At 42.9% G+C, this 139,508-nt stretch overlaps 1 long non-coding RNA gene across 1 annotated transcript; it reads left to right on the forward strand.

Moving 5' to 3' along the window:
- Positions 1-47,640: 47,640 nt before the first annotated feature.
- On the forward strand, positions 47,641-102,576 carry LOC115100419. Its single transcript, XR_003859054.1, has 3 exons — positions 47,641-47,755; positions 88,004-88,029; positions 102,422-102,576. It is a non-coding gene; the product is annotated as an uncharacterized LOC115100419 (long non-coding RNA).
- Positions 102,577-139,508: the final 36,932 nt, after the last annotated feature.

Consider the following 139,508-nt stretch of genomic DNA (forward strand, 5'->3'; position numbering starts at 1 on the left):
TTTCACTTGGTTAACATTATGCATTTAAGAGTTTTCACTCAGGACATCAAATCTTCACAAGAGTGTACTGTTCTGTTTGTACGTCTCACTCTGCATGTAAAAATGGCCCCTAACCCCTACACTACTACCTAAATCTCATCTCGAGTTACTAGGTGGGCCTCCTATAGTAGCATAAATAGCTCATTACTACAAGCACCTTGTAGATATACTCTCTCTCTCCCTCTCTCCCCCCCTCCCCCCAGTGGAGAAATGAGCACATTATGGTATTAGTGCAAAAATTTAACACAATTTGCAGTATTACCTGTGCTAAGATAACACACATTGCAATAAATAGGCTATTACCATAAACACACCCCTTTTTATATCACATGCAATATTTACTGCTTTTTAATAAATCTAGGCCTAAGTTAGTTTGCCATCAGAATCTTTATATGTGTCATAAACTTTACTGGGCATTTGATATTATAATCTCAATAAAAACTTGGAAGTGAAAACAAATTACTGGCTATACTTTGAAGGCTATTTAGGGCAATGCCTGAGCCACAAAGACACTTTTTTAGTTAAGTAAAATTTCCTTATTATGCAAAATAGATCAATACTATTACTGAATCTACTATAACTGGAAAGGCTATGTGTATGCATCAGAAAATGTCCTCAGTACTAATTTTCTTTTGCAAAATGCTTAAGGATTTATCAGTTTTAGTTTGCATATAGTGGTATATTGCTGACCTGCTCAGAAAAAAAATCTCTTAAGCAATGATAATTACAGGAGACATTTCTCTCCAAACAAATATTGCAATCCAAAGAAATACAATAATTTATAAATAATAAAACACTTCACTATGGCCCCCCCAAAAGATTATGTCCTATAATCTAAAACAGCATCCTTTATAACGAACCAAGTCATAAAAATACTAGAAAAAAAACCCAGGAAAATACAGAATGGATGTACTGAACATTCAGTAGATTAACTTAACTTTGAATATAACTTACAATATTACAAACAAACATTTTGGGTTTGGGTTGCTGACTGACCTAAGAATCATTATATTCAGAAAATGAGGCATATGTAAATAACTTAATTAGTCTGAAATAAATCAATTCTATGTCCTCCAAAGTTTGGGGTGGGTAACATAAAAAATCCATAAAATATATCCATAAAAAAATAGTAAAATCAATAGGTACATTTTTAACAAATAAAGCATAACAGAAATGACAGACATTGAAAAAAGGACATATTATTAACTCATTAACTGCAAGAATCTGTTTATAGAGCTGTGCATTGCCAGAACCTTTTGGTTCGGGCTTCGTTTTCGGCCCATCGCAGGAGATTTTTGTTTTTCCCACGGTTCGGGCTTTTGCTTTTTGTGGGACTCGTTAGTGCACGCTAACATTTTGTGGGACCCATTAGTGCGTGCTAACATTTTAATGTTAGTGCAACCTCCCATTAGTGCGCAGTAACCTGAAAAACAATTTTTTTCCGAAATTTTGGGAAAAATTCCTTCAGTTTTTGGGGTCCCCTAACCAGAACTAATTAGGCAATTTTGTTGAAATTGCCTAATTTATGCAATATGTGCAATCAAATATCTGTTGATATTAGATCTTTGAAGGTTAGATTGAGGAAATGAGTATTTAGAGCTTTCTTGAATTCCTTTGAATTACTAGTATTGTGGAGTTAGAGAGGGAAAGAGTTCCACAATTCTGGATCAGCAATTGAAAAGGCGCTTTCTCTAGTGCAGTCAAAAAGGCCATGATGTGATGAAGGGATATCAAGTAATTATTGTGATGAGTGTACTATTCTGCTAGGAGTATATAACTTTAGTATTGCTTGTGTCCAGGGGGAAGTGGTGTTATATATTAGATTATGGATAATGATAGGTAGTTTATATTGAATTCTCCATGTCACTGTTAGCCATTGGAGAGAGAACAAAACTGGTATATATTGCATATATTGAAATTGGTCAATATTTGTGCTGTTACATTTTGCATAATCTGCAAGGCACAAAGAGTGTTTTGTGGTAGAACAATGAAAAGTGAATTATAGCAATCTATTGATGAAAAATAAAGGACTGGAGAATAGTTCTGAAATCATTTTGATCTAAATATGGTTGAATGTGTTGTAAAACTTATTTCAGAAAAAAGGTTTTTGTAATGTGTGAAATATGTGGTTTTATGGACAGAGATGATTAGAATATGACCCCCTATATTCCGTACCTTCTTAGATATATATGGAACATTTAATAATATTTATTTTAAACTATTTATATACCATCTAACAAAATATTGATCAAAATGGTATACAATGTTCATAAGCAAACAAAACTAAAAAATAGAAAAAATACAATCATGAATTATAATAAAGATTAAAAGTTAAAAACAAAATTTTAAAATAATAAATAACTTTAAATTTTACAAACAAGAGATAGAAAAAGAGGATCAGTTCTGCATGGCTTTGGAGTACAAAATGAAAAATGATGGATGTGTTAAGGTTACAATAGATCTGTATCTGGATGGCAAATGCTTTTGAGAAAAGATAGGTTTTTAAGGAATTCTTGAATGCTTTTGAGTTTGAAATTTGACAAAGCAGTGTAGATAATGAGTTCCATATTTGTGGGCCAGCTACTGAGAATGCTCTGTTTCTTGTAATATTTAAACGTGCTAGGAGTACTGATGGAATATCTAATAGGTTTTGTTTAGAGACCTTAAATGTCTGGTTGGTTTGTAAACTCGAAGAATAGTGCAAAGCCAGATTGAGGACGGATTATATAATAGTGAATGTACAATGGTCTGTATTCAAAATTTAATAGGCAGCCAATGTAAAATGTATAATGTGGGAGAAATGTGGTTTTTGACAGGTGAACCAGTTAGGATACGGGCAGTTGAGTTTTGTATTAGTTGTAACAGCTTGATTGCCGAGTCTGGTAGTCCCAAGTAAAGGCCATTAAGGTAGTCAAGTCCTGAAAAGATTAAAGATTGAAGGACAGAGCGGAAATCCCGATAGAATAAAAGTAGATGTAGGCATTTTAAGAGATGTAATTTGTAAAAAGAATTTCTAACTGTTAAGGAAATGTGGTGAGACAATGACAAGTTGGAGTTTAGTAAAACTCCTAAATTACAGGCTTTTGTAAGGATCGGTATAGAAATACCGTTTAATAGAAGAGATGTGTTTAGTTTTTGCATGTCGGCTCAGGCTTTGGCTCGGGTGACCCGTGGAAAACTTTGTTTTCCAATGGGTCGTTTTTTTTTTTTGTTCGACGATTTTCTTAAAAAATGAAAAACCCAACCCTTACAATTTAGTTTATTACAATCCCCCCACCTTCCGGACCCCCCAAAATTTGCCTAAAATCTGGTGGTCCAGCGGGGGTCCCGGGAGCAATCTCCCGTGCTCGGGCTGTCGGCTGCCAGGAAACAAAATGGCGCCGGTGGCCCTTTGCCCTTACCATGTGACAGGGGCTACCGGTGCCATTGGTCAGCCCCTGTGACATGGAAGGAGAAATGGACAGCCAGCGCCATCTTGTGCTCCTACCATGTGACAGGGGCTGATCAATGGCACCGGTAGCCCCCGTGACATAGTAAGGGAAAAGGCTATCGGCGCCATTTTGAATACTGGCAGCCGACGGCTCAAGTACAGGAGATCACTCCAGGACCCCCGCTGGACCACCAGGGACTTTTGGCAAGTCTGGGGGGGGGGGGGGTCAGGAGTCCCACTGTAGCCTTATATGTAAATATTATAGACAAGTGGCTATCTCACAGCCGCTTAAAATTAAATCCCAAAAAAAATGGAAATTCTATTCCTCAGCTCAATTACTGACCCATCTAACAGTCCCCCCTCACATCTACTATTAAATAGAGATGTGCATTCATTTATCACGAATTAGGCAATTTCGTTGAAATTGCCTAATTTGTCCTGGTTCGGGGGACCTGAACCCCAAAACGGATTTTCCCCCAACTAAGAGGAAAATTCATTGTTCGGGTTAGTGTGAGGGGGAGGGGCACCTTATTTAAAAAAAACAAAAAAAAAAACCCAACCCACCCCAACCCTTACAAAATTATTTTATTATAACCCCTCCTACCCTACGGACCCCCCCAAAAACTTGCCTAAAATCTGTGGTGGTCCGGGAACAATCTTGTACTCCTTCCATGTGACAGGGGCTGACCAATAGCACTGGTAGCCCCTGTCACATGGTAAGGATAAAGGGATACCGGCGCCATTTTGTTTCCTGGCAGCCGACGGCCCGAGCACGGGAGATCACTCCCGGGACCCCCGCTGGACCACCACAGATTTTAGGCAAGTTTTTGGGGGGGTCCGGAGGGTGGGGGGGTTGTATTAAACTAAATTGCAAGGGTTGGAGTGGGTTTGGATTTTTTTTTTTAAAGGTGCCCCTCCCCCTTGCACTAACCCGAACAAATTTTCCTCGTAGTTCATGGAAAATCTGTTTTGGGTCCCCCAAACCAGGACGAATTAGGCAATTTCATTCAAATTGCCTAATTCATGATAAACAAATGCAAATATCTATTTAATAGTAGATGTGAGGGGGGACTGTTAGGTCAGTAATTGAGCTGAGGATAGAATTTCATTTTTTTGGGATTTAATTTTAATCGGCTATGAGATAGCCACTTGTCTATAATATTTACATATAAGGCTACAGTGGGTAGAGTTTCTGACCAAGAGATTTTATAAGGAACAAACATTTGCATATCATCAACATATATTTTGAATTGGACATCCAAAGCTGAAAGAAAGTGACATAATGGAATTAGATAAATGTTAAAGAGAATAGGTGATAGTGAAGATCCTTGGGGGGACACCAAAATGAATTGTGTATGGAGCTGAGGAATGTGAACCAATATTGATCTGATAAGTTTGGTTCGATAGGTAACTTTTAAACCAATTGAGTACTGTTGAGTTTAGTCCTATTGATTGAAGACTGGATATAAATATTTGGTGATCTAAGGTATCAAACGCAGCTGAAATGTCTAGAAATACCAATATGATATCAGTATTTGAATCAAAGCCATGTAGATAGGTATCAAAAGATGATAGGAGTAGAGTCTCAGTAGAATGATCTTTGCAAAAACCATGTTGATAGGGATGTAGGATTTCATGTTCTGAGAGATAATCATTTAGTTGATGTAAAAGAGTAGATTCAATGAGTTTTGATGGTGAAGTAAGGGAGGCTATAGGTTTGGAGGTTGGCAAGATCTGTGAAACCTAGGGCTTTGTTTCTTTGTATAGGGAGAATGGATGTTTGCTTTAGGGCATCTGGAAAGATCCCTGACTCTAGTGATTGGTTGATTAGTTTGCAGAGATGGTCATGAAATACTTCTCTCAGGGCCTTAAATATGGTACCTGAGCAAGGATTTAGAGGAGAATTTAATTTTTTTTTGTTTGTTTGTGGAGAATTTGAATTACTGAAGCACTATTAATAGTTGAAAATGTTCACCAATTAGATTCCAGTGCAGATTCCAGTACAAGAGGCATGGTCACTGTTTCAGTGCAAGAGATGTAATCATTGTTAAAAAATATAATTCTAGAAGCACAGTCCAGATGTATTCCACACATTAAGAAAGGTGGAAAGAAGGCAAAACGATTACCGGCATGGTTAAAATTTATTTTAGCCAAAAGATCTTCATTCAAAAATTGGAAGAAGAATCCAACAGAAGAAAATAGGATAATGCATAAACGCTGGCAAGTTAAATGTAAGACATTGATAAGACAGGTTAAGAGAGAACTTGAAAAGAAGTTGGCCGTAGAGGCAAAAACTCACAGTAAAAACTTTATTAAATATAACCAAAGCAGAAAGCCTGTGAGGGAGTCAGTTGGACCATTAGATGATCGAGGGGTTATAGGGGCATTTAGAGAAGATAAGGCCTTCGCGGAAAGATTAAATGATTGCTTCCGTGTTTACTGAAGAGGATGTTGGGGAGGTACCCGTACTGGAGAAGGTTTTCATGGGTAATGATTCAGATAGACTGAAACAAATCATGGTGAACTTAGAAGATGTGGTAGACCTGACTGACAAACTGAAGAGTAGTAAATTACCTGCACGGGATGGTATGCACCCCAGAGTTCTGAAGGAATTAATAAATGAAATTTCAGACCTATTAGTAAAAATTTGTAACCTATCATTAAAATCATCCATTGTACCTAAAGACTGGAGGATAGCTAATGCAACCCCAATATTTAAAATGGGCTCCAGGGGTGATCCGGGATACTACAGACCAGTTAGCCTGACTTCAGTGCCAGGAAAAATAGTGGAAAGAGTTCTAAACATTAAAATCACAGAACATATAGAAAGACATGGTTTAATGGAACGAAGTCAGCATGACTTTACCCAAGGCAAGTCTTGGCTTCACTTTTTTGAAGGAGTTAATAAACATGTGGATAAAGGTGAACCGGTAGATGTAGTATACTTGGATTTTCAGAAGGCGTTTGACAAATTCCTCATGAGAGGCTTCTAGGAAAAGTAAAAAGTCATGGGACAGGTGGCGATGTCCTTTCGTGGATTGCAAACTGGCTAAAAGACAGGAAACAGAGAGTGGGATTAAATGGACAATTTTCTCAGTGGAAGGGAGTGGGCAGTAGAGTGCCTCAGGGATCTGTATTGGGACCCTTACTTTTCAATATATTTATAAATGATCTGGAAAGAAATACGATGAGTGAGATAATCAAATTTGCAGATGATACAAAATTGTTCAGAGTAGTTAAATCACAAGCAGAATGTGATAAATTGCAGGAAGACCTTGTGAGACTGGAAAATTGGGCATCAAAATGGCAGATGAAATTTAATGTGGATAATTGCAAGGTGATGCATATAGGGAAAAATAACCCATGCTATAGTTACACAATGTTAGGTTCCATATTAGGTGCTACAACCCAAGAAAGAGATCTAGGAGTCATAGTGGATAACACATTGAAATCGTCAGTTCAGTGTGCTGCTGCAGTCAAAAAAGCAAACAGAATGTTGGGAATTATTAGAAAGGGAATGGGGAATAAAACGGAAAATTTCATATTGCCTCTGTATTGCTCCATGGTGAGACCGCACCTTGAAAACTGTGTACAATTCTGGTCGCCGCATCTCAAAAAAGATATAATTGCGATGGAGAAGGTACAGAGAAGGGCTACCAAAATGATCAGGGGAATGGAGCAGCTCCTCTATGAGGAAAGACTAAAGAGATTAGGACTTTTCAGCTTGGAGAAGAGACGGCTGAGGGGGGATATGATAGAGGTGTTTAAAATCATGAGAGGTCTAGAACGGGTAGATGTGAATCGGTTATTTACTCTTTCAGATAATAGAAAGACTGGCCTGGATTGGCCACTGTTGGAAACAGGATGCTGGGCTTGATGGACCCTTGGTCTGACCCAGTATGGCATGTTCTTATGTTCTTAAGAGGGGAATTTAGGAACCAGAAGGTTAATGAATTCTTCCAATATTTTTTGTATTTTCGTTTGAAAGTATTTAGCAATTTGTGTACAAGTAGATTCATTTATATTTGAGCTTGAAGTCTGATTAAGAGTGGTTAGAGACTTTACAATGTTAAAGAGTACTGAGGGATTACCATTTGTGATGGAAATTTTCTCGGCAAAGGAAGATTTCTTAGCAAAGGCAATCTCTTTTTTATAGATTCGTAATAGACAATGATAAGTATTTTTTGTGTTAGAACATTCTTTTTTTCATAATGCTCTTTTTAGTAGATATAGTTTGTTTGAGAACCATGGTGCATTCGGCTTTTCTTTTATGACGACTGCCGTAATGGGAGCTATGTGATTTAATGTGTTGGTAATAGCCTCATTCCAAGTTGACACTGATTCATTTATATTTTGTTAGTTATAACAGAAATAGTCTGGGATCTCATATTTAATTCAGCGGCCTAGAATGAGAACTTCATTTTTTAAGGTTTAGTGCTAGCTGGTTATGAGATAAGCAACTTTTTATGCTTGAAAACCAAAGTGTAGCAAAGTCAATCGTAGCAGTCCATAAAGATTTCAATTGAAAAAAAACCTGAATGTCATCTGTGTAGATTTTGTAAATGAGGCTAAGAGTTGAAAGGAGAGTATAAAGAAGAGAAGTGGAAGTGTTAAAAAAGAGTAGCAGAAATAGCAGAGCCTTGTGGTACACCAGTAACAATGGGGTTCCAAGAAGAGAAAGAGGAGGCTATGTGCACTTATTTATTTAACAGTTTTATATACCGAATTTCTTGTAGAAAGGTTACAAATCAAAACGGTTTACATAATAACAATAACAGTGCCTCAAGTAGTGCAATTACATAAAACAGAGGAATACAGAACTAGGATCATGAAACTGTTGAAACAAACCAGGATATATATATATATATATATATATATATATATATATATATATATATATATATCAAACTATGATACATGGCTGGTAGAGAATGGTTAGGTTAAAACCATGGTATTGGCAAAGGGCCTTGGGAATTGGGGCTAAGTAGGACATATAGCATTTGACTGAATCGAGAGAAAGCAGGCAAGAGTCAATGAGTTACTGGTGATAGAGTTGATTTAAGATCATCTGGCGTATGATTGGTAAACTTGGTAAAACTGCTACCAGTGTTAAATCCTCTGAGCATGGTATCAATGCAGGATAAGAGAAGGATTTCTGGATTATGATAATGCAGAAACCAAACTGATATTGATCAATGACTGATTTTTTGTCTAGAAATTCTGTTAGCTAAAATGGAACACAGGATTCCATCATTTTGTATGGAAAAAAAGTGAAGATAGGTAAAAATTAGCTGGATCACTGAATGTGGACATGCTTTGCTTGGCTAAAGGGCGAACAATTGGGTTTTTTTTAAGATGTGAAGTCATGTGACCTGAAAATAGAGAACAGTTAGGGGCAGATTTTAAATGTTACGTGCGCGGGGTACATTTCCACGCATTACTCGGCGTGCACAAATATAGACCCGATTTTATAACATGTGCATGCTGCCGCGCGCATGTTATAAAATCCAGGGTCGGCACGCGTAAGGGGGTGAACACTTGTGCATCTTGCGTGCGCCGAGCCCATGGGGAGCCCCAATGGCTTTCCCCATTCCAGCCAAGGCCGCTCTGAAATCGGAGCGGCCTTGGAGGGAACTTTTTTCACTCCCCCCACCTTTCCCTCCCTTCCCCTATCTAACCCACCCCCCAGTCCTAACTAAATCCCCCCTACATTTTTTTCAGGAGTTACACCTGCCCGCGTGCTGTGCCGGAGCACTCGGGACTGCCCCCGGACCGCTGCCGCGCCCCAGGCCCCGCTCCCAGACCGCCCATTTTGGAAAGCCCCGGGACATACGTGTGTCCCGGGGCTTGTGCATGCCGCCGAGCCTATGCAAAATAGGCTCGGCACGCGCAGGGGTAGGTTTTTGGGGGTTACGCGCAGACCCCTTGAAAATCTACCCCTTAATGTTTTGTGTTATTGAATCAAAAATTCTATGACTGGAAAGTTTTAATAGAGCTGTTGTTCAAGGGTTTAATGGAGATGATGAAGAGTTAAGCATATTAATGATTTGTAATATCTGAGTTGTAGCGACTAGTTCAAATTTGGTGCAGAGAATGGGTTTATTATTGTTTGAAGGGGGCATATATGTTGGAAACGTTGTGCAGATATTCGCTATCTTGTCTGAGAGAAATGACGCAAACATTTTGTATGAATTTGCTGGAGGCTCTGAAAATTGCGGGATATTAAAGGATGACAGAGACTTAATCAAACTATGGAGAATGTGAAAAAGTTTTCATGAACTTTGCATTACATTTTTAAGACATTTTGAAAAAGAAGATATTTTAGCTAAGTCAATAGCCGTTCTATATTGATCAAATAAAAAGTGGTAGGATGTAAAATTCTCTGATGATGGATAACATCACCATCTTGCTTCTGCCCTTCTTAGGGTTTGCATTTGAAGTGTGAAAGATTGTGTATTTTTTTAGATGTAGTTGTGTGCTTGTTTGTGACAGATTGAATTGTATTGAACCATTTTAGAACCATGTTGTTCAGAGAGTCATCTGAAAAGGTGGACAGTGCAGATTGTAACTGATCTCTGAAATGTGTGGGATCAATATTAGGACATCCATGAAATGATGATTGCTCCTCAGATGGATTATAAAGTGATGCAAGTGATATGATACTAAATTTTTAAATAAGTCTAACACAGATGTGGAAAAGGATTGTGTGATGGCATCTGGGGATCCTTTTCCACATCTGTGTTTGACTTATTTAAAAATTTGATATTTTCTTAGTGTCTAACATTTTTCACTAGTGATATGATACTGACATTTATTAAATGGTGGTCAGACCAAGGTACCTTGTCTATTTGTATGTTTTCTCCTTGTGATTTAAAATGATTAAATCCAATGTATTTCCAGCTTTATGGGTTTGGGCATGAATAATTTGATTCCATCTCCATGTATCTAGGAAGTTTAAGAATGTAGCATATGCAGGAGATAGGTTTTCAAGATTTACCTGAAAACTAAAATCTCCTAGTATAAGCATTTTAACAGGATCTACTGGAGCATTTGTAAGACATTCAAAAAATGGGGAACTGTTGTATTGTAGGAGACCGGGAGGACAGTATGCAAGACACATGTTAAATTCTTTAGAAGTCATAACTAATATTTCAAAATGTGAGGACAATGACGCAATAACATAACTGAGTTTCAAATCTTGCTTGAAAAAAAAATCAAAAGTCCACATCATTTTCTTTGTTGTTGTCTGGGATGAGATAAATACTTATAACCTTTGGGGTAACGATAGTTTAATAATGGAACTTTGCTGGAAGTGCATCAGCTTTCAGTAATGCAGAGGCAGTTGGTGTTAGATTTTGAAAGCAAATTATAAAAGATGGGGGCTTTTTTGCTATGAATTGGGCTTTTATTAACTTGCTAGTGAGAACAATAGAGACAGTTATTCATTTTTGGTTAATCAAAAGGATTTTAATCAGAGCAGACCTATTAGGTTGAGATGATTGTGGTCTGCAATGTAATCCTCCATAGCAACTGCAGCCCATAATGACTGAAATATACAATGTTGGGCAAGCCATGCTGTTAAAAAGTGGTCAGATAACTTCACTGAATGATACTCAGGTTGGCATGAAGGGGCAGGCTCCTTTGTTGTGCTCCTTCATGCACACAACAAAGGTATGTGGCATCCTGTGTCATTCTTAAAGACAGCAGCGCCCCAAGATGATGTAATGAAAAGGCAGAATTCCAGTGGCAGAGCGGAAACTGTGCCAGGAACTGGGGAAAGTAAGCAGACAGCAACTCTGATGGTCTAGAAATATGGTAGAACTGTCTAGGCAGGTAATTCAAGCAGCAGGAGTACAGTAGATTTCTTCTGACATCCTGTATCAGTTCTTATGGACAGCAGCATACTCAAATGATGTAATGAGGGGGTGGGACTCCAACGGTAGAGTGAGAACTTTGTTGGGAACCATGGAAAGTAAGAAGTCAGCAACTCCAATGGTCCAGAAAGATGGCAGAACAGTCCAGGTAGGTAATTCAAGCAGCAGAATGCAGTAAATTTCCTGGAAAAGTAAAGCCTTGTGATCCCAGCTTATAGGTATTGAATCATAGGGATGTGCATTCGTCCTATTTCGGCCACCCCAAAAAATGAAGGAAATTTCGTTTTTCAGGGGCAGCACACACTAAAAGGGTTAGTGCGCAATAACTCACGTTAATGCACACTTACATTGAAATATTAGTGCGTGCTAACCAGAAATACAGGTCAGTCAAAAAAAACCAAAAAAAAAAAAACCGCGGGAAATACGAAATTTCCCGCAGTTCCCTGATAACGAAGCATGAAACGATCAGACCATCCAATACACATCTCTATTGAATCAACCATTAAGATTCCATACATTAAACCTAGATTATCAAATACATTATCTATAGTTACCATTTGTTATGAGCATGGAGGAACAGTCGCTTGTTCGGGAGAGTGTGCCCTTAGGCCGTAGCACAAGCCAGAGGAAGAATTCAGGTTATGTGCCATGGCAGGCGAGACATATCCAAGCATGGGTGGAGAGGCTGCAGACTTGGAGCACTCTGGCCTCTGACATACCTGATCACACCAAGAAGAGACCCAGCAATGCAATGCTGGTCTCTGGGGTAGCCTTCTGGCTACTCGATAGCCCTTTTAGACCCACCACATGGGAGTATCAGGTGCATCAGGATGGACAGAGGTTGAGAACAGAAGATTACACTGGAACAATGACAAGAGATGGCGAGGAACTTGGAGAACAGGACGAGACGAAGACACTTGGAGACTTAGAGGATATGAAGGTGAAAGGGCCGAAGAGTCAGACAAGGCACTGCCCCTCAGTGTGCCCTACACAGCACCCCATGGGCTGATTGCTGACCCTGCAGTCCCACTGCGTGCCCTACACAACCTGAACAGGCAGGTCGCAGATCATGTGAAGAACAGGACAGGCTCAGGACTGGAACTCAGGAAGGGAGAGAGATCCAGACAGTATTTGGAAAGAGGATCCAACTGGAACAGGGCTCCAATGACTGGAAACAGAACTCTGTTTCAGATTCAGATTCTAACTCAGGCTTAAACTCATGGATGGTCATCTGAAGGCTGGATCCAGTGACAAGAAGCAAGGATGGAGCTCCTGGACCCAGAAACTGGAGAATCAGGAACACCTGGATGCAGGAACTGAAAATACTTGTATATCTGGATTCAGGAACCACAGAGAATGGAACATCTGGATGCAGGAACCAAAGAGACTGGAACATCTGGACACAGGAACTGAAGAGACTGGAGCATAATGAAAGACAAGGGAGCTCCCACGAAGAACAGAAAACTTTGAAGAAGCGAAAATGGACCTCAGAAGCCTCCTGGAATGAAGAGATGGAACAAGGAAGCAGGTAGTTTCTTGCAAAGGCAATGAGGAACTGAAGAGAAGCCCTTTATAGGACTTAACATGCGACGATGAATGACATCATTAATTGGGGACACGGGGCTTTTCCCACCACTGACCTTTTAAATCTTGGAGAAAGGTGTGGCCGTGCACCTAAGGAGAATCTGGTGGCAGAACAGAGTCAGCAGCATTGGCGGTAGTACCCGCACCGCGAAGAAGAGGCTGGTGGCGGCACTCCTGCTGTGAGAGAGAAGCGGCGTCAGCGGTACCTGGGCTGCGAAGAGAGTAGAGACGTCAGCAGCCTCCAGGCTGTGAAGAAGAAAGCAATGGCAGCACTTCTGTCGCAATGTGAACAGTTTTGTTGGTGGCCTCCAAGCTGCAAAGGAGAGGATGGTGGTAGCGCTCCCACCGCATGGGGAACAGCGACATCGGCTGGAAGAGGCTGTGACAATGGCGGCTCCATGCCACAAGGCACGCAGGCCTTAGCGGCGGCACTCCTACTGCAAGAAGAGAGAGCGATGTCGGGCCGACGAGAAGTGAGCCTGCTTACGTTTGGGCCCATAAGCAGTAACACAACACTATGGATTAATATGAGAATGAGAAGTAATAGGAACTTTTGCACAAACAAGATTTCATGGAAACATTAACTCAAAAGCAACTCAGAATTTCAGTTTTTCCAACTAAATGTTCCCTAAAGCTCCCTAAAGCCTAAAGGCAGATTTTCAAAATTAAAAGGCTTAGGGATACAGTCACTAAGGCTATTTCCCTATGCTGAATCTATGGATGAATCAGGCCCTAAGCAAGGGGGTCATTCTTCAAATCGCGATGGGCCATTCTGAGCATGCACATAATAACTTGCACTTCTTGAATTGAAAATGTAAATTAGGAAAAGGGGAGGAGTTTGGGTGTGGTTTAGGTGAAGTTTAGGAAAATGTGGGCCCTGTAGCGCTGTGGATGATAATGTATCACACATTATCACCTACATTAGCACGGGAAACAGCTACAGCTATTTCATTGGTGCCCAGTGGGATGATAGTGTGCTGCACAGCCACAACCGTGGTGGGCAAAAATGCACTGCTGCGATGTGGCTACCTGCTCACTATCACCCCCCTGCCTCTTCTTTTTCACAGTCATCATTCTGCTATATTTATAGTGGAATGATGAATCCAGTGGCAAGTTAGCAAAATAAGACTTATCAAACTAGCTTAAAAAGATGTATTCAGCAGCACAGCTATGCTGCTGAAGATCCCTATTGAGCAGGTCTAACTTTTCCAGTTAACTGAATCAGTCCGAATATTGGCATTTATCTGGCTAATTTAACCAGATAAGTAACTCCTCCCAGAAACATCTGTTTCCCACCCACTACTTATCTGGATAAGAAGCAACTGGTAAATGTGGCCAGATATTCATCTCCCACCACTTAGCTGGATATATCAACCTCATAGTACATATATGGAGTGCCAGATGTACTGAGTATTTTCCTCTGAAAAAATCAATTAGAACATTTGTATTTCATGAATACTCCTGTTGTAAAGAGTATTAGAAAGTGCAATTAACTAATATATGCAAATTTTTAAAGCGGTGCTGTTTATTCTAATCAATGTGGAGTTGATATAAACATAGAAGGAGGTTGTGGTAAATAGCATTTTTAAGGGGTTGGAAAAATATTTGATATTTATTTATTTTATTTATTTATTGGTTTTTATATACCGCCGCTCATCAAAGATATCGCGTTGGTGTACAGAGAACAAGAACATATGCCAGGGCGCTAGACATTAAACAAAATAGAACATATGAAGGTAACAAAATAACATGCAAAATAAGGAAGATAACATGTGTAAACTAATGCCAAATTTAAGTAACATTTGGAGGGTGTGGATAAAGAGTGGCAAGGTAACTTTTAAATAACATTTGGAAAGAATGAAAAAGAATGGCTAGGTAGAATATAATTAAGGTATATAAAAAATACAAGAACATTATATAAACGTGAAGGTAATAGAGCATGTTATAAGAGAAATCATCTGTATTGCCTCATATTCTGAGAGAATTCGTATGTGTAAGAACAAGAATCTAGGCAGAGAAAAATCTTGAAAATTATGCTATCCTGAGCTTTAGAAAGTGGTTTCTCCTTTGGATTCTAATGGCAAGATTCTGACAATGAACAATCAATGACAAATTTTAATGTAAAACCATCTCTGAGAAGTGGAAGGTATGTGGTTCATGGGTCCTCTATGGACATGCACATTTGCTCTAATGATGACAGCATCATCTGGGATTGGACAGAGGATTTACACTGACTATATTCAAGCATGAAAATTAGATTTATGTAAAGAGAGAAAACCAGAAATGCTTGCCCAATCTTCAATCATAACTTGGTCGCATTAGATCCTTCACTAATATCTCTGTCCTTCTCATCATCCCTCTCCATTGCTTTCATAACTATCTCCTCTGGCTTGTGAGGATGGCTACCAGACACAAATATTATGATGTGTGCTGCATAAAACAATTATCCTGTTAACTTAGACAAAATAAAAAAGGAAGATACCTTCTGAGAGGTTCTATGAAGGAAAAACAGCTTTTCAGCAGCCCGCATGAGCATTTTATAAGCGGTTTGGTAGAATGATGGGCACAGTTTTCCCTCTCTTCTGAGGCAGAGGGTGGGAGTTACAAGTCAACAGAGTGTCATCATTATCAGCGAAAAGGCTTTGAAAACAGCTCTAGCTGTGCCGAGTTCAAATCTCTTTTTTGAACACATAGACCTTCTACATGAAAGAGTTCAACTATGTCCACAACACAAAATTAAATTATCTGGGATGATAACCCCTATTGTGCACACCTGCCATCCATATTGTTAGGAGTTCAATGCCTCGGGATACAAATGTAATCCAGATATCATGAGACTGTCTAAGTCTAGTACATTTTTCAGCCTCTACTGCTTCGCCCTTAGCATTTGGACATAGTGTATTCTGGGTATAATGTATGCTCTTCACTTGTGAGAGAAGCAATCCCACACAGATAAATATGCAAGGGATCTGAAAAGAGAAATTAATGAAATAAGGCAGATACGTTACTTGTCTTAAAATTGTGAGCATGACCATTTCATACTATTTTAATATGCTTAAAGGGGCTGATGTAATAAACCGTGCTGACTTCACTGCGGGTTTAAATTGCTGTTTAACATGGGTTTTTCAGTGCTAACCTATTCTCGATATGTAATAGGGGTTTTCAGCACCATAAAATCCTGCATTTTAAAACCCACAGCAAGGTTAGCACATCTCATGCTAATTACAGGTTAATAAGCCTTATTAGCTACTACCCTGCAGTGCAAGGAGGCACGTGCTAGTGGGGAAGCTGCCTGTCATTTCTTCTTTTACTGCAGGAAATGTAATGCCTGGTCAGAGACAGGAGTTAAACTTCCAAAGCTAAAGCGGAGGGCATCAAACCCCACTCGGGTGGACCGGCTGGACAGAGTGGGTCGACCTGGCAAGTCCTCCCTTCCTCCCCAGAATCTTAAAAAGAGGTCAAGCCAGGCAGGGCAGGGTCAGGCCTAGGTTCAGCTCAGTCCTCCTTCTCCTCTCAGCCTCCTCTATCTCACCTTAAAAAACTTAAATTTGGCCCAGTGGAACTCACACCTCTGGAAATTACTACTCATCATTATAAAAGAGAGAACCCTCCCAAAATGCCACCCTCCTTTATCCTGGAATATTCGGTTCACAGTAATTTTACTAGCAGTTATGCACTTAAGTTTCTATTTTAAAAGACACTTACACACATACGTTTTCCAACTTACATATTTTTACATCTGCTAACTATCTGGTGTAAGCGATATAAAATGTGTTTATTGTATAATACTGACAGGGTGGAAGATCTGGGTGGATATGGATGGGGGGGTTTCAGGCTGAAGAACCAGGAGGATCTCAATGACCTAGAGAAGGATTTAGCAAACTGTTGCACAGGATGTGGATCCTTGGGCCGAGGTGGGGTTGATGCTACCCGTAGGGCAAGCCCTACGGGTCCCCACTGTTGGCATGTGGAGCTGGCCGTCTGACTGTTGGAGGCCAGATGAAGCTTCTCCAATACCAGCACTCGCTCTCCACAGATTGAGCCCTTGGGTACCAGGGCTGGCTGGAGTTAGGTGGGCCTCTGTCCGAGATCTTCTTAGAGATGATGAGGTCAGCCAGGGGTCAGCAGCGGTAGAAGTTGGTAGTTGGATCTGGACAAGGCAGAGTCCCGGAGGCCTGAAAGAAGAAGAGGCAAACAGGGGGCACCCAAGTAAGAACAGGCCAAAGCCTGAGAGGCCAAGTCCAGAATGAGTTCAAGAGAAGCATCATTGAAAAGGCTGAATCAGGGCAGGTGGCAGGCAAGGAAGAGTGGCAAGACAGCTGTAGGTCAGAACCAGGAATATTGATAGGAAACAAAAAGTAGGACTAAATGGTCATTGGAGAAAGTTAAACAATGGAATGACTCAGAATCTGTACTGGGACCAGGGTATTTTAATGACAAGTGAGGTAGTCACATTTGCAGACAAAACAAAATTATTCCAAGATGTTTAATCACAAGCAGATTGTGTAAAATAGAGATAGGACCTTGTGACACTGGAAGACTGGGTATTTAACAGGCAGGTGAAATTTAATGTGGATAAATGCAAGGTGATGCACATGTGGAAAAGTAACCCACACTGTAGTTGCATGATCTTGTTCCCTGAATAAAGGAGATGAAAAACGGTATCTCCTTAGGAATGGTCAGAATTTGCAGATGATCCACCAGGGCTTTCATAAGGAAGTTCTTCCCGCGTCGGAGTCTGTGAGGGCCAGGGCAGGAAAACTCAAGTTAGTAATGGTGATGGGTACAAGAAATGTCAGTTAGGGAGCCAGAGTCAAAAAGCCTAGGGACAGCCCACAGGATACCCTAGGCAGGGATGTTTCCTGGATGGATCAGACACTGTGTTATTCACCACAGTACAGGCATAAACCTTCCTGATGCCATCATAGGTGTTCCTCAGGGGATAGGCAACCAATACCCAGTTACATTGATTCCTCTGCTGAGACAACTGAGGTTGGGCCTGAAGTTGTTGTTGGCGATGGTGAAGGAGAACAGGGCCTCACTGAAATGGGCCTGCAAGGTGGGCAGAACTCCCGGGTGGGTAAATTCCTGGATGTGGAAATCTATCCTGCTTGCCAAGATGAGAGCCTCTAAGGATTCCGGGAGATCTTGAGCTGCCAACTCATCCTTGACTCAAGAAGAAAGACCATCAAGGAAAATGGGGCAAAAGCAATCCTCCCTTCAACTGAGCTCTGCTGCTAAGGTTTGGAATTCTATTGCATAATGTGTCAAAGACCGGATCCCCTGGCGTAGGTGGAGGAGGTCCATGCTGGAAGAAGCCTGGTGGCCAAGGTCATTGAAGACTTTTTTAAAGCAAGGGACACATTTCTGCAGGTCCTGAAGAAGAGGATCAGAGCATTCCCAGACTGGGGATGACCAGACTAGGGTCTTACCAACCAGACAAGAGAGAATGAAGGTGATCTTGATGGTCTCATCTAGAAAGAGAGATGGCTGGAGAGAGAAGTGCATGTAGCACTGGTTAATAAAACCCCAACACTGCTTTAGATCCCTGGAATACTGGGAAGGTGCTGGCAGGCGAATAGAGCAGTGATGAGGAACTGCCAGAGCAGAGGTGGTCACTGCTAGTGGCGGTGGCGGAGCAACATGAATAGCCATAGAATCGAGCCGAGCTTTGAGAAGTTCCATGGAAGTTACCAGAGCCTCAAAGAAGTGCTGCTGTTACTGGATCTTGTGAGCTAGGCCTGGAATGGCCTGAAAGGCAGTATCCTCCACTGGGTCCATGGCCTTGGCAATCTGTTGGGAACATGGACATTTAGGCTGAGGGGGAGTTTGCACAACCTGCAGAGTGTAACCCTACATGCCGGCACTGTTGGTAGGTGGAACTGACTGGAACAGAGGCTCAACTGGAGTTTCACCAATACCAATACCAGCCCTTTGCCCCTTAGGTGATGGGGTCGGCTGGACTTAGGCACAGGCCTCTGGGTAGATAGAGATCTGATGAAATGCGGGTGTGACAGGCCAATACAGAAAGAGCAAGTGGAGTCAGGTTTGAGTGGAGGTCTAGACAGGCAGGCAGCAATCAGGTGGAATTGTGGTTCAGGAAATGGACAGTACAGGTGGTGATCAACAGCACCAAGGTCCAAGCCTAGGTCAAGACAGAAGGTCAATCCGAGAAGAAGCCAGGAGCCAGTCTGAGGTCAAAAGTCAGAAGTCCAATCCAAGAAACAAGAAATGAGAAGGGCAGAGAAGATGAAACACTGAAGACAGATGAAGGAAGGACTTGACCAGGAAGATAGGAACCAGACTGCAAGGAACCAGGAACCAAGACAGGAACACTCTCAGGAAAAAGAACCTGGAACAGGCACACATGGCAACCCATTTCTCTAGATGAGATGACCTATTGCCAAGGCACTGGAGGAACTTCTGATGTGGCCTTATATAGGCCTCAGCCTTTGACGTTATCAGAGTGTACCACCAGGCAGTTTCTACCACTGACGCATGCACGCCTAAGCAGGTGGAAGAGATGGCTGGCTGGAAGGCGGCCCCGGCCCTGATGCCTTGATGGCGTCCTGCCATGCTGGAGAGAGACTAGAGCAGCTTGGCATGGCTTCCTTCTGTGCTCAAAAGAGGCCTGCCTCTTCATGCCTGCTAGAAGCAGGGTAGGCATGGTGTCAGAAGGCCATGCAGCTGGGTCCAACTGGAATGTGGGGGCGGCAGGCCACAGGGTGGACCTACTGTCCGCTGAATGTACAGATACAGCAGCATGCAATCTATTTACTGTTTGGGTACATGCCAGGTATTTGTGACCTGGATTAGAAACAGGATAGTGCGTTTGGAACCTCGGTCTGACCCAGTATGGCAAATGTTTATGTTCTTAACATGGGCAGACTGCATGGGCATGGGCAGACTGCATGGGCCACTCTTTTTCTGCTGTTATGTTTCTATGTTTCTGTATCTCTGAAACAGATGTAGATTTTGCTGGAATATCTTCGGCTTTGGTATATATATTTTTTCAATGCTATACATTTTCAATTATTTCAGTTTGTGGGGATATTTTTACTATTGCTGATAAAATATTGATGTGACAGACACTGGTATAAAATCCAGGGCCACAGGCCAACATCATTACTATACAACAGAGGTTACTTTTAGACCTAAGACTCAATAGAATCCTGCAATCGGTACAAAAAAATTCAAATCTTAAAAATGTATGAAAATGATTAAAGAATATATTCAATTTCCTACTTGATTTTATGCAATAATTCTTCTCTAATTCCTTTACTGCCTTAAAGACATTGACAGAAGAAACGGCTTTTTCTGAAATAAAAAATCATTTTCAAGCAGTGAGAATATAGATTAAAGAAATAAAGAGGAATATAGAGGCACACATTGGAGGGGGGGAGTAGTCCATGTTACACAGTTTTTAAACATGTACTACAAATAGAATATGGAGAAAGACACCAAGTAATTAAAAAAAAAAATGTCTTAAATTGCAGGCCTTTGCAAAATTGTGTGCTGAGGACCAGAGAACAACAGTGAGGTTCCAATAATAAGAAAAGTAGTCCAAGTGCCTGAAACTACAAACTCACCTGAGCTAAAAAAATTCTAACTTATCCCTATCAATTAAAAAGCAGAATGAAAATACAAACAAAAAACACAATTTGAAAAGTTTGTGTGTTAATGCCAGAAGTCTAAGAAGTAAGAATTAGAATGTATAGCAGTGAATGATGATATAGACTTAATTGGCATCTCAGACACATGGTGGAAGGAGGATAACTAATGGGACAGTGCTGTATCGGGGTACAAATTATATTGCAAGGACAGAGAGGAGCACCTGGGAGGCAATGTGGTAGGGATGTGAATCGTTTTCCATATCGTCTTAACGATAGAAATCGTGTGGCAGGGCAAGAAAATCGTCTTAGGCACGATTTTTTAGTTAAAAAATCGTTAAAAATCGTTTTTTCCGATTAGTGCGCACTAACTCGAGTTAGTGCGCACTAACAGGAGTTAGTGCGCACTAACTGGGAGTTAGTGCGCACTAACTGAAAATGATACAATTTGACACTTTTCAGGTCAGTTAAGGTCAGTTTAGGAATGAATATGTATTCCTATTGGCTGCCCTCTTATTTATTCATGTTACCAAGTTTCCTACTGACAGTATATGGGGGATGGGAAATGGAAACAGTTGGTAGCTTGACAAAACAAGTAATGTAATCAGTCAATGTGACTAGAACTTGTGCCCTAACCCTGATACCAGGGGTATTGTGATCTTCCTGCACACAGTGCCCTATCCCTATTAATACCAGGAGTGTTGTGATCTTCCTGAACACAGTGCCCTATCCCTAATACCAGGGGTGTTGTGATCTTCCTGCACACAGTGCCCTATTCCTGATACTGGGGGTGTTGTGATCTTCCTGCACACAGTGCCCTATTCCTGATACCGGGGGTGTTGTGATCTTCTTGCACACATCCCGATATCAGGGATAGGGCACTGCATGCAGGAAGATCACAACACTCCTGGTATTAATAGGGATAGGGCACTGCATGCAGGAAGATCACAACACTCCTGGTATTAATAGGGATAGGGCACTGCATGAAGGAAGATCACAACACCCCTGGTATCAGGGATAGGGCACTGTGTGCAGGAAGATCACAATACCCCGGAGGAGTGAGGGTCAGGCAGCTCTTCCCTGTCTGTGAAGCCAGCCTCTCACTAGTAATGCAGGGAGGGAGCTGTCTCAGACTTCACCATCCTCCCCCCCCCCCCCCCTTACCCACACACCATTCACTAGCTGGGACATGGGGGAAGTCAGGAGTGAGGGTCAGGCAGCTCCCCCCTGTCTGTGAAGCCAGCCTCTCACTAGTAATGCAGGGAGGGAGCTGTCTCAGACTTCACCATCCACCCCCCCCCCTCACCCACACACCATTCACTAGCTGGGACATGGGGGAAGTCAGGAGTGAGGGACAGGCAGCTCCCCCCTGTCTGTGAAGCCAGCCTCTCACTAGTAATGCAGGGAGGGAGCTGTCTCAGACTTCACCATCCTCCCCCCCCCCCCCCCTCACCCACACACCATTCACTAGCTGGGACATGGGGGAAGTCAGGAGTGAGGGTCAGGCAGCTCCCCCCTGTCTGTGAAGCCAGCCTCTCACTAGTAATGCAGGGAGGGAGCTGTCTCAGACTTCACCATCCGCCTCCCCCCCCCCCTCACCCACACACCATTCACTAGCTGGGACATGGGGGAAGTCAGGAGTGAGGGTCAGGCAGCTCCCCCCTGTCTGCGAAGCCAGCCTCTCACTAGTAATGCAGGGAGGGAGCTGTCTCAGACTTCACCATCCTCCCCCCCCCCCCCTCACCCACACACCATTCACTAGCTGGGACATGGGGGAAGTCAGGAGTGAGGGACAGGCAGCTCCCCCCTGTCTGTGAAGCCAGCCTCTCACTAGTAATGCAGGGAGGGAGCTGTCTCAGACTTCACCATCCTCCCCCCCCCCTCACCCACACACCATTCACTAGCTGGGACATGGGGGAAGTCAGGAGTGAGGGTCAGGCAGCTCCCCCCTGTCTGCGAAGCCAGCCTCTCACTAGTAATGCAGGGAGGGAGCTGTCTCAGACTTCACCATCCTCCCCCCCCCCCTCACCCACACACCATTCACTAGCTGGGACATGGGGGAAGTCAGGAGTGAGGGTCAGGCAGCTCCCCCCTGTCTGTGAAGCCAGCCTCTCACTAGTAATGCAGGGAGGGAGCTGTCTCAGACTTCACCATCCTCCCCCCCCCCTCACCCACACACCATTCACTAGCTGGGACATGGGGGAAGTCAGGAGTGAGGGTCAGGCAGCTCCCCCCTGTCTGTGAAGCCAGCCTCTCACTAGTAATGCAGGGAGGGAGCTGTCTCAGACTGGTATCAGGGTTAGGGCACTGTGTGCAGGAAGATCACAACACTCCTGGTATTAATAGGGATAGGGCACTGTAAGAGATGACTGTAGTAGATTGAATAAAGATCTGATGTTTCTGCTCTCCTCACACCAAACAAAAACAACACACAAGCAGAGAAGCCCTTCTTACAAAGCTGAGCTAGTGAGTTAAGTAGGAGGAAAAGTAAACATACTGGTGCCAGTGTGGCTACTTAAAAAATACACTTACCAACAATCAATTACATATATTTGAACTGTGTACAGTTCCAGCCAGGACCACCTTTCTAAAATGCACAGTGATTGGCAAATTCAACATGCACTAGCATTTCAGGTGCCTGCTAACAAAAATAATAAACAAACAAGTTCTAGTCACGTGAGTGCTGATCATTGCATTACTTTTTTTGTCAAGCTTCCAACTGTTTCCATTTCACATCCCCCCAACCATATTGGTAACATCAATAGATAAGAGCACAGCCAGCCAATAGGAATACATACATACATATTCATTCCTAAGTGACCTTTACTGACCTGGGAAGTGTGAACACTTTGTTTCATTTTCTGTTGGTGTTCGTTAGTTTCCAGTTCCATTTCCCATCCCCCCAACCATCACCTCAGTGGTAACCTTGGTAATATCAATAGATAAGAGGGCAGCCAGCCAATAGGAACACATATTCATTCCTAACTGACCTTCAGTAACCTGGAAAGTGTTTATTTGTATCATTTTCAGTTAGTGCGCACTAAATCGAGTTAGTGCGCACTAACGGGGAGTTAGTGCGCACTAACTCGAGTTAGTGCGCACTAACACGATTTAACGATTTTTAACGATAAATCGTTAGAATTTCTATTGTATCGTGTTCTATAACGATTTAAGATGATATAAACATTATCGGACGATAATTTTAATCGTTGAAAAACGATTCACATCCCTACAATGTGGTGCTTTATGTCTGAGATGGCATAGAGTCCAACAGAATAAACATCCTGCATGAGACTAAATGCACAATTGAATATATATTGGTAGAAATCCCTTGTGTTTTGGGGAAGAGTATAGTGATAGGATTATTCTACTGTCCATCTGGCCAAGATGGTGAGACAGACAGTGAAATGCTAAGAGAAATTAGGGAAGCTAAACAAATTGGTAGTTCAGTAATAATGGGAGATTTCAATTAGCCCAATATTGACTGGGTAAATCTATCATCGTGACATGGTAGAGATATAAGTTCCTGGATGGAATAAATGACAGTTTTATAGAGCAATTGGTTCAGGAACCGACGAGAGAAGGAACAATTTTAGATCTAATTCTCAGCGGAGCACAGGATATGGTGAGAGAGGTAACGGTGGTGGGGCCGCTTGGCAACAGTGATCATAATATGATCAAATTTGAATTAATGACTGGAAGGGGGACAGTAAGCAAATCCATGGCTCTAGTGCTAAACTTTCAAAAGCGAAGCTTTGGTAAAATGAGAAAAATAGTTAGAAAAAAAACTGAAAGGAGCAGCTACAAAAGTAAAAAGTGTGCAAGAGACATGGACATTGTTAAAATGTACCATACTAGAAGCACAGTCCAGATGTATTCCACACATTAAGAAAGGTGGAAGGAAGGCAAAACGATTACCAGCATCGTTAAAAGGTGAGGTGAAAGAGGCTATTTTAGCCAAAAGATCTTCATTCAAAAATTGAAAGAAGAATAAAGCATAAGCATTGGCAAGTTAAATGTAGACATTGATAAGACAGGCTAAGAGAGAATTTGAAAACAAGTTGGCCGTAGACTCAAAAACTCACAGTAAAAACATTTTCAAATATATATGAAGCATGAAGACTGTGAGGGAATCAGTTGGACTGTTAGGGGTTAAAGGGGCACTTAGGGAAGATAAGGCCATCGCAGAAAGATTAAACGATTTCTTTGCTTCGGTTTTTACTGAAGAGGATGTTGGGGAGATACCCATTCTAGAGAAGATTTTCATGGGTAATGATTCAGATGGATTGAACCAAGTCAAGGTGAACCTAGAAGATGTGGTAGCCCTGATTGATAAACTGAAGAGTAGTAAATCACCTGGACCGGATGGTATACAACCCGGGGTTCTGAAGAATTAAAAAATGAAATTTCAGATCTATTAGTAAAAATTTGTAACATATCATTAAAATCATCCATTGTACCTGAAGACTGGATGGTGGGAAATATAACCCCAATATTTAGAAAGGGCTCCAGGAGCGATCCGGGAAACTACAGACCAGTTAGTAGGGATGTGAATCGGGCTTCGGACGATTGAAAATATCGGATGATATTTTCAAAATTGTCAGAAATCAGGGGCTCCCCCAAAACGATAGGGGGAGGGCGGGAAAAACGGCACACAAAAATAACCCCTAAACCCACCCCAACCCTTTAAAACTAATCCCCTTAGCTTCCCCCACCCTCCCGACCCCCCCAAAATTTACAGGTACCTGATGGTCCAGTGGGGGTCCCTGGAGCGATCTCCCGCTCCTGGGCCATCGGCTGCCACTAATCAAAATGGTGCCGATGGCCCTTTGCCCTTACCATGTGACAGGGTATCCATGCCATTGGCCGTACCCTGTCACATGGCAGGGCATCTGCTCCCCACTGTGCTGTGTCTGGAGATGCCCTGGCCTATGTTGCACCAGATCTGGCCCTCTTCTTCCTTCAAGGCCTTGGCTGCATGGTTGCCAAACAGCATGGCATAATGCTCCATGACCCCTGCAATGACCCTCTCATTATCCTAGATGCTGAACTTGATAGCCCTGAGATGAGGGCATGCTGCTGCCTGGCTGCCAGAAGGAAGTGCCACTCCCACTTCCAGAGAGGTGTCTTCTCTTTCCTTACTCTCTCTCCCCTCCCTTCCTCTCCCTCCTGCCCTGAAAATTCCCTTCCCCTCTGCCCTTTCTCTCTATCCATAGCCTACTGTCCTCCTCTCTCCGTCCTTGCCTGCCTATCCCCTCCCCCTTACTGCCTCCTCCTTTCCCTTCCCTCCTGCCTGCCTCTACTCCTGACCCTGTCCCTTCTCCTCCTCCTCCTCCAAGCACTCCTGCCCTCGTCCTCCCTTTCCTCTCATGTCTCTTCTCTCCTCTCTCCCGAAGCCTCTCGCACTCCATCCTTCTCACTCTTCCTCACCATAACCACCACTCCTTCTCATTCCCCCACTCACACCACTCCTCCACATCAAAAAGCAGAAAACTGGACAACTAAACAAAAACTTTTACTCCAACAAAGAAGATAAAAGACCAAGATAACAGGAAACAGATGGCAACAGAAAAAGCTTCTAGTCCCACTAAAGCACTCATCAACTCTCCTCTCCCCTCTCTCTCCCATGCCTGACACACTCTCAAAGAGGTAGCTGCAGGAAGCCGGGATATATAAACTGAAAAAAAGAATGCATCACACACCAATCTACACTAGCCATATAAAATGACTGGGCACACAGTGATGCAACGTGTGATACAATGAAGCAACATGCCTTGTGCCATGCATTATTTACCTATGCGATGTGGTAGGCATGAAATTAGCCCAACCATGCCCTTTTTTCCTCGGATGCTATTTGCGCAATATTTATAGCTATTTGATGAATCTAGGCCTTAGCAGGATAAGTTTATCTGATTAACTCAGCTGGGATATTCAGCAGCATGGCCACACCAGTGAACATACCCAGATATTTTTTTAAATTAGACAGATAAATATATCCAGCTAACTGTAGACCGGCTCAATAATAGGTCTAACTATCCTGTTAATTTAGTTCCTGATTCACTAAGGGGTACATTTGTCAATTTACGCGCATAGGTGGGGTTTCATGCGCTGGGCCTATTTTAAAAATGCCCGGTGACAAGTGTAAGCCCCGGGAAGTGTGTATGTCCCGGGGCTTCGAAAAAGGGGTGGGGTGGTACTGTGGGCAGGGCGGGGTCAGAGGCTCCCGGCACAGTGACCATTTGCCGCTGTGCCGGGGATCGCATGCCAGAGGGTGCTGGCATGCGCAACAGGTATGATAAAGGTCAGGGGGGTCTAGGTGAAGGCTAGGGGGTGGGAGGGTTAGGGGAAGGGAGGTTAGGTTAGGGGGTTGGGAAGTTCCCTCCCAGGCCGCTCTGAAATTGGAGTAGCCTGGGAGGGAACGGGGGAAGGCCACAGGTGTTGGCGCGCAAGTTGCACAATTGTGCACCCCCTTGCTCGTGCTGACTGCCGATTTTATAACATGCATGCGTGCCCAACCTTTTAAAATCTACCCCTAAGGGTTTTTCCCATAGACACAAAATGAGAGAAAAGCCTCAATGAATTTTGCCCTTAGCCAAATAAGCATGAATATGACCATCTAAGAAGGTGAGGAATCAAGCCGCATTAGGGCTCTAACGCACAAAATATCACATTTGTCATTTGATATTGCATGATATATGCAAGATTTTGCATCTCCCCACCCAGATACTCTCCCCTTTTATAATGACTTCTTTGTGTGTGATTTGCATACAAGAATGATGCAAATGTTTGCAAAGAAAGTCATGCATAGTCAATCTGATTTAAATATTTTATCACGGCTGATCAAGAAGGTGGTCAGCCGTGATAGCAACATCTATTTGAAATGTTTTAGATGTGCAATGGAAGGCCCAGGACTAAAGAGGGTCTCAAGGATCTCCCCAGTCACAGCACATTTAAAGCAGCAGGAAAAAAAATAAAGTTGCGGCAAAGGGGAGGTTGAGTGAGGGACAGTGCTGACCCTGGTCTCAACCCAGGCTGCCAGTTGAGGCAGCCCCGACTCCCTCCAAAATGTAAAATTAAAAAAAAAAAAAATGACCCATGCGGGAATGGCCCTGGGCTGCCCAATTCCCTCCAATAAAATAAAGGCTCCAGCTCCAGCCTCCTCTTCCCAACCCCATCCCATCCCCCAAGTAACAGCGATCCCTCCAAAGTCCATACCCTCAACCCTGATCCAGACCTCATCCAAGTCACATGGCTAGGGCAAGGACAGGTCGACACCATTTTGGAAAATGGCGCTGGCCAGGTTGGGTGTGAGGGTGCACCTGCACCTGACATGGGGTCCATTTGTAGGTACTGTGGGAGTGCAGAAGGGAGATGCTGCGGAGATACTTCTTTTTTTTTTTTTTTTGCTTTCATGGGTGGTTGTGGGTGGGAAAAGGAAGGTGGGGTAGGGTGATGCCTGCGACCTTTTTCCATTTTTCTTTATTGGGGGACTACTGTTGCTTGGGGTGTGTAATGGGAGAATGGACACTGGGGGAATCTCTGTTACTTGGGTGGGGAGTAGGATGGGAAGGGGGGTCAGGCCAGACCCTTTATTCTATTGGAGGGCTGAGACCTTTGATTTTCTTTTACATGTTGGGGAGAGTCGGGGCTACCTTGACTGGCATTGACCTCCACTCAACCTCCCCATTTGCCATGACTATTTTTTTTTCAGGCCAGCAACCCTTTAAGGTGATGGCAGTTCTGTGAGTTTGGGGCCACCATCATGTTAAAGGGCATCTTTCCACATTCTTTTGTCCCATCGTGTTTGGATGTGAGACAATAGAATGCACCAAACAAGTTCAATGCTTTTATGTTCCTGTCTCAGTGCTGACTTTTGCCATTGAAATACAGAGGAGCTAGGGACAGGTGAGTGGGCATCCCTCCTTCTCTTCTCGAACAATGGACCCCCTATGGTTGGGGTAAATGGGGGATGAGGTGGCTTCTGACGCTAAGATCTTATTTTGGGAGGGGGAGGGGACACTGGAGGCTCTTGTTTGTCAGTCCCGTAGAAGCATGGGAGATCTCGGAAAAGTCTTCAGGCTGCAAAGGTTGAGGTTTTGGGTTTGTTTTTTTTCATTTAAAATTTTCTAAATGAAACTGAAAAAAAAACCAGCTAAATTTGATTTTTTTTCTGTTTCATTTTGAAAACATTATGAAATAAAAAAGGAAAGGCTATTGACAGTTTCTAGATTGTTCTAAATGAATGCCCATTCCTGTTGTGTATTGCAAACTGGTTAAAAGATTGAAAGCAAAGAGTAGGACTAAATGGTCAGTTTTCTCAGTAGAGAAAGGTAAACAGTGGATTGTCTGAGGGATCTGTACTGGTGCTTTTTAATATATTTATAAATAATAAGGAAAAGTGAAAAATGAGTGGTGATAACATTTGCAGATGATAAAAAATTATTCCATTGTTAAATCAAAAGCAGATTTTGAAAAATTGCAGACAATTGCAAAACTAGAAGATTGGGCATTTAAATGGCAGATCAAATTTAATGTGGACAAGTGCAAAGTGATGCCCATGGGGAAGGGTACCCACAATGAGGTTCCATATTAGGAATTACCATCCAGCAAAAGGATCTGGGTATCATAGAGGACCATACTTTGAAATCCTTAGTTTAGTCTGTGGCAGCAGTTAAAAAAGGGAACAGAATGTTAGGAATTATTAGAATGGAATGGAAAATAAAATGGTGAAAGTAATAATGCATCTGTGTCGCTCCATGGTGAGGCCACACATAAAGTACTTTGTGCAGTTCTGCTTGCTGCATCTCATAAAAGATACAGTTGCTTTAGAAAAGGTTCAGAAAAGAGCAACCATGCCACTGGAGGAACACCTGTCATTTTGCTGACACAGCAATGCTGCCCCTACCCACAGCCTGCCCCTGCTAATCTTAGACTTTCTATTGGCTGTGCAGGAGCAGCCTATCAGCAGATTCAATAGTACAGCACCAGAAAAAAAATATATTGCTGCAGGGGGCTGCATTTGGTTTGCTTACGTGGGAGTGATTTAAATCTTTTGGACTTCATGTTTGTGGCCTTTCACTTGGAACTCCTCTTCAGAAGATGACATCAGTTCCAGGTGCTGCAACCCAACACCCTCTTAATCTTCCCATGTGGGCCCAGCACTACAGCCAGACCTGCAAGATCAAAGGCACTGGGCCAATGCTGACTCTGTAGTCTGCTGCCACCATCTCCCCAGGTGCACCACCTCATTCAATTGTAAAATATGCACCAGGCCTGGAGGGGAGAAGGGGGTGAAATGGTGAATCTGGCAGCAGACAGTGTAAGGGCAGGGGTGAGAGAGATGGCGAGGCTATTGGGCTCATTCTACAGGGGAAAGGATATTGGTACAGGTGTTATGATGGGGATGTCTTGCTCTTATTGTTCCTTTTTATTGCTTTCTCTTACCTTCCTTCCTTGTCTCTTTTGCCCCTTTCCTCTCTAAAATCTTTGGTAAAAGGGATTCTGGTGTGTGGAGAGCAGGCGTGCACTGACAGACCTTGCCCAGAGGTACCACCGCTCCCATCCTTCCTCCAACTCTGTTGAAATGGTTATGTCACATCTGAGGGCCATTCGTCATCTTAAAAGTGATGTGCCGGTAGGAGAAAGCAGGATGCTGGTGTGTGCAGAGCAGGAACATGCTGAGAGACCTTTCTAGGAGGTACTGCAACTGCTGCCATTCCCCATCTCTGCCCAGACAATCACTGTCCATCTTGAAAGTGGTGTGCCTGGAGGAGCAAGTTTGATCATGGTGGGTGGAGAGCAAGTGTGCGCTGACAGACCTTCCCAGGAGGTACCACCGCTATTATCCTTCCCCCATCTCTGCTGAGATGGTGACATCAATTGTGAGGGCCACTGCCCAAGGTAAAAGCGATGTGCACCAAAGCCACATGCCTAAGGAATGCCCCCCTAGGAAAATTTTTGCTTCCAGTTGTATTGCCCTTTGTATGGAAAGAAACAGAAGGGAAAATATTCCAGCTTACACCCTTCAGTTATATCCATCAGAGGATCACCAAGTAGTTCATCCATCAGGGCACAAGTTCTTCTGGGGCATCTATTAGCCCATGTTTCTATTCTCCTCCTTTTCAAACTCAGTCTGGTGGGACTGTTATCATCCCTCAAGAAGCTAGGGCGGGGTTTTCAGCACCCAAAGAGTCTTCCCTGGAAAATTTGGAGGCTATAGAAAGTTTGCATATGAGGCCTGCAATGGATATTGTTAATAACAGAGCTATGGAGAAGGTAGCTCTAATGGAGTCTGCAATTAGTAAAGATGTAACTGTGAGTAAAGACATTGATAATATTTCGATTTTGTTGAACATCACAGATGAGAGTTGTTCCTGATACTTATCCTTATAATATTTTGACAGATCCACCTGAGGAGTCTCTGTTTACTAATAATATTTCTTTGGTTGATATACGGAAAGTAGTCTCAAAGACTGAGAAAGTGGTTACCCAATTAAGTGATCAAATATTTAAGATCTCTTAAGATTGTAGATAAAAGTTTCATGATTATGATATTTGTTTAGCTTCAGTGGAAAAAGATCTAGTTGAGTTAAAATCTAGTTTGGTAGAAGATCAATATGTAAAATTTGCATATGTTAAGGATAATTTGATCATGAATAATCAATTGGAAACTGTTGTAAATTATCATGGGGAAAAGAACCTTAGATTTTTTTAATTTTCCTATAACACATTGACTTTCTTCGTACAAGATGTTAAGAAAATATGATTTCAGGATATGCTGAGGATAAGATTACACTGATCTCTAATATATACTATTTGTCAAAAAAACAAGAGAATTGCTAACGAGCAAGAAGGGGCAATGGATTAAAAATCAGTCAAGGATCCTAGACTACTTTTCCATTCAGAGCTACCTTGCTGGTCTCCTGTTGCTTGGAAAGGGAGAAGGAGATGTTTTTTTGCAGGTACTTTTCACGCAAAATAATTTCAATTTTGTAGCCAAGGAATTTAAATATTTACTGATGTATCTGTTATGACTCAGAAAGCAAATCGGAAGCCGATCCAGTTGGCTGTATAGCAGTAAAAGAAGTGAAGATCGGTATATGTAAAAAAGCCCTTTATTAGAAATAAATGGCTACCGGTGGCTACCGGTGCCATTGGTCAGCCCTTGTCACATGGTAGGAGCAATGGATGGCTGGCACCATCTTGTGCTCCTACCATGTGACAGGGGCTGACTAATGGCACCGGTAGCCCCTCTGACATAGTGAGGGCAAAGGCTATTGGCACCATTTTGATTACTGGCAGCAGACGGCCCCGAGTGCAGGAGATCACTCCCAGACCCCCGCTGGACCACCAGGGACTTTTGGAAAGTCTTGGGGGACCCTCCTGACCCCCACAAGACTTGCCAAAAGTCCCTGGTGGTCATAGTGAGGGCGCACAAGATGGCACCGGCCATCCATTGCTCCTACCATGTGACAGGGGCCGACCAATGGCACCGGTAGCCCCTGTGACATAGTAAGATCAAAGGCTATTGGTGCCATTTTGAATACCGGCAGCCGAGGGTGTGAGTCCAGGAGATGCTCCCGGATCCCCCGGACCACCAAAGAGTTTTGGTAAGTCTTGGGGGGTCAGAAGGGTGGGAGGTTGTAGTTAATTCAATTTTAGCAGGGAAATGAATAAGAATTAACGCATGAACGTATCGGGGGCCCCTCTTGCCGAATGCAACGTATATGCCCCCCAATGAATACGAATCCCGAATGCAACGTATGGTGTCCCTCTGCACATCACTATGTAATATAAATATTTATATATCACCTTTCTCTTGTGTGAAATTTTTCTTGGAATATTAACTTTTTTTTTTGTTTGTTTAGAGTCCCTTATTAATGTTGGCTAGAGTGTGAAGCTGTGAAACATCACATACTGTTCATGTATAGATCTTTGTTGTATACAATTTAAAACTTAATAAATATTAAACATAAAAAAAACTTTTGTAAAAAATGTAGTTGCTGCGGGGGTATGTTGCTGTATCAGGTTTCACAATTAAATTTTCAAAATCAGAACTATTCCCAATTGAACTAAGAATAATACTGCAATGTGCCTTTGTGTATATTCTGGCGAGGGAGGGGTTTCATTATTTATTTATTGTATTTATGTAGATTTATATATTTATCTGTTGACATACAGTAAACATACTGAAAGTTTGTACACGTTAACAGATGAGAAATAAATTTTTTATTAAAAATAGCATTTATATTTCTTTTAATTGGTTCTCTGAAGACTGGGCTATTTTTGGGCTTGGGACTTTCCTTTCTCCAAGTTACTTCAACTAGTTTTGGGCTACAATATATGTTGCCCGGCCGTGCACAGGCCTGCTCACCTCGCTAGCTTCTCTGCAGGTCTTGGGTTGGCCTCCCCAGCAGCAGCCGTGAGCACCTCCAGTCCTTGGTGTCCCACGGCGGTGGTCGATGGGCCTTCCACTGCACACCAGGCCTCACGCTGAAGTTCGGCATCCTCAGTGGTGCTGGCATGCCCCTACGCATGTGCGCGCGCGAACCACATGGCATCTTGTAGGGCCAGGGGCGGGTCCTAGCTCCGTGGCATGCCCTGATTGAACGTACGATATAAGAAAGTCCCTACCTACACTTCCTTGCCTTGGCAATCGGGTCGCACTGTAAGTGTACTAGTTTGCCTCCACGTTCACAGTCTTGTTCCAGCATCCTACTGTTCCAGCATCCTACTGTTCCAGCCTTGTCCGTCTGTTCCAGCGTCTATCTATCCTGTCTTCCCAGGTAGTACCCTCGAACTGTCTCGCTGGTACTGACCTCAGCCTGTTCCTTGACCATTCTGCTCGCTGCCTGGATCCTGACCTCTGGAATCTGACCCTTGCTTCATTGACTATTCCTCAGACTGATCCTCGGATTCTGACCCCAGCTGCCATTGACCACATCTCCTGATTCTGGCTTTGTCCCTTGCCTTGTCATCACCTACGCTATACTGGCCTTCCTTGGTTTCCAGACCTACAGCCTAGTGACCAACCGCACTCCCTTGCTGCTCATGGGAACGTCTCTCTACTACCTTTCCAGGAGACCCTGTGAGGCACACATAAGTCCAAGCAGCCCGGGTCCCTACGGACTCCACCCGGGGGGACTGTGGGCTTCCAGTGGTGAAGCTCATCCTAGCCTCTGTCTCCTCCAGTGCTCTGCCCCTTGGGGCAGGTGCTTCCTGGTCCCTACCAGGAAGTCATTCTACACTGCTCCAAGACAAGGGTCCACCTCCAAGAGCAACAATATATCTTACTTTGGACTACAAACCCCATTTAAAATTTGACAAAACTGGCAAGAAATATTGTTTTCCTTCTGTAGACTTTGTCTGAGAATGAATAGTATTTGAAGATCTCACACAGTTTTCAAAAAAAATATTTTTGCTTTTGATAATTTTAGTATGTGCTGCATCAGTCCCACCCACTATGAAAGTCAGCAGAAACATAGGAGGGGAAGGGCATGTATTGTTTAAAATTAACACATTTTGTCTCTAGCAAATGTGTGTGCATGTGTCTTCTTCAATTAGAATTCAACAAACTTAAATTTGTGTTTAAAAAAATCCTTTACGCTATTAAAAAATATTACTTCTTTTAAGTTGAGACAGATTTAAGAATACAATCCTTGGGGGGTTTTTTTTTGTTTGTTTTTTAAAAACATTTTATTCAACAAAGTACGTTACAATGATCAACAACAAAAAATCTACTCAAGAAATGGTCTGTGTTATAACAAAATATTATTGCCTTTCTTACAATTTATTCTTTACTTTATCTGTTGTCAACATATACATTGGAGAGGAAAAGACCTCAGTGCTAGGCAAAAACATCAGACTGAATTCAATCCCTGATAGTTCAGTCACCAGTCAAGAAAAACCTCTCTATTTTATTTCTATCAAAAATTAATTTTTTCTTTCTTTTTTCTAATCTAGTTTTATATTCAAATCTAAAGCAAAATGTGCCCAATGGTGCAAACAGCAGACATTTAAAGAATGCATTTATCTTGTTTGAAGGTTTAAATTCAAATATTATTCAGCTTTTCATGTGTCTCTTCACAACACCGTCTTATTGCTGAATGAATATTTTTTTTACATGCCAAGAATTAAAGAATGCACTTCTCTTCATTGTTTTTATAGCTCAGTGAGAATATGTAGAGCAAGTGCCTTATTTAGAAAAATGCAATATGCTGCCCTGAAGCAGCTAAATTGCGAACATTGGCAACGTCAACATTTGTTGGAATCTTTTATTCAGTGGCAAGATGGTACTGTTAAGAGTTGTATGGAAAATTGAACAACATTACAAAGAATTGTGCAACAAAGATAAGGACAAGCTTTAAATCTTGTATGTAAAAAAAATATTCATTCAGCAATAAGAATGAAGAGGCACATGAAAAGCTGACTAATATTAGACTTTAAACATGCAATCAAGATAAGTGCATTCTTTAAATATTTGTTGTTTGCACCATTGGGCACATTATTTCTTTACATTTTAATATAAAAATTGAATATAATAAAGAAAAAACATTTTTGATTGTAATAAAACAGAGAAGTTTTTCTAGACCAGTGACTGAACTGTCTGGGATTAAATTCAGTCTTTGATGTTTTTGCCAAGCACTGAGGTCTTTTCCTCTCCAATGTATATGTTGACAACAGATAAAATACTCAACTATAAGTTAATTATAAAAAGTGCAAAATAATATTTTGTTATTACACGGACCATTTCTTTGTTTGGCAATGATCAACAAATACATATCACTTCAAAATCTTGCAGTACAACATGTAACGTAAACCATGATCGAATAAAGCAAGAGATAATTAAATAATAACCTGTACTTTTGCATTTTATATCCATCCTAAGACCTCTTCAACCACATTCTACAGCCATCCCTAACATCCAGCTTTTATATTCTCACTCCACTCACAGAACACCCCGTCCAGCAAATAAACATTTTCTTCATCCTAACCTCCACACACCAACTCATACGTTTGCCAGTCCATGAAAAGGGGAAATGAACAAAAAGCTAGCATCACACTCTGAATCCCACCATGACACAATTAAGAAACCATTCCATTGTGGCTCATAACGCAAGTCAGTTATGCTTTTTGCTAGTTCTTGAGGTAGCTTAGGAAAATCTTCTTCCATGCTGTAACATATGTCAAAGAAACTGACTGTTTTGCAAATTTGACATCTAACCTTTACATCTACATTTATTTAGTCATTCTAATTTGCCACAAAGCCACAGTGAGCAATGTCTCCTCAACCCATTTGTGTATTACTAAAGTTTCCAACTGGCTCCAGATATTCAGGAAAGCTTGATGGACTCTCTACCTGGGTAGTATCAAGCTAGGTTGAGAGAACATTTCACAAATCTCATGTTTGGGTGAGTTTACTCACTCCGAAGGTCATCAAATCTTCACAAGAGAGCACTATTCTGTTCATATGTCTCACTCTGAAAGTCAAGGTGGCCCCTAACCCCTATACTCCTACCTAAACCTCACCTCGAGTAACTAGGAGGGCCTCATATAGAGGTATAAATACCTACCTAGTATGAGGGCATTATGGCTAGGCTAGGCGCTCTCTCTCCCCCCCCCCCCAGTGGTTGTAGGTAGGAGTTACAAAAATTATAGCACTTACCACAAAGTGCAAAAAAGTTATCACAATTTGCGGTAATACCTATGCGAAGAACTAAAATAGCATATTTTACTTTGAGTAAATGATTTATTTTATGCTAGAATTTCTTCTAGCTATTAATTTACTTTTATGTCATTTTAAATTTAATTTTGATTGTTCTTTAAATTTTTATTTTACCCACTGTAAACCGTTTTGACAAAATTTATTTTTATAAAACGGTATATAAATACATTTAAATAAATAAATAAATAATTAAATAAATAAAATAGCACACTTTGTGATAAACATCATATTACCATAAAACATGCTCCTTTTCCTATTGCATGCGATATTTAGTGCATTTTGATAAATCCAGGCCTAAGTTAACAACTAACTCTCTCTGTCTCCAATCTGCCTAGTACATGCCTACTTTTTGTGCGTGCAACTTTTAGCTGTATAAGAGACTTATATGGCTAAGCAGCAGCCCTGAATGAAGAGACATATTCAGCGGTAGTTACTTAGTCGCATAAGTTCCTACTTATCTAGTTAAACAGCACTGAATTCACTTTGAATATTGGGTCCACTGCCTCTAGATCATACTCACACAATCTCTTGGGGCACTACTACTAAGGCTTGAAACACACAGGGTCACACTCTCTGGGACATGCCATGTGTCATAGGAACAACATCTATAACCAGTTGGCATTGGATCCAATGTAGATATTTTGATTTCATTTCAACTCTAGAAGTAAAAGTGAAGGGAAGGAGAAAGAGCACTATAGACTAGATAGCTGTATATCAGTGTAGCCAAGTTTGCTTGTGTAACATGTATTATTATAAGTGCCAGATATGCACTTCACAAAAGGATTTGGGCACACTGGAAAGATTAAATGAGGGAAGGCCAACAACTAGTGCCCTTGAATCAGAAAATTATCCCTAAGGATCTGACATGGGTATTACACTGGATCTGACAGCTTAACCATCATTATAGACACGAATTGCACAGTTTGGTGGAGAGAACCTTAGAAGGCGGTAATACTAAAAAAGGAAAATAAATGTTTATTAGCTTCTTACTTATGACTGCTTTAGTTGGATGAGCTGGGCAAGTCGACAGTCTTTAGATCGTGCATCTGTCAAGATATAGATAAAAGATCCAAGAAGAGAAATTTTATTGCACCAATGCTCATCACAGGGCAGCCACCTCAACCCTGTTCATCAATGCACATAGAATCCACACTTAGTATATTTCAATAACAATTATAAGGCATTATTATTAGTCATAACAAGTACTATTAAATATTAGGGATGTGCAGAAGCAACATTTTTGTTTCTGATTGTTCATTTGTTTAATAGGTAACCACCATTTGTTTCATTAATTTTAAATGAAAAGAACTATTTTTATTTGTTTCATTGGTTTCATTTGTTTCCCATTAAAATCAAAGGGGGAAGTAATGCCGTCTATTTTGTGCTTCAAAATTGGGGTTTTCTAATCAATTCTAATGAAACTTGTGGGATAACAATATTAGAAGGGGGGGGGGGGGGGGGAAGAGAATTCCAAGGCACCAACACTGTGGCAAAGTGGCATAAAAAACAGCATGAATAACCTTAGGCAGTAGGCACCATAAATGGGCAAAAGGGTACCAACAGTGGCAGGACTTCTCCAAGGCACCATCAAGCAGCAGTAAGAGAGTCAAGGACTACCCAAGGCTTCAGAAGAGGGCATCAACAGTGGCATGAACCCCAAAGGCAAAAAGAAAGGGGCAAAAAGTACACCAAGGGGTAGATTTTCAAAGGGGTACGTGTGTAAGATACGCGCGTACCCCCCGAAAACCTACCCCAAACCCCCCCCCCCCCCTGCGCGCGCCGAGCCTATTTTGTATAGGCTCGGTGGTGCGCACAAGCCCCGGGATGCACGTAAGTCTCGGGGCTTGCAAAAAGGGGCGGATGGGGGCGTGGCCAGGGGCACGGTTAGGGATCAGGGGCATGGCCGAGTGCCCAGACACAGCGGCCTGTGTCGGGGCCTGCCGCGCCGGGGCGCGTAAGTTACTACTGCCCAGAGACAGTAGTATCTTCTCCGATAAAGGTGTGGGGGGGTCTAGATAGGGCCGGGGGGGGGGGGGGGGGGTGGGTTAGGTAGGGGAAGGGAAGAGAAGGTGCGGGGGGGGGGGGGGGTAGAAAAAAAGTTCCCTCCGAGGCCGCTCCGATTTCGGAGCGGCCTCGGAGGGAACGGGTAGTGTGCGCAGGGCTCGGCACACGCAAGTTGCACAAATGTGCACCCCCTTGCGCGTGCCGACCCCGGATTTTATAGGCTACGCGCGTATCTTATAAAAATCCGGGGTCGGCGCACGCAAGGGAGTGCACATTTGTGCGCCCGGCGCGCGTTGCCTGTTCTCTCTGAGGCCGCTCCGAAATCGGAGCGGCCTCGGAGGGAACTTTCCTTCACCCTCCCCCCACCTAACCCACGCCCCCCACCTTTGTTGGCAGATTTACGCCTGCTTTCAGCGGGCTGCTGGCGCGCCATCACCCGACCCAGGGGCTGGTCCAGAGGCCTCGACCATGCCCCCGGGCCGGCACCATGCTCCCGGGCCGGCGCCACGCCCCCGGTCCCGCCGCAAACCACCCCCTGACCCCGGTCCTGCCTCCGGACACGCCCCCTCACCGGCCCTTTTACGAAGCCCCGGGACTTGCGCACTTGCAGCCTATGCAAAATAGGCACGCCGGCGCGCGAGTGCCCTGCGTGCATAAATCCGGCCGGATTTACGCACGCAGAGCATTTAAAATCCGGCCCAAACTGTTTTAAAATATTTCTTCATTTGTTTTGTATGGTTAAACTATTATATTTCTTAGTTTTATTATTTGATGTTTTTGATATTTCAGCTCTTCATATACAGCATCTAACTTGTACAGTTTCCAGTTCAATTTGTGTTTGCACATTTCTATTTATATTTTATGGTAGCTAGAATGAGAAGTTCCCAGGTGCCCAGCCATGGGTTAGGAAAATGGTTGCTCGTAAAATGAGCGTCTGTTTTGCTTACTGGACCGCCATCCATCAACACTTTTTATTTTCTTTTATTATTTTGTCCACGCTGCTGTTTTCTGTGATTCCTCCAACTTAATATTGCAATGATATTAATTCAGAGGAACCACAGAAAAGCAGTATTTTCTGCTTGTCTGTGCAACTTTTGGGGCTTCTCAAGGCTGAACACCAGCTCCAGGGCTGGTGTTAATTTTTGAGGATTAAAAAGTGTGCCTCGGGTGCACAATTATTTTTTACAGTGGGGTTACTAGCTAATACCCTCATCAACATGGCATTTACATGTACTGAGCACTATTAGCTATGTGCTGTTTTGGACATGCTGATCCCCTTATTGCATCAGGGGTCATGGACACAGGTCCAAACATGCATCCGACCATGGGTTATCCTGTGCACTGGCCTGAGTGCACGGTATTGCATCTTCCTGTTTGTGCAGCACACACAGTGCATTCAGCCCTGCTCATCTTCCCCATCTCAGTCCTTGAATCCTCTGCCTTATCCTCAGGCTGAGTGAGTGTACACTGAGTACTGAATGTGATTCACTTTGAGTGCTGGGAGCAGCAGCAAAGGAGCTCTGTCAGCCACACACAGCAGCCAAGATAACAAACTGAGCTGGTTCCTCACACAACACCAATTTCTCCCTTCAACCTTGAGAACTGATAACACTGACAGGTTGACTTTGCCCCCTATCTTCTATTTTGGAAGAGACTGGTGAGGTTCTCAGTGCTTTCCTAGCCCTTTTGGCCATATAAATCCTCTCCATGACTGTAATATCTGTGGAGGCTGGTGTGTCACATAACATTTTCGTTAATGTAGGTTTTCTTTAGGTGTGAAAAAGTTGGAAAACACTTGCCTAAGGAATAATAAAAGCAGCGGACTCTGTGTAGCACACAGTCAATGAGAGTTGGCTGGAGTGGGGAAGGCCCAGAGAAGTAGAGGCAAACTACTGTAATATAAAGGGAAGGAGTGAGCCAGAAGGTGGAACCTGTGCAGTGCTAGTGAGGCTTCTATCTAAAATGGCTGGGCTGAGCTCTGAGAGCGGCAGCTGACTGTGAAGCCAGTGAGTCTCCTGGAGTGTGAGCGAGCCAAGAAGGGGTGAGAATGGTAAAGGGAGGGGGCTGCTGCAGGGTGAGGGAGGGACGGCAAGAAGCATCAACGTTTATATAATAATGCCACAGTACCTGGACAGGTAGTAATTAATCACTGATTGAGCACATGAGCAGCAGCACAACCACACACATCTTTATCTGTGTGTTTGTCTATGTCTGATTGTGTGTGTCTGAGCCACTGGTTGGAAGTATGATTGTCTCATTACTTGGCAACTGGTTCAGGAACTGATTCACTTGCAAAAAACTTTAATACCAGACCAGGAATCCATGATATATGAAAGATGTAACCTAAGGGGCCGATGCAATAAAAGTGCGTAAAAAGCAGGTGCTGAACAGTCTGTGCGGCTTTCTTAACGTGCCCCAGGTACATGTGATGAGCGCTATTACATTCACTCAGTGTTGGATGCTCATTGAATAGGTGCTAATCCCCTTTTTGCATTAGGGGATTGATTAGCACCTGTTCAATCCGCGTCAGACTGCGGTTTATACAGTGCGTTCGGCTGAGCGTGCTGTATTGCATTGGCCCCTTAAGAGGGAGGGGGGACTGACAGATTGCATGTGTAACCCAGTGGTTAAAATAAAGAGGGGGTAACATTATTTTTTCTTAAATATAATAAATGAGAAAACGCCTCAAAACTGAAATCTATGGTAAAATTGGCCATCGCAGATTAGCGTATCAGGGCTCCTATCCCTAGCTCTCAGTGGAAGCTGTCAGCTGATTGGGTCTGTCATAGCCCTTGCTGGAATCGAAGAGCTGCTGGAAACTGTTAGTTTACTGTATCCATTGTAACCCAAGCGGCGGCGGATTCCAGAGGACGACCGGCCCGGGTATCCACCGCCCAGGCCGGCCCAGGACACATCACGTGGTCTGCTGAGCGCGGCTCTGTCACGGCCGCGCATGGTAGACCACGTGGCTGGAGTGACCGGCCCACCGGGGAGTGACCGGCCCACCGGGGAATGCCCGATCCCCCGATAGGCCAATCCGCCCCTGAACCCAAGCACTTCAAGCTAAGCTAACAGGACAGTGGTTACAGTGAGAAATACCTTCAGTACCTGAATGCAATCCACTTTGAAGCGCTGAAAAAAAACATGTGAAAAGCAGAATATAAATAATGTAGGGCAGGCAGGGCAGATTGCAGTCCGTGAGATAGAGAGGGGACACAGTGAGGGCAGGGGTGCTTCATGCTAAGATGACAGGACAGTTGTTGCAGCTGGGATTTTGGTTGGAGAGTGGCAGTTGAGAGAGACAGAGCAGAAGGGATTTTATGTTCCAACTCTACCAGAATATGCTCAGAAACTAAAAAGTAGTAGAAAACAGAGAGAGGAAGGCACATACCATAGAGTGTATGAGTATTGTGTGTGTGTGAGTGTATACATACAGTTTTAGAAGTGGTGGAGTTAGTATATTGCAGGTAAGAGTCAGGAGAAAGACAGTTAATCCTGTAAGAGTAATAATTTATTAATTTTAGCTGCAGTGCATGTGATTTTAGCAGTTATCTGAACCTACGTGTCAGTGTGAAGTGAATTTCTGTTCACACAACTGGTTATACCACTGTGTATATCCCTGCTCTATCTATGTTCCTCTGCTATCAAGGGGAAGTTTATCTCCTGAGAGAACCTTTGCTATGTGATAACTGGATCCTTAGTGAAAGGAGAAACAGACAGCCTCAGTAATCTGGGAAATAGTGGCTGACAAAGTAATATTGGGTTTAAGGTGAATGACTACCAGAACTCCACTGTAAGAGCTATACTGATAAAAAAAAAAAATAGAGAGTGCAGTATTTCAAAACAGCATCTCTCACCCAGTGTGAGAACATTACTCTAATATTAGGGAAACAAATCAAATACTGGAACAGTCTAGTGTTGAGTTTAATACTCAGAACTGTGAGTGTATTAAAAAAAATCCCCAGATATAAGTGCAGTGGTGTGATAGCTGTACTACAGAGCAGAGTGTAAAGCTATAGTCCAATCCTAAGAGGGTTATAAGAAGTGACTCAGCCTTATATTATTTAAATACCTGGTCTGGAAAACAGTGACCTGAAGTATGTTAGTACAAAGTGAGAGAGTGAGAGTGTGCAATTTCTGTAAATCACACTAAGAAACCGCTGAAGCAATTCATCTGTGCATAGATAGAAGAGAGGGACATTCAATTATTTTTTTTATCTCACTCACTTAGCTAGCTGAGTTCAATAAGGCTTCTAGATCATAGCTCGAGGGAACTCAGCTAGAGCACTTACGGAAGAGACTGCCAGTGCCAGTGTAATTAGGGATACACTGTTTCGTTTATTTAAAGTTTAGTTAGGCGCAAAGTCAAGACAGGAGAATACGCTCCCCAATTGGATGCAGTGGCAGGGTCCATACAGTTGCAAAAGCTGCAATCCCTAATAGCAATTTAGCCAGCTACATTATCAATCATCAGTGAAGGAGATGAAGTTTAACTGCAGAGCAAAGGAAACAGCTAGGTGCATGCAACCCAAAACGTATACAAGGAAGTACTGGGTTGCTAGAAACATAATTGAGACTATAGTACTTACCAACCCTGATTCAAATATTGTAAAGGAGAGAAAGAGAACACTTACAGGGAGTCACAGTCTCCAACAGAGACAAAGAGAGAGTATCAAATATATATAAGGAAAGTAACCAAGAGAGACACCAAAATCAAATAACAAAGGAGAGTAACAGTTTATACGTACCTTTACATTATGCCTGTTAAACAAGCAAATACTCAATTTCTGTAAGGAAAAGCATTAAAGAAACACTTTCCAAGAGAGTAAAGTAGCTTGTTTTAAAGAAGCCAATTTATCTGATACTCTTTTAAATTAACTAACGGGTTCTTTTCACAGGTAAAGTTGCAGATCGCTGTAGGAATATCAGAAATGAAAAGTGTTAATTGTTGATAATGACAGTGTGGATGTTGTTGCATATTTATTGCAAACTTGGTAGAGTGTAAAAAATAAATATGCACATGTAAAGTGTGTTTATATACATCTGCAGTCCATCTGAATTATTTACTGTCTAAAGAGCCCGTCTTCCCTCTCTACCCTGGGAGACTGCCTGGGTGGGTTTTGTCCCATCTATCTTTGGAAGATGGCCCAGTAGGAAGAGGAGCATCATATTTTTCCTCTCTCAATTGGCACTTTGATAACATCTGTCAGTGACCCTCTTATTAACATCCCAAACCCCATTAGTTAAAATGTCTCACTCCTCCACTGAAGTGGGAAAGTCACTACCATAAAGTAGTCTGATTGGTAAGACCTGGATAGAAGTGCGAATGCAGCTCAGTTGTTCACCCCTGGCTTATTTTTTATTTGTATTTAAGGCTTTTCTATACCGATAACCGTTTGCATGTCGTATCAGTTTATATGGAACTGTGATTAAATGATGTAATATAAAAACATTTACATGGAACGGTTTGTAAGATAATATAGGTACATATGGTTAAACTAGGTGCATAACTGTGGAAAATAGCAATAAAACATTAATACTTGGTATAATGAGGAAAGTATAATAATTCCACAGAGGAATACAAATCATAATTTACAAACGAAAAGTAAAGAGGGAGAGTCCATAAGGAGGATAGTTGGGGGGGGGGGGGGGGGAATGAGGAGGAAGGGTGGTTGGAAGGGAAGAGAGGAGAAAGGTAGAAAAGGGGCATCAGGTGAAAGCCTGTTTGAAGAGCCATGTTTTTAATTTTTTTTGTTTTTTGGTTTAATATGTGATGTACTTAGTTGTTTAGGAAAAACATGAAATGTATGTTGGGAGCTTGTTTTGTCTCATGTCTGCCAGGATCCAGGGGATGTGATGGCACCTCTCATTGCTTGGCTTGATATGCTTTTGGGAGCTGATGAAGCACATGCTCCACATGAGCAAGAGCGAGTCAGATACCCAGTGGGCCGGTTTTGTAAAAATCCCCCGGGCTGAAGTTTTATGTAATCCACCCCTGTGGTGGAGACACAAACAGTGAGGGGATTGAAGAAGCACATAGTATCCGTCCTGGTGTGTAGAGATGTGTGAGTAGTTCAAGGCTAAACTCAAACCTTTGAGAGGAGGGAGGCTCAGTGGAAAATACATCTTTATGGGCAGTGGAAGATCCTGGCAGTAGAGGTGGAGGAAACTGAAACAATGACTAGATTTATGCATGTTTGGGACAGGTACAGAGGGCAGTGATAAGAATAGAGGAGAGAGGCTAAGTTATAGAAATGGGGGGGGGGGAGGGAGGGCTTTTAGTTTAGGTGTGAAAACCTGCACACTCATGACATGTGCCCAGAAAGTGAAGAGGCCAAGGGAAAAGACAACAAAATGATTTGGATAAAAATTAATGTCCACAGACGGTCAAGCTTCTAAAGCCAACAGCTTGGAGATAAACAATCAGGTTCCTGTCCTCATGCAGGCTCATGCAGGGCTGAGTCCTGGGTGCTGACTTGCAGGCTGGGCTGGGAAACACCCAGGAGCCAATAGTTTCACTCGGGTAATGGAGGGTGGCCTGGATCTTTCTTGGAGTCGATAGGTAAGGTAACAAGAGCTAGAACAGAACTGCATCTGGAGCTTTACTTACAAGCCAGAGACTGGAATCAATAAGTAGGTCAGAAGGCTGGAACAAAACAAAACGTGGGGGGGGGGGGGGGGGGGGGGAACAAAATGAAAAAAAAAATGTTGCACACCCCTACTGTAAAGATGAATTAGATTTCTGCAAATATTTGGGGAAAAGTTACAGTACATGAATGTAATACACTTTGAAGTGCCTGAAAGTGGAATATAAATAAAGAAATACAATCTTATGCAGAATCTTTCTCTCCTCCCCCATCACTTACTCAAATGGGAGGGAGGAAGAAGTGGGACACAGTGGGATCAATAGGAGTAAGAGTGGTATGAAGGTATGGAACGGGTGAGGGAAGCATTAGGTAGGAAGGCTTCATGTCTCAGCAGTGTCAGCAGGGAAGAGAGGGAGATCAGCCAAGGTGTGGGATGTGTCATATAGAGTGACAGAGAAAAGGAGAGGGTGCAAGCCAAGGTAGGAAGGAGAGAATAAGGGGATAGGATGCAATGAGCAGAAGAGCTTGAGAAGGTGTGATAGATGCATGGCAAGAGTAGAGAGGGAAGAATGTGTGTCAAACTGGTGGGAAGGTGGAGGGGAAAGAGTGCAGTGAATGAGGGGAGGGAAGAGGGGCTCATCAGGGCCAGCCTGGTGGTTCGGTGGCACTCACTGCCATATGCTGCCATGTAGGGAAAATGGTTGCGTTCCCAAGTCATATCTCAAGCTTCCCAAACCTATCCTATGCACCCCACAACCAGTCTAGTTTTCAGGATATCCACAATAAATATGCATGAGATACATTTACATATCCTGAATCTCCATGATATGCAAATGTTTCTTATGCATATTCATTGTGGTAATGCTAAATAAAAAGAAAATGGCTGTGGGGTCCTAGGACAGTTTGGGGAAGCCCTGCCATATCCTCTATTTCTGGAATGACTGGGGACATAGGAGTCAGCTTTTGAAAATGATTAGGGGCTCCTGAATTCAACCCAAATCACAGCACCTCCAGCAAAAAAAAAGTTAAAAAGAAAACACGGTGGATGTGGGCGGACTGAGCAGCCTGCATTTAAATGTCCAGAGAGGAGCAGGTAATACAGACATGAGAAGTACTTGTGTGGTCAAAGCTAGGGACTCACTCAAAGTCCCAGCAGTCTTTCTTTTGCCAGATCCCAGCTTATCCCCACTACTCTCTCTCAAGCACTCTCTTTTTTTCTCCTAATATGCTCTTCTGCATCTTATTTTTTTACTCCCTCTGCACTTTTTAAATTCTCCTTTGCCTGCATGGGCATACTTTGACTTATATTTGGGTTCAGAGAGTTTAACCCCTCTCCCTATTCTGAGAATAGGTCTAGTAGGCCTGCGCAGAAATCCAGTCTTGGAGACAATATGATGGGCTTGATAGACCTTCAGGCTGACCACCCTTTTTAATTCTTGAGAGAGAGAGAGAGAGAGACAAGAGAGTAAGAGAAGAGAGTGAGAGAGAGACTCTTTATGAGGCCCTCACAGTAATCAACTATTTATATCAATATAGGAAGGCCAGCTAGTAACTGGAGGTGAGGTTTTAGTGGTGGTCTAGGATTTTGGGGCCAGGTTTACATGCACAGTGAGACGTACAAACAGCACAGTACTCATCAGTGAAGATTCGGTGTGATTTAGAGTGAGAAAAGTCACACAAAGATAAGATTTCTACAATGTTCTCTCAACCTAGCTTGATAGTAGCCTGGTAGAGTGTTCATCAAGCTAGGATAAGAGAACATTGCAGAAATCTCATCTTTGTGTGACTTTCCTCACTCAAAATCACATCTTCATTGACATATACTGTGTTGTTTATACGTCTCACTGTGCATGTAAAACTAGCCCCAAAACCCTAGACCACCAGCAAAACCTCACCTCGAGTTACTAGCTTGCCCTCCTTTAGTAGTATAAATAGTTGACTATTATGTGCACCACTCCACCCGACCCAACCCCACCCCTCCTCACCCAAAAATGACCAAAACAGAATTCACAATAAACATCACAAATTCCGTTTCAAGCATATCGCACAGCTTAACACCAGGAAAAAAAAGTATAGTTACTTCCAGTATTAAAAATGTGCACACTATGACACAACGCAATAATGCCCCTCATGTTCATAGATCCTACCCAATCCCTCCCCTTTGAATAAATTCCAATGCTTTGCATTCGTGTTGCGATAAATATCGCAGGCGTTAGGGCCCACCATAACACATTTTGATGAATGACCCTTTAGATTGTAGGCTCTTCTGCGGATAGGGAAATACCCACAGTATCTGAATAAAATCCACTTTGAAGAGTGGAATATAATAAAATAGTAGCAGCAGGTTTTCAATTTTAAAAGAATAGTTATCTAAAACTTCCCTCTCTTTGTTTAATGTCTTACTGTCACAGTAGTAATAAGAAAGTTCCTGTACTGCTAACATAAGCTTTCTGCTTTGTAATTAGTGACTCCATCACTGCTTTGTGATGGGAGTAGGGAGACTGGGCTATGCAAACATGGAATTACAAGAGAGGAAGAGTTCAAACAGAGAGAGTATAAAGAAAGCCACTGTACAGAGAGGATCAGGGAACTAGAGATTATTCAGTTCATTATTTTGATGAATTGCTACTAAAATGAACTCAGTCCATCCTCCTCTGCCACCTCCCCTCCCCTCTCTACATCAGCCTCAGGTTGTCTCTTCCACCCTCTTATGATGTCAGGATGACAGCAGGAGGCTTATAAAAGGCAGAGTTGCCTGGGCTCAGTGGCATTTCACAGGAGGGTAGCAAGCAGGGAGCATCTCTGCTGACTCTGGCTCTCAGGAGACGGAAGGACCCGAAGCTTCTGGAATAGAACTACAAAGGGAGATTATTACAGAATAGAACTAAAGTTTATCTCTACCTGTAAGTAACAGTTTAACAGCTCCTCTCACCTCTCTCCTGACACTTATCCCTAATATTTCCATCTTGTTTTACTCCTCTCTCCCACCTCCTCTCTCCCCTGTTCCTATCCATCTCTCTGATTAGTGTCCCTGTCTTCTGTGCCATAAGAACATAAGAAATTGTCATGCTGGGTCAGACCAAGGGTCCATCAAGCCCAGCATCCCGTTTCCAACAGAGGACAATCCAGGCCATAAGAACCTGACAAGCACCCAAACATTAAGTAGATCCCATGATCTTGATTAATAGCTGTCAACAGACCTCTCCTCCAAGAACTTATCCAAACCTTTTTTAAACCCAGCTACACTAACTGCACTAACCACATCCTCTGGCAACAAATTCCAGAGCTAAATTGTGCGTTGAGTGAAAAATAATTTTCTCCAATTAGTCTTAAATGTGCTACTTGTTAACTTCATGGAGTACCCCCTAGTCCTTCTATTATCTGAAAGAGTAAATAACGGATTCACATCTATCCATTTTTGATATTTCATGATTTTAAACACCTCTATCATATCCCCCCCCCCCCTCAGCCATCTTTTCTCCAAGCTGAAAAGCCCTAACCTCTTCAGCCTAACCCCATCATCATAGCTCCTCTGTCAGTCTTTTCATTTCCCGACCCTCTATTAGCAGCCCTCCATTATACCTCAGAAATCCAGTCAGTCCTACACTGCTGATTATCTTTCATCTCTTATTGATCAGATGCTCCACTGCCAGCCAATAGGCTGCAGGAGAAGGTGGGAGAGAGAAGCAGGGAGAGAGAAGCACTTTCTTCCTGTTTCCCTTGTAGTCCTGTGTCAGCTTCTGATTCCCAGGGGGTGCAGGAGACAATATTGCTCAAGCACCCACAGAGCTGGTGCCTATGGGAGGGGGGTGTCTCAGTCATTGCCCAGCAGTGACATCTACTAGCTGAACAAGGTCCAGAGGTGCATCTGAAGGGAGTAGGCCATTTTAAGTAGGTGGACTGGGGGGCATGGGGTAATACAAAGGGTAATTATGAATGGTACCACAGCCCAGTAGAGACCAGTTCTCATTAAGCTGGAAGCACAGAGAAGGAGGAAACTGCCATTCAAAAAAATGTTTGGGTTTTTTTTTAAGAGATTTGTTCAACCGATTTGATGAGTCTTTGTAATTTTTCTCAGGGAAAAAGAACTTTTATGAACCATTTAAAGAAGTCTACACATCTCTAGTAATGGGGAGGTAAGAATTAAGCCGTAGTACATGTAAGATTAGACTAGATGCGCCTTACATTACTTGTCTTTTGTTCAATCCCATGTGCATTTATAACATGGAAAGAAACTGAATTTAAAGTAAAACAATACCAAAACTGAAGTATCTCATCTTATTTGGAGCAACAGTTACGTTCAGTTCAGACTTTCTTCTGTGCACAGGTTCAGACAAGGAAAAGAAATAGAGGAGAGGGAAGGCTGAAAAGGAAGTGATTTACGTCCAGGTCATCCTCAGGAGAATCTAGTCTATGCCATGTAATTGTCCTGTACTGTTTTAAGATACTGTAAATCCTCTCCAATAAATCACCACTTTACCATAAGCCTGAAATCCTTAAAGGCTGATGGATTTAAAAAAAAAAAAAAAAAAACCTTTCCAGTGAAGGAACGCTCTCTACATGAGCAAAACATTTACCATGCGGTCCCTGTCATCTGCCATTTAACATCTCATTCATTTTTCAAAACACCAAGCTCCCTGACCACCCAGAAATGACTGAATGCCTTGTCATTCTGCGCACAGCATTTTCTCATGTGACATAAAAAGACATTTGGGTCAGCTAAGGGAATATTTAGTTCAGGCCCCTGTGAGATTTACTCCTCTCCTGACTTCATGCAATACTCAGAGATCTGGGTAACCTGAAGAGCTCATATGACCAATATTGTCCTACTTAGCGCATAGAGATGGCTGCCTGACCATCACAAGATGGGCGAGGGCCAGCTCGGTGGTTCAGGCCACAGCACTGTGTGCTGCAGTGTGGGAGATCTGGATTCAGATCAGTTGAACCCAGGCCTGAGGGCACCATTGAGGTGTTGCAATCCTGCCCAGAAAGGAAGGAACGATGGCTGCCAGGATTATGGTGGCCTCTACGAACCTAAATGCAAATACTGAAGATGCACTTCACGCCCTCAAACTGGGAGGAGTTTTCCAGAGCCACTTGGGCATGCTGTCTGGGTGAAAAGGAGTTATAGATAAAGGGCTAAAAGGATCGCTTTTCAATCCAAATAACTCTGGGGTCTAGTTACTAAGCTGTGATAACACATTATCATGGGATACTGGAAATTAGTGTGTGATATTGGACAGAAACAAATCAAGTACAATACATGCAAAATTAATACATTGTGTTACATGCAAATGCATGCAAAGTAGCTGATTAATATGTGAAAGGCTTAATGCTGAACATGCAAAATGTCATGGAGGTGATCTAGCACTAAAGAGTTCACGGATCTTTGAGGTGAATTAATCAAGAAAAGGAAGCCTTGGATCAAGCATTTTCACCTTTTATTCATACATTCTCTTTTTCCTTTTCTTGTCTTCCTTATATCTTTATCTTTTCGTTTTTCATTACTATCCTGATTTCTGGCAGTCAATAGTCCTTACTCTGGTCATTTTTTTTATCAATACATTACAGTCCTGAGCTCCCGAATCTTGCATGGGCTGACATTCCCCGCCCCTTATTTAAATGCAGGCATGCCGATGCTGGGACGGCCCTGCGGAGACGCCCTCATTCCACCATTTCAGGCAACTTTTCTTTCATTCCCCTGCCTTCCTCCTGGTGGTTCCGTTCTATATATAATAAATATTCTCTGCCTTTTTTTTTTTTCACAGCTGCTTCCAAATTTTGGAGTTTCTTTCTATGAATATTTTTGGTCAGTAAGCCATTTAAACTTAGAAACTGTTTGGGAACTTGTGTGAGCACTATTTCGTTAGACCTGAAAGGGATGATTCCATACATCCGGATACCATCTTGCGGAACCTTCCCATTTTCAACCTTCTATTTTCTTCCCTTTTTTTTTTCTTTTCTATTTTTTACCTTTTACATATTCACACCTTCCCCTTTACAAAAATGGGTTTCTCTCTTTTCTCTTTTTTATTTTTTTTATTTATTTAAGCATTTTTATATACCGAAATATGTTGGGAACATCATCTCTGTTTACATTTAACTAAAGATAGCAAGGAGCTTCCCAGAGAACACCTATCAAAATGTATCAACAGGAAACAAGTTGTAGAGATTGATAACTGGGTATGAAGGCAAAAATGTATGAGTATTTACAAGAGATTTACAAGTTATGTAAAATAAGTTTTTGTTTTTACCCTATGGACAAGCCTCCGCGAGGCGTCCTTTTCTCAACTCTGGCATTTTCCTCTGATAGGTATTGCTTCTCCATTACATTTTATATGGTTTTTACTTGGTCTCCTTTTTCCCCTTAGTTTACCCTGCCTGTGTGCTTTTCTTTTAGAATACCTGGATATGATCATAGACTTGCGAGTTAAGCACCTTTGACACAGCAGGTATCCCTCATGACTTGCCTTGTCTAGTATGTTTGCTCCCTTTTCTCCCCCCCCCCCTTTATACCCCCTGCCCCCTATTCCCGTCCCTGTAAAAATATTTCTTCTCTTCAGTGATTCAGTACCTTCCCCCGCTGTTTGCATTCTCTTTATATGACGTTTTTAAGTATCAATTTTTCTGTACCTTCTTTGTCAGAGTTGATGTAATTACATATTGCTTCCCTTCCCCTCGCACCGAATTAATTGATTATACGTTCCTATTTTTGTTACATGCAGAGTTAAATATCCTTTTTTCCCCTTCCTCCCCTCCTTCCTTCTCCCCTTTTCCCCTCCTCCCTTTCCTCCTTCCTCCCTCTCGATACAAATGTTTGACAATTTCAAATTTACATGTTTTTATTCAAGTTTACAAGTGTTACACGTTTATATTTTTTTATACACGTGTTTCTTAACATATGTTGTTGCCTCATTTATATGCTTTACTGTACATTATTCTTTGCACATGTAAGCAGTAATATCTGCTGGTTGGTGTCTTCTTTATGTTTCCTTTTGTGATAAATTGTGGATCCTGGATTATACATCTCTGCTTTATGGGGGACCAAAACCTCTGTTTAAGAATTTATGAATAAAAGGTGAAACTGCTTGATCCAAGGCTTCATTTTTTTTTTTTTAATTAATTCACCACAAGGATCCATGGACTCTTTAGCGCTATATACAACTAGTGTATATCGCTCATCTCTACTTTCTATTGGATGGTCCACCTTAAGCCACACTGGTTAACTAAAATAAGAACGTGCCATACTGGGTCAGACCAAGGGTCCATCAAGCCCTGCATCCTGTTTCCAACAGTGGCCAATCCAGGCCATAAGAACCTGGCAAGTACCCAAAAACTAAGTCTACCCTATGCTTCTGATGCTAGCAATAGCAGTGGCTATTTTCTAAGTCAACTTAATTAATAGCAGGTAATGGACATCTCCTCCAAGAACTTGTCCAATTCTTTTTTAAACCCAGCTACATTAGATCTCAGGAACATGGAAGGCTGTGTTTAAAAAGATTGGGTGTGGGCAGGACTTAATAATTCAAACTTTAAGAGGGGAACTGTGGAGGAGAGGGGCACTTTTTATAATGGGGATATATGGTTGTTATGGTCCCGGGCCAGCCTGGGCCGCTGGAAGCCTCCTTCAGCCATTTAGGCCCAACCTGGCTCCTGCCGCGGCTCTCCCTTCGCGAGGGAGATGCCGCCGACCCGACGTGCTTGGCTCCACCCCCTAGGCACGCACACGCGCGGGGGCTCGAACCTTTAAAGGGGCCAGAGCGGGAAGAGAGAAGACAGCCCTCGGATGATGTCAGACGCTGCAGGGTATTTAAACCCTGCAGCTTGGCTTAAACCTCATCTTGCAACGAGGTTCACTCAATTAGAGTTTCTAGTTGCTGCATCTGGATCCCTGATCGTCTTCAGCTTCAGACTTCTGGCTTCTGACCCTGCTTCGTCCACTGACTCTGGTTTCAGCTTCCGTCCCTGGTTTTGTCCTTGGCTTCTGACTTCTGGCTTCCAACCCTGCTTCGTCAACTGACTCCAGCTTCAGCTTCCGTCCCTGGCTTTGTCTTTGGCATCTGACTCCTGGCTTCCGACCTTGGCTCATTCCTGGACTCCGGCTTCAGCCCTCTCCTTTTCCTCAGGTATCCTGCTCATTACTTGCTTGGAGGTTTCGCCTAAGTTCCAGTGGCTTGGGCCCTCACGTGCTCCTCCCGAGGGGACCACAGCTTCCAAAGGTGAAGTCTCTTCAGACCTCCTGGGCTCTGCCACTTCACTGGACCACCTCTTCTGGCTTCTCTTCTGGTCCTCGGTTGCAGAGGATCGCACCTAAGTCCAAGAGGCCCAGATCCCAACGGGCTACTCCTGGGGGGACCTCGTGCTTCCAGTGGTGAAGCCTTCTCAGGACAACCTCTTCAGCACCACCTCCTGGCTGCAACGTCCACTGTGGGCTCCCCACAGTGCAACACCATCTGTCTCAGCCAGCCCAAGGGTCCACATTCCTAACAGTTTGCAAGGCAATGGATCCGGCGGATGTAACGGGCTTGAAAGCCATTCCAGGTATTGCACAGAGGTTGCAACAACAACAAATCTGCATTGACTCCCTGATGATGACCATGCAGAGATTAGCTGACTGGATTGATGGAGCCACTGCACCCTGTTCCCTGGCACCTGTAGCTGTGGCTGATGTCGGACCGACCATGCCCATACAATTGCCAACACCCTCACGGTACTCTGGGGATGCAAAATTATGCCGTGGATTCCTTAATCAATGTTTCATTTGGTTCAATCTACTGCCAGCCCAGTTTCCCACGGATCAGATCAAGACTAACTACATTATTTCACTGTTGGATGGGAAACCCCAAGCATGGGCCTCTTCACTATGGGAGCATCAGGACTCCCACCTAGCTAACCTGGTGCAATTTGTCACCACCTTCTGATGGATCTTTGATGAGCTTTCCCGCGGGCCTATGGCTGCCTCAGATTTACTTCAGCTATGCCAGGGTAACCGGCCTCTTTCCAAGTATGCTGTAGAATTTCAGACAATTGCTGCCGAGTTGAACATAAGAACATAAGAAATTGCCATGCTGGGTCAGACCAAGGGTCCATCAAGCCCAGCATCCTGTTTCCAACAGAGGCCAAAAACCAGGCCACAAGAACCTGGCAATTACCCAAACACTAAGAAGAACCCATGCTACTGATGCAATTAATAGCAGTGGCTATTCCCTAAGTATACTTGATTAATAGCCGTTAATGGACTTCTCCTCCAAGAACTTATCCAAACCTTTTTTTAACCCAGCTACACTAACTGCACTAACTACCTTCTCTGGCAACAAATTCCAGAGCTTTATTGTGCATTGAGTGAAAAAGAATTTTCTCCGATTAGTCTTAAATTTCTCCTATTAGTCTTAAACTGGGGGAATGACAGCCTGCACCTCATATTTCTGGAGGGCTTCTCTTCAAGACTTCAAGATGAGCTGGCGGCCAGGGATCTCCCAGACGACTTGAATGGTCTCATCGATTTGGCGGGTCGCGTGGACCGCTGTATCCAATGCCGGTTCCGGGAGAGGAGTTCCGCTCAGAGACCCGGGAGCTCTGGAACCACATCTTCCTGACCAGTGCACTCCCCTTCTGCCTCTCCGGGAAATCAAGATGCAGAACCTATGCAGTTGGGCCAAGGCCCAATTTCTCAAGAGGAAAGTAGAAGACGTCGTGCCCACAGCCTGTGCCTGTATTGTGGGGCAAGAGACACTTCCTGGCCCAGTATGGCGAGCGTCTGGGAAACGCCCGGACCTAGGGATAGTCAGGGACCTAACCCTAGGTAACACCACTTCTGCCTCCCCGTGTACTGTTCCATTGACCATACTCCTTCCCAAAGGGAACTTTGATATACTGGTTCTTGATTGACTCCGGAGCCGGTGGGGAATTTTATCCTCAGGGATTTAGTCCAACAACTTCAGATTGGGGTCCAACCCCAAAGACCTCCTGTCCGTGTGTCTTCCATTCATGGGACCATTCTTCCAGGGACTATCTCTACTTGTACCAAGCCCCTCATGCTACACACGGGTCTCCTGCATATATAAGAAACCTCATTCATCATCTTGGAAACGTCCATGCACCCGGTCATTTTGGGGCTACCCTGTCTGTGGAAGCACTCCCCGGTAATCCATTGGGATACTCTCCAGGTTGCGTCCTGGGTTTGTTGTGCTTTGACACCTGTTTGACCGCGGTTCCTCGACCTTAGACACCTCTCCTGACCGCCCCTTTAGCGCTGCCGATCCATTATCAGGACTACATAGATGTCTTCTTGAAGGAGAAGGCTGAGCTCCTTCTGGAGCACCGACCTTTTGACTGTGCTATCAACTTGATCCCGGATACTACGCTGCCACGAGGACGGGTGTACCCGTTGTCACTCCCAGAGACGCGAGCCAAGTCCACATATATCCAGGAGAACCTGGACCGAGGGTTCATTAGGCCGTCCAACTACCCGGCCGGAGCCAGGTTCTTCTTTGTAACAAAGAAGGATGGGTCTCTCTGACCCTGTATAGATTATTGCGGTCTGAACAATATTACATGACGCGACTGATACCCGCTACCATTGATTCCGGAGCTACTGGATCGACTACAAGGAGCCAAGGTGTTCATGAAGTTGGACCTCCGTGGGGCATACAACCTGGTGAGAATTCGGCCAGGTGACAAGTGGAGGACCACGTTCATCAGGAGGGATGGCCACTACGAATACCTGGTCATGCCCTTCGGCCTCTGCAACACTCCTGCGGTTTTCCAAAACCTCATGAACGAGGTACTAAGGGACATGTTACATATGTCCATCATAGTCTACCTGGATGGCATGCTGATATACTCTAAGGACCTGGACACGCACTGCAGAGATGTCCGCAGGGTACTGCAGAAGCTTCAGGATAACCGGCTCTTTGCCAAAATGGAGCAAGAGTCCTTACCCTTTCTCGGGTATATTATGTCCTCCACAGGTTTCCATATGGACTCTGAGAAAGTGACAGCCATCAAGAATTGGCCTCAACCTGTGGGGGTCAAGGTGCTCCAACGCTTCCTTGGCTTGACAATTTCTACCAACAATTTCTACCCCACTACTCCAGGACGGTGGCCCTGCTTACAGCCCTCACCAAGAAGGGGGCCAATGTTAGAAACTGGCCTGCAGCGGCGCTATGAGCATTCCAAGAGCTGAAGACAGCCTTCCTTCAGGACACATGTCTCCATCACCCAGACCCCCAACGTCAGTTCATTGTGGAAGTTGACGCCTCCGACATGGCGGTCGGAACCATCCTGAGTCAAATAGCCAGCAACGGCAGATCCCTGCCGTGTTCCTACTTTTCCCGGAAATTCTCACCTGCAGAAAAAAATTATGGCATTGGAGACAAGGAACTTCTGGCCATTAAAATGGCCTTCGAGGAATGGCGCCCAGTGTCTCAACCGCCAATAGGCTCGGTGGTCCCTCTTTTTTAACTGCTTCAACTTCCTCCTCCGCTACAGGCCAGTAGCCAAAAACATCCGGGCGGACGCCCTTTCCCAGATGGCAGAGACGGAGGACACCCCTAATCTGCCAGAATACATACTCGACCCGGCCAAGGTGCTCCTCGCGGCATCCAACGTGGTTCCTATGGGGAAGACGGTAGTACCAGTTTGCCTCTGGAAGAAGGTACTATCTTGGGCCCATGACTCCTTGACCGCAGGTCACCCAGGGGTAGCTAGAACCCAGTAATTACTTTCTGAGTTCTACTGGTGGCCCCAGTTGAAGAAGCCCAAAGCCCATGGCACGTATCCTAACAAACACAAGAAAATCCGATCATATCACTCCCATACTACAAAATCTCCACTGGCTCCCCATTGCATTCCGTTCCCAATACAAAACACTTACCATCCTACATAACACTCTATACAAAAACAGCTCCCCCTGGCTTGAAGATATGCCTCAATTCCGACAATCGAACCGCCCCACCAGAAACGCCCTCGCCGGCACCCTCCAAACCCCCTCACTCAAAATTGGGCACCTCACCGCCACCAGGGAAAGAGCCTTCTCTATCGCAGGCCCCTCCCTCTGGAACTCCCTCCCGGCCAAACTCCGACTAGAACCATCCCTGAGCCACTTCAAAAAAGGAATAAAAACATGGCTGTTTAAACAGGCCTACCCCAACTCCTCTCAACCCTAGGCCTCCCACGCATACAGGAACCTGCATTCTCCATACAGCCCTTCCCACCTTTCCCACCCTGGTAACCCTTCCAGCACACCCCATGCTCCCCCCCACCCCCTCCCCTCCCCCCCCCCCCCCCCCGCCTCTTAGCCTCTTCAGCCTCCCCCCCCCCCGCCTTCTTTACCATATCAATCTCTCCTTTACCTTTACCTCCCCTCTCGCATATTTTCTCCCCCCCTTTCCCTCTCCCCTCACCCCCCCCCCCAACGTTGTAAATAAGTTCACATATGTAATATGTAATTTTAAACCCATATCTTTCCAATTAAGTTATCCATGCTTGCTTTCTCTTTTCTCTCGTTCTTCGCTTTTTACCTTGTTCCTTTTATCCAATTATTATCCAATTCTCCCAGTTAAACCCCCCCTTGTTCAATGTAATTTCCTTTCTCAGTTAATTGTGAACCGACATGATGTGTCCTACGAATGCCGGTATATAAAAATGTTAAATAAATAAATAAATAAATAAATATTCAATGTCAACTTAAGTTAATCTTCAATATGACCTTTCAAAAATATTCATGTTCTTTATTATTGCATCTCACATAAATATGTGTTATATCACATTTAATGAAACAATTAGATACATCGTTTACATTACATTCAACACATCATTTCTAATAACACCATATTCAACAATACATATACATCAATACATATACCCCTCAACATACATGTATATTGTCACAATATCTATATTCTAATAAATTAAATGTTTAATCACAATTTTAAATATGCCCAGACCAGACAGGTCCTAAATAATGGTCAACATTTGCCCCTACCCTAACCCCCTAATATCACACAATCACACCCATTCACCATTCATTCACTTTAAAACTATATCCCCCATAAAAATGACCTTGTACCCTTTATATCGTCATCTGATGGTATATTGTAATTATTTATGACAGTTATTGAACAACTAATTTTCAATTCTTTACAATCACAGTTTGTTGTACCGATCACCCCAATCTTTCTCAACAGATGTTTTAATACCAATCGCCCCAACAAGGCACCTCGTTTCACCCCTAATCGAGCTTCCTCAGGGGACTCTTACTGCATTTCACAGTTTCAATCATACATCACTCTTGATGAAACGGGTATCATATCTTGCCTCCTCTAATTATGGGCACCACTTATCCGGACCTCATTACACACACTTATACAATGCAACCGAACATTTCCAATTTACTTTTATTAGCCATTCGATTCATAATCCAACCAGCCGACCAAAACACCCAACAAGGGTCTCAATTTTTCTGTTCAAAAATTCAAGAATTACACATCTGAATACTGGCCTCTCACTGTTTTACCAGACACTTATCCGGACCTCACTACACATGCTTACACAATGCATCCGAACGCCGATCCACTTACTTCCTCTTCATTCCAACAGTGTCGAGGAATGACACTGTTGGAATGAAGAGGAAGTGAGTGGATCGGCGTTGGGGAGCGGCGTTGAATCTCTCTGGTAAAACAGTGAGAGGCCAGTATTCTGATGTGTGCTCTTGTAATGAGAAAAGTATTCCCATCTGTGACCTTACGGAATACTTTACTTTCTACATCTTCCAGAGTTCTTATAAATCCTTACATCTAAAAACAAGATGTTCTGTAAATCAAAGTGCATATCAAATTGAATGTTCTCATCATAAGTGTTTATCCATTAGCAAAATCTTAACAGAACTTTTTAATTAGCTGACCAGACCATAAATACATCATCTATAAATCTCTTTCAAAAATATATATATTCTAAAAAAGGTGACTTATAGACCCAATATTCTTCAAAACTGTCATGAACAAATAGGCTAACGATGAGGACATGCTCGTTCTCCTTGCTGTCCCAGAGACTTGCTGATAATATGACCCTAAAAAAATAAAAATATTCTTTTTTAATTCTATACCTGCCAATTGCATGATAAACTCAGTTAGCACAGCTTGGGGATGTACACAGATGTTCAAGGTGTCTGTCATAACTCTTAATGCTGCATCTTGAGGAATAAAGGTATAAAGAGAATGAATGTTCATTGTAGCCAGATAATAATCCTGTATTTAATATGCAATGGATTCCAACATTGTTATAAAATGAGAAAAATCACACATATACCCTGAACATTTGCCACATAATCCCAAAAAAAGCAATCTACATATTGAGATGATTCTTTTTTTTATAATTTTATTTTTATTAACTTTCCAATAAACATAGAAAATACATGTCATGAGAAGAGATACATAACCAGGAATATTACTAACATTAATTTTACGAAGCATATTTTACAAATATATCAAATCTCTACATATTTTCTTAATAAGAAATTGAGGAGACCATAAGAACATGCCATACTAGGTCAGACCAAGGGACCATCAAGCCCAGCATCCTGTTTCTAACAGTGGCCAATCCAGGCCATAAGAACCTGACAAGTACCTAAGGGTTTACTAATTGTACAAGTAATCAAATAAAAAGAAACTCAAGAGATATCCCCTATATTAATTTTAGATGGACCCCCTCACAAAATATAATTTAGGAGTGTGACTTCAAGTACGCTCTTAACTGAGAGGGCTCGAAGAACAAATATTTGGAATTTTGAAATTAAAGAAGACATTTACATGGATATCTTAGAGAGAAATTTGCTCCTCGTGACAACACCTCTTCTTTCATTGAAAGAAACTTCTTTCACCATTCCTGCGTGGACCTTGCTATGTCAGGAAATATCTGAACTCTTTGCCCATGGAATAAGTGACTTTGATTATGAAAAAAGAATCTTAGCACTGAATTTCTCTCTGAAATAAATGCAAAGTTACAAGTAACATCCTTCTTGCTTGAATAATAGTCTCTTGAGTTAAATCCAAAATATCCATGATATTTAAAGACACTTCTTGAGGAGGATTCCCAAGTGTTTCATCCTTAAGTGAAGGCAAATACATTTTTGTAATAGCGGGTAATGCTTCATCTGGCATTTTATGAACTTGAATAAGAAAATTTCTGAAAAGATCCTTCGCTGATACCAGATGCAAGTAGGGAAAATTCAAAACTCTTTGATTCAAAATCCTTGAGGAATTTTCCAAATTTTCCAGTTTCTTTGAATGAATAATCTCTGATTGTATCAAGTTACTCTGAGCAGCTTCTATAGTAGAGACTCTTGTTTCCAAAACTTTAATTTTAGTATTGAAGTTAGCCAGTAGAGATTCCATAGGCAACATCTTAACATTAGTGTCCTTCATCATCTGCGTTAAGGATAATATAGCTTTCTCTAAAGAAGTCAAGGCATTCCATATAGAATCTAGTGTTATCACGACGGTTTATTTAACAGTGACTGAGGCATTGGACATTAGGGATGTGAATCATTTTTTGACGATTTAAAATATCATACGATATTTTTTTAAATTGTCAAAAATCGTTAAAGCATGTGATACAATAGAAATTCCCCCGATTTATCGTTAAAAAAATCGTTAATTGGGATAGTGTCCACTAAAGGGAGTTATTTGGAGGGAGGGTGGGAAAACCGGCACACAAAAACAACCCCTAAACCCACCCCGACCCTTTAAAACTAATCCCTTATCTTCCCCCCCCCCCCCCCAACCCCCCCAAAACTTTTTACATGTACCTGGTGGTCCAGTGGAAGCCCCGGGACCGATCGCCCACTCTCGAGCCATTGGCTGCCCACTCATAAAATGGCGCCGATGGCCCGATAAAAAAAACAAACCCACCCAGACCCTTTAAAAGCGCCCCATTAGCTTCCCCCACCCTCCCAATCCCCCAAAAACATTTTAAAATTACCTGGTGGTCCAGTGGATGGCCTGCGCCATTTTTAAAGATGGTGCCGGCCATCCAGTGCTCCTACCATGTGACAGGGGCCGGCCAATGGCACGGATACCCTGTCACATGGTAAGGGCAAAGGGTTATCGGCGCCATTTTTATTAGCGCAGCCGATGGCCCGAGAATGGGAGGTCACTCCTGGGACTTCCGCTAGTTCACCAGGTATTTGTAAAAAGTTTTGGGGGGGTTCGGGAGGGTGGGGGAAGCTAAGGGGTCAATTTTAAAGGGTCGGGGTGGGTTTTTTTTTTATCGGCTTGGGCCTCACTAAAAAAAATTAGGGATGTGAATCAGAATCGGAACCGATTCACATCTCTACCGATCTGATTTTTTTCTCCCTCCAGCCGAACCCGATCGTTAAAACGATCGGGCACACGATTCACATCCCTATTGGACATACCTTGGCTTCCTTTGCTCCTAATTCCGTGGGGTTTCTGCCACTTTTCAGAGCTTCAGCTTTGTAGAGAGCTGTCGTGGAGACCGTGAAGTCCCATGTCAAGGGACTCTCTGAAGGCGGCAACAAAATGGCATCCCTTCTCGGGGTCTCCGTTCTTTTCTCCAGCATTACCTCTCCAATCAAGGATAATGGCAAGACCATCAAATCAGAATCCTCATCCAAAGTCTTGAATGGTGGCTCTGGAACTGTTGGTGAACCAGGGCTCAATGATGTTTTTTATGCCATCAGCTCCAACATTCACTCCATGCCAGTAGCTGAAGCAGATCCTCCTTTGAGTGCTTGAAGCAGGGGTGACGCAAAAAATGCCGCTATCTGTGGTTGCTGTAATTCTGATACAGGTGAAAATGCTGGTATTTGCTGGAGTTTAGCTTTTCTTTTAGTATGTGACATTTTGTGTTTGTAGGAAACAAGAGTCAAGGAATTCACAGAGAGGGTGTCTTCAGTCAGCGGCCCTGAGATAATGTTTCTAACACAGTATCATTAGATGGAATTATAGGTCTACTGGGAGGTTTATCAAGGGTTTTATGGACATTAGATAACACATAGATAGTTAGACTTTGCCGAAATTTATTTAAAACTTGAATTCCTTTAAAGTCAAAAATCTCTGATTCAATCCACAAGTCAAAATATCCTTAAACAGAATTTGTACCTGGCAAGTTGGACCCTTCGATAAAGGTCTATAGCTATTGCGATCTTGTAGCTGATGATTTATTTCATTGATATCCTCTTTGTTCATCACAATGATAGCCCCTACCTTTATCAGCTAGCTTCACAATTATTCTCAGATTATTGTCAAGATTTAAAATGATCTCATGATCTTTTTATTCATATTACCATGAAATACTTGATCCTGCTTCTCAAGAGATTTCACATTTTTCAATCCAATCATTGGAATGTATGGATCAATGGATGCAATGGATCCAGTGAAATCCATTTTGATCATTTTTGAACTATAGGCATATTAGGTATAGGAGCAGAATGTTCATTAAAAAAAAAAAAAAAAAAAACACGTTACCTAATAAATTTCTGATAAATCATTGAAGATCTACTCGAAACTTGAATGAATCATATTTTGTTGTTGATACAAATGACATGCCCATGCCCAATATTCATTCTTCTTGTTGTCTCAAACTGTGACTCAATAAATTTAATACTGGACTTTGTGTCTACATTCTCCATTCCTGGACGTCATTAACATCCGGGGAGACATCCCTCCTCTTCTTTATCTTCAGTTTATTTTTCCTTTCTTCTGTATAGGAACTTCAGTTCCTAAATGAGAATTATCCATTTCAGTTCTATCAGATTATTTCCCTTCAGATAAACCTTTAGAGGAGCCCTCAAATGTAACTTTCTTGGTCTTCTTGGCTTTTGCCTGCATCCAAGGATAAATATTTCTCATCTTATAGTCCATTTCAATTCCATTAAATTTAGATAGCTTGAACTGTCTTAGGCCTGGACTCACTATTCTCGCAGAGAATAGTGAATCGCGTGGTACCTGGGGGTGAAGCGGGGGCGTGCCTGCGAAAGCTGGCAGCCATCACACCACTGTGGTGTGCTGGCTGTCGGCTTTCACACCAAATAACTACACCATAAAAGGTGCAGTTATTCGGCGTGAAATGGGTGGCGATAAGGGTCCTTACCTTTTGCCACCAGTGATGTCTCCGCAGCGTCAGCCTCAGTGCCACAACAACTCCTCCACCTCTTTCATGGCCAACTCCACCACGACTCTTCCCCGATCACCCTATCGCACGTGAAAAGTCCCCTTTAGTTATTTCTTAAAATTCTCAATGATTTCTGTAAATCAAGATAATTATTATCAAAAGTTTCAGGACTTAAGTATGTTTTTATAACTAATAGTTTCTCATCTAGCTCCTTTTATCTTATTACATAATGTCTGTATTGATTCTAGTAATACAATTATTAAATCGAGAGAATATTTATTGATTATTGCATTCCATTTTTTTAAAATAGTGAATCATCATTAAAAAGTCCAGGCTGTTTATATATTTTTAATCCTCTTGGGATCTTCTCCTGTTTGAAATATTCCACTAGATTCACCCTGTGTAATTCACTCCATGCTACTCTTTTGGACAATGGTAATATTTCATTTCATGCAAAAGATGTTGTTTTAAGGGAAGTTGATTGAAACAAAGAATGTTGTAATAATTTGGATACATGCTCATGGGAATAATTGAACATGCTTAGCAATGTGTATGTCATCCCCTACAACCTTGTATGCAATAAAATCTACTCAGGAAAAAACAAACTTCAAACTCTAATCCAAACAAAAAAACAGTCCTTTTATAACGGATTATTATCTTGCCCTTATTGTAATTCACTTTTAATTCTCTATTTTATTTGTTATTAATATGTACATTGGAGAGGAAAAGATTTCAATGAGGTTTTTCTAGATCGGTGACCGAATTCAGTCTTTGATGTTTTCGCCCAACTCTTTGACTTTTCCTTTCCAATATACATGTGGATAACAGACAAAATAGAGAATTAGAAGTGAACTATAAGAAGTACAAGACAATAATCTGTTATAACACAGACCACTTTTTATTTTGATTAGATTTTGGAGTCTGTGTTTCCCTGAGTAGACTTCATTCTTTCCTGTGCTCCAGTCCCACTTTGCCAATTGCCTCAGCCTCTGATGCTTCTGTTCACACATCTCAGTTATTGTCATCTAAATGTGAGATGCTAGAACTGGATGGCAAGATTCCCTGTCTCCCATGGATCACAAACTGTGGCAGCCATGTATGTATAGTTTTGTGTGAGAGGCTTCAGTCACTCTTACACCTGCTGCTGCAAGGAGCTCACAAACAGTAACATCTCTGCTTCCTTTAGGGATGTGCACTCGCTTTGTGATGAAATAGGAAATAGAGATGATATTTCCTATTTTGTCACAATTCAGGAGGGCGACAACATAAGAAAACCCACAAAATTTCATGTGGTTTTTTCATCGTACTTTGGGGGAGGGGGAGAAAGGGCACATTAAAAAAAAAACAAAAAACCAAACCTTCCCAAACCCTTCAAATTTAATTAATTATAGCCCCCCCACCCTCTGGACCCCCAAGACGCCCCCCCCCCCCAGACTTACTGAAAGTCCCTGGTGGTCCAGCAAGGTCCTGGGAGCGAACTCCCCCTCTCAGGCGCCACTAATCAAAATGGCATTGATGGCCCTTTGCCCTTACCATGTAACAGGGACTATCTGTGCCATTGGTCAGCCCCTGTCACATGGTAGGAGCAATGGACGGCCCATGCACAACCCCTGTTTACAGGAAACAAATTAATCAGACAAGTATTTTTTTTCCTTCATGGGAACCCTCTATTTGTCTTGGGAGTCCAAAAATTAAATAAATTGTGTTTTACTCATTTGTTTAAAATAAATACACATCCCTAATACCTAAGAGAAATCTCACATGCTGTCATAATGAAACCAAATAAACTTTATACTTTATGACATCATAATGTTTCATTGTCTGCTTTGTTTCACCCAATATCTAAGCTTGGCAAGTTAACAGAAATGTTGATGGTTTGGTTTTATTATATTGAATAGATATTTTTGTTTGTTTGGATTTTTTTGTATGAAAGCTATGTGATGTATGATATTTTTTCCTATACCTTTAAGTTATAATAGGGATGAGTCTGGGTCAGAAAAGGTCCTGGAATATAATTTATAATTCTACTTCCTTACTGACTTTCTGCAGATTTTGAGCAGTTCAGTTCTTTACTCCATGTTTCCATTTTCTCCCCTTTGGATGTTTTTATGTTGTTCTATATGTTACATATGCTATTCTTATCCACTCAGAGGTGACTGTGCATGTACGTTTGTGAGCAGATAGCTCAATGTCATGGAGGACAAGCTGAACCAGTCTTGCTTTCCTCCCTTAACACAGATGGTCTTACAGTCTCAGTTTCTCAAGAACTGCAAGACTATAATTCCCTTGCTGTATTGGGGTAAAAAGAAAACTGGCTCAGCCTACCCCTTATAACATGCAGTATCTGGTCACTTTATTATAACTGCACAGCTTTTAGAGAAAGTTTATAACTTTGTTCTGAAAAGGTTTTAATAGAATCTGAATTGCAATGCTTATTAGACTTCAGAGCAAATGGAAACTGACAGTCTAGTAAGGGTCCTTGTCGACAGCAGATCATGTGGAAATAATTCTAGAGAGACTGACTGTCAGGCTTCCCCAGAAAGAGAAGATAACCTCCTGCAAGCAGTTGACCTGCTGCCAGTTATGGTATGGTGGCTGCCCTGCAAGGTCAGATGAGCTGCCTCGCCATCTCTCTCAAGATAAGACAAGACAAGATAAGGGAAGATAAAGACAACCCATTACAGCATTAAATTATTCTTAAGACACAGACGGATGCATCTTCTTACAAGAAAAATGTGCTTTTTGTGATTTAAAATGATTTATATTTACTTTTGAAGTACTCTCTGTCCTGCTGACTTTACCACTGTCTTAACTGATTCAAATCAGATGCTACAACAGAAACTAGGAACAGAGTTTAGTAAACCAGGAATAAAGTCTCAGTCAGAGCAAAGTCCTACTACCTTGCCACACATTTGGGAATTAAAATAACTTTACCACAATCACTGTAGCCAATCAACTGATGCTATACATTTTCTCTAAATTTACAGATTATTCCACTTTATCCTTTATACCCATAAAATATCCCTATATTTAATTTTATTTATTTATTTATTTATTATGTAATTGTATATTTGTTTAATTGTTCAATCTGTTTGATGTAATTTTCTGTTCCTTGTTCTGTGTAAACCGAAGTGGTATGCACAAGTGCATGAACTCCGGTATATAAAAGCCTTTAAATAAATAAATAAATATATGATCTGTTCTTTATATAACAGCTCAGTAACTAGAGATGTAAATCGTGTGTCAGATCGTCTTAATGATCAGGTTCGGCTGGGGGGGTGGTGAATCTGTATTGTATTGTGCACTCTAACGATTTAGGACGATTTTAAAATTATCTGATGATAATTTTAATCGTTCAAAAACGATTCACATCCCTATCAGTAACTAGATCCGGGCTTCCCAAAACTTTTCTGCTGGTTCCACAGCTTTCAGGATATCCACAATGATTACACATAAAATAAATCTGCATGCCATAGGCCTCTAATATAGGATTGTTGTTGGCTCATGAGGTAATCAGCTGACAACACCTTCTCTTGCTTTCATGCTATACACAGAGCTGATGCTTGAGAGTCTATAAGCACATCTACCTTAGGGCCTTATTCACTAAGGCTTTTCTCCCATTCTCTGTCTATGGGGGAAAACACCTTGATGAATCTGGCCCTTAGTCTCAGTTGCCACAAACTAAAAAATGCTTTAACACCACAGGATTCACATCCTACAGGACTGCAACTCTGCTATGTTGGCCACAAGTTATGCCAACACATGAACTTTTTTAACTCCTGCATGTCAACCACGTGAAAAACAAGGGCCTCAAACCTGTATACATTTGAAAGGTTCTGACTCTGCTTTGAAGACGACAATTATGGTAGTATGTCTCCACTGGAGTCCTCAGCCTATATGATTTAAGTGTTGCGACATACAGGATAAAGGTTGTAACTGATACTAGCCAGAACAATCAAACTACTCTCCATTAGGGGTGTGCATTCGTTTTCGAAGTATTGGCAATCCGCAACGTATATGTCCCTATTCGTTGTATTCGTGGGGTCACGAAACGTATGGTGAACCCCCACAAATACAACGTATCTAATGAATAACCCTCCCCCCCCCCACGACTTACCAAAAGTCCCTGGTGGTCCAGCAGGGGTCCTGGAGTGATCTCCTGCACTCGGGCTGTCGGCTGCCAGTATTTAAAATGGTGCCGATAGCCTTTGCCCTTACCATGTCACAGGGGCTACCAGTGCCATTGGTCGGACCCTGTCACATGGTAGGAGCACAAGATGGTGCCGGCCGTCCATTGCTCCTACCATGTGACAGGGGCCGATCAATGGCACCGGTAGCCCCTGCGACATAGTGAGGGCAAAGGCTTTCGGCGCCATTTTGAATACCTGCAGCCGACAGCCCGAGTGCAGGAGATCGCGCCAGGACCCCTGCTGGACCACCAGGGACTTTTGGTAAGTTTGGGGGGTCAGGAGGGTGTGGGGTTGTAGTTAATTAAATTTAAAGGGTTGGGATGGGATTTTTTTTGGAAACAAATACATACGTAACTAATGAACGGATCGGGGTCCCCAAGAACAGATGCAACGGATTTGGCTCCCCACGAATACAAATACCGAATGGGACGAATCCGTCCCTGCTGCACATCCCTACTCTCCATATCTATGTACAACATGAAACCAGACAATATGAATAGCCCAGAGCTGGACAAGCAAAGGTAGGTATATAGCTTCTAACACAGCTTTGCCTATGAGGTCAATCTTTTTTTATGTCATATGTGGATGGTGTTATTGTCATCACTAAAAAAAACCTATACATTTCAGAGGTTTCTATCTACACCATGTGAGGGCATGACATGATCCTATTCCTAATCCAATAGTCAGACCATCCTTCAATAGCCTCCTTTTGCAGTTAATATAAGGAACGAGAGAGACCAAAACTAAAGCCCTCACCATCTGCACATGAGAGTTGCCTGTTTGCTTATATCGTTGCAGCAGGGTCCAGGTGTGCATGGTTGTGTGCAACCCCTATGAAATATGCTAGCTTGCAATGAGCTGTTAGGTTTGGGATTGCCATGATATTGGACATGTGCTTCCAAAAAGGCTCTAAGTGAAGGCCTGCTGTATGAGAGATGTCAACACTGCCTCAGAAAATGATGAAGCAGTACTAACACCTGTGTCTTTGCATGCCCATCTGAGGCTATGAATCCAGTGGACATGTGGATATATTCAGCTAGGGGATCTGGTTGTAACATATAGAGTCTGTTATTGATGATTGCAGCTGTCAACGAAGCTTCAGGCAGTGCCCTTAAGCAGCTGAGCTGCTTGTGATTTATTGTACAAACAGAGCATTTGGCTCTGTGTCCTAGGCTCGGCAGGACTTCCATCATACATATGCAGCTATAAAAAATGTCTCTTAGGTCTATCTCCTTTTCTCTTTTCCCCAATTTTAACAAGGCCCAAGGGGTGGATTTTATCTATGAGAGAAAGGTTTAACCTTAGGCCCAGGGGTGAATGGGAATCCTCCCCGAGGTGTGTTACCGTCCCCTTTGGTGATGCTAGTACTGTATAAACAGGCAGGACACGATGTGGGTGGTCAAAAGAAACTTTTCTTTGATTTGCAGAATTTAAATACATGTTCAATCGATGGGTTACTTGCATTAGTTCACATCTGGTTTCAGTATTGGTCAGATATATAGGGAAACTCTTCTTTCCTCTGTGCAGTTGTCCTTATTACTATTCTGGGAGAAGCTCACCCTTTTTTCCTGTCTGCAGGGTAGGGTCTCGGCCAGGAAGGAAAACCTATTGAGGAGAGACCCCTAAATCCAGAAAGAAATATTGTACCAGCAGTCCAACAGAGTCCTCCCAACTTATGTCCTGTGTTCCTTGGGGTGGATATGCAGTTGGGGTTTCCAATTTGACCTTGGACATCTTCTGTACTTTGACCGCTTAGAGAAAAAAGGTCCTTTCTGGATACCAGCAGGGCTTTTGCCACCCAGCCACACAGTGAGGAAGGGGTGGAACAAAAAACCTCACTAAAACGTAACTCTCAAAAATCCAAAACGTCACCACCGGGTGAGGAGTCACTGAAGTTCTCTCACTGGATGTAAAGGGATAGCCAGGGTTTCTCCTTCCTGTCCTGGGTTATGGGGCTTGCCTCACCAGCAGGAACGGGATTATACCCAGGCACAACTTCTTACTAAAGTCCTTTTTTCTTTCAAGAAGGGATGCCCCTACCTGGCAGGGGGTACACTGGAATTGGCCTGTCTCCCAACCAAAAACAGTGCAGGAGCAAAACCAGCTCCTCTATCAACAAAGCCCAAACTAAACTGACCACACTCACTAACACTCCAATATCCCCTTCTGGACAATTCATTGTTACTGGCATTCTCAGGGGAATTCTCTGCTGGGAAATTGGTCTGTCCTCTTTGCTATCACTTACCAGGGCAGATATCTAAGGCCAACTAGTAGGAGACCAAGGGTACTCCACTTAAATATTTTAAAATAGACATAGCAAATAACACCCACTAATTAATACTTATAAGGAAAAAATGTTCCCCTTTACATACCTGGGAACTATTAATTTATAGTCACGCTGAGATTGTCCTGGATTAGTGGAGAAGAAGTGAGGGTGGGGGGCAGGAGTGGAGGAACACACACATTTTCTCCTCTCTCTTTCATACACACACACACTTTTATTCACACATACACACACAAACCCTTCTGCCCTGTCCTTCTCACTCTCTTCTTCTCAGCCTCACTCCTCCTTCCACCCTTTCCTTCCCTTTCACTCAACTCTCAGTCACTCACCCCTCCTCTTACTTCCCAGTCTCCTTACCCTTTTCCCTCACTGTCCCCTCTACTCCCCTCCCTCTCATACACACTTAGTCCTCCCTCTCACCCAGTCCTCTGCCTTTCTTGGAATCTGAGCAAAAAGGCGGGTGCTAGGGATGTGCAGCAGGGACGGATTCATCCCATTCAGTATTCGGATTCATCGGGACCCAAATCTGTTGCATCCATTCTCAGGGGACCCCGATCCGTTCATTAGTTACATATGTATTAGTTTCCAAAAAAACCCTATTCCCAACCCTTTAAATTTAATTTACTATAACCCCCACCCTCCTGACCCCCAAAGACTTGCCAAAAGTCCCTGGTGGTCCATTGGGAGTCCTGGAGCGATCTCCTGCACTCGGGCTGTCGGCTGCCAGTATTCAAAATGGCGCGGATAGCCTTTGCCCTTACTATGTCACAGGGGCTACCGGTGCCATTGGTTGGCCCCTGTCACATGGTAGGAGCAATGGACGGCCGGCACCATCTTGTACTCCTACCATATGACAGGGGCCGACCAATGGCACTGTTAACCCCTGTGACATAGTAAGGGCAAAGGCTATCGGCACCATTTTGAATACTGGCAGCCGACGGCCCGATTGCAGGAGATCACTCCAGGACCCCCGCTGGACCACCAGAGACTTTTGGAAAATCTTGGCGGGGACTCCTGACCTCCCCAAGACTTGCCAAAATTCCCTGGTGGTCCAGCGGGGGTCCTGGAGCGATCTCCTGCAATCGGGCCGTCGGCTGCCAGTATTCAAAATGGCACCGATAGCCTTTGCCTTTACTATGTCACTGGGGCAATCGGTGCCATTTTGAATATCGGCAGCCGACGGCCCGAGTACAGGAGATTACTCAAGGAATCTCGCTGGACCACCAGGGACAGTTGGCTAGGCTTTGGGGGGGAGGGGGTCAGGAGGGTGGGGGTTTATTCGTTAGTAATACGTTGTATTCATGGGGGTTCACTGTACGTTTCGTGACCCCCACAAATACAACGAATATGGCATATATGTTGTGTATTGCCAATACATTGCAAACGAATGCACACGCCTAAGGGGTGCAGCCTCCTCCTAACTTAGGCCACCGGAGGATTGGGGTGCAATGGTAGCCACATAGCCTCTTGATTTCAGCAAAAACCACCACAGTCAACATGTTCAGCCTATAGCGTCTTTTTGATTTTGATCAGCTAGCGGATAGATTAGAGTATGCTGCTGGCTCAATGGGACCTCTTCTTTGGCCACTATAATATAGGGTCCACGGGGGCTTTGATGGACTTTTACTTCTTTATGGCCCTGTGCACATAGGACTAAGGACACCCCTATGCTACTTCCTTAGGCATGCAGCCTCGTAATGTTTTCATCAGGCCTGCTTCTGCAGCAGAGCCTGGAGTTTTCAGGAAAGCTCCCAGTATCAACTGAAAAAATATCCAAAAAAAACGCCCCCCCCAAGCCATGTTCTCTCTAAAGGGTTTGGTTTCATTATCCTCTGAGCACTACTTTCTTTGATGGAAAAAACCCCATCAATTTTATGCTCATAGCAACCCCTTCCTTTGCGGGAACATTGATAATGCACATTCCTAAAGACAGCATATGCCAATCACTGAAAATTCAAAATATTTTTTGTCTTTGTTGTCTGATCTTATTTTTCTATTCAGTTGATCCCAGTCTTTTCTTTCCCACATTCCCTTTCTTGGTCTTTTCCCAATTCCTTTTAAAGGGTTTCTTTTTTTTTCTGTTTCTTCTCTCTCCACTTGTCTTCTTCCATTTCTCCTTCAAACACCTACTCAGGTTCTCATTCTCACATGCTGTCTCTCTCTTGCACACAGATATACACACTTCCACTTGCTCTGCCAAACACACAGACTCCCTCTCCCAAATGATGTCTTTCACACGCTTTCTTACATACACACCAGCTCTGTCTCTTGCATGCTGTCTCATTCTCATACTCAGGATTTTACTTTCATGCAATCACACATGTGCATGCTCCCATTATCACATGCTGTCTCTCACACACATGGCTCACACTTCCACATTATTATTCTCTCTCATACTTACCAGTTTTCTCTCACATATAGGGTCTCACATAAATATGCACACTCTCTCACAGGCTGTCACACACACATAGGCTCTCACTGTCACATTCTGTCACCTCACACACACACAGGCTATCAACTAATTCTCTCCAACACACACAAACACACACACTCTACATGGCCTCAGCCTCCCTCTCACCTCTGGGCCTCCTTTTTTTTAATTTATTTTTATTATTATATAATATCATGACATACACTGTCACTAACATTTCGGATATCTACTGTCGTATACATAGCAATTATTACTAAATCTCCATCTGTACAATCTATGAAAATCTTACAACTTCAGATATATATATAAACCCTCACCATCCTTCACAACTCCCTACATAAACACAACCACACCTGGCTCGATGAAATGCCTCGTTACCGCTCCTCCAACCGTCCCACAAGAACAACCCATACAAGCACTCTCCTCATCCCATCCCTCAAAGCAGCACATTCAACTCACACCAGAGGGAGAGCCTTCTCCGTCGCTGGCCCTACCCTCTGGAACTCCCTCCCCACCTTCCTACGCCAAGAGACATCCTTTCACAACTTTAAGAAAGGAGTCAAGACATGGCTTTTCCGACAGGCCTACCCTGACACAAACCAAACTTAATTTCTCCCCTGATCCCCTCCCCTCCTCCCCTGGTCACCTCCCTCTTACCTCGACACCCAGCCACCACCCTACCCCCCCCCTTTTGTCCCTTTGCCCTCTACACCCCTAGCATACCTTTGAAGCAGTGGCGTAGCCAGAATTGATTTTTTGGGTGGGCACAAGCTTAACATAGGTGGGCACAAGGCATGCAGGTCTACTAGTTGTTTTCTTACTGATAAATAATGCCATATACTGCACCCTAGAATGGCTTTCTAAGTAGTTTGCAACAGCCATTATGTGTCATGTATGAAACTTTAAAATAATTTACTTCAATTATTTCAAGTATAGAAAACAATCAAATCCAATCATATAATAAAACAAAAATTAATGTATTCTTTCATGAACCATCTTTGCAGAAACCCAGAAATCTTCATAAATACAATACAATATAATTAATCATCAGAACAGGTGCAGCGCAGAGCTAGGGCAATTCACATTACAAGTAACATGAAAAAAAAATTCAAATTCTGGTGTAATCTCAGCAAAAAATAATCCTCCACTGCTATTTGTGAAGTAACAAACTTTGCAAAGAAAGAGGCATCTGGAACCTTGCCAAACAATCACAGCACTGACTCTCAGGATTCAAACAGCAACCTTATGAAAAAGCAATGCAAATACTACACCAGGCCCTAGAACATTAATACATCACCTACGGGAATAACAGAACAGGCTGGACTACTACTACAGAGAAACTATATGCTAGAAATACTCATTTCTGTCACAAACAGGCAAAACTGAGACCGACCCTTACCTAATATAGAAATAAGAGACTATAAATAAAAACAGAAACATGTAGATAAAGCCAAAATAGAAAGCCTGAGAAACTAAAATGTCTGAACAGTGGAATACTTAAGAAAGAGCAAAATACAAAAATATAAGAATGCACATTCCCAAAGATGACATATTTAAATTGCTAACATCTCCCTCTCTCTCTCTCATAGATATATAATATATATTATTTTTTATTGTTGTCTGATTGTATTTTCTAATCAGTGGTCCTGGTCCTTGTCGCTCATTTCCTAATTCCTCTTCAGTGTCTTTTCTACTACTGTCTTCTTCCCTTCCACACACACACACATATATACATAAATGCTTTCTCTCACAGACTCCCTCACACACTCAGGCTCTCACTCTCATATGCTCTCCCCCCCCCATGCTCACATTCTCTGCAGACACACATACAAGCTCTCACTTTCTCACCCCTCCCCAGGCTTATATTCTTATGCACACACAGACGCACATCCAGGCACCCATTCTCATCCACACACACAAAACCATTCTCCCATTCCACCACACATACACACTTTCAAGCACCCATTCTTACCCACATATTCAAGCTTCCATTCTCACCCACACACACAAACCCAGGCTCCCATTCTCACCCATATATATACACATTCAAGCTTCCATCCTCACCCACATATTCAAGCTTCCATCCCCACATATTCAAGCTTCCATTCTCACCCACACACACAAACCCAGGCTCCCATTCTCACCCATATATACACACATTCAAGCTTCCATCCTCACCCATATATACACACATTCAAGCTTCCAACCTCACCCACATATTCAAGCTTCCATCCTCACCCACATATTCAAGCTTCCATTATCACCCACACACATTCAAGACTCCATTCTCACTCCCATACACACCCAGGGTCCGATTTTCACCCACACACACACAAGGCTCCCATTCTCATCCTCACATACACATTCAAGCCTGTGCACAGTTTCCGCTTCCTCCCCCCAGAGCAGGAAGATCAGCTGGCCTCTCCTGCTGCCACTGGCCTCCTGCTATCTTCGGGCCGTATGGCCGACCGATCTTCCTGTTTGGGGGGGGGGGAGGAGAGCGGAAGCGCCGCGCACAGTTTCCGCTTCCTCCCCCCAGAGCAGGAAGATCAGCTGGCCTCTCCTGCTGCCACTGGCCTCCTGCTATCTTCGAGCCATAGGCCGACCGATCTTCCTGCTGGGGGGGGGGGAGCGGAAGCTGTGCGCGGCGCTTCCGCTCCCCCCCCCCCAACAGGAAGATCGGTCGGCTGTACGCAGGAGGCCAGTGGCAGCAGGAGAGGCCAGCTGATCTTCCTGCTCTGGGGGGAGGAAGCGGAAACTGTGCGCGGCGCTTCCGCTCTCCCCCCCCCCCCCAAACAGGAAGATCGGTCGGCCATACGGCCCGAAGATAGCAGGAGGCCAGTGGCAGCAGGAGAGGCCAGCTGATCTTCCTGCTTTGGGGGGAGGAAGTGGAAGCTGTGCACGGCGCTTCCGCTCCCCCCGCAAACAGGAAGATCGGTCGGCCATATGGTTGTAGGACCGCTTCCCCACGTGTGCCGTGATGGCGTGCCAAGCATGGGTTCTCCTCTTCACTGTCGCGGGGATGGGATCCCGCGACAGCCTTGCAGTTCTGGTGTCAGTTGGGTGGGCCTGGGTCTAAATTGGGTGGGCAGCTGCCCACCCAGGCCCACCCGTGGCTACGCCACTGCTTTGAAGAAACTTTATCCCAGTAAATACCACCTGTTTCAATTGTTCCATAATTCTATTTAGTTAAGTGATTCCAGTACATTAGTCATCTGTACATAGTATCCCTCTTTTCTGCTTTATTCTCTCCCTTTACCTCTGTTAACATTCCCACTATCCCTTCCCCTCCCTCCCCCCCCTCGCCCTGCCCCTCAGCCTACCCTCCCTCCCCTACCCTCCCTCAAATCTCTATTCCTTGGTTTCATTATTGTTTATTTTGTTGTATTTTGTTGTTTTTGTTTTTGCTCTTGCGTTAGTAATATCTTACTGTTTTATTGTCATATTGTTATACTGTATCTCCCACCTGAGTTCATTGTAAACCGGCATGATGTGCTTCACGAATGTCGGTAAATAAAAGTTAATAAATAAATAAATAAAATAAATATCCTATTACCAAGAAATCAAACAGATATCCAACCACCATTACAAGAGCTAAATTAAGGAAATACATCAAATATAATCGAAGGTATTGCTTCTCTACTTTCTAAACAGACAACTAGACTCTACTTATTCCCAACATCCTTTTCGCTTCCAAAAAGGCTTTTAAGTCTTCTGGCTCGAAATATACATATCTGTTATTTTTAAGTCGAATTAAACATTTACATGGATATCTAATCAACATTTGAATTCCTAATTGGTCAGCCATTGTTTTCATTTAAGGAACTGCTTCTGTCTAATTTGAATTGCCCTTGTAACATCAGGAAAAATCCAGATTTGGTAATCATAAAATGTTTTCATTCTATTTCTAAGGAACAATCCCAAAACAGTGTCCCTATCTGAGGGAAAGACAATTTGACAAGAACAGTTCCTTTTTTTTACTATTGCCTCATCATTTGAAGACTCTAGTACATGAGATACATCTAATAAGGATGCTTGTTCCTCCAATAAATTGGTTGACTTTAAATAATTATTTTTGAAATGGGAGGAGAAGGTTCTCTTGGAATTTTTAAAACATCTATCATATATTTCTTAAACTGATCTTGTAGCAAGGAAAATCTAATTAATGGAAAATTATTAACCCTTAGGTTTAATTACCTCGCTTCATTTTCTAGTTTTTCTAAGTTTCTACTTTGTGCCTTATCCCCCTGAATTAAATTAGCTTGAATTTTTTGTAACGGAGTTACTTTTTGTTCTATCTCTACCAATTTCTCATCATGCTTTTGTACTGTTTCCTCATTTACTTCCACTCGATTATTCATCTGCAACGTAATAGTTGTCAATTTTGATACTGCACTTTCAAGAGACATAATTGCTGTCCAAACTGAGTCCAATGTTATGACAGAAGGTTTCTCCAACTTCTTTATGGGGGATAATGTAGTAGAGTCTTTCATCCCAGCTTCCAACACACCTACATGTGAACTGGGTTGTCAATTCGAACCTCCCTGCAGGGAAAGATCTTTTCTTACCACATGGGACAAGTTGGAAAGTTCTTCCAATGGCCCAATTGGGGTACTAACTGATATTATATTTACTTGCTGGAGTTCCTGACAGGGAGGAAATGGTGTTATCAGTGCTCCCGGGCTTAAAGATATTGGTGAAGTAGGCATGTCATTCCCAGGCTCCTCTGGAAGACTTGCAGCGCTTCCCTCGAGAGTTTTCCCTGAAGTAATTTTGAAGAATTTCTCAATTTTTTCTTGAGTTGGGATGTCAGGGGAGTTGCTGCCACCATCTCCCTTAGTCTCCCTTTCCTCTTGGTATGAGACATTAATTACAGTCAATCAATACTTAAACTTGAGAGACGTTTCAGTTCCTTCAGATATTTTCCGGTTGAATACTGCTTCAAGGTGGAGGAGAAGGAGCAGATGAGAAAGATAAAGTAAGCCAAAGAGTTCAAGAACATATTTTTACTTACTTGAAAGTGTAAATTATCAACTTTATCAGACAAAGCCGCACGCCCCTTAGGCGCGCGCGGCTTGGGCGACGCGTGCCAACGTCGACTGTTCGCCGTGGGTGGGGCATTCTTATAGTCCCCGAGTGATGACGTTAGACAGGAAGAGTTTCAATTTGGTAGGGCACAGAAATTCCTTACCCTCGCCAATAGGAAAAACAGTATTTTCAAGGTAATTTGAACTGCTTCTGGCATCTCCAAAGCTCCCACAGGCTCACTCTCCTTCTCCTCCTGGGCCTCCTTTTTGTAGGTCATCACAGGATGAGCTCTGTGGTAGTGCTGATACAGGCACTCCTCTTATTTAGCCGCTGTGAGATGGGATCCACATTGGCTCTGCCACAGGTATGCACCTTTTCTGCATGCGGAGAGACACTTCTCCTCCTTGCTGTTTGTGTGGTTTCAGAAACTTTTTTCTTCTGGGGCTACACTGGCAGGAAGGAGGAGGAGCACCTGGAGTGCAAGTTTCCAGATATTCCGCCAGTCTCTTCTTTGTTTCAGGTACGATGAGCTCCAACACGGTTCCACTGGTATTCATGGGGGGCTAAAAGCTGTGTGCATCTTGGAGGGAACATTACCCATTACCTACAGCTTAGTGCCTAGGGGCCAGGTCCCCACTCCCTTGCTAAGGCAATGCTCAGCCATCTCATTTGAAAAACTACAGTAAATCATTCTCTTTATTCTCTTGTTTTTAGTTACTTTTTTAACATCAGAATTTATTGCTATTACTTCTTTTTACCTAACCCCTGATCCTAATTTTCACCTACATTCTCCCACTCTCCTCAGGCATTTTTCCAGTTTATTAAAGTCCGTATTTTTGAAATACGGAACCTTTGACTTATGAGTGTCTTGTCATCATTCAGATTAATGTAATCAAATCATCATTGGTGCTCAGCTGGACACCCAGTCAGAGATTAGGAAGTCATTTTCAGCTGCTATGCAGCTTGGCTAGTTAGATGGATATGGTAATCACAAAAAGAGAGAGTGTAGATCCCCTGATCTTTACTCAACACACAAATATATAAGATTTCCTATATATTTGTGTGTTTAGTTAGATGGATAAACACATCCAGCTAATAGCAGGGAAATATTCAGTGGTGCTATAGCACAGCTGGATATACCCAGCTATCTTAAAGCTAGCCAGTTATGTCTAACCAGCTTAACTTTAGGACAGCCCTATGGCCCTGACCACAGCTGCATATCTTAACAGCTTAAGCAAGTTAACTCTACTCCACCTGGAAATGCCTCCTGCTCACATCCGGATAGCCTCCGACTAATGCGGGTAAATTCTAGTCACATAACTCATTACATGGCTAGAATTCAGCAGTAGGGATGTGAATCGTTTTTTGACGATTTAAAATATCGTCCGATATATTTTAAATCGTCAAAAATCGTTAGGGTCCACGATACAATACCAATTCCCCCGATTTATCGTTAAAAATCGTAAATCAGGGAAGGGAGAGGGCAGGAAAACCGGCACACTAAAACCCCCTAAAACCCACCCCCGAGCCTTTAAATTAAATCCCCCACCATCCCAAACCCCCCCCCCAAATGCTTTAAATTAACCTGGGATCCAGCGGTGGTCCAGAATGGCGGCGGTCCGGAACGGCCCCCTCAATTGAATCCTGTTGTCTTCAGCCGGCTCCATTTTGCAAAATGGCCGCCGCAAAATGGCGGCGGCCATAGACAAAAACGATTCGACGCAGGAGGTCGTTCCGGACCCCCGCTGAACGACCTCCTGCAGTCGATCTCCTGCCGGCGCCATTTTCCGTACGGAAAACGATTTGCGGCAAGAAATCGCTTCCTGAACCCCGCTGGACTCCCAGAAACTTTTGGCCAGCTTGGGGGGGCCTCCTGACCCCACAAGACTTGCCAAAAGTCCAGCGGGGGTCCGGAACGACCTCCTGCGTCGAATCGTTTTTGGTCTATGGCCGCCGCCATTTTGCGGCGGCCATTTTGGCAAAATGGAGCCGCTGAAGACAACAGGATTCAATTGAGGGGGGCCGTTCCGGACCGCCGCCGTTCTGGACCACCGCTGGATCCCCAGGTAATTTAAAGCATTTGGGGGGGGGGTTCGGGAGGGTGGGGGATTTAATTTAAAGGGTCGGGGGTGGGTTTTAGGGGGTTTTAGTGTGTCGGCTCACGATTTTAACGATTTTCACGATAGTTTACACCCCCAAACGGCAACAATACGATTCCCTCCCCCTCCCAGCCGAAATCGATCGTTAAGACGATCGAGGACACGATTCACATCTCTATTCAGCAGCATACAGTGATGAATATCACCAGGTAGCAATTTAGATGGATAATTTTTCAGTTATCCATCTAATGGCTTTTGAATATCCACTTCCAGAAATACCTTCATGCCCAATTCCACACCCACTTTACTGAGGACAGCCCCTCATATGGAGTCAGGATCCTGTGATCCACAACACCACCTTCCCCCTCTTTACCATCTAATGGACTTCCTGAACCAGATCTCTATCCAGTTCTTCCATCTGTTGGAGATCTGTAAATCAAACCAGTGTAGATGGAAGTCATCACCCCTTTCTAATACAACTGCAATATCTCTTTCTTCCCCACAAGTCCTGCCTTTCACTAGTTTGGATAGTTTTATTTTTAAAAATATAAACAGCTAGTCCTCCTCTCTTTCTGTCATCCCCTATTCTTTCTGAAATGTTTATAATCTGGTATAGTACTGCTATATACAACCTCAACCACAATAATTCATATAAAAAGACAGTCATAAGAGCCTCGAGGCTTCACCAGTATTTGCACAAGATGGCGCCGGCTGTCCATTGCTCCTACCATGTGACAGGGGCCGACCAATGGCACCGGTAGCCCCTGTGACATAGTGGGTGCAAAGGCTATTGGCGCCATGTTGAATACCGGCAGCTGACAGCCCGAGAGCAGGAGATCACGCCAGGACCCCCGCTGGACCACCAGGGACATTTGGTAAGTTTTTGGGGGGTCAGGAAGGTGGAGGTTGTAGTTAATTAAATTTAAAGGGTGGGATGGGGTTTTTTTTGGGAAACGAATACATACGTAACTAATGAACGGATCGGGGTCCCCGGAGAACGGATGCAATGGATTTGGCACCCCATGAATACGAATACCGAATGGGACGAATCTGTCCCTGCTGCACATCCCTACTCTCCATATCTATGTACATGAAACCAGACAATATGAATAGCCCAGAGCTGGACAAGCAAAGGTAGGTATATAGCTTCTAACACAGCTTTGCCTATATCAGTTTGGTCTGTACATTTATCTAGTGGGGTGCCAATCAGTTTTTTGGTTACTTGTTTCAAAAATCTATTCTATATGGAAGTGGATTGGAACTTGCATTTATATGATTCATTGGATAATCATATACGTTTTATACTGGCTCTCTTAAATTAATACTTAATTATGATAAAAATAGTAAAGAAAGTGATTACGCTTTTAGGTGACTTTCAGCTGTGAGTAGGTTTTCTTACTCATTGACCTCATTGTGAAAAGCTTTTTTGAAGAGCTGAAAATTCCTGGATTGGGATTTTTATATAAAAAATAAAAAATATACAAAAAACTCATTAAAAAGTATTTTGAAATAAATTTGTGTGAAGGTGGATGATGGAGAAGACTGGCTGGTTTTGATTGTAAACACAGCGACTGGCTTGCTGACACCTTCATGGAGGCAATTTATAATATTGATAGTTGTGTTCCCATCTTTTGATTACTAGATTTCAATTACCCCAATACTGACTGGGTAAATGTAACATCAGGACTTGCTAGTGACATAAGGTTCCTGGATATAATAAATGACTTCTTCATGCAGAGCAATTGGTTCAGGAACAAAACAAGAGGGAGCTATTTTAGATTTAATTCTTAGTGGAACGCAGGATTTGGTGAGAGATGTAACGGTGGTGGGGCCACTTGGCAATAGTGATAATAACATGATCAAATTTAAACTAATAACTGGAAGGGGGAAAATACATAAATCTGAAGCTCTAACACTAAATTTTCAAAAGGAAAACTTTGATAAAATGAGGAAAATAGCTAGAAAAGAACTGAAAGGTTCAGCTGCAAAGGTTAAAAATGTTCAACAAGCATGGACATTGTTTAAAATATACAATCCTAGAGGTGCAGTCCTTATGTATACCGCACATTAAGAAATGTGGAAGGCAGGGCAAAATGATTACAGTCATGGTTAAAAGGTGAGATGAAAGAGGCTATTTTAGACAAAAAAGCATCCTTCAAAAATTGGAAGAAGGATCCATCTGAAGAAAATAGGATAAAACATAAGCATTGTCAAGTTAAGTATAAAACATTGATAAGACAGTCAAAGAGAGAATTTGAAATGAAGTTGGCCATAGAGGCAAAAACTCATAATAAAAATTTTAAAATATATCTGAAGCAAGAAACCTGTGAGGGAGTTAGTTGGACATTAGAATGAACAAGGGGTTAAAGGGGCTCTTAGGGAAGATAAGGCCATTGCAGAAAGACTAAATGAAATTTTTGCTTCCGTGTTTACTAATAAGGATCTTGAGGAGATACCAGTTTCAGAGATGGTTTTCAGGGGCAATGAGTCAGACGAACTGAATGAAATCACTATGAACCTGGAAGATGTATTAGGCCATATTGACAAACTGAAGAGTAGCAATCACCTGGACTGGATGGTATGCTTCCTAGGGTACTGAAGGAACTAAAAATAAAATGTTTGATCTATTAGTTATTAGTTGATCTATTTGTAACCTATCATTAAAATCATCCATGGTACCTGAAGACTGGAGGGTGGATAATGTAACCTCAATATTTAAAAAAGGCTCCAGGGGCGATCCGGGTAACTATAGACCAGTGAGCCTGACTTCAGTGCCGGGAAAAAAATAGTGGAAACTATTCTCAAGATCAAAATCGTAGAGCATATAGAAAAATATGGTTTAATGGAATACAGTCAACATGGATTTACCCAAGGGAAGTCTATTTCCTAACAAATCTGCTTCATTTTTTGAAGGGGTTAATAAACATGTAGATAAAGGTGAACTGGTAGATGTAGTGTTTGGATTTTCATAAGGCGTTTGACAAAGTCCCTCATGAGAGGCTTCTAAGAAAACTAAAAAGTCATGGATAGGAGGCAATGTCCTTTCGTGGATTACAAACTGGTTAAAAGACAGGAAACAGAAAGTAGGATTAAATGGTCAATTTTCTCAGTGGAAAAGGGTAAACTGTGGAGTTACTCAGGGATCTGTACTTGGACCGGTGCTTTTCAATATATATATAAATGATCTGGAAAGGAATAAGATGAGTGAGGTTATCAAATATGCAGATGATACAAAATTATTCAGAGTAGTTAAATCACAAGCGGATTGTGATACATTACAGGAGGACTTTGCAAGACTGGAAGATTGGGCATCCACATGGCAGATGAAATTTAATGTGGACAAGTGCACGGTGTTGCATATAGGGAAAAATAACCCTTGCTTTAGTTACATGTTAGGTTCCATATTAGGAGCTACCACCCAGGAAAAAAGATCTAGGCATCATAGTGGATAATACTTTAAAGTCATCGGCTCAGTGTGCTGCAGCAGTCAAAAAGCAAACAGAATGTTAGGAATTATTAGGAAAGGAATGGTTAATAAAATGGAAAATGTCATAATGCCTCTATATTGCTCCATGGTGAGGCCACACCTTGAATACTGTGTACAATTCTGGTCACTGCATCTCAAAAAAGATATAGTTGCGATGGAAAAGGTACAGAGAAGGGCAACCCAAAATGATAAAGGGATGGAACAGCTCCCCTATGAGGAAAGGCTGTGGAGGTTAGGGCTGTTCAGCTTGAGAAGAGACGACTGAGGGGGGATATGATAGAGGTCTTTAAGATCATGAGAGGTCTTGAACGAGTAGGTGTGAATTGGTTATTTGCACTTTCGTAATAATAGAAGGACTAGGGGCATTCCATGACATTAGAAAGTAGCACATTTAAGACTAATTGTGAGAAAATTCTTTTTCACTCAACGCACATAAATCTCTGGAATTTGTTGCCAGAAGATGTGGTTAGTGCAGTTAGTGTAGCTGGGTTAAAAAAAGATTTGGCAAAGTTCTTGGAGGAGAAGTCCATTAACGGCTATTAAACAAGTTTACTTAGGGAAATAGCCACTGCTATTAATTGCATCAGTAGCATGGGATCTTCTTAGTGTTTGGGTAATTGCCAGGTTCTTGTGGCCTGGTTGGCCTCTGTTGGAAACAGGATGCTGGGGCTTGATGGACCCCTTGGTCTGACCCAGCATGGCAATGTGTTTATGTTCTTATGCTACAGGACACTAAGTTGCCCTCTTAACTTACTTCACAATTTAAGCTCTGGAAAAAAAATGTATTCTCCTCAGAAATAGACTTTCATTTATCAGAATTAGCAGGATTTAGCATTTAAAATAATACATGTGTCTACCATCCTGACTACTGAGCACCAGTTTACCATGGGTGAGGTTCACACATGTCATAAAACGTATCCTGTTTATATATTATACTTATGGTTAATTACTTATCTCGGTCCACACTTCAGACAATCTCCCCTGTATACTTCTGACACAAACTCCGTCTGGAGAGCTGGAGAATGTGGGGCAGGCAAGGAGATGACTCTGGGATGGGTTCTTGCACAGCTACCATTTGTTGGGACTTGCTTCTTCTGGGTCCCTTCCCATAGAGGCAGAGCTGCTCTCGGGCTTCCCATCACCTCAGACTTCTCAACCACCATCTCTCGTTAGGATGCCTCCACTCTCTGGTCTCCTGGCCCCACCTAGTCTTCTCCCTCCTTGATAGGAGGGAGTTCTTGGCTTCTTCAGACTCCCCTTTTGCTCTTCCTTTCTGGGTCACTCTCAGGGGTTTGCTCCTTTTTCTCCTTATTTGTCCCCTGTCTTATACTTTCCAGTGGATAAATATGCATACGCTCATGCATAATCTCATGATGGGTAGAGGGTCTTTGGCACATTGCAGGTCTTTTCCCCCTTCCCCAGTCTTGGGGGGGAGGGGGGTCTGTCTCATTGCAGATCTTTTTCTGCTCCCCATTTCTTTGAGGGAAGACCTGCCATGACTGTACCAAGCTGTTTATGCCAGAATGTGTTTTCTCCGTCTCGGATGCCCTCCCTTCTTTCAAGGTGGGGGGTCCTTCTGACCTCTGGAATCTTGGCCGATCCATGACTCCTACTTTGGGATTTAGCTGGTATAGTCCTTCTGTCTTCTTGTTTATTTAAACAGGCAGATCTAGTTAAATGTATCAGGGGAAGGTATTTTCTTTTCCTTTGAGACAGTGCCTGTCAGTATTAACTGCATGTTTATTAGTTATTATGATTCATATTTGCTGATTTCAGTGGTAAACATGTGATGTCTCTCTACCTTGCACCAGTTGTCCATGAAGCAGTCATTTATTTTATATAGGAACTTTACTAGAAGAACAGCTATCCCTAAGTCGGCAAAACAACTGATAAAAGATTGAGGTGCTCCTTAAAAAAAAGCTACTGAGCACTACAAAAAAGAGTGCCAACAAGAAAACACTGATGAACCCCACAGTTCTCCCCTGGTGGCAATGTCTGGCTGAATACCAAGGTTAAACTCAAGATGCCTCCATCAAATTTGCACCCAAATTCATGTGGCCTTATGAAGTTCTGCAGCGACTTAGTAGTCGGCTCAAGCTGCTTCCATCTCTCCGCATCCACAACTTGTTCCATGTATCCTTTTAAACCATTAATCTTTGACAAAGTTGTGTGAAAGATTCTGACAGCCTTCCACTGTTGCTTTTGACACAGACACCAAATTTGAAATTAAAGACATTGTAAATCCAAGATAGTGAGATGCAGAATATATTACTTCATTGATTTTAAAGGTTACAGGTCTGATGAGAGTTTATGGAAACCAGCAACTAATCTTATGCTCCAAAGTTGGTCAAGAGATTCCATTGGCTTTTTCCCCACAAGCCTAGGATAGCCAGCCCTGGGGGAGGAGCTTAAGAGGAGTGGTATTTTAATGTTCTGTACCTCCCCAGTGGTGCCTTTGGCCACTGGCTCTTCCAATGTACCTCCCTGGCAATTTGTGGCATCCAGTGGGCTCTGACTAGGAGGCAGACCACAATCCCTGAGCCTTATAGGCCCTGCAGGCAGGACGTCCTGTGGTGCTGGTTGATGACATCATCACTGCCTAAGATACTGTATAAGGAGCTCAGTGTAACCAGCCAGCACCTCCTCAACAGGTCTTTCTGGATTCCTTTGCCATGATGTTATCATCGCTTCTGATTCTGTCTTCTATTTCTACTCATCTACCATCCTGTTTTTATCTGTTCCTGTCTCTATCATGGTCCTCAGACACCAACTGCCTCACTCCAGCATGCTACTTCCCTAGGCACATGTGCATGCCGCTGTGTACTTTAAGAAGGCCCCATGGCAGAAAACCAGGTGTGTTGCCCTTTGATGATGTCAGCACTGGCTGGGTATTTCAACCTGAGCCATGTTCCCAGCCAGCACCTCAGCAACAGGTCCTCAGTGCCTTGCAGTGCATGTGATATCCTGCCTTGCTTTATTCCAGCATTCTTTGTCTCATTCCAATTTGCCTTGCCTCTGCCCTGCCTTCCCCTGCCAGCTCCTACCCAATCTCTCCTCAGATTGCTCACCTGTGCCTTTATCATTGCCTGGAATCTAACATTGCCTGGACTTTCTTGCCTCTTGTCTGCCACCTTCCCTGACTACTGCCTGTCTACCAACAGCAGCCTCTTCAGCTCATTGGAAGAATACTGGTCTGCAATCTCTGGCACTGAGAGTTTGAACCCTGTTGGTGCTGACAATAAATATGTCCTGGTTGTGCAACAGCATGGCACTTTTTTGAACAAGAAAGTGTGTGCAATTAGGTCTCTGCCCATGTGTGCTTGTGCCATACAATGTCCACCCTTGTGTGTGTGTGTGTGTGTGTGTGTGTATATGAAAAAAAAGGATTACACACACTAATGCTCTACTTGTAAAAAGACAAACCCTTTTCTGAGGTCAGTGGACACTGGACAGGGGGCGGTGTGAATTCGTAATGAATGTGTCAAATGTCCACCATGCTACAGAGAATGGGATGAAGTGGTAATGGCAGAGGGTGTTAGAAGAAAAGGTTTTGCCTCCCTAAGAAAAAAGCACCAAACGTGAAAATCCCTTGCTGGCACACTAGTGGCAGATGTCTAAGGCCGCAACCTGTATGGTGCAAATTTAGCACATCCTCCAAAGCAAGTGTTATATTTTTGCATTTGCCTCTGATGATTCTTCATTTACATGCTACTAAATACTAATTTTTCTGTTTACATGTTAATGTGATGGAGGACTTCCTGATGTGCAAGTTAAGGCTTTATTGCATAGGGCATTATTTTAGTGTACACAAAAGGAGCCGACATATCCCCCATATGGAGTAGGGAGGCGCCCAGCCTTCAAATGGTAAGAGAGGGCCATAGGCAGGGGGTTACTAATGTAGGTTTAGTTAGGCAGGGAGGGCTGGGGGGCAGTTGGCCAAATGCAACATTTTGTGAGCTGGCCCACCCACCATCCTCTTCTTGATCATGTCCAAAGGTTCACAGGAAGTATTGATTTAGTAGCTGATTTGACAAGGAATACAAAAGTAACTGACATTTCTTTGTTAACATCGCTTGGGTGGGGAGAGCGGAGATGAATTGCCTGCAAGTCAATGACTGGCCTGATCACCACCCAAAGAATTATGTTGCATACTCAAGTGGATCCTGCTCTTTACAGACCAGGATACCATTGCAATGCAGACAATGTTTACTCAATAATCAATGATCCAATTGCAGCACAGTGCAAGGGGCAAGGCTTTGGTGGTCCAGCGTTCCCAGACCGAGAAATGTGTAGAGGGGCCAGGCTTCTACAGCCAACCCTGAAGTGGCATGATGCTGGATGCAATGCATGTCATAATGCTTGCTGAGTGATTATGAAATGAAATGCAGTAGACATGGACATGGTAACCCTGTGGGTATTTTGGGAGGTTAGATGGAGTTTTTATTTATACCCAATGATTGCACTGCTGTATGTAATTGACTTGCTGCTGCTGCTGCTGCCATGTACATCCCAGGGTGGGGGCAGATGGGTGGCAAGTTGTACCTGTCACAGTTGAGGCTCTTACTCTGCATGTTAAACTTTCTTGCATTAGCTCCATAGTTTGAGCATGGCTGATTACATGATATTTTATTAATATAAAGTAAACCTTGGGTAACCTTCACTTTGTATAAAGAAGAAATAGAAGCTGCTAGTATTTATACTGAATGGAGAATTAAAATGGCACAGTATGGGCTGAAAGTGGCTGCTGGCCGCTTCCATGGCAACCAGAGGAAAAGGCAGCACAGAACAGACTGTTGCTTTCAGTGACTGAACTTTGGCCAACATTTGTTCCTGGTCACTAGTCCTGTGTGTGGAAACATGGTTTCCTGCATGAAGGATGCAATGGACACAGCACCGTTTTCAAAATGTAATGAATCCGTGATCATACTTTATTATAAAGATCAGTAATTTATGCTTAAAATCAGGTTTTAGTTTTATGGTTACTTTCTGAACGATGGGAATCTTTCATAGCTCACATTAGTGGTCATCAGGAAAGTGGGCAAGAAGCAGAGCTCACTGAGCCAGGAAACTGTAATAGGGACAAATCACTCTCTCACTCATTTAAAAGGATTAAATAAGTGCAATCCATCATCTTTCCACAGAAATAAGCTATCAAAAATGTTTCCCCTTATTTGGTGTCAAAAAATGCCAATCGTTTGGCAATCCTCTTATTCAGTTCCTTAGGATAGGTTCATTCTATTTCCCATGGGGCTCCCATGTTCTGTAAGTGAAAAGATCCATACAAGAAAGCTCCTCATTTACATTCACAATCAGTTTCCCCAGGGGCTAGAGGAGAGAGGCAGACTCATAAGAGACACATTTTAAATTTAATTCAAAGTGTATAGTTGTAATAAAATAAGAAATTGAATTAAAATAAAATAAAAATAAAACCTCACCGATACAACCCTAAAATTGTGGTAATCAGTACTTAAATTTAATAATATTTTATTTTTCTTTTCAGGTAATATTCTCAGGAACATTCAACAGGTAAAAATATTCACGTTCAGTTTCTTCAGACTTTTATTAAATACAATTTTCTTCTTCTTTTACCTTTATTAGGGGTTTCTCCAAACATACAGGGTCATTTATCAAATCGCGTGCTGGCTTTTTCGCATGTGGAAAATGCCTTAACATATGCGATAAGCACCATAATGCATGGTGCAATCCAAATTTTTCAAAGGGGAGGGATTGGGGAGGAAATTCTGTAAAACTGGGCTGGCTTCACAAAGCCATAACTACACCTTTTTCAACTGCGCTAAGTTGTGCGATGTACCCATAATGCAATTTGTGATTTTTAGGCTGGGGAAGGGCCTGAGATGGAGTAAAAGAGAGAGAGAGACTCTGGGGTGGCACCATAGTAAGCAGCTATTTATGCTACTATAGGAGGCCCACCTAGTAACTCGAGATGAGGTTTAGGTAGTAGTGTAGGGGTTAGGGGCAACATTTACATGCAGAGTCAGATGAAAGAGCAGAACAGTGCACTCTTGTGAAGATTTGATGTCCTTCGGAGTGAGGAAACTCTCCCAAAGATGAGATTTGTGCAATGTTCTCTCAACCTAGCTTGATGTTACCCAGGTAGAGGGTCCATCAAGCTAGGTTTGGAGAACATGGTGCAAATGTCATCATTGTGTCAGTTTCCTCACTCCGAAGGACATCAAATCTTCACAAGAGTGCACTGCTCTGTTCGTACGTCTCACTCTGAATGTCAACGTGTCCCCTAACCCCTACACTAATACCTAAACCTCACCTCAAGTTACTAAGTGGGCCTCCTATAGTAGCATAAATAGCTAACTACTATAAGGGCTTTGTAGATAGTCAGTCAGGCAGTGTTTCTCTCTCTCTCAAAAGTCCTCCAGAGGTGGTCACAAAAGTGCTTTGCCAATTTGCCAGCTTTTTCATCTGTCCTGTGACTCACCAGCTGAACATTCGGCTCCCTGTCAGTTCTGTTCAAAACAAACTTAAGTGGCAGGTTCAATCTCACAATAACCTTTTTATATTTAAACCCTGGCACTGCCACTTTCTACTCAATTATTTCTTTAAATTAGAGCAGATTTAACTATTACATGCATCATTCTTCATTTTTTTTAACTACATTTCTTTTACTTCAAACTGTTTTCCTTCTCTTTTTGTATAGGATTTTTGTTTCATAATCAAGAGATACTTATTAAAATGCATTTTTTTTTTGTTTCAGTGTCTGTAGTCATATTTCAAACTATAGGATCTCACACGACTTCTTTTTGTAACTTCTATGACCTACTGAGTGACTTGCACTGCTTGTTTTCTTTTCTTTTTCATTAAAAGAAACCTGAGTTCGCTTCAAGTTGCCTTGCCCCATTCCCTCTCAGTCCCAACTGTCTACTCCCAATTGTCACCACAAAACATTCCCAGGCTCATGCCAGCTGCCTTGAGTTTCACACAGTGCATCTCATACTGAAATTGTGCCTCCTTTTTTTAGTTTCTATCTTTGTCTGGAACCTTCCTGCCTGCACTTATTTCCGGCAGAAGGTATTTAAATGTAAAACATGCAATGACACCAGAATTTCTAATTATGTCTCAGGACCAGTAAACTGGCCCCTGGACCAGACCAAAACAGTGGAAGATGAGGTTGCTGCTTGCTGTTTCTCTGTCACTCTTCTTGTGGTAGTAGCTTCAGCTTCATTGCAACCTGAAAATTCCAGGTTTGTTGTGGCCACTGACCTCACTGCCACACATCCCCTATCCTCAATATGGTGGCAGGAAACAATGAAACAATTCCTCACTACCTTATCAACCCAGTCTGTCATCTGCTGTCTCTCATTCACACTGCTGACCCTGCCTTCAGTCCCCTCTCCACCACTTTCCACCTTCCCCAGCCTTGGGCCATTGCAGAATGAACTCAAGAAACTCTCTCTTCTCAGAGCCAGTATAGTCCAGCAACATCTTCTCCATTCAAGGGCAACCAACACTCTTGGGGGCAGATTTTCAAAGGGTTACACACGTAACCCCAAAAACCCGCTCCTGTGCACGCCGAGCCTATTTTGCATAGGCTCGGTGACACGCGTATGTCCCGGGGCGTAGATTTGTGCGTGCCTGGTTGCGCGCACAAATGTACGCACATGCATAGGTTACAAAATCTGGCACTTGTGCACCTAAAAAGGACCACCCCAGCTAGCAGTTAATTTAAATTTTTTTCTAAACTTGGTTATGCACTTTCCCATTTGGTTGAATGTTGCCCCAACTTTCACCAAATAGCCTTTGTGTACCTTTCCTCATTCCAAATCACATCAAATCTTCACTGATGTGTACTGTGCTGTTCATACGTCTGACTGTGCATGTAAAACTGCCCCCTAAACCCTAGGCTACCTCCAAAACCTCACCTGGAATTACTAGTTGACCCTCTTACAGTGATATAAACAGATGTGTGTGCCATCTTAGAGGCTCTCTCTCTCTCTATCTAAAAAAAAAACCCATAGAAATGCCTATCTAGGCACTTCACACACTGAAAAGTAAAAATATTTACAGGTATAATAAACTTAATGCACATTGTAGTAAAAGAGTGTGTGGTGCATAATCACATCCCACTTTTATTGTGGGTGCTCTTTCTGTGAAATTTATAGCAAAATGATGAATCAAAGGTCAAACAAAGTAATAAGATCTGAATAAATGTCCTTGTGATATCACCTATCCAAACGTTCTCAATTAACCTGCTCCTTGTCATCTAAAAAGGTTATCATGTGAGAGGAGTCCACAAAAATAAATTTGTTCTTACTGTAGACAATCTCACAATTGCAGGGAAACCTCAGGAATATAGTCCTGATTTGTAAAACCCATGGTTTAAGTTGAAGAAAAAGATTCCTTCTCTCCTAGGTTACCTGGAAATATCCAGATACAACTGGGTTTTCTGACTAAAAACCCAGTTGTATCTGGAAATGTCCAGATACAACTGGGTTTTCTGACTAAAAACTCACCTGAGCTAAAAAATTCTAACTTATACCTATCAATTAAAAAGCAGAATGAAAATACAAACAAAAAACAAACTTTGAAATGTCTGTATGCCAATGCCAGAAGTCTAAGAAGTAAGATGAGAGAATTAGAATGTATAGCAGTGAATGATGACAGACTTAATTGACATCTCAGAGACATGGTGGAAGGAGGACAACCAATGGGACTGTGCTATACCGGGGTACAAATTATATCGCAATGACAGAGAGGAGCACCCGGGAGGTGCTCCTCTCTGTCCAGGATGGCATAGAGTATAACAGGATAAACATCCTGCATGAGACTAAATACAAAATTGAATCTTTATGGGTAGAAATCCCTTGTGTGTCGGGGAAGACTATAGTGATAGGGGTATACTACCGTCCACCTGGTCAAGATGGTGAGATGGACAGTGAAATGGTAAGAGAAATTAGGGAAGCTAACCAAATTGGTAGTGCATTAATAATGGAAGACTTCAATTACCCCAATATTGACTGGGTAAATATATCATCAGGTCACGCTAGAGAGATAACGTTCATGGATGAAATAAATGATAGCTTTATGGAGCAATTGGTTCAGGAACTGATGAGAGAGGGAACAATTTTATATCTAATTCTCAGTGGAGCACAGGACTTGGTGAGAGAGGTAATGGTGGTGGGGCCGCTTGGCAATAGTGATCATAAAATGATCAAATTTGATGTAATGACTGGAAGAGGAACAGTGTGCAAATCCAAGGCTCTCGTGCTAAACTTTCAAAAGGGAAACTTTGATAAAATAAGAAAAATTGTTAGAAAAAAAATGAAAGGAGCAGCTACAAAAGTAAAAAATGTCCAAGAGGCATGGTCATTGTTAAAAAATACCATTCTAGAAGCACAGTCTAGATATATTCCACACATTAAGAAAGGTGGAAAGAAGGCAAAACGATTTCCGGCATGGTTAAAAGGGGAGGTGAAAGAAGCTAATTTTAGCCAAAAGATCTTCACTCAAAAATTGGAAGAAGGAACCAACAGAAGAAAGTAGGATAAAGCATAAATGTTGGCAAGTTAAATGTAAGACATTGATAAGACAGGCTAAGAGAGAATTTGAAAATAAGTTGGCTGTAGAGGCAAAAACTCACAGTAAAAACTTTTTAAAATATATCCGAAGCAGAAAGCCTATGAGGGAGTCAGTTGGACTGTTAAGATGATCGAGGGGTTAAAGGGGCACTTAGAGAAGATGAGGCCATCACGGAAAGATTACATGATTTCTTTGCTTTGGTGTTTACTGAAGAGGATTTTGGGGAGATACCCGTAATGGATAAGGTTTTCATGGGTAATGATTAAGATGGACTGAATCAAATCACGGTGAACCTAGAAGATGTGGTAGGCCTGATTGACAAACTGAAGAGTAGTAAATCACCTGGACCGGATGGTATATACCCCAGAGTTCTGAAGGAACTAAAGAATGAAATTTCAGACCTATTAGTAAAAATTTGTAACCTATCATTAAAATCATCCATTGTACCTGAAGACTGGATGATAGCAAATGTAACCCCGATATTTAAAAAGGGTTCCAGGGGTGATCCGGGTAACTACAGACCGGTTAGCCTGACTTCAGTGCCAGGAAAAATATTGGAAAGTGTTCTAAACATCAAAATCACAGAACATATAGAAAGACATGGTTTAATGGAACAAGTTCAGCATGGCTTTACCCAAGGCAAGTCTTGCCTCACAAATCTGCTTCACTTTTTTGAAGGAGTTAATAAACATGTGGATAAAGGTGAACCGGTAGATATAGTATACTTGGATTTTCAGAAGGCGTTTGACAAAGTTCCCCATGAGAGGCTTCTAGGAAAAGTAAAAAGTCATGGGATAGGTGGTGATGTCCTTTTGTGGATTGCAAACTGGCTAAAAGACAGGAAACAGAGAGTAGGATTAAATGGACAATTTTCTCAGTGGAAGGGAGTGGACAGTGGAGTGCCTCAGGGATCTGTATTGGGACCCTTACTTTTTAATATATTTATAAATGATCTGGAAAGAAATACGACAAGTGAGATAATCAAATTTGCAGATGACACAAAATTGTTCAGAGTAGTTAAATCACAAGCAGATTGTGATAAATTGCAGGAAGACCTTGTGAGACTGGATAATTGGGCATCCAAAAGGCAGATGAAATTTAATGTGGATAAGTGCAAGGTGATGCATATAGGGAAAAATAACCCATGCTATAATTACACAATGTTGGGTTCCATATTAGGTGCTACAACCCAAGAAAGAGATCTAGGCGTCATAGTGGATAACACATTGAAATCGTTGGTTCAGTGTGCTGCGGCAGTCAAAAAAGCAAACAGAATGTTGGGAATTATTAGAAATGGAATGGTGAATGAAACGGAAAATGTCATAATGCCTCTGTATCGCTCCATGGTGAGACCGCACCTTGAATACTGTGTACAATTCTGGTCGCCGCATCTCAAAAAAGATATAATTGCGATGAAGAAGGTACAGAGAAGGGCGACCAAAATAAGGGGAATGGAACAGCTCCCCTATGAAGAAAGACTAAAGAGGTTAGGATTTTTCAGCTTGGAGAATAGACGGCTGAGGGGGGATATGATAGAGATGTTTAAAATCATGAGAGGTCTAGAATGGGTCGATGTGAATTGGTTATTTACTCTTTCGGATCATAGAAAGACTAGGGGGCACTCCATGAAGTTAGCATGGGGCACATATAAAAATAATCGGAGAAAGTTCTTTTTTACTCCACGCACAATTAAACTCTGGAATTTGTTGCCAGAGGATGTGGTTAGTGCAGTTAGTATAGCTGTGTTTAGAAAAGGATTGGATACGTTCTTGGAGGAGAAGTCCATTACCTGCTATTAAGTTCACTTAGAGAATAGCCACTGCCATTAGCAATGGTAACATGGAATAGACCTAGCTTTTGGGTACTTGCCAGGTTCTTATGGCCTGGATTGGCCACTGTTGGAAACAGGATGCTGGGCTTGATGGACCCTTGGTCTGACCCAGTATGGCATTTTCTTATGTTCTTATTTCTTATGACCAGAAAAAAGTATTTTTATATCTAAAGAACTGACAAAACACAGATTATTTATCTGTCTCAAGAACAAAGGAAATAATTAACATCCCTCTGATTTCAATCAAATCTTGAAAGTTTTGGAGTATCTGAGAAAGATCATGGTTGTCTAAAGGAGGAAACATTTGGAGAAATCTCCATAATATTAATAGCTTTTATTTCCAGGTATATCATAACAATTGGAAATCGGAAAAAAAAATTTCTTTTGAAAATTGTAACATTTCTACAGCATATCTCTTAAATAACTCCAATCTGGACAACCCAAAAGTTTTTGGAATAATAATATGTCTAGGTTAAGAACATAAGACTTGCCATACTGGATCAGACCAAAGGTCCATCAAGCCCAGTATCCTGTTTCCAACAGTGGCCAATCCAAGACACCAGTACCTGGCAGGATCCCAAGGGGTAGAGAGATTCCAAGCTGCTTATCCCAAGAATAAGCAGTGGATTTCTGCAACTCTGCCTTAATAACGGTTAATTCTCCTCCAGGAACTTTGCAAACATTTTTTTAAATGTGTATACACTAATAGCTTTCATCACATCTTCTGGCAATGAATTCCAGAGCTTAATTATGTATTGAGCAAAAAAATATCCCTTGGCACACATGTATCTAGACTCCCATCCTTGGTGTGGCTATGATGCAGAAAATTCCTGGCCTCATCAGTATCCTTATCACCTGTTGGCACAAGGAGCAGAAGCTTCCATGGGAGCTGAACCCAGGTCTTCTTCCTGGTAGTACACAACATCTTGTTACTCCTGTACTAGCAATGACGAGTATTGTGAGTGCAACACTGCTCCCAGATATCAGTTCTTAGACCTAGACTAGTTTTCCCATCAACTCAGTTTTATAATGAAGACTTGAATTATCCTTAATTATAGCCACTTCTGTTGACTGAAGCTAAGAAATAGCAGAGCCACATGATGAAATAATAGAATCAATGCTTTCAACTCTTTTATCTATCTCAGTTATTTTTAAAGAGGTAGCCCTTAAAAAAGTTGAAAGCTGTAAAATAGACTGAGACAATGAAAGTTCTATTCATGAAATTTTCTCCAAATGCCTCTCAATTAAATTTCTTTTGGCTCAGATACATTTTAAGAAAGTGCTACCAAAATCTGAGATTGAGTCAGAAGAACTGGTTGGGGAATTACAACTTGTGTTTCCTTAGAAGTTTCTTCCAAAGCAGGAGCAAGAACATGAGTCAACAATTTTCACAGAAAAAGAACCTTCAGTGGAAGTCCATTGAGGGACAGATACCTCTTGGGTTCCAATTGGTAGAGCTCCCAGTATTTCCCCTGGGGACTCCATTTCAACATCGGAGGCTTTCTCACCCAATGCTATTAAGGAGTATTGAGGCATTATAGATGGCATATGATCTTCAGGACTCAATAGAACATCCATAGAATCCTCAAAGGTGTTTCAATCAGGATTAACATGAGTCAAATGGGAATCTATCAGACCTCTCATTGGAGTGAATGTCATCATGTGGAAGCAAATATCCCCCTTTCTTTTCATACCCATATCATCTGGGAGAAAAAAAAATGAGAGAAGGGGCACACCCCTTTAACCCATGGCTTTGGTGTCCCCTGCCACTCAGAATTTATGGGAGAACTTCAGTGCCACTGTGATTACACTGGCACTGCTCTCCCAGTACCACCACTTTCTTTCTCTCTCTCTCTCTCTCACCAGTCAACATGCTAACCATGGACCTTTAATGCACCTAAGAATCCCTTCTGCATGCTGCTGCCGCTCAGATTTTATGGGGGAACCTTGGTGCCATTGTGATGACGTCAGTGCTGCTCTCCTGGTCTGACCACTCTCTCTGTCACCAGTCAATAGGCAAGCCATGGACCTTTAGCACAGCTAGGATACCCATCCCCTCTCTTCCTGTTCTCTGAAGGAAGGAGAACAATTGTGGGGGAGGAGTGGATTAGGGATCTGAGTGGCAGTTCTTTGATCTGCAGTGTCTACTCCAGGCTCACCCCTCCCCTTCTTTGCATGAAAGATGGGAGGGAAGGAGCTGGATTAGGGAGCACAGAGGTTCTTCTTTGCTCTTCCTCCTCCAGATTCACTCTCTCACCTTTCCATGTTCCCTACATGATGCCTGGGAGAGGAGGGTCTGGGAGCAGGAGGCAGAGGGATGTTCTCTGATAGATTTGGGGCACTAGTTAATAAAGTCATTGGGGAAGAGCTCTGTATTTCCCTACCATGGACCCCCTGATATGCAGTGACTGAGGCAACTGCCCCTCTTCCCCAAAATTAAAAGTGGCCCTGAGAATAAAGTTCAGCAGACTGATTAACTGAGCCTTCTACATTTTTCCAGATTAGACAAAATGATTTGTCAGCCTCTTTAAAAGACGTTTGCATATTTCACTCCCAGTATGAATGCAAATGGAAGGGCCACTGGCATCTCAACATGAATAACATAGCTCAACATGAATAACATAGCTAAAAATTGGTTGTTGTATGAGGAATTTTTCTTGGCACCCACCAAACGAACAAGTCTCTCTCAAAAGTTTAACCCAGAAACTGTGAAATGTCATTTGGTCTATAGGCAATGAAGTATAACCCAATCACTCCACTTCATTCAGAGTCAAATTAGGCAGTGAAGTCTTTTGCTCAAATCATTACCCAGGCAATGTCAAAACTATCAAGTTATGAGAAAAAGAAAGATGCCTCATTTGACTCTGTCTTTGTCTTCCAGGAGCCCTATCATGAATATTCCATTGTAATAGATACAAACATCAACTTGTAATAAGTTAAAATGCATACTGTATGCTCAAATTTACAATCAATGGATTTGAACTATATTTGTTGATGCCCTTTTGTCATTTAAAATATTCTAAATTTTGATAATTAAAAAATAAAAAGAAGCACATTTATAAAGGTATACTCCCTTTGTTAGCACACTGGATTTCCAAAAGCAACTTTGGTGTAAACATGCAGTCAGACTTTTCACGCATCAGTGACTTGGCAAGGAATAATGCCTGCAAGTCCTTCACTGTGCTGATGCTTGCATGTAGAGAAACTGACTTGCATGTACATCTCCTCCACTCTTAATTCTTATGCATGCACTAACTGACTTACCCCTAGATTTATCAAAATGCTATAAATATAGTGGAAATAGCACCCATGATAAAAATAAGAAAGGGGGCACGGTTAGGCTAATTTTCCTGCTCCTGAATTGCATAGGTAATTTCCACAAGCTGCAATACATTTATCACACCATTGCTAATTTTTGCATTGCATGCTCATTTAGGAGTGTGAGAGAGAGAGAAAACCTCTGTAAAGACCAATATGTAACTTTACTATTTAGTCCACTGTAAGCAGGGACACTTAACTCATGGTGGGGTAGGTTTGTAAGGACAGTTTTACATACACAGTCAGAGGTATAAATAGCAAAGTTGACATCAGTGAAGATTTTCTTTCATTTTGAGCGATGAAAGGTAAAAGAGGAGTTGATATGTGCAATGTACGCTCTACCTAGCTTGATACAGAGCTATTTAATGCAAGCACATGTTAGGACCTTAATGCTAGGGTCCTCACACAAAATGATAAATGACCCTGTTAGTTCCCTATTTCTGGAGAAACAGATAGGACCCACAGTAGAGGGTAATTTTGTAGCTGTCCTTGCATAAATATGTGACTATCAAACACATAAGATATAGCAATTTTCAAAACAAATGTGTAAGTGTAAATTTGCTTTGAAAATTACCTCATGAAACCTGCCACTACACAATTACACCTGCTCATTAGTGCAGGCAGTTTCTTTTCTGTGAAAAATGAACACGCATGCTTTTAAAATCATAACGTTTCTGCATGCAGGTAAATTCCACTCATAACCTATCCTTTAGAATCCCAATCTTGAATATGGGAAAAAGTGAGCTCATATAAGTCTTATGTAGGCACTTTTATCCACATTCGGGTGAATTTTAAAATGGGCCAAGCGCATATAAAGCGGGGTTCATGCGTGTGGCCAGGCGCCTTACACGTGCCGTGCACATTTTCAAAGGGGCCCAGTCACGCGTGTAACCTCCGTTACGTGCAGAAGGGCCGGGCCCAAGAAAAGGGGCCATCTAGGGGGCGGGGCTGGAGGCGGCCAGTACAGCGGCCATATACCGCTGTGCTGGGGAAGTGCACGATGGCAGTCGGCCGGCTCACGCAAGCTGCTTCTGCTCCAATGGAGCAGTAAGCAAAAAAAAATAGAAAAAAGAAAATCTGTGTGTGGCCCACAGATCTTATACCACTGGCGCACCGGCATGCGCATGTTATAAAATTGGCGCATCCATGTGTGCAAGCCGGGAAGCGCGAGCACATGGACGTGTGTGCACACCTTTAAAAATCTACCCCATAGTGGGCAGGAAATGTTATAAAATAATATCTCATGGAATTTCCTTTTAAAACTTCCCTTCTTATGAATCATTTCACTGTTTCATAAAGAACACCTACAAATTGGTTAAATCAGCAATTATTAATGAACACAATTATTGCTTGACTCCTAGAATTATTAAATGTTAATGATGTGTTGATTTTGAGATTATTGAATTTTTCTCTCTTGTTGAAACTGAATTTTTGTCGACATGTTAATATTTAGGGCAAGATTTAAGCAGCAGGAATAAAAACATGCAAAAAGCCCAGAAGTCAACTTATTAGCATGGCTGCAAAATAGTACATCTTTTCTCAAGACTTTCATTCCCTGAAATACCTGAAATGAAATATAATCCACAGCTAAAAATATTGTTCAAGCAACCATTTGTGCAAAAAAATGCTGTGGGACTTTCGTAGCTATGCAATAAATGTAGAAATTGGGTAAACATTCATTGTTTTTGGAAGATAGATATTTCCTTCTAATTTATTTATTTATTTATGGTTTTTATATACCGATCTTCTTACATTATATGTAAATCAAATCGGTTTACAGAGAACAGTTGAAAAGCTTGCTTGTGGGCAATTACATATAACAAAGAACTTTTTTGAGTAACATATTGTATAACTTTTTGAGTAACATTTAAACATAAGATAAAAAAATACATGGCTAAACATAAACATAAGAACAAAATATACATGGCATAAGAAAGTCTTATATGTCTAAATCCAGGGGGGGAGAGAAGAATAGAGGGAGGGGGATGGAGGGGTTATATAGTTGGAGCGGAGAGGATGTAATAACATCTGTAGATGTTTTCCCTTCTCAAAGTTGTAAAATATGAAAGTTTTTGATTTAAAAAATACAAATATTATTGTAAATAAACATAAGTGCCTATACCTTGTATCTTATTTCAGGATTATTTTATTGTATGTAATAACCAAAAGTAGGTGTGGATGAATTACAGTAGGTTCTAGTAAGATAAGAGGCCTGAGACATCCCATCATCCTAACTGATCACCATTAAAAAGATTTTCAAGAACCTGAAACAGATGATATTCCAGAAGAAACTGCTGAATCAGTAACAGAATTGGAAAATAATACCCTCTCTGTAAAAAAATCTATGGGGCCAAGTTTTTAAGCGGTCAATTTTCAAAGAGTTTAGGCACCTAGCTTTTGGAGTCAGGCTCCTAAATTGAACCTTTTGAAAATATAATAGGGCTGAGTCCCTAAATTTAGTCTCCTAGCTTCATTAGGCCCCTAAATTTAGAAGCCTAAAACATGGGTGGCTATGGGGCAGAGGTAGGGAGGGGAAACAAAGTTAAGAGCTTAGTACTGATTTTCAGAACTAGGCACCTAAATTAGAATCCTAAATCTAGGCAAATAAATAGAAGGCTTAAATTTAGAAACCCGAGGTTAAAGGCCCTAATTGTGTGTGAATTTCAACTGAAAACTTAGGCACTTAAGTTTGGCTGAAAATAGTAGAGATGTGAATCGGAACCGGAATTCTTTCCGATTCCGGGTTCGGGGACTATCGGGAACTTTTTTGTGTGCGGTCCGATTTTTTTTTTTTTTTTAAATTGGTTGCGCCCGAGCCGATAAACATAAAACCCACCCGACCCTTTAAAACACATCCTTTAGCTTTCCCCACCCAAAAAACTTTTTTAAAGTATCTGGTGGTCCAGTGGGGGTCCCAGGAGTGATCTCCCACTCTCGGGCCGTCGGCTGCCACTAATCAAAATGGTGCCGATGGCCCTTTGCCCTTACCATGGGACAGGGGCTATTGGTGCCATTGGCCGGCCCCTGTCTCATGGTAGGAGCAATAGAAGGCCACTATAGCCCCTGTCCCATGGTAAGGGCAAAGGGCCATCGGCGCCATTTTGATTAGTGGCAGCCGACGGCCCGAGAGCGGGAGATCACTCCCGGGACCCCCACTGGACCACCATATACTTTTAAAAAGTTTGGGTGGGGGGAAGCTAGAGGATGTGTTTTAAAGTGTCGGGGTGGGTTTAGGGGTTGTTTTTGTGTGCCAATTTTCCCGTCTTCCCCCAAAACGATAAGAGAACACCACGAACAATTTTGTGGGGTTTTCCTATTGGTTTTGGGGAGCCCCCAATTTCTGACGAGTTTGAAAATATCATACGATATTTTAAATTGTCTGAAAAACGATTCATGTCCCTAGAAAATAGGTGTCTAACTTAGGGTCCAGATTCATCAAAATGCTAAACACCCATGATAGATAGAGAGAGACTATAAGGCTTTCATAGTAGTCAACTATTTATATCACTATAAAAAGGCAAGCTAGTAACTTGAGGAATTGGTGGTGGTGTAGGATTTGGGGGGCCAGTTTTATATGCAGAGTGAGATGTACAAACAGCACAGTAGACCTCAGTGAAGATTGATTTAATTTGGAATAAGGAAAGTCAAACTAAGATGAGATTACTTCAATGTTCTTTCACCCTAGCTTGAAAGTACCCTGGTAGATAATCCATCAAGCTAGGGCGAGAAAATATTGTAGAAATGTCATCAACTGGCCCCAAAATCCTACACTACCACCAAAACCTCACCTCGAGTTACTAGCTGGCCCTCCTATAGCTATATAAATAGTTGACTACTATGAATGCCATCCCAGAGAGTCTCTTGCTCTCTCTCTCTCTCTCTTTCCCCCCCCCCCCCCTCCACTCTACCCCTGCCCAAAAATGCCTGAAATGGAATTTGACATATTTATTGCAAAATTGCATTATGGCCATTTCAAGCATATTGCACAGCATAATGCCTACAAAAAAAGGTGTAGTTATTTCTGGCATTAAAATTGTATGACAGCATGTGTTATACTATTACACAGAGTGGTAATGCCCCTCATTTTCATTAATCCCACCCAAACCCTCCCCAATCCCGCCCCTTTGAATACATTTTCCAAATTTGCATTTGTGCTGCGTGCTGGGATGAATATTGTGTGCGTTATGATGTTATTGTGAGCGTTAACGCCATAACACACTTTGATGAATGACTCTGATAGGCACCTAATATAAAAACATAAATTTAGGAGCTCAGCTTTTTTTTGAATATCAGCCCCTAAATTATATATATTATAGGCTTCATCAGTAAATGTATTTAAACACCAGATTGTATATCGGCATGCACAGGTGCATGAGAGCTGACTCATGCGTGCAAGAGGGCATTTTATAAAATGTGCAAGATGATGGGCTGGGCCTTTCCCCAGTTCCCTCCCAGTTTGTTCCCTTATTGGGAGCATTCTAAAACCCCTTCCTACCATGTCTGCCTTTTTCCCTCTCCTCTCCGACCTCTAAAAGCTCTCTAAAAAGTTTTTTTTTCTATTCTTACCTGCTCTCCGGAGCAGTAGTAAGCTACATGCAGGACAGGGCCTAATGGCACTGTCCAGTCTTCTCCCTGCCCCCATCCCACCCATACCCTTCCCCCGGTTCTCCCCTTTTTTTTTTTTTTAAACCGGCTCTTCCGTGCATGCCAGGAGATATGTACTTGCAAAAAAAAGTATACTGGACGCACTTTGCATCCTGTCAACAAGCGGATTATAGAACATTGTAGCTGACTTACTACAGGGAAATTGCAAGCACCAATAGTCCAGCACTGTGTAGACCATTCCCATGTGTTTTCAGATTTATAATGGTGAGTAATTGAGAAAGTATACAGGAATCTGAGAGATGGGGGATTTTCAATATGAACGTAACTTTAGAGAACAGCCTTGGATATATTATTTGGATACAGTTTCACCTAAGGGTTTGAACAACAAAATGGACTTGTATTCTTGATATAACACAATACATGAAAATAATTCTAGTGATGAGGGTATGACATCATTTGATTGACAGGTTAAATGATACGAGTGGTTTATGTAGTACGGTGTCTGATGTCATTTCCTGATTGGAACCATGCAGCAGTGAGTATTGAGTGCTTCAGTATCTGTATATTTGACTTCATTTTTCCACTAAAAACAAGTGTGGTTGTTTTCCATAGACTGACTGGGTGAAGATTAGCCCTGAGGAAGAACATGAAGTTTGAAATATGGACCCATGTCGGGGTGTTTCATATCGATGAAGAGTCGGAATAATTTGAAAAGTTATTGCCATTGAAGGAGCTGCGAGAAATACCAATAGGACTGCTGCATGAGATCAATTATTATAACTGCTGAATTGGTCATGAATGGATTTTATTTGCAAGCAAAATTAAAAAAAAAAAAAGATTTGGATAATTATAAGTGAAAAAGACCTATGATTATATGTAAGGCTTAAGGCTACCAAGGTGTTTATATATGCTTTACTGGTGGGAGAATGTAGGTGAAAATGAGGACCAGGGGCTAAGTAAAAAGAAGTAATAGCAATAAATTCTGATGTTAAAAAAGTAACTAAAAACAAGAGAATAAAGAGAAGGATTTACTGTACTTTTCAAATGAGATGGCTGAGCAATGGCTTAGCAAGGGAGTGGGGGCCTTGGCCGCTGGGCACTAAGCTGTAGGTAATGGGTAATGTTCCCTCCAAGATGCACACAGCTTTTAGCCCCCATAAATACCAGTGGAACCGTGTTGGAGCTCATCATACCTGAAGCAAAGAAGAGACTGGCGGAATATCTGGAAACTTGCCGGGCCAAGCCCCAAAACTCCAGGTGCTCCTCCTCCTTCCTCTTACATAAGCAAGTGTTACTCACATGTCTACCTTAGGAATTTGCTGCATCTCAGCTGATTTTAAAACATGTGCATGAGAAGAAAATATGTTGCTGTTACAGTTGCCGGTTGCAAGCCTCTGCAACTAGCCTGAAATATTCACCTCCGCCATGGCACAACTCAGTCAGGTCCTCAGGACGCTGATGATGGCAGGGAGCCACTGCCGATGCAGCTCCTCCTCACAGGCTCCTCACCAGACTGACATGGCTGGCTCTTTTGGCGCTGCTTCCTGCCGTTGCATGGCCAAACGCCGTCCTGGGCTTCTCTTCCTCCCTGGGCACCCTAGGCGCATGCGCACACCATCTTATGAAATTTAAAGGGACCGCAGTGGGAATATGTTGCTGCCCCTCCCTCCTGATTCAGCTTCCCATCCTATTTAAGGCAAGGTCTGGCCTGCAGACCTTGCTTTTGCTTCTTGGCTCCTCTTCCTGCTCCTCCCAGGAGGATGTTCCTGAGTTCCTGCATCTTGGACTTTCTTCGGATCTTGACCTTCAACTGGATATTGACCTTGGGAATTGCTGCCTGCCATGACCCTGGTCTGGACCACTGACCATGAGATTTGCCACCATCCTCAGCCAGAACCCCAGCCCTAGACCCAACCCCTGCCGAGTGCTTTGACCCTTATTGGTATCTGGACACCGCACCTAGCTCCAGCTAATATTACCAATCCACTGGGATTTCCAGAGACCCCACGTAAGTCCAGCAGGCCCCGGTACCCAAGGGATCAATCTAAGGGGAACATGGACTGGTAGTAGTGCAGCTCCAGTGGGATCTCTGCTCCTCTCTGGACTCACCAGCTGATGATGGGGGTTTGTGGGGCTCCTCCCCACAGGTGGCACAAACTCCCTCTCGGCCCAGGGGTCCACGAACAGAACAGTAAGCCAAGGCCATTGATCCAGTGGAGGCCTCTGCCCAGAAGCCATTCCGGGCTTGGTTCAGAAAATCTTGGAACGGAACAGCAGAGGGTCCTGGAGACACTGGTGGCATCTATGTATCACCTCAATGCTCACTTAGGGGTAGATTTAAAAAGAAGATTACAGTCCCAACAAGAGGAATTTTATTTGTAACATTTGCTTTTATTACAGAAAAAAAAAAAAAAACACCGTGATGAGACTGTTTTTTTTGTAAAAGAACTGAAAAATATTATGGTCAAAACATAAGGTTATTTCCTGATATTCCCCGGTTAACACAAGAAAGGAGGAAAATGTTTATTGAAATGAGGCTGGAAGCATTAGCTATTTCTTCCAAATTTGTACTTCGCTACCCATGTAAATGTGTAGTAAAATACCTTGATTCTGTTTATGTTTTTTTTTTAAACCGTCCCAACTTCGTTTTTTTATTGATTCTCACTCAAATGCGACGCAAACAGTACAGAAGGCTTAATGGAGGCAATCTCTCGCCTGCCATCGTTTCTTTTTTCCTTTTTTCCTAAGATTTGTTTACTCAAATTTGTTTAGTATCTGGCCCCTTAAATTATTATTACAAAGATGGCATTCACATGGTACTAAATACCTGATTGAATATTTTATGTTGAGATTATTTTTTATGTAAATGTGATACATCTGTTTTTCATTCACAAAAGTTATTTTATGTAATTAAATTTAAAAATGCACTAAAAAAAAAAAAAAAAGAAGCGCATGTGGTCTACATGTGCATGCACTACCCGGCATGCGCACTTGTACACCCGATTTTATAACATGCACGCGCATGTAATAAAATCGGGAGTCAGCGCGTGCAAGGGGTTGTACAATTATGCACCTTGTGCTCGCCGAGCCGCCTTCCCCATTCCCTCCCAGGCTGCTCTCAAATGGGAGTGGCCTGGAAGGGAACTTCCATTCCCCCTAACCTGACATTCCCACCCCTTCCCCTAAACCTTCCCCCCGTAGCTCTACTCTAACACCCCCTGTCCTTTGTCTTACCTTTTGTGCCTGCCTCCGGGCGGGTGCAAGTTGCGTGTGCAGGCAAGCGATCCTCTGACCAGCAGATGGCCGCTCTGCCTGAGGCCTCTGGCCCCGCTCGGCCCCACCCCTGCCCATGGACCACCCCTTTTGCAAAGCCCTTTACGCATGTCGCCGGGCCTTTTCAAAATAGGCCCGGCGACATGCGTAAAACAGGTTATGCGCATAACCTTTTGAAAATCCGGACCTTAGTCTCTGTGGCCTCAGCAAGTACGTCACCTCCATCCACACCGAGCCCTCTGATGGTGGTACTACCTTCATGCACAGTCATACCACTGTCTGCTCCACCTCGCTATCCTGGTGACTCCCAGCAGTGTTGGATGTTCCTTAATCAGTGCAATATGCACTTCTGCTTCCAGTCCGCAATGTTTCCCTCCCCTGAACTATCCTGATTGGCCCAGTGATCCGGCCTGCCCCCTTCCCACAGCTGCAACTGCTTTCTGAACTCTCTTGGTGGAAGAAACAGAAGGCTGGTTCTCTTCAACCTCCATCTTGAGTCTTCTCCCATTGATTCTTGGTTCTCAGCCTGAGGAAATACACTCCATCTCAGTGATACATATAGGGAAAAATAACCCATGCTGTAGTTACACGATGTTAGGTTCCATATTAGGAGCTGCCACCCAGTAAAGAGATCTGGCACAGTGTCGGCACAATATGATGTGGCAGTCAAAACAGCAAACAGAATGTTAGGAATTATTAGAAAGGAAATGATAAATAAAACAGAAAATGTCATAATGCCTCATAAGAACATAAGAAGATGCCATACTGGGTCAGACCAAGGGTCCATCAAGCCCAGCATCCTGTTTCCAACAGTGGCCAATCCAGGCCATAAGAACCTGGCACGTACCCAAAATCTAAGTCTATCCCATGTTACCATTGCTAATGGCAGTGGCTATTCTCTAAGTGAACTTAATAGTAGGGATGTGAATCGTTTTTTGACGATTTAAAATATCGTCCGATATATTTTAAATAGTCAAAAATCGTTAGGGCCACGATACAATACCAATTCCCCCGATTTATCGTCAAAAAATCGTAAATCGGGGGAAGGGGGAGGGCAGGAAAACCGGCACACTAAAACACCCTAAAACCCACCCCGACCCTTTAAATTAAATCCCGAACCCTCCCGAACCCCCCCCCCAAATGCCTTAAATTACCTGGGGGTCCAGCGGCGGTCCGGAAAGGTCTCCTGCAATTGAATCGTGTTGTCTTCAGTCGGCGCCATTCTGCGCCGCCATTTTGCAAAATGGCGGCGCAAAATGGCCTCCTGCAGTCGAATCGTGTTGGTCTATGGCCACCGCCATTTTGCGCCGCCATTTTGCAAAATGGCGGCGCAGAATGGCGCCGGCTGAAGACAACACGATTCAATTGCAGGAGACCGTTCCGGACCGCCGCTGGACCCCCAGGTAATTTAAGGCATTTGGGGGGGGGGTGAGGGATTTAATTTAAAGGGTCGGGTGGGTTTTAGGGTGTTTTAGTGTGCCGTTTTCCTGCCCTCCCCCTTCCCCCGATTTAGCTACGGACCGCCGCTGGACCCCCAGGTAATTTAAGGCATTTGGGGGGGTTCGGGAGGGTGAAGGATTTAATTTAAAGGGTCGGGGGTGGGTTTTAGGGTGTTTTAGTGTGCCGGTTTTCCTGCCCTCCCCCTTCCCCCGATTTAGCTACAGACCGCCGCTGGACCCCCAGGTAATTTAAGGCATTGGGGGGGGGGGTTTGGAAGGGTGGGGGATTTAATTTAAAGGGTCGGGGGTGGGTTTTAGGGGGTTTTAGTGTGCCGGTTCACGATTTTAACAATTTTCATGATACTCTAAACACCGAAACGGCGACGATACGATTCCCTCCCCCTCCCAGCCGAAATAGATCGTTAAGACGATCGAGGACACAATTCACATCTCTACTTAATAGCAGGTAATGGACTTCTCCTCCAAGAACTTATCCTATCCTTTTTTAAACACAGCTATACTAACTGCACTAACCATATCCTCTGGCAACAAATTCCAGAGTTTAATTGTATCGCTCCATGTGTACTGTGTACAATTCTGGTCACTACATCTCAAAAAAGATATAGATGTGATGGAGAAGGTACAGAGAAGGGCGACCAAAATGATAAAGGGGATGGAACAGATCCTCTATGAGGAAAGGCTGAAGAGGTTAGGGCTGTTCAGCTAGGAGAAGACCCAGCTGAGGGGGGATATGATAGAGGTCTTTAAAATCATGAAAGGTCTAGAATGAGTAAATGTGAATTGGTTATTTAGTCTTTTGTCTAATAGAAGGATTAGGGGGTAATCCATGAAGTTAGCATGTAGCACATTTAAAACTTATTGGAGAAAATTATTTTTCACTCAACGCACAATTAAATTCTGTAGTTTACCACCAGGGGATGTGGTTAGTACAGTTAGTGTAGCTGGGTTTAAAAAAGGTTTGGATAAGTTCTTGGAGGAGAAGTCCAATACCTGCTATTAACCAAATTAACTCAGAAAATAGCCATTGATATTACTAGCATCAGTAGCATGGGATATACTTAATTTTTGAATACTTGCCAGGTACTTGTAGCCTGGATTGGCCACTGTTGGAAACAGGATCCTGGGCTTGACAGACCCTTGATTTAAAACTGTAAATCAATTTCTTATGTTCTTACCAAAATGCATCAGCAGAAATAATGAAACTAGATTTTGCATGCTCCAGTAGCAAAGAGAAAAACTGAAGTAAGTCATGAAACTCATAACTAAGCTGTGCTTCTGTCTGTTCAGAAAAGATAGGGAAAGCTTGCATGCTCTGCCAGATATCAAGGCTCAGCCAATTCATTCCTAGTAATGTATCACCCCAATCTGCTCTTCTCAAGCTCATCTCATTCCCAAGGTGCAAGGGAAAGGATTACACTAGCAGCTATTTTGGAAAAATAAAATATGCAGATGCAAAATAAACCTAAGTCAAGCAAAAAAAAGTTGCAATCCCATAAAGCAACACAAGAGAAAGAAAAAAATAAAAAGATCACAAATAAGTACCATTCATATGAAGGGTACAGGGAGGGAGCAAATCACAGGATCCTTCTTTGTGTTGTCCATGTGGCAGCCTTGTGGCCCTCCATGGAAAAATAACCAGTCAGAGTCAGATGCAAATTTGACAAAATAAAAAATTATCCTTTGGGCTTGCCTATAATAAATTTGTGAGAGTGACATGGGGAGCAAATACTATTACTACTACTATTACTTAACACTTCTATAGCACTACTAGTCATATTCAGTGCTGTGCAAAAAACATATAAGAAACAGTTCCTGCTTCTTAAAGCTTAAAATCTAATTAAGACAAACATATAAGGCAAAAGAGAGTTGGGGAATTTCATTCATTGACAATGGTTAAAAATTAATGTGGCTGTAAGATGGATATTCAGAGAAAGACTAATACTTCAAGCATATCCAGCATAACTCTCTGCTTCAATGGCAGGGGGTATGAAGAAAGGTGGATCTATATACAGACAACAACCAACAAGGACTGAATTATTTAGTCTGGGTGGGCATGGGTGTGGCTTGCTTATTGCAGCGGTTGCTACCCTTAACTAATTGGGCTAGATATTTCACTTAGATACAGTTCCAACACTGCTCTCTCATTAATGGTGGGGATGGAAGGGAAATAGAACCAAAAGGTTACTAAGAGCCAAGAGTAGAGATGTGAATCGTGTCCTCGATCGTCTTAACGATCGATTTCGGCTGGGAGGGGGAGGGAATCGTATTGTTGCCGTTTGGGGGGGTAAAATATCGTGAAAAAATCGTGAAAAATCGTAAAAAAATCGAAAAAAACGTAAAATCGCAAAACCAGCACATTAAAACCCCCTAAAACCCACCCCCGACCCTTTAAATTAAATCCCCCACCCTCCCGACCCCCCCCCCCAAATGACTTAAATAACCTGCGGGTCCAGCGGCGGTCCGGAACGGCAGCGGTCCGGAACGGGCTCCTGCTACTGAATCTTGTTGTCTTCGGCCGGCGCCATTTTTCCAAAATGGCGCCGAAAAATGGCGGCGACCATAGACGAACACGATTGGACGGCAGGAGGTCCTTCCGGACCCCCACTGGACTTTTGGCAAGTCTTGTGGGGGTCAGGAGGCCCCCCCAAAGCTGGCCAAAAGTTCCTGGAGGTCCAGCGGGGGTCAGGGAGCGATTTCCCGCCGCGAATCGTTTTCGTACGGAAAATGGCGCCGGCAGGAGATCAACTGCAGGAGGTCGTTCAGCGAGGCGCCGGAACCCTCGCTGAACGACCTCCTGCAGTCGATCTCCTGCCGGCGCCATTTTCCGTACGAAAACGATTCGCGGCGGGAAATCGCTCCCTGACCCCCGCTGGACCTCCAGGAACTTTTGGCCAGCTTGGGGGGGGCCTCCTGACCCCCACAAGACTTGCCAAAAGTCCAGCGGGGGTCCGGAAGGACCTCCTGCCGTCCAATTGTGTTCGTCTATGGCCGCCGCCATTTTTTGGCGCCATTTTGGAAAATGGCGCCGGCCGAAGACAACAAGATTCAGTAGCAGGAGCCCGTTCCGGATCGCTGCCGTTCCGGACCGCCGCTGGACCCGCAGGTTATTTAAGTCATTTGGGGGGGGGTTCGGGAGGGTGGGGGATTTAATTTAAAGGATCGGGGGTGGGTTTTAGGGGGTTTTAGTGTGCCGGCTCACGATTCTAACGATTTATAACGATAAATCGTTAGAATCTCTATTGTATTGTGTTCCATAACGGTTTAAGACGATATTAAAATTATCGGACGATAATTTTAATCGTCCTAAAACGATTCACATCCCTAGCCAAGAGTAACATAAGTATGAGAAAAAAAACAAAGTGCGAAACTTGCTGGGCAGACTGGTCTTCTGCCGTCATTTCTATATTAAGATTTAAAAGCTGCTTATTAAAGATGGGTTTTTACTGGGGATGTGCAGAAGGAGAAAACATTTTCGATTTGTTTTTCGTTTCGTCGGGACCCAAAATCGTTTCATGGGGGAAAAACAAATTCGTTGATTAGTTTTATTCGTTTTTCGTTTCCCCATTACAGTCAAAGGGGGAAGTATTTGCAGCCTATTTTTGGCTGCAGAATTGGGGTTTTCTTATCAATTCTGATGAAACTTCTGGGGGAGCAATCATCAGAATGAGAAAAGAGCTCCAAGGTATTTAGACTGTGGCAAAGTGGCACAAAAGTGGCATGAATAGCCTAAGACACTATAAAGAGTTAAAGGGGTATCAGGAGTGGCAAGAGTGCTTTAACAGAGGTGCAAAGCAGCAGCGAGAGTGTCAAAAACACACCACAGCTTCAAAAGAGAGCACACATAACAGTTGCATGAACCCTTGAAGGCAGCATGACAGGCAAAGTAGCAAGACAAGTGGCATCAACATCCTACAGCACAATGAAGGGGGAACATAGCGAGCAGAAAGAGTGTCAGAAAAAACCACAAGGCGCCAATAAAGGGACAAAGCAGCAGAAAGACTAACACCAACACACTGAGGAACCATGATAGTGGCAAGAACACCACAAGGAGTAGAGTCATCTGGTGTATGGCAGCAAGATAGAGTGGCATAAAGTTGATAGGGGCAAGACAGGCTGGCAGAACGGAGGTAGTCTGGTCCCTGTGGCTTTGATAGGGGGCAAGACAGGCTGGCCCCGGGGAGAGTTCCCTTTTCTTTGTGCAGGAAAGGGCTAACTAGAATGTGTTCACCCCTAGAGTGGGGTGTCTCCATTGGCATCTAGTGAGCTCTCGCTGGTCTTTTAAAATCTGGTGGACATAGCAGATATACAAATGACAATTTTGAAGGCCAAGGCGGAGGAGGTTTCCATGTGAACAGCGGTTCAACATGAGTCAGCAGGCATTAAGAGATAGGCTGGCTACACCCGTGGAGAGTTCCCTTTCCTTTGCGCAGGAAAGGGCTCCCTGGAATGGGTTGGCCCAGAAAGTGTGCTGGTTCTGTTAGTGTCTAGTGAATACCCAGAAGCTATTAACTGTACTAATGCAGTTCAGTTGATGACAAAGGAACTTGAAGAGCTCTCAGAAATAAGAAAACTGCTACTCAAATCCAAATCTACAATATCAACCTATATTGACTTTCTACCCTACAGTGCCTCTGTCTTCATGAAGACCGGTATAGAAATATGTTAAATAAAAAAATAAATAAAATAAACTATGGAACACAGAGGATGACCTAGAGTACAACTACCACCAGTTTTCAATAGTACTAGAAACATTAATGTTGGCACCTAAGACAGATTTAGGAAAAATGGCCTATATTATGAAGGTCATGAAAACTATTGAGCATATGAAATATCCAAGCTCCAAGCTGGACAGACAGGCACAACATTTGAGGTCAAGCCCTTGTAGGGATGTAAGGCCTAGATGGACAGGCACAGCATTTAAGGTCAAGCCCTTGTAGGGACATAAGACCTGGATGGACAGCCACAGCATTTGAGGTCAGGCCCCTGTAGAGATGAAAGGCCTGGACAGACAGGCAAAGCATCCGAGGTCTGGCCCTTGTAGGGATGAAAGGCCTGGATGGACAGGCAAAGCATCCGAGGTCTGGCCCTTGTAGGGATGAAAGGCCTGGACAGACAGGCAAAGCATTTGAGGTCATGCCCTTGTAGGGATGTAAGGCCTGGACGGACAGGCATAGCATTTGAGGTCATGCCCATGTAGGGATGTAAGTTCAGGACGGACAGGCACAGCGTTTGAGATCAAGCCCTTGTAGGGGATGTAGGGCCTGGATGGACAGGCACAGCGTTTGAGGTCAGGCCCTTGTAGGGACATATGGCCTGGACAGAGGACAAACTGGCACAGTGTTTCATGTCAGGCTCTTGTAGTGACGTAAGGGCTGGACAGAGGACAGACATGCACAGCGGTTAAGGTCAGGTACATGTGCTGATATTATCTGGAGCATGTGAGTCAGTTGGAGCTGCTGCAAGGCTTTACCATTGATTTTATTCATCTTGCATTCACAGGGAAAATTTGGAAACCCAAGGAAAGGCATGTTTATTTTCAAAGAAACTAGTTTTTCCATAAACTCTGGTGCCAGCCTTGAGCGGTGAGGGCTCATGATATCCCCTGTCATTGAAAATACACATTCACTGGGCACACTGATTGGTCAACATGACTGATATCGCTGAGCCACTGACTAGGTGTGGCCAGACAGTGGACTTGTGTGCCCAATATGCCAGTGGATCTGTCTGCATGTCCTCTATGGGCTCTGTGAGATACCATGTCACTGACATTTGTTCTGGTGTCTCCTTTGCTTGGGTGGGCTGAGAGTCCTTTTTGCCAGCTGCTTTTGTTCTAGCCCATTCCAGAACAGATGCTTGTTTATGGGCAACAAGGCTTTGGCATACTGAAGTGGAGAAGGAGGAGGTATTAGCTGTCGCTGACACAGTGCTGCTCCTGCTTGGGCTTACACTACTCTCTGAAGTGCCCGCTGTTTCCTCCTCTGCTTCATTCCTAATCTGTCTCTGCCTATTGCGCTCCTGTTCATGGACTTTTAACAACAGCAGGTCCTTCACAAATGTGAGACAATCTGACTGTAGGGTGAGTTTCCCTTTCACACGGGGATGACAGACTGTGGTGAACATGTATGTGTGGTCTTTTGTAAAAGGTCTTAATTTCTCTTGCACTTGCTTCTGAAAAAGTCCAGATAATGCAGCACTTCTGCTGTTATTCCCTCTTCCTGTTTAAAGCCATCCAAATTTTCCTCCAGAAAATTAACTATAGGGATGATGTCAGCCAAGGAGGCACTTCTGTAACTCAGCTCCTCCGTGGCATCCTTGAAGGGCTGCAGGATTTTTACCAGCTAACTCATGACTACCCAATCATGATGCCCTAGGGGACTATGCACACCTATCTCTATTTCCAGAGAAAGGTCATGAAGGGGTTTCTGCTGCTCCACTAACCTCTGCAGCATCATATAGGTGGAATTCCACCGGGTGACAATGTCTTAAATGAGACGCTTGTGAGGCATCTCCAAATCAGTCTGCTTTTGTTGGAGAACCTTCCCCGCCTTCACAATTCTGTGGAAGTTTGCTGCTATGTTCCTGCACTTGTGTATTAACGTATGCAGGTATTCATTCTCTTGGTGATTGGACTCCAACCCCAGAGCTGACTTCACTACCAGGTGCAGAGTTTGTGCAAAACATCGAATGTTCTGAAAGCGCCCGTCGTATATTGCCTTTACCATGTTTTCACCATTATCTGTGACAAAGAACCCTGCCTGAAGGTTCCTGTCTCACTGGTGTAGCTTCCAGCACGCCAGAATCTGTCAGATGCATGCTAAAATATTGGCTGAGGTATGGGCCTAATCCGTCAGGTGGGTGTGCAGTAAAGCCCACCTCCACCCTGATACTTGTTCACTAATAGAGCTGCTGCCTGCCCCTGCCTCAGTCAGGTCTCACCAATGTGCTGTCAGGGAGAGGTAAGAGTATGCAGTATTCATGGCAGTCCAGATATCACAGGTGAAATGCACACTCCCCTCTGCTTTAGCTAGCAGTACTTGGATGAGACTGTGGCACTGGTTGTACAGGCTGGGGATGAACTTTCTGCTAAATGTGGTTCTGGAGGGGACTTTCTAATTTGGAACTAAGACCTTCAGCAAATGCTTGAAACCCACATTCTCCACTACCTGTAAGGGCTGGTCATCAAGGGCAATCATTTCCCCGATGCTCCTGGTTACAACTTCTGAGGCTGTCTGCTTCCTTCCCCAGGATAGCGTTACCAAACACCACCCCATTTCCTCCATGGTGGGTTGTCGCTTCTGACACATGGCAGGGGGCTGCTGGCCTGCCACCTGACTGCTAGAAGGGTCTGAGGGAGTGGGGTGACTCTGCTCCTTTTCAACCACTTTACGCTGCCTGGAAAAATGGGTCCCCTGACTGGTACTGCCACCATCCCCAGATGGCAGTACTGTTGGGTGTTGCTTCTGCATATGATGCATCGTGCCAAAATTAGATAGATGTGCTATTTGCTTGTCTTTGCTAATAGCCCTGGCACAGTAATTACATTGAGCAAAACCTGGGTCCTCCATCACTTTAAAGTGGCTCCAGATTGTGATTTCTTTTGTGATCCCTTCTCTATAGCCTTCGGGGGTCGATGCTGGCACTGGAGCTGAAGTAGTGGGGGCACCCTGAGAAGCAATGCCAGAGGTGCTGACTGCTCTTCCTCCTCATCATCATCAGTTTCATCTCTCCCCTGCAGGACTGAAGTGGAGGCTAAGACAGAACTAACTAATCCTCCTAAACCTTCTTCAGCTATTACTTCTTCCATTTCTGATGATGAGAATCCCACACAAGATGATTCTTCATCGAAATCGGAAGGAAACAGTGCCTGCGCTACATTATCAACTCTAAGTCGAGTCTGCTGTTGCACTGCTGCTTTTGGGTCTCGCCCTTTTGTCTTGCATAACTCAGCTTCCCCTTCCCTCACCTCCAACACTACAGGGTCAGAAACAGGTGGTGGCTGTGCATCATCTTTAAATTTCAGTTTCTTCCAGATGGAACTTCCTGCCCTTCCAGATATATTAGATTGGAACAGCTCCCTTTTTAACTTTAATGGGGGACTGGCACTGCCTTTTGAAGTGCATCCTTTGCCAGTCCCAATCACTCGACTTTTCCCTGACATCATGGATTTAATCTCACTGTTTAGTGCCTACTAGGGATTTCAATTAAAAGAATTATTTCTTTATTGGTGAATGATCACTTCTGTCCCAATATACATGAGTCTGGAAAACTGCCCAAAGACGCACGAAGCAGTGCCATGATGTAAATTACAATTGAGACCGCTGCACCAAACTTGTAACTACAAAAGAGGCCTACTGGGGATTTGGCTTAAAAGAGCACTGCTGTCACAATATAAGTGAGTCTGCAAAACTGCCCACAGACACACGATGCAGTGCCTTGATGATGAGAATCCCACACAAGATGATTCTTCATCGAACTAAAAAAGAGACCGCTGCATATTCATGCACCAAACATGTAACAACAAAAGAGGCCTACTGGGGATTTGGCTTAAAAGAGCACTGCTGTCCCAATATATATGAGTCTGCAAAACAGCCCACAGATGCAGTGCTGTGCCTTGATGCACACTACAACTGAGACTGCTCTGTGTGCACAAAGAAAGGAAACAGCAGAGAAACGACTTGACTGGAAGCCTGAGCAAGCACAATTACTTGTGATGCTGCTTCTTGTTTGAAAATACCAACTCACACTATCTCCCACTCATACCAACCAAATCCTGCCTGTGCCTGCACCAACCTACCCCAGGGGGGGTAAGATCAGCAGCAAAATGCCACTGCTGGCAGCTTGTCTCAGTGGGAAAAACAGAGAGACCATCTGAGTTCAATAAAAAAAAGTGCGGTCAAAAAATGAAAAATCGAAAAAGCAGCAAAAATGAACAAATATCGTTTTCAATGAAAATTTCTATCAAAGTAGCTAGCAACTGAATACAGATCTGAGCACTCGGACTAGCTCTGAGTAAAGCCACCTCCCCAGACAACTCCTGCAAAGAAAGAGCGTGGCACACCACGTGCTTAATGAATAAATAGTACAACATCATCAGAAACAGCATCACAGAGCACTGAGTAAGAGCGGTGATTGGCTGAATTAGAAAAATGCTTAGCTCTGATAGGTTGCATTCTCGTCTCCTTGCCAACCTATCTGACCCACTCTATGACAAGGCTGTGAGGTCACTTATGACTCATAGGAAAGGACTTGTTTTTCTTTTGGATACTCCCACAAGAAATCATTGCAAACCAAAAGAATGAAACTAATATATGTTATGTTTTATTCAGGGGAGATCGCCATGCATTTTGCGAACCCACGAATCAAATGAACAGGGACTTATGCGTTGCAGATTGCACATTCGTTGAAAATGAATGCACATCCCTAGTTTTTACACTGGATTTTAATAAGTCAAGAGAGGGAGCATAACCTGCCAGCTTATGAACTCTTTTCCAAGTATATGGTGCAGCTAGTAGGGATGTGCAGAGGGACGCCATACGTTGCATTCATGATTCGGATTCGTCGGGGAACAGATACGTTGCATTCGGCCGTATCGCACCTCGATGCGTTAATACGGCAATTTCTATTCTTGTGCCAGCTAAAATTCAAATTAACTACAACCCCTCCACCCTCCTGACCCCCCCAAGACTTACCAAAACTCCCTGGTGGTCCAGCGGGGGGTCCAGCAACCATCCCCTGCACTCACACCCTAGGTGCCGGTGACATAGTGAGGGCAAAGGCGATCGGTGCCATTTTGAGTACTGGCATCGGACGGCTGGCATGTAGGAGGTCACTCCCGGACCCCCACTGGACTTTTGGCAAGTCTTGTGGGGGTCAGGAGGCCCCCCCCCCCAAGCTGTCCAAAAGTCCCTGGGTGTCTTGGAGCGACCTCCTGCACTCCGGCCTTCCGATGCCACTACTCAAAATGGCGCCAATAGCCTTTGTCCATGCTATGTCACAGGGGCTACCGGTGCCATTGGTCAGCCCCTGTCACATGGTAGGAGCACAAGGTGGCGCCAATGGCCATGTGACAGGGGCTGACCAATGGCACCGGTAGCCCCTGTGACAAAGGCTATCGGCGCCATGATGAAACCGGCACCGAGGGTGTGAGTGCAGGAGATAGTTCCCGGACCCCCCGCTGGACCACCAGGGAGTTTTGGTAAGTTTTGGGGAGGTTCAGGAGGGTGGGGGGTTTGTTTAAATTTTTATTTAGGTGGCCGTATAATTTGGGGAATATTCGTGTATTCGTGGGGAATCGCGATACGTTTCGCTTCCCCACGAATACTACGAATAGTGCAATATATGTTGCGGCTCGCCAATACGGCGAAAACGAATGCACACCCCTAGCAGCCAGGTGGAAAGCATGTTGTTGTAAATTGTCAGTAGAGGAGAATGACATAGAAGTGACTTGCAGAGTATTGTGAGAGATAAGAGAGAAGTAGTAGTGAGGAGCTGCAGAGTGATGGATCATGTAGATGAGTAGGAGGAGCTGAACTCTATGCGATAATGATAAGGGAGTCATTGTTACAACTTGAGAAGAGTGGTTATATGGATATAGTAAATTTAGTGAAAGATACGTTGTACAGATGGATTTTGGTTAGACTGTAGTGGAGAGAGATGACTCACTGGAAGACCTGTGAGCCACAGATTGCAATAGTCTAAGCAGGAGATGATGAGAGAGTGGATAAGGGTTCTGGTAATGTATTTAGAAGGAAAGATATATTTTGGTGATGTTATAGAGAAAGAAGTGGCACATTTTAGCAGTGTTTTGCAAATGTATTGAGAAGAAGAGAGAAGAGTTGAGGATGACTTTAATGTTACAGACTAAGGTGACTGGGAGATAGTGTTATCCATATGCAAGAGAAAGGAGAAAGAGTGGAAGTGGGCTTGGAGGGAAAGATAAATAATTCTGTCTTGGCTATGCTGAAATTAAGTTGGTGGTGCACCAGCCAGGCAGCAGATTGAGATCTGGAACTGGATTCCTGATGAAATTGCTGGTGTAGAAAGGTACATATCAGATCATTAGCATAAACATGGTATTGAAACCATGCAAGAAAATCAGAGCACCAAGGGAATTAATATACAGAGAAAAGAGGGTACAAGGCAGAACCCTGAGGAGCATCAATTGATACTGGGATGACTATACAGGAGAATCCAAGAAAGCATAGAAGTTGACTTTTAACCACTTCTGCTACTTAAAAGCCATAGGCTTCCTGTTATTAGGGATGTGCATTTGGCTTTTGTTTCATTTTGAAAAGTGTTCATTAATTAGAATGCACTAATTTATTTTTTTTTTTAGTGTGCACTGAACTGAAATAGGGCACACTAAATGGAAATTAGGTGCACCAAAAAGAACAAAAATGAAAAAAAAATAATAACAGAACAAACCCTGCCTCAATAAGAAGTCTTTCTGGTTGTAGATTCCTTGCCGTTATTGATCATTTTACATGTGTAGGGCACAATGATACACAGTTCTTTCTCCACTTGATCAATATATATCTTTGCCATTTTTTGTTGCAAAGAATGGGAGAAATCCTGAAATAGGAAAATGTTCTGGTCAGAAAGCTATAATGCCAGGCTCAATGTTTGTGCACTGTGGGCACTGATATTTGTTTGACTAATGATATCAGAGTCTGATGTTTGATATTCTAGAAATCTAAGTTCAGTAATTTCAGCAGCTATATAGATACCTATAAGATCTGAGTTGTATGACTTTTAGGGTAGGCCTATTATTTGGAGGTTTTTCTTCATGCTTCAGTTCTCCATATCTTCCTGTTTTTGTCAAAGTTGATTTTTCTTTAAAGACCTCATCTTATTTATGGTACTAGAAAGGATCTCCAGTACATCATTAATGCAGGATTCAGTCTCATTAATGCAAGCCAACTGTTGTTTAACCACCAATACTAACTGTGCATTGTTTCCCATTACTGTTACCAGTTGCTGAGGAGAATTAGGGATATCTGTGGCAAAAATGACAAAATAAACAATAAAACATAAAACAATTCTTGGAGGCCAGACAGTTACCCAAATAAACTAATCTTTTGTTATACATAATAACTACCATTATAAAACCAGACTATTACATATATTTATACAGGAATGTAGATGGTTGCTTATACTTGAGATTTCAAAGAGTAATACTCTACTAGATTATCTTTACAACAAATATTCTGCAGTTAAGACAAAACTGCTCTCTGATAGATCAGATGGGTAGGGAAGTCAAATAATCCGTTGCTTAAACTTGCTTGATGATGATAGTGATGGTAATGACTCTGAAGTTCCCTTTGTCTTGCCTTATTTCTTATATGTTTTCAGCAACAAGTTTCGGACTGTCACGGATGATGTCTTCACTGTCAGTCATGGGTGACATTCCATGCACTTTGGGCAGAATCAGTTGTGCACTAGAGAATAAGAAATGTCATGATGGATCAGACAAGGTCCATCAAGCTCAACTATCTTGTCTCATGTAATACATAAAATAGCAGAACCAAAGCTTACAGCCACACCACTATATTCAGTTTTGAATCAAGACTTTCGATGATTTTAGTAACCAGCGCTTTCATAACTTCACAGATTGTTTTGTCTTCAGCGGAGTTCTCATCCTCACAGTGGAAGTCAGCAACAGCACTGGCATTTGTCAGAGACAGTTTTCTTTCTGAATCATTTCACTTTGGCTGGCTGATCAGCCCATATTGCTGATTTGGGTGCTTTGTAGAGATATACTGTCTAATAACATATATAATGTCAACAACATGGTCTGTATTATTCTATATCCTTTATAAAATGAAACGATGTAAAAAGCTCATGACATTTTCTTTTTATATTTTTTGATTTAATGCACTCTGTTCCATTTAGTGCTCAGTATCACAAATAGTGTGACTAAATGGAAATTGTGCACAGTAAAATCAGAGGCTCTAAGATGTAACAGTCAACTAAGTGGGCAATTTGTTTGCTTCTCCATTCTAATTAGTTCCTGTAGCACTGTAACTTTTTGAATTGCCAGTATGTCAAGTGGACTGTGAGAGAGGATGCCACTTGGTAGTTAAGCAAGTAAGCAAATGCATATTTTGAATTTCCCAATCCATGTTCTTTTTGAGAAGGGGCCAGGTATTTTGAAATATACATAGTTTGGGTCTGTTTTTAGACAGGAGTTAAGGTAAGTGGCAATAGTATATTTTGAATCTGGCAATCATGTGATTGTTTTTTAATTTCCCTAAAGAAAGACCAGATATAAAAACTAGACCTTTGGTCGTCTGCTGCTTTCCTTTGGAGGAATTGAGGAGATGACAGCATTAGTGTATTGTTATTTTGAGAGATATGTTTATCAAGATTTCAAATGTATCATTGCATTAATTGGTGATTGATTTGATTTTGGGTCAGTCTTGTAAGGAACCATGGATTTGTCAATATGCACCCATTATGCCTGTGTGTAGGGCAGCAAATATTAAGGGGTGCAGACTGGCTAAGATTTGCCTACTTCAATCTTATCTGAATCTCATTCAGAAGACAATAGTCCTCTGCTACCCTGTAACAGATCCTTAAAGTAGGTGTGAATGTGTGTGTAGGAGGGGCAAGAGAACCAAAAGTACCTAGAAGCAGCAAAAATCCTAAATCTGTCCCTGCTTGTAAGACACTGGCCAGGTAAGAGTGGGCTTTTAGGCATAGGCACTTGGCAGTAAGAATGTGCATTCATTTGAAACAAATGGGTAAAACATTTAAAAAGTGCCCACATTTGTTTCATGTGTGTCTCCCTGAAATGAAAGGAAGGGGCCCATGAATGAAAAAAGTAATCTTTGATCCATTCATTTGTGTTTCCAGTTCAATTCTATGGCCCAGAGAAGTCTATGAGTCTGTACTGTTAAGAAAACAAAAAAACCTGCTAACTATTCCAACCAGGTCTTGCCTGTGCGTTCTCACTAGCTTATTAGAGCCTTGCCAGAGCTGAGGCGGGACAAGCTGACAAGGAGACTAACCACAGAACAAATCACAATATAGTATCTTTTTAACTAGCCTGTTGTGGCTATCTGGATCAAGTAATACTGAATGAACCATTCCCACTGTAAAGTCAGAGCATGCCCAAGAAGCTCTTCAGTTCCTTCGTAGCTCTTGGTGAAGAAGGATGTGCAACTAGCTCTCACAAAGTTTTAAAAAAAGCATATACATTTTGGGAATTGGCACTGGTAAAGGGATGTTCTGTTCTTCTATGTGCTGCAGTAGCCTCACATACTCACTATGTCAGAAAAAAAGGCAGTGCACTACTGCTGATTTTGATTTTTAGCTTCACTAGTGGAAGGTCAGTGTGGAAGATAGTGCGGCAATTTCAATTGTGAGAGTATTCTTGAGTTGTTGGTATCTCTCTGTCTGTACACCAGTGAGGTGAACAGTGCAACAAAGACTGAAGAGAAGAATCTTACCTGGCTGCCAGCCTTTTTTGTCTGTTAGTGTTTAACTGGTTTTTTTTGTGTGTGGAGTCAGTCAGCACTTCTGCACTCAACACAGCAAACATACACTATGGAATCCATCACAGAAAACAATTTAGCTACCATGCTGGAAAAATGGCTTCCTGAGGCATTGGAGCTTCCCTCTTGGGGAGCCTACTTACAGATTGAGAGAGCACACAGGTTGGGCATCCGCAGGCCTGAGGAACCCAGACCCCAAAATATAATTGCTAAATTCCTCAACGGCGCCCACAAACAGGAAATTTTAAGAGCTTACCGCCAACGTCGAGATCTTAAATATCAGGGAACACAGATAAGACTGTTTCAGGACTACTCTGTTTCAGTGTCCCAGAGTCACAGGCTGTTCAACCAGATCTGCTCAGCTCTTGTCTCTAAACAGATCAAATTCTCACTACAGTTCCCCGCTAAATTAAATATATGGCATGAAAACACAACTCATTTATTTGAAGATCACTCAAAAGCTCAAACTTTCCTGGTGGGTCTATACTGGAGTGGAACAAAGTTGAACAGCGGGTCGGCTAGTGTACGAGAATGCTAAAAAAAATCACCTTAAACAAACAAACAAACAAACAAAAAACCTACCTGCCTGTTCCTGAGGCTCATCCCGGTCTTATTGGTCAATCGTTCGATGGTCATCGGATCACCAGGTTTGTGCATTTCCATGCCCAAAAGTATATTAATAAAGTTCATGTTTGGCGCTGGTGTCCCCACCTCCCCTGTCGCTCAACGCGTTTCTTTGACGTCATCATGTATAAGCGACGCGGGGAGAAAATGTTTTCTGTTTCTTTCGGGTTCCAGCACACAGCGCAGCCCAATTTCAGAGTTACACATCATCAAGTTTGGATGATTTCAGCCTCCACGTAGCAACGTTCTTTCCTCTCTCGTTAACTGAAAGCAGTGGATCCTTTTTCGAACACTTGTGGTAAGCTGAGGCAGCCTAGTGAATTTCAGGAAACTGGTTCGGGTGGCTTGTTGCTGTGAGTATGGAATCAGTCCAATGCCACACGTTGTGACTCCCAGTGGCCTACAAGTTAAATATTACTCTCACGGTCACCCGAGAAGCCTAAAAGATGGTCCACAAAATGGATACTCAGATGAAGAGCAGGACACGTTTAGGCATAAGCCGCCGGTTGGACAGTTTCCTTTGCTAGGGGTCTGCAGAGCAAAATGACCTCTACTGTGGGGGAGTTGTGTCTGTGGGACGCGGCACAGCTACATTTTGATCTCTGTATTTGGGGAAAAGGAAGGAAAAGAAAATGGGACAAGGTGAGATTTTTCTGTGCTAGCCTGTGTTGTTTGTTATTCACTAGATTAATAATAAGGAACACCACATTTTAATGTAGGGATGCAGGTGCTCACGCATCTTTAACGTACCTCGGATTTTTGTGAGCTTTTCTGTTCACAAGGAAACAGAGAGAGGGGGTAGTTAGGCGAGATGGGGGGGGGAGGGGAATGGGGAAGGGAAAGGGTTCAAAACATCCCTCATATACAATGTCGCTTATTATACTATGTATTATTGCACTATAATGCTGATTGCTCGTTAGAATTAAGAAGATTGTAATGTGAGAAAACTAACACTGTTGGATGCACATTCCTGAGTCCTGGCTGGGAGACTCAAGAAATGTTGATGATTTATGTATCAGCTGGTGGATGGAATGTGGTGATTGACAATGGCTGATTCCATAAGAATAGCTTCCCTAAATGTAAATGGACTAGGTTCCACGATCAAAAAAGGGCAAAACTTTTACAGCTGTTGAAACGACAAAAAGCCCAAATAGATGTGTTTTCCTGGAGGCAAGCTATCTGAGGTCGAGCACAAAAAATTAAAAGGAACTGGGTTGGAGCCTGTTACTCCAACACGCAAGGGAAAAAGGTGGGTGTAGCCATTCTCATCCACAAGTCTATAACATTGCCAAAGAGGTAAAGAGTGGTAACAAAACATTTTTCAGATACATCAGTGAAAAGAGAAAAGAGAAAAGTGGTATAGTGAACTTGAAAGGTGGAAAGGATCAATGTGTGGAGAGAGACGAAGAAATGGCAGAAATATTAAATGAATACTTCAGTTCTGTGTTCACTAAAGAGGACCCTGGAGAAGGACCGACACTAGTTAACAAGAAACTGGAGGGGAATGGAGTAGATGTAACTCCATTTACAGTAGAAAATGTATGGGAAGAGCTGGTGAAACTGAAAGTGGACAAAGCCATGGGGCCTGATGAAGTTCATCCTAGAATACTGAGGGAGCTCAGAGATGTGCTGGCAGGTCCGCTGTGTGACCTATTCAATAGATCCCTAGAAACGGGAGTGGTGCCGAATGATTGGAGGAGAGCGGTAGTGGTCCCGCTTCACAAGAGTGGGAACAGAGAAGAGGCTGGTAACTACAGACCGGTTAGCCTCACTTCGGTGGTGGGAAAAGTAATGGAGTCACTGTTGAAAGAGAGAATAGTGAACTATCTACAGTCGGGAGAATTGCTGGACCAGAGGCAGCATGGATTCACCATTAGAAGATCCTGTCAGACAAATCTGATTGACTTTTTTGACTGGGTAACCAAGGAATTGGATCGAGGAAGAGCACTCGATGTCATCTACTTGGATTTCAGCAAAGCTTTTGACACTGTCCCGCACAGGAGACTGGTGAATAAAATGAGAAGCTTAGGAGTGAGTGCCAAGGTGGTGGCCTGGATTGCAAACTGGTTGACGGACAGAAGACAATGTGTGATGGTAAATGGAATTCTCTCTGAAGAGAGAGCGGTTTTAAGCGGTGTACCGCAGGGATCGGTGTTGGGACCGGTCCTTTTCAATATCTTTGTGAGCGACATTGCGGAAGGGATAGAAGGTAAGGTATGTCTTTTTGCAGATGACACTAAGATCTGCAACAGAGTGGACACGCCGGAAGGAGTGGAGAGAATGAGACGGGATTTAAGGAAGATGGAAGAGTGGTCGAAGACATGGCAGCTGACATTCAATGCCAAGAAGTGCAAAGTCATGCATATGGGGAGTGGAAATCCGAATGAACTGTATTCGATGGGGGGAGAAAGGCTGATGTGCACGGAGCAGGAGAGAGACCTTGGGGTGATGGTGTCTAATGATCTTAAGTCGGCGAAACAATGTGACAAGGCGATAGCTAAAGCCAGAAGAATGCTGGGCTGCATAGATAGAGGAATATCAAGTAAGAAAAGGGAAGTGATTATCCCCTTGTACAGGTCCTTGGTGAGACCTCACCTGGAGTATTGTGTTCAGTTCTGGAGACCGTATCTCCGAAGAGACAGAGTCAAGATGGAGGCGGTCCAGAGAAGGGTGACCAAAAAGGTGGAAGGTCTTCATCAAATGACTTATGAGGAGATATTGAAGAATTTAAATATGTACACCCTGGAGGAAAGGAGGAGCAGAGGTGATATGATACAGACTTTCAGATACTTGAAAGGTTTTAATGATCCAAAGACAACGACAAACCTTTTCCATAGGAAAAAAATCAGCAGAACCAGGGGTCACGATTTGAAGCTCCAGGGAGGAAGATTCAGAACCAATGTCAGGAAGTATTTCTTCACGGAGAGGGTGGTGGATGCCTGGAATGCCCTTCCGAAGGAAGTGGTGAAGACCAGAACTGTGAAGGACTTCAAAGGGGCGTGGGATAAACACTGTGGATCCATAAAATCAAGAGGCCGTCAATAAAGAGTGGGTGGCTAGCCAGAATGACGGCTACTGCCTGGAGACAATACCCTTATTCAATAAACATACACATGGTTGCTGTGACTCCAACATCGCTCTAAGCTACAACAGCAAGAGGAAATGTGGAAAAAAGGATTCACACTCACAAAGTGGGGAGTAGCTGGCTTGTTACGGCGGTTACTACCCCAAACCAAATAAGCCTGATACTTCACTTTCAATGCATATCCAGCATAGCTCTCTGCTTCAACGGCAGGGGAGAAGAAAAACTGATACTTCACGCATATCCAGCATAGCTCCCTGCTTCAACGGCAGGGGAGAAGAAAAACTGATACTTCACACATATCCAGCATAGCTCTCTGCTTCAACGGCAGGGGAGAAGAAAAACTGATACTTCACGCATATCCAGCATAGCTCTCTGCTTCAACGGCAGGGGAGAAGAAAAAAGGATTCACACTCACACAGCGGGGAGTAGCTGGCTTGTTACGGCGGTTACTACCCCAAACCAAATAAGCCTAATACTTCACTTTCAATGCATATCCTGCTTCAACGGCAGGGGAGAAGAAAAACTGATACTACAAGCATATCCAGCATAGCTCCCTGCTTCAACGGCAGGGGAGAAGAAAAACAACCAATAAGGGCTGAATAACACAGTCTGGGTGAAACAAATAAGCATGGGTGTAGCTTGCTTATTGCGGCGGTTACTTCCCCTACTACCCATAACTAATCAAGCTTGATATTTCACTTGGTTGCAGCTCCATCACTGCTCTCTACATTAATGGTGGGGGTGGAAGGGAAATAGAACCAAAGAGCTAAGAGAAACAGATAAGTATGAGAAAAAAATGTGAAACTTGCTGGGCAGACTGGATGGGCCGTTTGGTCTTCTTCTGCCGTCATTTCTATGTTTCTATTTCAATTAATTCAGGAGATAAAATATCCAATGGGGCGATTTATTATTCTGATTGGTTCTATCAAAGTTCGCGTTGTGACCATATGCAATTTATATTGCCCTTATACCTGCCAAATGTCTTTTTCGACAAACTAATGCAATCTCTTCTTTCTAATCAACAAGGTTGGTTATTTCTAGTGGGTGATTTTAACTGTGTAGCAGATCTAGCAATAGATCGGCTTCCCCCACAACAGAGACAAGAACATAAGAACATGCCATATTGGGTCAGATCAAGGGTCCATCAAGTCCAGCATCCTGTTTCCAACAGTGACCAATCCAGGCCATAAGAACCTGGAAAGTACCCAAAAACTAAGTTTATTCCATGTTACTGTTGCTAGTAATAGCAGTGACTTTTCCTAAGTCAATTTAATTAATAGCAGGTAATGGACTATCCTCCCAAGAACTTGTCCAATCCTTTTTTAAACACAGCTATACTAACTGCACTAACCACATCCTCTGGCAACAATTCCAGAGTTTAATTGTGCATAAAGTGAAAAAAAAACTCTCTCAGATTAGTTTTTAAAAGTGCCACATGCTAACTTCAGGGAGTGCCCCCTAGTCTATTATCCAAAAGAGCAAAATAACAGACTCACAAGAACTGTTCAAGACCTGTCATGATTTAAACACCTCTATCATATCTAGAGATGTGAATCGGAACGAAACAGTTTGGATTCCGGTTCCGATTCACATGTGGGTTTTTTTGCATCGGGCACGCTCACGGTTTTGTTTATCAGCTGCGCCCAAGACGATAAACAAAAAACCCACCCCGACCCTTTAAAACTAACCCCTTAGCTTCCCCCCACCCTCCTGACCCCCCAAAAACATTTTACAGGTACCTGGTGGTCCAGTGGGGGTCCAGTGGTGGTCCCAGGAGCGATCTCCTGCTCCAGGGCCGTCGGCTGCCACTAATCAAAATGGCGCCGATTGCCGTTTGCCCTTACCATGTGACAGGGTATCCATGCCATTGGCCAGCCTCTGTCACATAGTAGGAGCACTGGATGGCCCACGCCATTTTTAAAGATGGCGCCGGCCATCCATTATGGCCGGTGCCCGCCATCCATTATGGCTGGCGCCATCTTTAAAAGTGGCGCTGGCCATCCAGTGCTCCTACCATGTGACAGGGGCTGGCGAATACCCTGTCACATGGTAAAGGCAAAGGGCCATCGGCGCCATTTTGATTAGTGGCAGCCGACGGTCTGGGAACGGGAGGATGGCCCGGGAGCGGGAGATTACTCCCGGGACCCCCATTGGACCACCAGGTACCTGTAAAATGTTTTTTTTTGGGGGGGGGGAAATCGGGGTGGGTTTAGGGGTTATTTTTGTGTGCCGTTTTTCCCGCCCTCCCCCAAAATGATAAGATAACCCCCACGATCAATATTGTGGGGTTTTCCTATCATTTTGGGGGAGCCCCCGATTTCTGACGATTTTGAAAATATCGTCCGAAGCTCGATTGACATCCCTAATCATATCCTCCCTCAGCCATCTCTTCTCACTGCCCTACTCACTGCTATGACTCAAAAGGGAGCCAATCCCTGCCAATAGTCACCTGAAGCCATGACCGCTTTCCAAGAACTCAAGGAGGTATTCCTACGAGAACCATGCTTGCATCACCCTGATCCCCTACGAACCTTCATCCTCAAAGTGGATGCTTCAGACATCATTGGTGAAGTCCTCAGCCAATCACACCTTGCACCCATGCTCATTCTTCTCCTGATGCTTCTCTCCAGTGGAGCGTAAGTATGAAATCGGGGACAAGGAATTACTGGCTATTAAACTAGCCTTCGAGGAGTGGCGTCCCTGGCTCGAGGGAGCGTAGCACCAAATCACGGTATACATGGACCACAAAAACCTTGAGTATGTACACCATGCTCAATGCCTTAATCACAGGCAGGACCGCTGGTCTCTTTTTTACCCTGTTCAATTTCCTCCTACATTACCGGCCAGCCAATAACACCCGAGCCGATGCACTCTCCCATTCGTTCACCACTGAAGATGTTCCAGACATTCCATGGCACATCAATCCAATGAAAGTTCTTCTCTCCACCATACTCACAGTGCCATCTGGGAAGACTATGGTTCCCAGACCACTTCGAAGAAAAATGCTCTGCTGGGTGCATGATTCCTTGCTTGCAGGCCACCCCGGACAAGACAGAACTCTTTTCACTCTTCAGAGATTCTACTGGTGGCCAACCATGAAAAAAGACATTCAAGCATATGTAGAATCATGCTCCACTTGCACCCGTCAGAAGCCACTGGCAGGCTGCCCTTGGGGGCTGCTTAAACCTCTTCCTGCAGCTAGTGAGCCGTGGACACATAGCCACAGATTTCATTGTGGATTTACCCCCATCCAGTGGCAACACCACCATTTGGGTCACCGTGGACCACTTTCGAAGATGGCTCACTTCGTGGCGTTACCTAGTCTACCTTTGGCTCCAGAGTTAGCAAAATTGTTCATTCGCCACATCTTTCACCTCCATGGACTCCCAAGACATATACTCTCTGATTGAGGGGTTCAATTTACGGCAAGTTTCTGGAGGTCAGTATGCAAAAAATTCGACAAAGCCTTGTCCCTCACATCAGCCTACCACCTGCAGGCCAATGGACAGACAGAGGATGAACCATACCCTAAAGCAGTTTCTTTGGGCATATGTGAACAATCGGCAAAATGACTGGTCGGACTTATTACCCTGGGCCGACTTTGTCTTAAACTCCCACCAGTCTGCATTTAGTGGATCATCGCCCTTCCAAATAGTATATGGTCGCCAGCCTCTGCCTCCTCTTCAAGTACTCCTGTCTGTGTCATCTCTGGTGGCACAGGCTTCTGCACAAGAGTTACACCAATTTTGGGAACACACCAAACTCCTTCTACAGCAAACCACTCAGAAAGCAAAGAGATTCTACAATGCCCATCATCAGGCAGATCCTCAGTTGAACCCCGGAGACAAAGTGTGGATCAGCACCCGCTTTATTCACTTGAAACTGCCTTCAGCTTGCTTCGCTCCCAGATATATTGGGCCTTTTCCCGTACTTCGCTGGCTGGGCCCGGTCACTTACAGCCTTCGTCTACCCACATCGCTCAAGATTCAGAACGTCTTCCACATCTCACTATTAAAGCCACTCATCCTGTCAGAATTATCTAAGAAACCACCTGAGCCCCAACCTCTGGCTGCTGAAAAGGATATAACCTATCAGGTTGAGGACATCTTGGACATAAGGAAGTGAGGAATATCTGATCTCATGGGAAGAATTTGTCCCTGAAGAAAACAGTTGGGAGCCTGCAGTCAACATTCTTGACAAAGAGCTGATCAAACAGTTCCATGCTTCTCACCCAAGAAAGCCAACATTCCCGGGTAGGGGCCCTAAGAAGGGGGGTACTGTTACACCCGGCATAGAAAATACCTTCAATGAAGAAACAAAAGAATATGTCTCTTACATACTATCATTCAGAGAGCTTTAGGCAGCTCCCAGCAGAAATCAATAACTTCCTCCTTGCTGTTATACAATGCTGGGCCCCTCAACCACTTCTATGTGCTGCAACATGCAATGGACTAGAATAATGATGTGATAGAAACATTTAAATGATGGCAGAGAAGGACCAAATGATCCACCCAGTCTGCCCAGAAAGTTTATGGTATTATCTGCACACCATGCAGGTTACCCCCTGATTATCAGTTTCCCAAACTGTAAAAGTCAGTGCCCTCATTGGTTACTGTCTGAATCCAATTCCCTATTACCCCTTTCCGTTGAAGCAGAGAGCAATTATAGAGTTGCGTTAACAGTATGTAGGTTTATTGGATAAGGGTAGTAACCACCACACTATCAAGTTACCTCAATGCTTGTTTCTTCAGACCATAAAAGTTGGGGCCCTCATGGGTTGCTGTCTTAATCCCATTTCCCTTTTCCCCTGCTATTGAAGAGAGCACTGATCAAGTTGCATTAAAAGTATGTAGACTTATCAGTTACGGTAGTAACTGCCGCAAAGGCAAGTTACCCCATGTTGCTGATTGCCACCACAGCAGCCAGTGCTGCCTCCAGCTGAACCTTTCTGCAGCCATGAACTTGAACTGCCACAAGATCCTTTGCCCTCTGAAAGCAGCGTGATCAGTGACAGAACTCCACCATGCAGGAGCTCCCGGCTAGGCCAGGCTAAGCCATGTGAGCTTCCTGTAGCCAGAAAATAAGGCAGGCCAAGGAAGCCATAGTTTCTTTTGTTCTCATTTATTTTGGTGCACTTTTTGTAAATAAATTCATTCACCTTCTGAAATGTCTTTGTATCAGAGTGCTCCATTGTTGTATAGCCTGCCTGACTCATGAGATGTATCTCCTGCAGTTGTGCCTGAGTCAACTCCTCTTCCTCCTCTTCATCCCGATTCTCTTGCTGTTCCTCTGGAGGAGGCATGCATCTATTTATGGCCAGGTTATGTAGCATACAGCAGGCTAGAAAGAGTTCACGGACTTAATGTGGCCTGTAAAGAAGTCATCTGCCTGATCTGTCCAGACAGTGGAAATGGCTTTTAAGTAAGCCAAAGGTTCTTACAAACAGCTCTGATCTTGCAGTGTGCCCTGTTCTAGCAACACTCAGCTGCAGCCCCTGGGGTAGCTATGGGGATCATGAGCCAGGTTTTGAGGGGATAGACTCCATCACCTGCAGGGGATAAGCCACAGTAAAGCTGGGTTTGAGAGTAGGACAGTTCACAGGACAAGTTTAGAGCAGGTCTGCAATGCACAAAACTCAGTCATACTAAATACAAGGGAGACAATAGGAAGCTATGAAATAGGTATGTGGTAGAAGTGATTGGTGCCTTCCTACCTAGAAGCTATCCCCCAGTGATGTGTTCTTGCTAGATGCAGTCATGAATTATTGAATGCAAAAGAATGAAGGCATTGTGCATGGATCCTGAAAACCAGGGCATGACATTTATGATGATGCCCTTGTTGCACACAACTTGCATGTTTAGGGAGTTGAATCCCTTGCGGTTGTGGTACGTGGCCTCATCTCCCCTTGGCACCCTTATGGGGACATGAGTGCAATTTGATAACTCCCAAGTCAGAGGGGAAATGTGCTATTTGATAGAAATCACTCATAATTTGGTGTCGTTCCTGTCTTCTTCAAGGGAAGGACATAAAGTGTTGCATCTTCCTGAGCAAGGCAGCCAGGACCTGCTCTATACATCTAGATGTGGCAGACTAAGTGATTCCAGATGTGACCCCTAGAGATGTATAGAAGATGCTGGTAATGAAAAAGGCCAGGGGAGTAGTGACTTTGACATGTCCTGGCACGGCAAGGCCCCTTTGGGTGGTAGGTTGCAAGTCCTGCTCTAACAGTTGGCATAGGTACAGTATGGTTTCCTTGTGAATCTGAACCTGCACATGACTTCCTCCTCTGAGAGATCCAGAAACTGTGCCCTAGTCCTGTAAACTCTGTGCAAGGGGCATCTCCTTGTTCCACAACATTCTTCTCCCCCTCTCCTCAGCTGTATAGATCTGAGTACCCATGCAGCTATTATAATCATAATCTTTAAAGGGACTTCCAAAATTAGATATCCCCCCCCCCCCCCTATATAGCTGTAGGTACAACACACTCTCCTAGCCTCATTGGTAAACCCCCTTGTTTCTGTCCCATCACTATCTATATCTGTAAGCACCAGTCTACACCTGAATATCTGATAACATCAGTGTTACCCTTTTAATTAGAGATGTGCATTCATTTTTGCCGAATTAGACAATTTCAACAAATTTATTGAAAATCCCATTTCGGCCATAATGCACAGCATAACACCAGGAAAAAAGGTGTAGTTATTTCCAGCATTATTTTCACAATAGCGTGCATTACACTATTGTATGCAATTTTTTAAAATTTGCATATGCATCTCATGATGCGTTATTTATTGCATGCATTATAGCGTAACGGCAGGAGCTCGAGCCCTAATGCCTAACACGATTTGAAAAATGATCCCTTTTAAAAGCCATTTAGACACATAAGGTACACTTGCTCTTAGATATCCTATTGACAATTCAATGGCATTTATTGTATTAATTTTCAAACATCCACTTAAATGGGTAATGTGTATTTACATGTGTTAAACCCAATTTTAGGCATATACTATAAATGCTTTTTAAAATCAGTCCCAATGTGAGCAGAGGAATGCAGGGAAAGCTCCCTCTCTTTTTCTATATCTTCACCAATCATACTAAAGCAATGGGAAAGGGACAGCAGAATAGCTGTTGATTTTGCCTAGATATAATCAGATTAATATAGGACTGACAAGATAAGCCATGCCTAATATCTTTCTAAAGGAAGAAAGCAGAAACAGTATATAAGCTTTGAAGATATAAACAGAAAATTGAAGGGCATAATAAAAGTGACCAGGAAGCACAAGCTAACAATTGCATTATAGGTCTGAACACACCACTGAATAAAGACGGAGATGTGTAAAATGAACACAAGAAAATAAAGCTTCAGCATGGAATAAGCACTATTACATCTTTGAACCAATAATAGTGAAGTCCATATTCTGCCATTGTACAACTTAACAAATTAGCTGAATACACTTAACCAGCAAACAGCCTATAAATTCAGTGACATGGCCAAGCTGTTGAATATATCCAGCTATCCTATAGTTAGCTAGATAAGTTTATCTGACTAACTTTAGGACTGGCCAAAGGGAAACCAAACTGAGCTGGATATGTTATCTGGCTGACTCTGAATATTGGAGTTAGATAACTTATCCAGCTACCTCAACTCCTCCCCTTTCCATCCCACCACTTAGCCAGATAAATAGTTGAATAATTATTTATCCGGCTAAGTGGCAGAAGCTGACCACAGCTGAATATTTAAATGTGTCAATTAACCAGATAAGTTAGAATTTACCTAAGTGGTACTGAATATCAGCCTCATGTATAATTGTCTCCAAAATGCCAATGAAGTTAAACAGGCACTGGCAGAAATGAACTTGGTTAGATAAGTGTTATAAAAGCAAGTTGTTTTAGTCAAATATAGAGGACAATTTTCCTTCTCTTCACAGAATTTCACTTAAAAATTGTGATCAGCATATGCAATGTTCGTATCAAACTACTTGGATAGTTTACACCTGCATGGGAGCTGATAGAGATGTGAATCGGAATCGGTTCGGTTCAAATCTTATAATTTTTATCATCCGGCCTGATTGCTTTTTTGTTTATCGGCTGTCTCCGATAAACAAAAAACCATCCTGACCCTTTAAAACTGACCCCTTAGCTTCCCCCTCCCGACCCCCCCAAAAACGTTTTAAAATTACCTGGTGGTCCAGTCGGGGCGCGGGGAGCAATCTCCCGCTCTCGGGCCATCGGCTGCACTAATAAAAATGGCGTTGATGGCCCTTTGCCCTTACCATGTGACATCTTTAAAGATGGCGCCAGCCATCCAGTGCTCCTACCATGTGACAGGGGCCGGCCAATGGCACAGATACCCTGTCACATGGTAAGGGCAAAGGGCCATCAACACCATTTTTATTAGTGGCAGCCGACGGCCCGAGAGTGGGCGATTGGTCCTGGGCTTCCACTGGACCACCAGGTGATTTAAACGTTTTGGGGTGGTGGTAAGGGATTAGTTTTAAAGGGTCAGGGTGGGTTTAGGGATTGTTTTGGTGTGCTGGTTTCCTGCCCTCCCCCAAAAACTCCCGTTAGTGGACACAACCCGATTAACGATTTTTCACGACAAATCGGGGGAATTTCTATTGTATCGCACTCTTTAACGATTTAAAAAATATCGGAAGATATTTTAAATGTCAAAAAATGATTCACATCCCTAGGAGCTGATGCAAAATGGATGCATGAAACTATGGGGTAGATTTTAAAACCTGCGCACGGGCATACATGTGGGCGCACTACCCGGCGCGCACACACGTACACCTGATTTTTCCAATTAAATCGGGGTCGGCACGCGCAAGGGGTGCACAAGTGTGCCTCTTGCACGCGCTGAGCCCGCACCAAGCCGCGCTGCCTTCCCCCATTCCCTACCCCCACCCCACCTTCCCATCTCCTAACTCCCCTGCCCTTTCCCCTTACCTTCCTTTTTTTTTTTTTTTACTTTTGTTTGAAAACTTACTTCAGCCCTGGGGCTGAAGTAAGTTGCGTGCACCGGCCAACTACTGACGTGCGATCCCCGGCACAGTGGCAAATGGCCACTGTGCAGGGAGCCTTTGACCCGGCCCCTGACCGCCCCTTTAATAAAGCCCTGCACTTAGATGCGTCCTGGGAGGATGTACACGCGTATGGCTTTTAAAATCAGACCCTATTGTATAGATCTGAAAATGAAATCTCCATACTTACTTTCACTCCCCCGACCTAAGTCCATAAACTATTTTGTTTGAGTAAAATTACACATGCCAATGTTTTCCCCACAAAAGGAGAGGGAGGGAAGGCAAGGGAGACAATTATCAAACTGTAGGAAAGACTTATCAAGTTGTGATATTTTAATCACAGTTGGGGCAAATATCTCAGAGGGGGCATTCCCATGATATTTAGCTCCTACATGACAAAATATCCCAGTGGTATCACTGTGCAATTTTTTGTCAGCAGTCAAATGGACAACAAACTATCATATGGTAGGTCCTCTACCTTTGCACAATAGTGGTCTACCTTGGCCGTGTCTGGCAAAATACTACGAGAGATATCCCAGATCCCCCATTAATCACAATACCACCTCAACAGTGGAATCAGTAATCATAAAAACCATCTAGTTCTAGACAATACAAGCAAAATCTATTTTGCATACATTTTTTATTGTTTTATTATTTAAATTTTCTATTGCACTTATTCCTATTAGCATAATACATTATAGTATACAACTATCAAAAATACAAAAACACCAATAATCAAATAATTGTGGACACGTCACTACAATCAATTCATATGATTCACATATATATTATCATACGGACATATCCTAACCCTTTACCCCATATCTATATTCACACCTCATTCATACTCAAAACCTATACCCCATAAAATACAGGATTATGTTTCATTGCTCGCTCACTTTTAAACCCTTAATACAATAACTGCATCGCATCTACTTCGATGTTTCCATTGCTTTATTCCGGCATTATTCACCCTACTCCAACAATGTTCACCCCAAGAAGGTGCCTTGTTTCACCCTACCAGGGCTTCTCTAGGGGAAATCTTTGACAAACATATTATCCTCTAAGAAAGGTATCCCTATTCACAGATGAGCACTAAATTCAAAAAATCCCATGTATGTCCGAAAATTCCCATTAGATCAGTCTCCCATTGTTCACTCATCAAGCCACTTCAACAAGCTCCACTAAATCCAGCCACCAAAATGTTTTAAATTCTTCTTTTCAAACTCAAAGCACGTGAACAAAATTTCACCTGATAAATACCGGACCTCAAGGTCTCCACCAGCTTACTATTATATACATATGCAGCTTCACTCGCAAACAATTTCTCCAGCCCAGCTCTCCTCATGGACTGATCCATCAAACAATGGGACAGGTTTGGTGTGGTGGTAGAGAGAGAGAGGAATTCTTACAGCATTAGCTGAGATGCCTTTATTACACACCAAAGGAAGACAAGAGAAGATAATGCAGTTGCTCACAGCTTTCTTCACAGCATTGACTCTGTTGGGAAGACCTTTGGCCTCCGCCAGCTATCGCTGGCCTGCCTACCATTCCCAGGCCTCCCTGGATGGCACAGACTCTGACGGCCGCAATCTTGCCCTCAGAATTCCTTAGGCACACGTGTGCACGAGCCAGTCTTAAGCGCATCATGGCAGAAACCTCGAGGGCGTTCCCTCCAGATGATGTCATTCCACCAGGACACTTAAGCCGGTTGACCCTGCCTACCAACGACTTGGCAACGAGTTCCCTCATTGCTGAATCCGCTTCACTCACTATGGACTTCCTGTTCCAGTTCCTGCTTCTTTGGTGTGAGATGCTCTGGGTACCTGATCCTCAGGGGCCCTTTCCTTGTCTCTGGCTATCTGCTCCTCAGAGGGCCTATCGCCTTGGACTGCTGCCTGCCCCATTTCCTGGGGCTTCTCTTGGCACCTTCACTACTGTGAGTACCTCCACTGTGCAGACCACTATCGTACCATCTCTAGTGAGGAACCCTCATCGGTGTACCCCGCGCTGTGGACCACTACTGTATAATCTCTACTGAGGAGCCTTGTCTGTATACCCCGCTCTGTGGACCATTATTGTATCTTCACTACAGAGGGATTCCCCTTCGGTATACCCCACAGCACAGACTCTGTGACTTTCTCCTGCACTCCCCATTCCATGGGCAGTGCCTCTCTATTTCTTTAATAAAGACTCTATTCTGGTGAGGGGTGGAGTCAAGATGGCCACGCGGAGTGATCCATGAGTCGGTAGCTCGCTGAAGAAATGTGTTTTCCTACGAAATGCCAGCTAAGAGGAAGGGGAAAGTTAAGACTTACCCGTCCGCAATGACCCCTCAACAAGCTTTCAGCCAAAGATTACCAACTTCATGAATCCAACAGCACAGACACAGAGAACTGAAGAATCTGATGTGCGGGTCGGTGTGGGAGAGCCGACTCCGCCGGCAGGGGAGGTGGAGGTGTCTCTAAGTCCAGAGCAGAGGCAACCACCAGCTCAGAGGGCAGACGTGGAGACACAGTGTTGAACCGCTAGTGATTCAAGCCGGTTTCAACTCAGAAGATTCCCCATGGACTCCTGCAGGTACAGAGCCCGGACCATTTACATCGAGTCTGGTGGAAGGACGAATGTCTGCGGGGACATCAGGCACTATCGAACAGCTGGTAGGAGGTACATACACAGAAAGTACTCGCAGTGAGATAATTAAAATTCCAAAGCACCACGAGCAAGTAACGCTTGACTCGCTATGGGACTTCATGGCTGGGATGGCTATGGCTATAAACTTTTAAATGATAAATTGGATCACTCCAGTATACAATGTATACAAAAAAAACTAATTTGCAAAACCAAGTTAACTCTTTAAAAGAAAAAAAGTTACTGGATTGGAGGAGATGGGGAAAGATCTCCAGCATTTTAAGATAGCTGAGATCCTATCAAGACGCATGGAATTCTTGGAAAATAAATAGAGACACTTGAATTTGCGTCTGATAAATTTTCCTAGAATAGCCGGGGATATACCCTACACTACGTTAAAAACAATTTTTTTCTTGAAAAGCTGGAATTAAATGAAGGAAATATTTCAATCAATTCATGTTTCTTCCTTCCACCATCAAGAACAGTTGCAAACACTAGTAATGTTCGTTTCAAGGAAATTTGACTAACTTTTTAGAGAATTCTACCTTAGAAGTAATTAATAGAGGAACACTTCTGGTTTTATTTATAACTACTAAGGATATCAACATGGTCATGAAATCTTATTTTAGGAAATATCCTATTAACTTTCATGATGCTTTTGTGAAAATATTTCCTGATCTTGCCCCAGCCACACAAGACAGACGTCGTGGTTTTTTAAACCTAAGACAAGAGGTAGTTGGTATGGATGTACCTTTAAAATATTGTTTCCTTGTAAGTGTTATATAATGAAAGGAGTTGATCGATTTCTCTCTTTTTTTTTTTTTTTACCTCTGATCAATTAAAAGAGTTTATAGACGCTAGAAAGTTAAACATTCTAACCCAGTAAGAAATGGTATAAGTGCTGTAACGTGCTATTGTGTAATGGACATTATTTTCCTTTATAGCTCCCAGAATATAAATCTCCTCATTGTTTTCTGCTAGGTGTGGGCTTAAAAAATGTGTGTAAAGGGTTTCTTTTTGAGCTTAGGGATCTTTTTTTTAATTCCAACTAAGATATGTTTTCGTTGTGTGTTTAATATATACCAGGCGTCGCTGTGGGAAGCCAGATAACATCAAGGGGCACCCTGCAGCGCTTCTCACCCCACAGTCATGGGAGGGGAAGTGAAGGAAACAGCTTGATCTTCACCTGGAACTGGAAAGAAGCAGTGATGTAAGTGCTGCGATCATTAGACCCGCCCCCCCATGACATCACTAACATTGGACAGTTAAGACAGCCTCAACACCAGGTGTCACACTCCGGGCATCGCACGCCAAAGGGGCGCGACAAAGGGGCTCTCCCCTTTGTGCACCCCTTCGTGCAAACCTTTGTGTATATGTAAAAATGTATATTAATGTTTCCTTTGTTACCTAAGCTGTTTCATTGTATTCGACTAAGGAATTTTTTCCTGCTTTTTCTGTTTCACTGTAAACCGGCATGATTTGCATTTAATGCAAGAATGTCGGTATATAAAAGTTAAAAATAAATAAATAAATAATATTTTCTTTTACATTTATATAATGATGATTGTTGGAATAATATTATAAGAATTAAGGTCCCACAGTATTTCTATATAAGCAAATGTTGTTTGTTTAATTTGAAAATGTAAAAATGAAGAATTGAAAAAAAAATACTCTATTCTATAGCTGTGTCTGACATCAGCTGAGACCTCGCCTCCTGATGGTGAGGCTCACAGAGCTCCTCCCTGTGGGCGGTACTATCTCTTACCTCAGCCCAGGGCCCATATACCTAAAAATCCTAACAACCACACCATTTTTAAGGGTTTTTTTGTTTTTTTTAAATAAAAAAAATAACTATAACTCTAGGAAAGCAAATTTTGGCGATATGGGTTAGGTATTATATTTTTTTTAGCACAATCTAGACAGACTGGATCTGGATATTTTACAGAAAAATGCAATTTATGGATTATGATCCACCATTTTATTTTAATAATTTCAACAATTAACCTAATAATAAACTAGGTACCTTATTATAATATGAAAAGCAATCCAAATCTAAATTGGTTACATTTGAGGAAAAGACTTCAGTTGTCTTGAAAACTCATGGACAACTCAATATTCAGATAATTCTTGTGTTATTAAAATAAAGGTATCGGTTATTTAGTGGAAACAAAAAAAAAAAATGCTCAGTTATCTTAACTCTTTAAACAACTTTTTCCAGTGCATCAGCAATAATATCCAGAGACAAAGAAAGAAAACCATAAGCTAATTTTAAAAGTAAAAAATATAACAATAATAAGAAAACATATACAGCACCCATCTTAAACAAAACAGGGTAGACTGGCGCAAAGGTAGGAAAGTTACACAACTTCCAATGTTTTAGAACAAAAATAATAAAAAAAAAAATTTAACAGGGACACATAAAAGGAAATGAGTGAAACTACATTTACAAATGTAGCATATATGTTGTTTGGAAATAAACATAATTGTATATACTTCCCTGAGGTATGCCTGCTAATGTTTATTATATTAAAATGCAGCAAAATCTTCTGAGAATCCAGCAATCTCTAATTAAAACAATATAAAATCATGATTTGTCCAATGTACAACCAATTGTACAGGGCCAAGGCATAAAGTGTGACACATGGGTCTTTCCTCATTATTGTTCTGCAGTACTTTAATATAGCGGGCACAAATAACTGAAGAGTTTGCACAGAAAAATTAATGAAAATATATTTATTTCTACTTTGTGAATTCTATTTCAGTTCTAAAGAAAAAAAGTGTAACTCAATGTGAAATGCCAAAAAGCAGAATCTTAAATAAAATAAATAAATAGAAATGAAGGTCCAGAGTTAAAGAATGATGTAAAACAAAAAAATCACAACCACTCAAAAAAAACAATGAATGGTTTTAAAAGCATTCTCTCATATTTGGCACAAAGAGGGCTTTATTGACCAGCATACTAAAATTTAGCCAGATAATGTAGAGGCATCCTGGAGGTGTTTCAGGTCAGAGTTAAGTAAGCTAGATAACTTATCTGGCTACCTCTGGATAAGATAGATTCAGTGGTGAGGTTACATCACTGAGTAACCATCCAAAGATACAGGATAG

Source organism: Rhinatrema bivittatum, chromosome 10, assembly GCF_901001135.1.
Source record: "Rhinatrema bivittatum chromosome 10, aRhiBiv1.1, whole genome shotgun sequence".
NCBI classification, from domain to species: Eukaryota; Metazoa; Chordata; class Amphibia; order Gymnophiona; family Rhinatrematidae; genus Rhinatrema; species Rhinatrema bivittatum.